Source organism: Adiantum capillus-veneris, chromosome 7 (assembly GCF_014529385.1).
Source record: "Adiantum capillus-veneris isolate H3 chromosome 7, ASM1452938v2, whole genome shotgun sequence".
Taxonomy (NCBI): Eukaryota; Viridiplantae; Streptophyta; class Polypodiopsida; order Polypodiales; family Pteridaceae; genus Adiantum; species Adiantum capillus-veneris.
Genome location: NC_140937.1, coordinates 3,986,592 through 4,130,770, shown reverse-complemented (window position 1 = coordinate 4,130,770; position 144,179 = coordinate 3,986,592). Strand labels below are relative to the sequence as shown.

The window sequence follows — 144,179 nt, the reverse complement described above, 5'->3', positions numbered from 1 at the left end:
CACCTCATCCAGAGCTAGTTTGGGTACCCAACACACACATCTCTCTCTCTCTCTCTCTCTCTCTCTCTTTTTAATTTCTTACACACACACACACACATTTCTCTCTCTCTTTCTCTCTTTAATTTCCTACACACACACACACACATCTCTCTCTCTCTCTCTCTCTCTCTCTCTCTCTCTCTCTCTCTCTCTCTCTCTCTCTCTCTCTTTAGTTTCTTACACACACATTTCTCTCTCTCTCTCTTTGATTTCCTACACACACACACACACACACACATTTATCTCTCTCTCTCTCTCTCTCTCTCTCTCTCTCTCTCTCTCTCTCTCTCTCTCTCTCTCTCTCTCTCCTACACACACACACACACACACATTTCTCTCTCTCTCTCTCTCTCTCTCTCTCTCTCTCTCTCTCTCTCTCTCTCTCTCTCTCTCTCCTACACACACACACACACACACACATTTCTCTCTCTCTCTCTCTCTCTCTCTCTCTCTCTCTCTCTCTCTCTCTCTCTCTCTCTCTCTCTCTCTCTCTCTCTCTCATTTGGTTTTTTGACCTAGTAGACAACAGTTCACTCTTTTGACCATAACTTGATCATCCGAAGTCTGATTTAGGTGATCTATAGCCTCAATCGAAGAGCACGAAGCCCTCTACGCATTGATGTAAAGACAGAATTTTTCTGTGTAATGGAAGGCTTTGCTCTAACAGCATCTCAAAACTTAAAAAACTGTCAAAACTTTGCTTTTTTGTTGCCGACTTGAAGGCAATGTCAGACAAAACTCGCAAGGGTGGAAAAGCCACACTCGCCATAGAGATGATGCAAAATCTCCAAGGAATTTGGATGCTAATCCAACCACATCATGTACAACAACGGAAGCAATGATCATGGCTTACTTGATCTCGTTACAAGAAACCGTCAACAAACAAGGTGAAGAGTTGCGCGCACTTGCAATGGAGAATGGTACTTTAAGAGTTCTCGTTGTGGAGAATGAGCACCTCAAGAAGGTTCTTGAAATGCAAACAACACGCTTGATGCATCTTGAGAATGAAGTTCAAGAATGTAAACGCTCTCTTGTTGACATGAATGTATTGAAAGAGCGCTTGAGCAAAGTTGAGAGTGATCATGTATTGAAAGAGGAAACAATAGATACAATACGACATGATGTATGTGAGATGAGAAATGCATCCAAATCATGGGCTGATATATGTAAGGATAATGTGGTTTCTACATCTCCTATCACGCAAGGATAATGTGGTTTCTACATCTCCTATCACGCAAGCCATTGTCCAAGCAAAGAATGTAGAGAATGTGGACACTCAAGAATTGCACGAACGACAAAAATGCTCAAAGAACATCGTCATTTGTGGATCAAGGAGGAAAGCATAGAAACACCCCAATCTCTTGCAGTTGCTATTGAAGAGTTTTTTGCTACACACTTTGGCATGTCAGGAATCATGGCTTATGGTGCACATCGAGTTGGAAAACAAGGAGTCCCTCGCTCGGGAGAAAGACCTATTGTATGTACCATGGCTGATGAGGTAAAGAGAAAGATCATCCTTGACAATGGTTGGATCTACCTCAAAGGAACAGGTTGTAATGTATATGAGGATCGCACTCTTATGCAACAAAATGTACATCGCAAAGCATATGAGGAAAGAAGCAAGAAGGTTAAGGTATCACCTCAAGAAGAAAAGCCACTTAAGGAGGATGCAAGTCCACTCAACAAATAGGGACACATGATCTATGAGACCAACTCACGCTTGCGAATAAGCTTTTGGAATTGTAACGAGTATCCATGGAATGCGGGAATTGGCATTGATGAGCTTACCAATGACTCCGATGTGATACTTCTTGTCGAAACATGGGAGCATGATGCGCAACGAATTCTTGGATTTGACAAATACGATGTGCATTCTTTGATGTGGGCCAAAAATGCAAAGCAACGAAGAGGCCAAGGAGGCGTAGCATGTATGACCAAAAAGGGTTTGAAAGATGTTTCCATTGTCAAAGAAGATAAGTATAAATGCTACTTATGGCTGAAAATCAGCCCACCAAATGGTCAAGTCATGTTTGTGGCCGGTTGCTACATTCCTCACTATGACACCAACTTTTATGCTTGCTTGAATATGGATAGAGATCAGCCCTTTGTTGAACTAGAGGAAGACATTGCTCAGTACAAGGATCAAGGTGAAGTCATTGTTTTTGGAGACATGAATGCTCGCACAAATATGTTACAACACGACACACAACAAGTAGACATGCCGCATGTCTAAAGAAGAATGGATGACTCATACATGTATAATCGAAGTTCTAATGATGCAAAAGAAGTGGATCACTATGGAAAGTCACTTCTACATATGTGCAATAGTACCGGAATGCTCATTGCAAATGGTGTATCTCTATGGCAAGGCACCAAAGACTTTACATGTAGAAAGCACAACGGTGCTAGCGTGATTGACTATATGTTGTTCTGGGAAGCCACTCTAGAATGCATACAAAGCTTTAAACTTGGTGAATGGAATCCGGAATCGGATCATAGGATGTTATGTATTGACCTCAAGTGTGGTAAACGGCCCGAGCATGTAGCCTCCAATCATGATGTGAATCATTTGTACCTACGTCTAGACCTCAAACGAGCACTTATATATGCTGATATGGTGGACCAAATGTTAAGCATGGTAGAGCATCAAGAGAGCCCAACATTAGAATGCAAGTGGAAAGTTTTCAAAGAAGTAATTTTCTCTTGTGCGAAGGAATGCTTTTCGGTGAAACACATGTCTTACAAAAGGTCTAAGAAGGGTAGCACCAAGAAGAAATGGTTTGACATGGAATGTAGTCAAGCCCGAAAACACTTGCTAAGATTGGATGCAATCAAAGACAAGGAAGTTTACTTGGAATGTTCACACACATACAAAGCACTTGTTCAAAAGAAGAGGAGAAGGTGGGAAGTCGAAAAACAACTTCTTTTAGCACAAGAGAAAGCACATGCATGTGGCAAGTTTTGGCAAAATCTAAAAGGCAAGCGCGTTGAGAGCTTTGGTGACTTGACTCTTGAGGATATGTATATGCATTGTAAGAACCTCTATGAGCAACCCAATGTTGATAAGATGGAGTGTCGTAGCTCCCTTCCATTTATGTCTCCCTTCTTTACCATTGAAGATGTATGCCGCGCGCTTGAGAAACTTGCTACTCGCAAGGCAGATGACCTTCAAGGTGTCAAGGCTGAAATGATTAAATGGACAAGTAAGAAAACACGATATTGGATATGCGATATGTTTAACCTTGCACTTCAGTATGGCATGCCTCATGATTGGAGTGCAAATTGGATCAAACCTTTGCACAAAGGAGGAGATGTAAACAATGTGAACAACTATCGCACTATAATGGTTGGTTCTTTGATGGAAAAGTTATTTGGATGTATCATGGAGATGAAGATAAGTGAATGGGCTGAAAAGAATGGCAAACGTGCACTTGGCCAAGCAGGTTTTCGAAAGCATCATAGCACTATTGATCACCTTGTAACTCTTCGAGTTCTTATGGAAGCGTCTCGATTGAAAGGAAAAAAGTTGTATTGTTGCTTTGTGGATTTCAAGAAAGCTTTTGACATGGTACCGCGAGGAAATCTTTGGAGACGTATGCAAAGCCTTCAAGTGCCGAGAGAATTTATGCATGCAATCTTTCGCATCTACCAAAAAGTGATATGTCGATTACGTATGGGAGATGGAATTTCAGAATTTTTTGCAAGCACTATTGGTGTCAAACAAGGATGCCCACTTTCCCCAACCCTCTTTGGGCTACTCATTGATGAATTGGAATGCATGGTTCTTGACTTTATGCAGCAAGAAGTCATAGAAGAGGTTAAGATCAGAAATGCGGTGATCATGCTTTTGCTTTATGCCGATGATGTAGTGCTCTTGGCACATACCTTAGAAGATGCACAAAAGCTTATGAGTGTCTTGGAACGCTTTTGCCTACATAGCGGGCTGATCGTGAATGGATCCAAAACCAAGGTTATGCTTGTAAAGACCCTCAATGATGAAAATCCATGCATTGTATACAACAATGAGAAACTTGAAGTGGTAGATCACTTCAAGTACCTTGGCCTTGAGGTTCCATCCAATCATAAATGGAAGGATTGTGCAATGCGTCACTTGGAAGCCGGAAAGAGGGCCTATTATGCATTTGAGAACATGTGCAATGCAGGAGAGATCAAGTGTTGGGCTCTCAAAAAGTACCTCTTTGACACATTGGTGACACCGGTGCTTCTTTATGGAGTGGAGGTGTGGGGTGGAAGCATCAGGAAGTCTACTTGGAAAGAGTTTGAGAATTTCCAAAAGCGTTTTCTCACCAACTTTCTCCAATTCAAGACACAAACACCCTACAGTCCGGATTGCTTCCCATTGAGGTCTTGGGCATGCAAAGGGTTGTGGAGTACATTCGTAAGACACAACGTAGCCCTTTGCATCGACTTCCTAGAATCGCATATGAAGCAAGTCAAATGGTTCAAAAGACATGCAAGAGAAAAATACTAAGTTCGGGGTGGATGCTTGATATCAAGAAATGGTTTGGAAGATGGGAGGCATGTCACTTGGTCAAGGATGCGTCGATCGACTCCCAAGTTAATGAGGCCTTCTTACAACGCCAATGTATCATGGCTTGGGAGAAATCCGGAGGTTCTCGCTTCAGCCATTACACCACACACGTTGCCCCAAACTACAAATCTCTCTTCTTCTCGGAACGAGGTAACCGAACCCATTCCTACATCCTTGAGCCCATCCCGTTGAGTGCGATCCGCACCATTGCCTCCATTCGTCTTAGCTCCCATTCTCTACGCTGCGAGACAGGACATTGGGGCACTGGCGAGGAGTGTCATCGACTTTGCACCTTATGCCCTCGTCAAGTGCGAGAGAGTGAGTACCACACACTACTTGAGTGCTCAGCTTTTGACCACATTAGGTCCTCTTTTCCCCATATATTCAGCCATGATCTCTCCCTACATAACTTCCTCTCCCAACCACGATGTGGACTCTCTATTGCGACGCTCATTTCAGCCATTTTTGAGCATCGAGAGTCACTTATGAACTCCACTCACACCACGTGACATGTTCATTTGATCCCATAGGTCATATTTGACCTCCCAGGACGATAATAGAACTATCTATCTATCTCTCTCTCTCTCTCTCTCTCTCTCTCTCTCTCTTTAGTTTCTTACACACACATTTCTCTCTCTTTGATTTTCTACACACACACACACACATTTCTCTTTGATTTCCTACACACACACACACACACACACACACACACATTTCTCTCTCTCTCTCTCTCTCTCTCTCTCTCTCTCTCTCTCTCTCTCTCTCTCTCTCTCTCTCTCTCTCTCCTACACACACACACACACGATGTAGCTTGAGAGAGAGAGAGAGGAGGGGGGAGGGGGGGAGATCAATAATACCTGCGTTGCAGGTTTCCAAGGGCAGATCTGTGCGCGCGCTCGTAGGCAAAAATGATCACCTGCGCGTGGATTTGGTTTTTTTCCCCAAATTTTTGCCGTCAATATACGCGTGGAAATACCTTTGGAAATATGCGTGGAAACACTCACCTTTTGACAGGCATTGCCACGTGTATTTCGGCGTATGTATCGATGCGTATATCGATGAGCAGTATGCCCGTCAAAAAGCACGTGGAAAGGTATGGTGCGTTGAAAGCTGGGTATTATGTTGTAGTGCAAGCGAGAATGACTTGTTTTGCTCGGCTTAATTATAGAAAATACAAATGAAGCTTCTTTCTCTTCATGTAGTTTTTCAACCTAAACACAAGCTTTGTCACAACCTCCACCTACCATTGTAATAATCCATACAAACAAGAAAGAATTTGCACCTCCGGTTGTAAGTTCACAACATTGCGTATAAAATCATGGGAGAGTACCTTACCAACCCTGCAACTAGATGAAACACCTAGGGTGGTGAAAAAATATTGGTCAAAGTCTTCACCCATTAATACTTGAAACAATTGGTTTCAAAAGGTGATGACATGTTTCCAAAAGGTATAATCTACCCAAGGAAGGGAGGAGTATTTGCTGACATCCATCATTCACTTGCTCTCCTCTTAACCTTCCTCCCTGACCTCTCAATCTCCCAATCTTAGGGAATGTATATATATAGCCCTATACTCAAGAAAACAAAAATAAAAAATAAAATAGCAAGAGCCACCAAACAAAAATTTGGAAACCTACAAATTCATAAAAACACATTATGCACAAGGACACGAACTTTTGACATGACCCTTATAATATTGCACACTAAACAAAATATATCTATGTGTACAGATATGGCTAGTACGCTAGAGTCATCCACTCCTACCTTGGGTGAGAGGTACCCTCTTTGCTTTTTACAAGTGTTTCACATAGTCTACACAATGCTTGCCTGTGAATGGGATTTGGTAGATATGCTAGCGTGTGAGAAGAATTTTGAGGAATTAGAATGGTTGATACATATCTTGACCACGATTGATCCAAACTTAGTAGAAGTCGTCTCACCGATTACACAAGCTTACCCCTTGACCAAGATGATTATCGACGTCTAGTGACATTCTTAGTGAACATTTGTGCCTTTAATGATGTGAAAGATCTACATGATTACGCGGATGACACGTATGGGCTCATGGATAATAACTGTTTTTCTCGATGATGACAAGGATAGGGGTTTAGATTTAGGGCTACCTGCCCATCTATTCAATATCATGTTCCCTTGACTCTCTAGGGGGGTGCAAATAATTAGATTAGGGTTCCTTATGTTGTTTTGATTGTGTTCAATAAAGGTTGGTGCCTCTTCCCATTGATGTGCCTCCTAGAGGTATTATTTGTGTTTTCTAGTGTGTACAAAAACGTGTTGCCGTTGTTGGGATTTGAAGCTTCGTGGAATCTTTGTCTCGTTCACTCTTCGAATCGAGCGTGATCGTCAACACGAACAGGTGTTTCTTGTCCATTTGCATTGTCTCTTGTCTTTTTTAGCATCCATGTTTGTCTGCTTTAACTATGATTGGTATCACAATATTTAGCACATTTGCTTAGTATTAAACATTAGATTTAATATAATGTTTTGTTATAGTCCCTTATCTAGGTTTAAGAATCAAGCAGTCTGACTAAGCTAGTTTGACCCAGATAGACATTAGAGATCTTCTCTTAATACCATGGGAAGTGCCTTCCTAATTCTCAATGGTTACTTTAGGTTCTTAATTCGATTTAGGTAGCAATGTACTAGTGCTTTCTAGTGGGTTTAATCCCTCTTCACCTTTAGTTTAACTATCATAAAGGGAGTTTACTATTGTGATGAGCTTGGGTAGGGTAACAATGTCAATATGACCCCCTAAAGTTACAAAATTGAAACACAACGAAAAACAAACAAACAGAAAACAAAAGTGCCAACCATGTAAAATTTTGATTTGGTACTTCACTCACATGTATTGCCTATGGCACTAGAGCCCTAGAGGTTCCTAGTGTGGGCGCTTTTCCTTGAGAAGCAAAAAGCCCAAGGCATAAAAAATAAGCACACACGTTAAAAATTAAATCAATGTGAAAAAAAAAACTTTGGGGGCTCAAACAAAGGGAATAATTCAGGCGATGATTTCCTTTTATCATAGCTAAACTAGAAAGTCTTCTAGGTATAGCCTCTAGTCAACCCTCGGATATTAAATACTTTGCTCTTGCAATTAAACAGCTTAATTGAGCAGAGAGATTTGAGAAACTTTCCCATGGTATTAATAGTTGACCACTAGTGCCTCTCGACCCCAGACTTGTTTATTTTTTGACCTTTACAACTACTTATGCGTTTGATTATATTACAGCTTAATGTTTACTACCAGGGGAAATTCACTCTATATACAAAATAGGACGCCACCTGCGAGCGGACAACTTTGATAAAACCCCTATATACGACTCAGATTAGAGAATATGACCCCCTTTCTACGCTTATACAACAATCAATGCAAAAAACTACCATACCACTATCTTACATGTAAAATTTTGGTCTCACATGATCTAACTGAGTAAAACTAGTCAAAGAGCATGTAGCATAGTGATTGATAGTGTATTAAGGAACCACTTCTATTGATAACTAGATGTACCTTCAATGTATCTTAGTTTGACTTTCAAATTATATGCCCATTCAGCCTACACTCTAGCTACTCGTCCAATTTTGACGCATCTAAATTACTAAAACAAACATGATTATAAAGCTGTGCTAGGTTCTCTGTGTAAATTTGCATCTATACAAACTCTTTATAGATTTCATCCCTCAACAAATGAACTATAATCACAAAACAACAAATTGATACAAAGTAGTGTTAGTTCTTGCATATATCTTTGTAGCTATTGACTCACATGAAGTTCTAGGGAAGACTCTTTTGGGAAGCCATGATTTTGAAACACAAAAATTTTCTCTCATTTTCCCCTTCCCCCCCCCCTCCCCCCAACAAATATGATACCCCCTCCCTTGTTTTTAAGCTTGGGATATAAATTATTGGGGACCTGTCCCTAACTTATACGCTTATGTAACTTGTAAAAAAAAACCCCTCCCCTGCACTTATGTGGTGTGATAAGTTTTCCATGGTGAATCCCCCGGGGTTTACTACTAACAAATTGTTTAATATTCTGTTACCAATCAATTTGTGCGCCTATTCATTGCATATTCTTTTTAATTGTATATGTGAATGCAATTACTGTGCCATTTTTGGTTAATTTTGCAATGTTTAAAGAAAGCTGAAAAATTCAATCCCACATGCTCTTCCAACTCGATGAATAGGCTTCATCTCACTATATTTTGAGGATAGAATCTACATTAGGAAGAGGGACATGTTAACTGTGACGGAGACCCTTGTGGTGATGTGATTACAAGCGACGGTGAAGTCAACGCCGGGCAAATAGGAGGCCTGGTGACTGTCCAACGCTCCCCATCGCTTGGTGCTGACCTTGGTGTTAAAGTCATTACAAGCGATAGTGGAGTCAGCACCATGTGAATAGGAGGCTTGGTGACTGCTCAACTCTCCCCATCGCTTGGTGTTGACCTTAGAAAATGGACGTCGGCCCACTTAACATCCACGGATATCACATTGTTTTGAATCAGGGGTCGGGCTTGTCAGTTCTATAGGTGCTTGGGTGATCGCCGATGAGAGGTGCACCACATATCTCATTTGATACTATTATTACTTTGATCGGCCATTGTGGACGCCCATGTGTGAATGGGTTAGACTCTTATAAAAGGTCTTATTTGACCTAAAATCCTCATTCTTGGAGGTGCAAGCTAAGAAATTCTCTTTCTCTACCTCTATCTTCTCCTCTTTTGTGTGCTCGTGTGTGTGTGTGTGTGTGTGTATGCGAGAGAGAGAGAGAGAGAGAGAGAGAGAGAGAGAGAGAGAGAGAGAGAGTGTGATCGAGCATTGTGGCAGCATCGGCACCATTGCCCCTTTGAGCTTGCTAGGAATGTCTAGCTGTGTGCTTGCAGCCATTCGTGGCTCACACACGGTGGTGCAGCCAAATTTGGTCGATCGTAGAAGATAGCATGGGCAAGTATGTGCAGGCTACCAGAAGCATGGCAAAGGGCTAGAGTAGCTACAGAGATCATGGGCAAACACCGAAAGCAGCGGCGGATATGTATGGCCGATGCGATTTATGGGCCAAGAAAGGCTCCAGAAGGGGGTAATTTGGGTAGCAAGTGAAGGAGGTTCAAGATGTAGTCTTTGGGCATAGAAATGTAGAGCTTGAGGTGTTGAAGAAGCAAGTCTAGATGACTCATGAAACAGAGCTACGGAGCCCAAGATATTGAAGTTTGAAGGTGCAATGTTGCATTGCACTTCTGAGCCGGATAGGGCAGCTAGGGACAGGTGGCCCAAGTGAATGTCAGCGTATAGACGCGTAGTGCTTGAATTATGGAGCATGCCGATTTTTTTAGATTGTAGATCGCAGCTATGGATTACAGGTTATGGCCATTGGAAGTTTTGTCAGGGGCCGGCCCACCTGACTGCATGGGAAGTCGTGCCATCTAGCATTTTTTGGGCCATGACAGAGTTTGAGAAGGTGCTATGCAGTGTATGGAGCAAACAAGAGTTGACTGCTCATCAAGTGGAGCCTGTAGCAAAAAGTTAAAGCAATTGAAAGATTGGGTGTGGTTGCTACAACTCATTTTCTCATGTTTTTGCAACCTCGGTTCGAGGTCTTCCGAGATTCTAGATGAGGTGGGGGTAATGCAGCTTGAAGCTGGAGATAAGGGGTTTCAGTTGGCCTTGACAACTCGACAACCAAATCAACAGATGACAGTTGGCAGGCAGGGTAAGCAGGGAAAAAAAGTTTGATTATATGGGGGGTTTTATAAAAGTATTTCTGAATTTTATTGAGGCTTGGAGGGTGGCCACCTCAAGAGGGCACCACCTGGCTGGCCAACTAAACCCACATGGGGAAACTTGAGGTGAGACGGAAGGGTATAATAGTAGACCTTTTGAGGAATATTCTATAGAGAGAGAGAGAGAGAGAGAGAGAGAGAGAGCTTGCTCTCATGGTAGCTATGGCGGGGATCCGTTGTTGGCGTTGTGGGCACTGTGAGGCGGCCCTAAGGGGAAAAAATGGGCACCATTTTGGCCATTGTCGGCAGAGGCGGGGATCCGTTGTTGGCGTTGTGGGCACTGTGAGGCGGCCCTAAGGGGAAAAAATGGGCACCATTTTGGCCATTGTTGGCAGAGGCGGACGCACGATGGCATTGCTAGGTGCTCGGCTGGCCACAAGCAGTGTGATGATGTGGCTCTATCGGCTAGGGCTAGTTCTTACATGCCCTCATGCGAAAACTTTTTGAGGGGAAGGGGTCCCCCCACTAGCAATATCGCTAGTGCATGGGGGGGTCTCGCGGTAGCAGAAAGGGTGTGAGAGGGAGGGCCCAAGGCCGGTCAAAGGGCAATGAGAGGCAAAGAGTGAGTCCCCAGGGGCCATCCCATGGTAGTCAGTGGAGAGAGAGAGGGAGAGAGAGAGAGAGAGAGAGAGAGAGAGAGAGAGAGAGAGAGAGAGAGAGAGAGAGAGAGAGAGAGAGAGAGAGAGAGAGAGAGAGAGCCAAAGGGAGTCAAAGGGCAAGCTCAAGGAGTAAGTGGGCGGTCGAATCGGGTGGATAAAGAACGTAGCAAGGTGTCCACCATGAAAACATGCTAAAAAGGGATAGACCAAGTGTATGCCAAATTAAAAAAAAAACTAATGTGAGCTTCAGTTGAATGCAGGAGCTTGAGAGTTCCCTTTTTTTATTTTTTTGTCCTTAGCAACCCCTATAAAAGGAGATGTACGTGATTTTCAAAGGGCTATTTTCCCAGGTGATTTTTTGAAGACCTACAAGCCTGTGTATTGGAAGTTTCCCATTGGAGCTGCAAAAATGATTGTACTATCTCCTTGCTCAATACTACTAAGTCTTTGCCCCACTTTCCAGTGTCTCATCTCCCCATCCCCCTCCTTTTCTCTCGCTCTTTGTGTGCATGTCGATGCTTGCGAAGGTGTGTGTTTGCAACATATAGTGTGTTGCAAAGAGGGCAGAATCGAGGTGTTGTGTGAGTCAACGATAAGGGTGAGTTGAGTTGTATAGGTGCATTTGTGCTGAGTGGTGTTTCTGTAGAGTAGAAGGTTGTTGTTTTGTGTGAAAAGGTGGTTCTGTTAGTGCAAATTAGCCAATTTGAAGGTGTTTTTTGAGAGGTTAGGGGTGTTGTGGATACCCTGAGTTGTAGGGAGTCATTGTACTATGTGTCGATGCGTTCCTCGTTCCCCGTCTTATCGTCTCGTGCCTCCATTGAGGAGCTGTCTGCTGATGCTCCAATTTGAGGTTGAAAGCTATGTTTGTTAGCCGATAAAGTGGTTGGATGATGGTCAAAGTGTTTGATGGTCAAATTTGAAGTTGGCAGAGATTGTGGAGCCAGGTTCTAGCCCCAGATTTATGGGCATTGACGATCCCGAGGATTGGTTAGCATATTTTGAGTTATGTCTGTTGTCGATGCATATGTTGACGGATGCAAAAAAGCTGTAGACGGTGCCGCTGTTGATGCAAGGACAAGCCAAGATTTGGTTCGATGGTTTAAAGGGCAATGATCAACGATCATGGCAAAGGTTGCAAAGTCAATTTTTGGAGCGTTTAAAGAAGTGATTACTGTAGAGGAAGCTGGTGCCAAGCTAAAGGCGGCACGCTAGGATGTGAGTAAGGATTTTTCTATTTTCATTGAGCAGTATGAAGCCTGTTGGAATCAATTAGAGGTTGCTACTGGGGTAAAAGGCAATCAATATTTGAAGTTGTCAAAGTTGCTAGAGTACTTGCATCCAAGGATTAGGGAAAAGGTGGAAGACGGTGCGGATACATATGAAGACATGGTCTATCTAGCCAAGATGAAGAGCAGAAAGGTAAAGCGAAAGTTGGAGTTGGGCGTGTTGAAGCTGACAAATTATGTGCCTGTTGTGAAGGTAGAAAAGTGTTCTTTGGTCTGACCAAAGGTGGTTTCAATTGTTCGAAGTGCAGAGCCTGTTGAGGTAAGGCCTATGATTGGTTATGTTCTTTGAAGGTTTCTAGTTTGTGATGTGCATGTGCCGAGGGTGGACGAGCTTGTCAACGAGGAGAAGCTCCATGTTGAGGTGAACAAAGGTGCAAAAGCGATAGCAAATGTCGAGGTTCCAGTGCAGATTAATGAGGTAAAGCCTGTTCTTTTGGAAAGTTTGCATGAAAGGGTAGCAGAGTGCAGTCAGGTTGCAGATACCGAGGGTTCATAAGCTAATGGAGAAAGTGTGCAAAGCCATGAAGATGATCAAGCTCTTATGGAGCAGCAAGCAAATGAAGATGCAGATACGGAGTCGGTATATGATGCCGGTGATGATGAAGATACAAGCTCAAGTTGTTGGGAGACAAGCAAGGAGGATAGAGCGGATGAGTCCAAATCATATGGCGAGGAAGGCCTTCTTACAATGCCAATGTATCACGGCTTGGGAGAAATCCGGAGGTTCTCGCTTTAGCATTACACCATACACATTGCTCCAAACTACAAATCTCTCTTCTTCTCCGAACGTGGTAATCGAACCCATCCCTACATCCTTGAGCCCATCCCATTGAGTGCGATCCGCACCATTGCCTCCATTCGTCTTAGCTCCCATTCTCTACGCTGCAAGACAAGACGTTGGGGCACTGGCGAGGAGTCTCATAGACTTTGCACCTTATGCCCTTGTCAAGTGCGAGAGAGTGAGTACCACGAGTATCACACACTACTTGAGTGCTTAGCTTTTGACCACATCAAGTCCTCTTTTCCCTACATCGAGAGTCACTTATGACCTCCACTCACACCACGTGACATGTTCATTTGGTCCCCTAGGTCATATATGACCTCCAAGGACGATAATAGAACTATCTATCTATCTATCTCTCTCTAGAGCATCGGTTTTTTGACCACGTAGACAATAGTTCACTCTTTTGATCATAACTTCTTCAACCAAACTCCGATTCTGGTGATCTATAGCCTCAATCGAAGAGCACAACGCCCTCTACATATTTTTATAAAGACAAAAAGAAAATCAAAGTTATGAAAGATGTTTTTGTAGCAATATTTCTGAAGTGAGCAGGCTCACAAAAATTGACTCTCCATATCTTATTTTACATACAATGTCTTCCTGCACTCGCATGGGTTCTTCTTCTTCAACAAGGTCCACAACCATTGTAGAAAATGATCAAAAATCTCCTAAGTGTGGAGATAGCAACACAACCACTCAACCAACAACATCAAAAACCATGATCATGGCATACTTGTTGCAAGAGATCGTAAACAAACAAGGTGAAGACTTATGGGAAATTGCAATGGTGAATGGTACGCTAAGAGTTCTTGTGGTTGAAAATGAGAATCTCAAGAGGACACTTGAAATGCAAACAACAGGGTTAATGCAATTTGAACAGAAAGTCAAGGAATGTTAACGCTCTCTTGTGGACTTGTATGTTTTGAAGGAACGTATGACCAAAGTAGAGAACATATGACCAAAGTACAGCATGACCATCTATTGAAAGAGGAGAATGGACACCATAAGCCGAGATGTATGCGACATGAAAAATGTATACACAGACAAGTCTTGGGATGATGTATGTGGTAGCAGTGTGATTCCTAGTTCCTCCCTCATGCAAGCTATGGCTCAAACAAAGAATGTTGAGAATGTGGATGTAGAGGAGCTGAAGATTCGTGAAATTCCAAAGGAGAAGTTAAAGACACCTCCTTCTCTTGCCATTGTTATCAAAGGTTTCTTCAAAACCCACTTTGGCATGTCGAGAGTTATCATTTACGGAGCACATAGAGTGGGTAAGCAAGGAGTTCCTCGCTCTGGAGAACGGCCAATCGTATGCACCATGCCGGATAAGACCAAACGAAAGATTATCATTGATAATATCTGGATCTATTTGAGCAATACAAAATGTTTTTTATGTGAAGATTGTACTATTAAGCGATAAAATATGAGTCGCAAGGCATATAAGAAAAACAAGGAGATCTCTCACGAAGAAAATGTGCCAAAGGGAGGAGGAGGCAAGTCCCTTGAGAAAATAGGGATGCGCGACCTATGAGGTTGAGTTACAATTGAAAATATGCTTTTGGAATTGCAATGGATATCCATGGAATGCGGGGGTTGACATTGATGAACAAACAAGCAACACCGATGTTGTACTTGTTGAAACTTGGGAGCATGATACACAAAGGAGTAACACTTGGAGGATTACAATGTACATTCATTGATGTGATCAAAGAATCTCAAGCAACGAAGAGGGCAAGGAGGGGTAGCATGTATGGTTAGGAAATTATTGGAAGATTTTGTATCAATTGTAAAAGATAACAAGTACAAACGTTATGTATGGCTAAAAGTTTTGACACCAACAAGAGCACCCATTTTTGTAGCCGGATGCTACATTCCTCATCACGATTCCCCCTTTTATGCTTATAAAGATGATCTAGTTTTTGATTTAGAAGAGGAAATTGCTTATTCCAAAGGTGAAGGTGATGTTATTGTATTTGGGGATATGAATGCTCGCACAAAAACATTGCAACATGATACTCAACAATTTGATATTTCATACATTTCAAGGGAGTTGGAGGAATTTCACTTGTATGATCGTTCTTCAATGAATGAGAAAGAGCTGGATCACTATGGAAAGTTACTTTTACACATGGGTAATAGCAGTGCTATGCTCATTGCCAATGGTGTATCTTTGTGGAGTGGAACCAATGGATTTACATGTAGAAAACATAATGGGGATAGTGTGATTGACTATATGCTACTCTTTGAAGCCATCATGTATCACATAAAGAGTTTTATGTTTGGCCAATGGACCCCGGTATCAGACCATCGGACCTTATGTATTGACCTTGCATGTGAATAAGCAACTAAACATGATAGCCTCAGCCAAAGGCAAGAGAAGTTATCACTATGTATGGATTTCAAACGGGTACCAATGTACATTGAAATGGTTGACCAAAAGTTATGGATGACAAAGCTTCAATATGACGCACTATCGGAAACTAAATGGGAAGCTTTCAAGAAGTTATTTGTTCTTGTGCCAAAGAATGTTGTTCCATAAATCATCTCCATGATATCAACAAAGATAGATCACGCAAAAGGTGGTTTGATAAAAAGTGTCAAGATGTTCAAAAGTCCTTGATAAATCTTGATACAACTATGAACAAACACAACTGTCAAAGTTATTTGCAGACATACAAGGCATTGATTCCAAAGAAGAGAAGAATCTGGGAAGTAAAGAAACAACTTTTTCAAGTCCAAGAAAAGGTACGTGCATGTGGAAGATTTTGGAGAAACTTGAGAGACAAGCGGGTTGAGAATTTTGGTAACTTGAGTCTTGTAGATATATACACACATTTTAGGCAATTATATGAGAAACCAAATGCTAAAAAAATATTAATTATGGTTCACTCACATTATTTTTTTACTATTAAGGATGTGTGGGGTGGGCTTGAAAAGTTGGCCACTCGTAAAGCGAGAGATCTTCAATGTATCAAGCTAGAGATGATCAAACGGATAGGAGATTTTACCCATGGGTGGATGTGTGATATGTGCAAGCTTGCACTTCAACATGGTATGCCTTATGATTGGAGTACTAATTGGGTAAGCCTTTGCATAAAGGAGGGGATGTAAAGAATGTGAACAACTACCGGACTATAATGATTGGGTCTCTTATCGCAAAGTTGTTTGGGTGCATAATGAAAATGAAATTGAGTGATTATACTGAAGAGAATGTCAAGCGTGCAAAAGGACAAGTGGATTTTTATCGATGACACAACACCATTGATCATCTTGTCACTCTTTGTGTTCTCATGGAAGAAAGTTTGTTGAAAGGCAATCGATTGTATAACACTAATCAATGATTCATTCTCTCTCACTATGCCTCTCTCTTACTTCTTATGATTGCCTATGATGCTTAGATTAACTAGATCTTAAATAATTAGTGGTTAATCCCTCTCTAATCTTGTGTGATTGCCCTCTTTTTCTTGTGTGTGCATGTAGGCTTGATTGGAGTGTGGTGCTCGATAGATCTATGTGTGTGTGCTTGCAATTAGTGTGTTGCATAATAGGATTAGTGTTGTGTGCGTTTTGCAATCGTGGTGTGTGTGATTGGGTTGATTGGAGGTGGAGAGAAGTCTACATGGAGATTGCTCTTCATTGCGGCTTAGCTCCTCCATAGGCCGAGAAGCTCACCTCATAGAGTTAACCATTTGTGTTGCCACGATTAGCTCACTAACCGTGTGAGTGTCTCCATGCCCTACCCGGGTAGCTCATCCCTCCAGATTGATATTTTGTTGGTCATTGGAGCTATTGCAACGATAGGACCCCCCACATTTGGCGTCGTTTCCGGGACGATGGCTTACGCTAGTGTAATTGTGGCATAAACGAATGCGTTCCCTCATTAATTTCACTATTAATTTCACTTGTGTGTTTATGTTTTTGTGGATTTTGAATGTGTGTGCATGAAGCAATGTGTTCATGATTCCCTACTGTGTTACCATATCTTGCCAATTGTGTGTTTACACACTCTAATTTCTCACTAACCCCTTGCTAATTTAACTAATTTTTGCTAACTTACTAATTTGCTATGAAGAATTAGAGCATTCGACCATTCAATTGATCTTCAACGGAAAGGTAATTAAGGTGGTATTCTCAACCTCCTTAGAATCTAGAGATGTGTAGAATTGTGTAGAGATCCCACCATGTTGATGCAATGTAATGCTATGCTATGTTGATGCCATGTAATGTAATGCAATGTCGATTGAAAATTTTACGATTTTTCATTTTCACGCCGTGGTAATGCCAAAATTTTTAAGAATTGGTGGCGCATAAATTTGATAAGTTTCAATTGCTAATTAGTGAATGTGTGTTGCTAATTGGGTGCCTAAATGAGTTAATTGCATACTTGCATAGTCAATTTCAAGTGTGTGTGTGTGTGCACTAAAATCAAGTGTGTGTGCATTCTAAATGAGTGTGTGTATGCTTAATTTTAGGTGTGTGTGCACTATTTTGCTCATGTTTGAGCACTTAGAAATAAATGTGTACGTTATGATTTTTCAATTGTGATGATTGATGTGTGTTGTGTTTATGCCCAACTAATGATTTGTGGAGTCATATTGCAAATCCAACAAATTTAACTCTTTTGTGTGCGTACCTAAAGATTGGTAAAAACTGCTAGTGTGTGTGTGTGTGCCTAAAAAAGTGTTTAATTTGAATGATTGATTCAATGTTTTGATTGCATAAATGATGTGGATAATGATGAAATGCTGCATTTTTGTGCTCTAAATAGTGATTTACACACTCCAATTGCGTCGAATTTTGACCTAATTTTGTCGATAATTTTGCCGATTTAATTGCATAGACTTGATTTTATTGATTAAATTCTTGGGCAATTGAATTGATGAGATTTTTGCAATTTCATTTGGCTACACTATTCCTCAATGTGTGGAGATTTGTAGAAATTTTTTGGATAATTTTTGCAATTTTTTGACAATTTTTAGGATTTTCGTGTGATTTTACGCGTTTCGGCTAATTTTCGACCTAAATTCGGCTTTTTTTCAGTTCCCGAGCGTGCCTTTCGGCGCATGGACTTTCCTCGTCGGATAGAACTTTACGTCTCTTAGAATAGTCTCCTACGACGCTAAAATAATCTTCTTCTTCTTTCTTCTTTCGCTTCCGTCGTCGTTCTTGTGCTTCGTGACGTGTGAACCCACCCTTACACACAAGCTACAAGAAGACATTATAAATTTTTGGAAAAAAAAAAGGGACCTACTTGTCTTCTTTCTCTCTTTCCTCAACTGGTGTGGAGCCTTTTGTATTGATTCATTTCATTTTGTTTCAATTTTATTTTAATTCCATTTCATTTCATTTCGTTTTCTTTCCCTTTAAATTTCATTTCATTTCATTTCAATTTTGTTTTCTTTTTTTTCTCACTTTCATTTCATTAATTTAAATATTATTTTTTTAAAAATTCACTCCAAAAAAACCACTAAAAATCATTAAAACAATTAAAATTTTCAAAAACCCAATAAAAAATCAAAAAAAGAGTTAGAAAGTTATAAAAAATAGAAACTTTTAAAAAAAAGAGTAAAAAAATAAAAACAAAAATAAGTATATATATATATATATATAGAAAAAAATTCACAAAAAATAAAAAATCACATAGAAAATCAATAAAAATAAAAAAAAGAGTTTAAAAATTTCTAGAAAAATAGAAAAAAACCTAGAAAATTCAAAAAAAAATCAAAATTGATCTGAAAAATCACCATATAATCAAAAAACTCATAAAAAATTAAAAACTTCTTAGAAAATTGTAGAAAAAATCAAAAATTCACAAAAAATCTTACAGATAAATCATAAAAAGAGTAAAAAATTTATAACAGCTCACAAAAAATTCTTTAAAAATTAGAAAATTCACAAAAATAGTAAAAAACTCACAAAAAATACAAAATCGTATGAAAAAATAAAAATATATAAAAAGTTTCAAAAAATCCCAAAAAAATTCATAAAAAATTAAAACTTTTCCAAAAAAATCGTAAAAATACCAAAAAATTTAAGAAGGTTTAAAATTTCACAAAAATTTTAGAAAAATAAAAAGAAAGTCACCAAAAGTACCAGAAAAACACAGAACGAGGCCGAAACGCAAAAAACACACGCACCGTCGGAAAAAGTCACACGCCGAGCAAATCGCACAAAAGCGAAGTAGAAAAGGCAAAGCCGAAAAGAGTACCGCACATCGAGCAGACCGTGCAGAAGCGAATCAGATCAGCTGAAAAAAGCTAGCAAAAGACCAACTCAAAACCGATTGAGGGACAGTCAAATTTTAAAAATTTTGCATGCTAGAAATTGGTAAGTGCAAGCAATTGCATTACAATTGAGCTTCCACGAATGGGCACAACTCGCATATGATTGCAGATTAGTCTTGTACGAGCAGCAAAATTTTGCTAATCAACATCAAATTCTGTCAATCGACAGTTTTGTGGATTAAGCCAACATGGACTCAAATCGATCCGAGAGTTCAAGTGCAGCAGGACAAGCAAGTAGCAGTGGCAACACATGCACAACTGTAATCGGCCAGATTTTACAGCTATATGGCTATAATAGAGATAAAGTCTTATATGAAGATTCAGAAGGCCATAGATACTTGATGAGCAGTAAAAGCAACACGGGAGCCAAGATCCTATTGATCAAAGTAAAGCCAGATTCAGAGAACTCCCAGATGTTCACAGACTTCAGTGGAGCCAGGTATTGCAAACTCAAAGATGAAGTGCAGATAGAAGTGCAAAAAAATTAACCCAAGTGGTTATCTAGAAATTTGCACAAGCCAGCAAAACATCCATTTGGTGTATATGCAATTCGGGTCATTGTACATGGATTACAATGGTCAGATCTATAGTCACGAGCCAGAATTGCAAGATCCAACAGATCCACCAATAGAAGCAAATCTAACTGGAGAACAAAGCCAAAGACAGTACAAAGGTCAAGATGGAGCAGTCTACAGCTTGATGCTTAGTGTTCTAAAAGAAAATACAGGCAACTTGACCATCACAGAAACAGAAGCTTCTCAATCAGAGCTTGACATGACAGAGTCGATTGAAATACCACAGTCATGGCATATTGCTCAGATTGTGGAAGAAAAGGTGGACATTTTTCTGAAGATTATCCAAGAAATCCTCACAACAGGGACACATCAACCGCCAAGGAAGGTACAGAGCAAAATGGAAATGCGAATCTCGATGTAAGTGCATCTAGCTTATCACTTTTGATGCAATCAGATGATTCTACATTACCATTAGAAGCACCAGTAAAAGCACTACAAGTTCAAAATGAGCATAAACATGCACAGACACCTAGAAAGCTTAAATCTGATTCTTTGAACAACAAATTCTTGCATGAATTTAGTCAAGGTGTCGAGATATCACCGAAGGTTGAAAGACTGTTAAATTTGCTAATGATTTTTCATCCACTTCCACAAGTGTGCAATCATTCACGAGTCTAAGAGACACATCAGAGAAAATGATGTTAGCTTTGTATGGTACACATCATTCATATGCACACTATGTAGACCAAAAAGGAAAACTGTACAAAAAGGATCAACTAGTGTTTGAACGGTCCACATACCAGCTCATAGAAGTGTGTCCAATGATAGATCAGAAAGGATGGTTCATTTCAAAAGAAAGAATTTATTATAGCCCATCCTCTCTAGAGTTGAAGGATATTACAATAGTAAATCCAGAAATCTATTCAGAGCCAAACTCTCCTCCATCGAAAATCAAGCTTCGACATTGTGACCAAACAAACATATACTTTGACCAAAATAGACGTAGATATAGACAAGAGTCTAGCATCTACGATGCCTTGGGTTCTGAAACCACAGAAGCTCATATCATAGGAGACCCATGGGATAGAAAATATCAGGGCAAAGATAATGCTATCTACAGCTTAACTTGGGGAATAATTTGTCATGTTTCAAGGAGATACACAGGAAACTATGTAGAAGGTTTACAGATGCCAAATGTCAACAGTAGTATCCAAAGTGTGCCTTTACAATCCCAAAAGGTGAGACTAAACCAAAGCCAAATAGTTTTGAACTTTTACAATGAAGCAGGTTATAATGATCACCCTAGGAAGGGGGGAGCTGTAAATCCATCAAGCTCAGCTCATGTACCAGGAAATGCTACACCAATTAGAACCCCTTCAAAGCAGAAACCATTGAAAGATTATATGGTTGTTGGAAGTTTCCAATTAACCCAGATTCCATCAAAATCTGCAGACAAATTCCTCTATGAAGATCATCAAGGACAAAAGTTTCAGTTGATCTCCACAAGTCAAAGTCAAAAACCGACAAATCCAATAATGTTCAAATAGTTACATGTGATCAAGCTCACATATGCATATCAAGATGCACATGGTAACGAATATCAGCAAGATCATGATCTTGTACATACCTCTACGGATGGCCCGATTGAAGTCAAAGACTATCTGAAGATAATGCAAAGCCTCAAGCTGCCAGAACAGGTGACAAAAAAGCCAAAGTCAATGGGAGCTAAAGTGCAGAAATCTACACAAAGGTCACCACCAAAATCTCCTTCAAAGAGACAGATCCTGCCAAAAAGTACAATGGATCTATTAAGATCAAGAGTTACTCAGATGCAGGTAGACAATGCTCAACAATTGCAAAAAAGTGCAGTATCACAGTCATACGAGTCAACATCAATTGAAGCAATTGATCAAAGCAAGGAAAATGCAAACAAAGTTGAACCAAAGGACACTGCCACAACAAATGCAGTCAATTTAAACACGAATCCTGAAATGATCAAGTGCAACATCATTGGTGAACACGAAGAAAAACTGTCAAGAGAAGTACAGCTGGATTCTCAGTTAGACAAGAACCTCATGTCTTTTCGCACTTGGAAAAGATGTGGACAACCACAGCTAGGAGATGCTCCTGAATTTGTGAGCGTATCAAGAAACAAACGAGCAGGATGCTAGGGAATCATCTCCACTACCAGTGAAGTATGTTCACAGATCATCATAGCTCAATTCCACATGATCACAGCAAAGGATATGCCAGACAACATCATGATGGGAATGCCAATGGCCCAAAAGATGTTAGATACGAAATGTAAACAAGATGCAGTCTTTAGAGACAATCAAGAATGGAGATCAGCACCGGTTACCCGCGGACGACAATACAAAGTCCTCAAGCACAGTTAGAATGGAGACTGATATCAAAGCAGATCTTGTTGAAGATGATTCATCTCCATCAATCAAAACTTCAGAAGAGCTTAAAGCAAATAAAACAATAGCAAGTGCAGATCAAATAGAACAAAGAACAACCACAATAGCTATTGAGCAGAGAATGCCGCCAAAGACAAAGATTAAGAAGAATGGGGTTGCAGACAACCAAGAAGCAATAGGAAGTCCAAAGATCAATCATTCATTGCCAGCTGAATCAGTTGATGTAAGTCAGATTGAAAAACAAAGTCTCAATTCACCTTCCATAGAGACACAATTAAATCAAGATGAGACCATGGAAAAATCAGGACAAAGATCTTCAATAGAACCAAAAATGTCAGATTCAGAGTTGCAAAAGTCACAAGTATCGAAGACAAATCTTGCAGACAAAGGTAAAGCTCAAGTAGAACTCCCACTGATTAGCACAAAAGTTGTGATAGAATATGCCTCTACATCAAAGAACCCTCATGGATTAGCTTCTTGAAGCAAGACAGGATTTCAAAATTTCAAGTCAATTGCTGACCCAACGGAAACCTTTAAGGAGACACCCAAAAAAGCAAAGATATTTCAGCCAAAGTACTCAAGAAAGCAACAGATAATCAAGAAGGTGTTTGTTCCAAGCAGTTTAATCAAATTCAATGATCCAGTTTGGATTAAAGACAGGAAATCAACACAGAAAGACAAACACATGGGATGGATAGCATCACAATGGAGCTTAAAGGAACAGGAGTACTACGGAGGTAACACACAGATATGGGTGCCAAAACCGCAGGTTAGGGCATATGAAGTAACTTCAAGTCCCTCCCAAAAAAGAAGGCCCACAACGTATCAACCTCAATAATATCCTAGAATACCTAAGAAGCAGGTACACAACAGAACAACATCGAAAGAGGCTAAAGTCTACCACAACTTTCAAGAGGATACAGAACAAAGATGGATCTCAAAGAATGTTCTTCTTGGACAAGGATTCTACACATGGTATACAAAGATTTGGCTACTACCAGTCAACCACAAACGAACTGCAACTACACCAGACATGCATGAAGATCTTAAGAGCTCAACAAGACCTAGAGCTCAACAAAGTCAACAAAGGAGATACAAAGTTCATCAAGAGATTTGGATTCCTAAGTCTTCCAATGCTCCTAGTCAAAAGCCAAATGCTGATAGCCAGTAAAGGCCTACAACAACATCAAAGAATTCTATCAACAGGCTTAATTGGAGAATCAAACAGATAATGGAGTCTTCACAGTCAAAGAAGGACGACCCAACCAACGTGAATGCAGATTCAAAGTTGATAAAACAGGTATAGCAAAAGAAACCTTCAATGCCATCTTGGTCCTTCACTAATCCTCTTTTTGAGGATTCAAGCTTACTTTTACTTGAAGAAATGTTTGTAGTAAGCTCAAGAATGTAAAAAGTGAAGTCGCCAAGGTGCAAAAAACACTCTTTGGCATAGTCAGAGTCAAGGTGCTGAGCCATAAAATGAGCAAAGCATTAGTCCCAAAGCTTCAAATCGTAATAAACTTTGTGCTAAGAGTCGTAGTTATTAGGCTTACGCTCAAGCTGGAAGAGTTAAGCATATCTAAAGTCATGTCGCTCATGCTGGATGAGGTGAGCATAAGAGTCGAAGTCTATTAACTTACAATTGGTGATGTCGTAGAGTTCAACACTCACGCACAATGCACAGTAAGATGAGAGCACGTATCCTCGTCAACGAAAACCATTCTTAAAGGGGTGCTAGCTTGCAAAGCCATGTCATATTCTTTTATAGCTACACCATCTTTCTGAAGAACCCCTCAAAATCTTTCTTGCACAGCATATTGTTTCCCATGCATTTCTGTGTATGCATAATTAGGATATCCCACCATTGGACATATGCATTAGACACTCTTTTTTGCTTCCACCTATGCACCTTGAGTAGACTACAACAGGCAACAAATGTTCCATCATGCTACCCTTTCATATTTGCTACCTTTTTAATTCCATATCTATCAAGAAATAATCCCTTGAGTACTTTATAAATATTGCCCATGCTCATAAGTACTCTAAAAATGCACTTATCCCAAAGGCACTTTTTTCCCAGTGGGTTTTTTCCCTTTGGTCATCCAAGTATTAGACCCTAATTTAGAACCTCATCATTCTATTTCTTTTGTACATACTTTTCATAAATAAACAGAAGCCTCATCATTATGTTGTTACAACGAACAAATGCAACATCATCTCTCACATCAGACATATTCAAACCACTGAAGATGTTGTAGCAAAGTAAACCTCATTAACAAATTCAACTATCAGCCCATCAACCACCAATCAAAAAACCTTCCACAGCCTCCACGGACACTTTTCGACAGTGCCCGAGGATGGGCACTAAAATAGGAAGGGGGGAATGTTAACTGAGTCAATGTCAGTTAACAGAAGTTGCTAAAGACCGAAGACGTACGAATGCATTCGAGGATGAATGCAAAGAAGCATTAAAGATTGGAGTTACACATTTTCCACGTTTTCCCAAAATGGTAACGTATTGTAAATTTCCGATTTATTTCAAACCATTGTAATATTTTAATGTATTACGGGCTCAATGGGAGTTCCAAGTTGTAAAGAATAGGTCACTTATTGTGCCTACGTTGCAAATTCAGTAAGTGGTGATCCCTAAAGGCTTTGGACGCCCGAAAATTGCATATTTTTAACTTAGGTATGTAAGGCAGTGTGTAAAAGAAATTAAGGTTCTCAAGCTCATTGGTTGAGAACACTCTTTGATGAGAGCTCTTGAGGTGTGTGGATATAGAGTCCTTGAGCTTCTCCTTGCTCATGAGACTTGATTAACACTAATCAATGATTCATTCTCTCTCACTATGCCTCTCTCTTACTTCTTATGATTGCCTATGATGCTTAGATTAACTAGATCTTAACTAATTAGTGGTTAATCCCTCTCTAATCTTGTGTGATTTCCCTCTTTTGCTTGTGTGTGCATGTAGGTTTGATTGGAGTGTGGTGCTCGATAGATCTATGTGTGTGTGCTTGCGATTAGTGTGTTGCATGATAGGATTAGTGTTGTGTGCGTCTTGCAATCGTAGTGTGTGTGATTGGGTTGATTGAAGGTGGAGAGAAGTGGATATGGAGATTGTCCTTCATTGCGGCTTAGCTCCTCCATAGGCCAAGAAGCTCACCTCGTAGCTCACTAACCGTGTGAATGTCTCCATGCCCTAGCCGGGTAGGTCATCCCTCCAGATTGATAATTTTGTTGGTCATTGGAGCTATTGCAACGATGGAGCCCCCAACATATGCTCCTACTTCTTGATTCGGGATCTCTTACAATCAAGGTTATGGGCATGAAAAGGGTTGTGGAGTACATGATAAAAATGCGTCAAAACCCCTCAAATCGACTTCCTACAATTGCATGGAAAGCAAGCAAGAAAGTTCAAAAGGCGCATAAAAACAAGGTCTTGAGCACGGGATGGATGCAAGACATAAAGAAGTGGTTTGGGAGATGGATGTATTACACTTGCTACATGATGCCTCAATTGACCCGCAAGTGAATGAAGCTTTTCTACAACGCCAATGTATTATGCTTTGGGAGGAATCCGGTGGGTCACGCTTCATACATTACACCACCCATATTGCCCCCAACTACAAAGCCATGTTCTTTGCTAAAAGGGAAAACCGTACTCACACTTACATGCTTGAGCATATCTCCTTGTCAGCGATACAAACTATCGCAGCTATTTGGCATAGCTCCCACTCCCTTCGATGTGAGACAAGGAGTTGGGGCAATGGAGAAGAGTCAAATCAATTGTGCACATTATGCTCACTGCAAGTTCCAGAGTTTGAGTACCATACACTACTAGAGTGCTCAGCTTTTGGTCACATCCGAACTTGCTTCCCTCACATTTTTAACCATGACTTAGACCTACACACTTTCCTCTCCCAACCATAATGTGGGCTCTCCATTGTGACTCTCATCACCACAATTTTGGAGCATCGAGAGTCACTCATCAGCCACACACATACTACATCACATATAGCTTTGGTCTCATAGGTCATATTTGATCTCTAAGGACGATAATAAAATCTATCTATCTATCTATCTAGTGCATCCGTTTTTTTATCTAGTAGACAGTAGTTCACTCTTTTGATCATAACTTCTTCATCCAAACTCCGATTCGGGTGATCTATAGCCTCAACCGAAGGGCACGACACCCTCTATGCACTAATATAAAGACAAAAAAATTCAGAATTATAAAAGATGCTTTTGTAGCAGCATTTTTGAAGTGAACGGGTTTAAGAAAATTGACACTAATCTCTTATTTTACATACAATGTCTTCCGGCACTCGCAAGGATTCTTCGTCTTCAACAATGTCCACAACCATTATAGAAAATGATCTAAAATCTCCTAAGTGTGGAGATAGCAACACAACCACTTAACCAACGACATCAAAAACCATGATCATGTCATACATAGTATTGTTGCAAGATATCGTAAACAAACAAGGTGAAGACTTACGGGCACTTGCAATGGAGAATGGAACGCTAAGAGTTCTTGTGGTTGAGAATGAGAATCTTAAGAGCACACTTGAAATGCAAACAACACGTTTGATGCAACTTGAAGAGGAAGTCAAGGAATGTGAAGGATCTCTTGTGGACTTGAATGCTTTGAAGGAGTCCCTGACCAAAGTTGAGCATGACCATGTATTGAAAGAGGAGAACTTTGACACCATGAGCGGAGATGTATGCGACATGAAAAATGTATGCACAAACAAGTCTTGGGTTGATGTATGTGGTAGCAATGTGGTTCCTAATTCCTCCCTTATGTAAGCTATGGCTCAAACAAAGAATGTTGACAATGTGGATGTGGAGGAGTTGAAGGAACAGGAGCGACGTTCCAAGAACATTTTTATTTGTGAAATTCCCAAGGAGAAGTTAAAGACGCCTCCATCTCTTGCCATTGTTATCAAAGATTTCTTCAAAACCCACTTTCGCATGTTGGGCTTATTGTTTACGGAGCACATAGAGTGGGTAAGCAAGGAGCTCCTCGCTCCGGAGAATGGCCAATTGTATGCACCATCCTAGATATGAGACCAAACGAAAGATTATCCTTGATAATGGTTGGATCTATTTGAGGGATACAAAATGTTTTGTATGTGAAGATCGCACTATTAAGCGATAAAATACAAGGCATATAAAGAAAAGAATAAGAAAACAATAGGACACATGCTTCACATTAATGAGGATAGATTTCTTTTACGGTAGAATACATAGGAGCATTACATGTTGGGTGCCATCGATAATTTATTGTTCCTTGCGAGAGGGCTTTGGGCCTCTATTGAAGACGCCATGGGCGTTCCTCACTAAAGTTACATAGACACAAACATGCTTTTTCATGGAGTTAGTCATGCTACAACACAAAGGTAAGACTACGCACTTTTCAACACGATTAGTAGATCCAAATGCCCTCATCCCTCCCCCAAACCCGATCAATGATATATTTGCCCTAAATACATCTATCTTGTCCTACATGAAGCAACCTTATGACTCAATAATGACATGGATGTGAGAGTTAATGTGATGGTACTTATAATGACAACCGATACAGGTGATCAATCTTCAAAGATACTCTACCATCTCACTCTCTTTATGATCCTCTATGATTTTGTTAGAGGAGTTCCACAAGAGAGGGGGTAACCTTTTATCCATCAGAATTGGTTACCCTCTCAAAACTAAAGACAATTATCCCCCTCACTCTCAAATTGGTTGCAGCCACACGTAGTAGGTTGAAAAATTAAAAAATTAATATATATATATATATATATATATATATATATATATATATATATATATATATATATATATATATATATATATATATATATATATATATATATATATATATATATATATATATATATATATAGTGTGTGTGTGTGTGTGTGTGTGTGTGTGTGAGAGAGAGAGAGAGAGAGAGAGAGGAGAGAGGGGGGGGGGGGGGGGGGGGGGGGGGGGGGAGGGGGGGCTCAGAGAGAGTGTAAAGTTTCTTACTCAATCAAAAAAGCTGCAAAGCAAATCAACTCTTAAAGCTTATGAAATTGGAAGAGATTGATAAAGCGGAAAAAAATAATAAACAAGGTAAAGACTTCACGATGGCCTCAAAAAGGAAACATTTTTTGCTGTAATAAATTGAGTGATTATTAGAACACATTTCACATGTTAATGGAGAGAAAGAGAGAGAGACTCTTTTTTATGCATTAAATTGTGAAGATGACAACGAGAGAAAGAGGGACATGTGTACACGCGCACGCACTCACTTTCATAATGAAAATGTTCAAATTAGTATAGTAAGGCTTCATTACAAAGAAAACTTAAAGGGTCATGATTGCCAACACATTTGTAAGGTTCTTTCTCATAAAAGTGTGTGTATGTGTGTGTGAGAGAGAAATAGTATTTAATGTTGTATAGCAATAATTCAGTAATTCAGATAAATATTCTTCATATTTTATTAAGCAATCTATGATGTGAACAATCAACTATCAAAATTATATGGTGTGAGTTTTGTTTGAAATGCCTTGAAATGTCAACAATTAAAGTTAATTGGATGATGAGAGGTGTGCGCGTTTTCTCCACCACTCTCCTATGGCCTTCTTCAGGCCAAAAAGTGTTTCATTCATTTCTTTTCATCCTTTGGGGGAGAGGGAAAGGAAGGCTACACACTTATAAAAAGGGTCAACGTCTTGGAGTTGGGAAACCTAGAAAAAGTTCACCTTTTACTATGCAAATTAAAAAATTCCAAGGGTCCAAATCAATTCTTACTATAGTGGGGTGAGCCAACTACACCTCAAAGAGCTGCAGTTGCTCTATACCCCCCCCCCCCCCCCCCCCCCCCCCCCTCCCCCCCCTTTCAAGTAACAATAACCCCTTTCGCCAAGTGTAAACATGACAACATGTGGTTATTTTTTCCCATCTTACCAATTATGCCTCGGCGTGTAGGGGATACCTTACTTCAATCTTTCGTATTGAACGTTTGGGTAATAAGACCACAAAGTAATATTTTTGGTCTCATATGTAAATGATAAGACCACGAAGTCATATCTTTCTTATCATATGTAAATGAACAATGCATTTTATCTCTCTCTCTCTCTCTCTCTCTCTCTCTCTCTCTCTCTCTCTCTCTCACACACACACACACACACACACACACACACACACACACACACACACACACACACACACAAAGAGAGGTCACCAGACTCATACGTCAAGGTCTCCTTCAGCTAGATACTAGGAGCACATGGATACAACCGACAAGGAGTTGGACACAAAAATGTCTTTCTATAGAGAGCATCTTCTTCAGCTAACAGAGGATGGATATGTGATCAGACAGCCTATTGAACACTCATTTATCCCATGGGATACGATGTGCTATTTGTCATATGTGCACTTCATCACATCAGTTAGAGATTGAGACTGCCAGATTTAGAAGAGTACCAGCAGAGGCCAGGATATGCCAGTTGTGTCATATAGAGCCAGAGACAGAGTTACATCGCATTTGTCATTATCTGTATATTATGAGATACAAGGCCACTTTCATTATCTATTCAATGAGGGCTATGGACCATTGGCTAGAGTCATGAGATATTAGGATCATAGATGCCTCGAGTGTGTAGACACAGAGATAGTCTCTTGAGGAGATCAGGCACTAGGAGACATTCACAAAGGGAGATCACTGACTTCTTTATAGCAGGGACTCGGCAGTCAGATGAGAAAGCTTCACAGCAAACTTCAGAGTCCACCTATACCAAAGGTCTATTAGTTGACAGAGTCATTGAGCTCGGGAGAGCTAGACACCCACGTCTACGAGCTAGACCCATCAAAGGATCAAGACTATTCTAGCACGACATGGGAGACGTCCAATACAACTATTTACAAAGGTGAACATTGATGATGCTCTTCAGCGGCCAATGCATACTTTCTCGAACACCGCCCGATGCCGGGCATCCTCGGACATTGATGATGACAATGATTTCAGTTTGTTTCACTTTACTTTATTTTTATTTTCTACCCCAAATTGTATTAGATCCACCAAAATTGTATCAATTTGGTCTCATAGGTCATTTTGGGAGACGTTCAATATAGCAATTTATTTCATTTCTCTCTACGAGATACGAGGGCAATTTCATTATCTCTTCAGAGAGGGTTTTGGACCACTATCCATGCATGAGATATCACGATCAGAGATGTCTTGGGTTATTTTTACTTGAGCTACGTAGAGAGAGAGAGCCTGTGAGACGGAGACCAATAGAGAGAGAGAGAGAGAGAGAGAGAGAGAGAGAGGCAAATTACAAAAAAAATTAGATCACCTACTACACCACAGATACGTTGATCGATTGGGCTACTGAGCTAGGGAGATCTAGACACTTGCAACTGGGGGATACGACAACATCAACGGAGACTGCGACAAATATACGGATCACTTTAGCTCGACATGCAAGACGCCCAGTACGAGCACTTGCCATGGTGGACATCGACAATATTCTACAGCGATCGATGCAATACATCCTCTAATAGTGCCTAGTGTCAGACATTGTTGGGTTAGGTAGCATTGATAATTACAATAGTGGTTAGAGAGAGAGAGAGAGAGTATACTCAAATCATAACTTGATTAATGATAAACCGATGGCATACAATGGAATGATTGGGTTGAGGGTTAGAGAGAATGTGTGCAAGAGTTTGGTACTTAAATAGTAGCTCATAGGGTTAGATTTACTTCTCAAATGTCACAGGTTCCTTTTCCCAACGGTCAAGGGGCAACTCTCCAAAGTTCAAGAGTGGCTCCATAAAATGTGGACAAGCCATGCTGACTGGGATGGCATTTGAACTCTTGTTCAACTCATCTTCCACATGTGATAAGCCATGCACCTTCAAATGCTTACTTGCTTATTGTACAAGAGATGGTTCTCACACCAGCAAAATCGACGTTAGGCCAAAGGCCACAAACCCAACAAACCTCCCCTTGGACTTTGGACTAGACAAGTGACCGAAACTCAATGCCACACAAACTGGGATAGTCACTCAGACTATAGTCACATAGACTAGAAGTAGGTCGTCCTTGTCACTGCCAAGTCACGGGCCACCAGCTTCATATCCATCTCTTCAACAGTGCTGCAGTCTGGATGTTGTTGTTGCTGCTACATGCTTTAAAACTCCAGCAATCCTTTAAATGTCCACGCTTGTAGCAGTTCTTGATACTTTTATTCGATGAAAGACTAAATGCGATGCAGGAAAAACTAGTTGCAGTGGACGTTGATGATGTTGATGCTCTTCCCCTCGAAAATGGTGTTCTCTTCTCTCTGGATGGAGAGGTCTTATCGCTAGAAGACTCTTCAAGGGCAGTGTCTCTCTCTTCACATAAGCACAAGGTGATATCCTTGATGATGGATGTACCATGCAAGATTTTTAACTTTGAATTACAACAATTTTAAGCGAGAATGATAGAGAAAGATCTATCTTCGGATGCTCAAGATAATTGAGGCCCTATGGAGCTTTCTAAGTCAAAGCTAAAGAAAAAATTTCTTCTTTGATTGCTTGGAAGAGCCTTGCCTTGTCAAAGCTCGTTAAAAAAGGCTTTCAAATGTTTTGTAAACTTTTGATGCCTTGTTGCTTTTTAGTAGCTCTGCAGATGTGACACTTCCCCTATGGAGGGCTTAAAATCTTTGGGGTGCCTTGGTGCAATAAAAACCGTGAGAAGGGCCGCTTTACAAGCCAAGGAGAGCGGCAGTTCACCGAGCACGAGAAGGGGGGCTTGGGCGACCGGCTGCTCACGTGAGAAAATGGTCGAGCGGAGCTAAAAGGAAAAAAATTTATATGATTGAACAATTTTTGGCGTCCGGTGGCAAGCAAAGCCACAGCGTACATAAGTGGAAATCTGCCCCAACGGATACGACGGTTCTATCCAAGGAACTTTACCGCATCATTCAAGTCTACCGCTGCTTAAAAAACGGCTTGAGCCCACGACCAAGGGAGCCAAAGACAACACTTTTTAAGACAAGCTAAACCTAGTGACCACGTACGAAGAGTCCCCAAAATAGACATTATGAATACGGATAGGTAGGGGCTCACACACATATAAGCTCTCTCTCTCTCTCACACACATACCCACACGCCTCTAAGTATGGGAATAAAAATTAGGAGCTTGATTTGAGAGTAGTGTAATGAAAAAAAAAAAAACGGACTAAGTGACCAAGTGATTGCATGAAAAAAACAACACACAAGGCTCTTTGACAAAGCTATGAACTCACATACACCCAATAATAGCTAAAGTGGGCAATGGTGTTGAGTGGCCTCTCGATCTCGGAATGCTAAGGCTAGGAGCTTGCCGGAGAGATCTCCATGAGCACTCTCTCCACACACACCGTCAATGCAATAATTTGAAGCTCGAATAGTGAGTAATTAGAAGAGATAAAGTCATGCAAAGATCAACACAAATGCAACCTAAATGCAAGTGCAAGCACACATTGCTAGACATGCCAAGTCCATCAAGAAGGGTAGTGGCTTTATGGAATGGCCAACATGCTCAAACTTGACAGATTAGACAATAATTAGAGTACTAATTAGAAATATGCAATTAAAACCGAATGATTAAAAAATGTTAATCATACTATAAGCTCTGATACCACTTGTTGAGCTAGGATGGATCAATGAGACTAACATTCATCTTGGTAGCATTGATAATTACAATAGGAATTAGAGAGAGAGAGAGAGAGAGAGAGAGAGAGTAGACTCAAACCATAACTTAATTAATGATAAACTGATGGGATACAATGGAATAATTGGACTAAGGGTTGGAGAAAATGTCTATAAGAGTTTGCTACTTAGTAACTCATATGGTTAGATACACCTCTCAAAGGTCACAAGTGCCTTTTCCCAAAGGTCAAGGGGCACCTCTCCAAGAGTTGAGTGACTCCATAAAAGTGGATAAGCCATGCTGACTGGGATGGCATTTCAACTCTTGTGCAACTCATCTACTACATATGCTAAGCCAAGTGCCCTCACATGCTTGCTTGCTTAATGGACTACCTACTATACAAGAGATGGTTCTCCCACCAATTGTCAAGACTACAGACATCATCTAACATTGATGTTCATACACCAAGATTGTACTACCCATTGTTTCACAGTCACAAACTTCATAGTGCTACACTACTCTAAGCTGCTTAGATTCACGACAATAACCATTTAGAGTTTATTTTATTTCATTTTATTTTATTTTGTACCCTAACATTGTATTAGATTTATCAAGATTGCACTAGTTTGGTCTCATAGGTCATTTCGGCCTTGAAGACATTTGATGTAGCACGTGTGTGTGTGTGTGTGTGTGTGTGTGTGTGTGTGTGTGGCACACGCACGCACAATCATCTGGCACGGCCCCCCATACATTCAGAATAGAAAAAGTAATAACTACATGATCACGACATTTTGTGATTATTTTCTGTAACATGTAACAGGCTGTATTGATCTTGGGACTGTAGGATTCTTGGTTTATAAGTGGCTAAACAAAACCTAGGCGATTTGTGATACTATACAAACCTCAGCTGCTTTCAGATTACACACCATATATCAGCAGAGGAATAAAATTTTAGTATACTATGGATGTGAGCAGATCTTGAGGACGCTTGCTCGCAGAGGCAAATATATTCCCCGCAACAATTTGAGGCAAGGAGTTCTCTGAAATGTGTATATCCATCCTTCTATGTTGATAGAAAAAAATAACAACAGCAGTGGTCACATAATGTGGTAGACAGGATTTGGAAGTTTGAACATTCGGGCAGCACTGGTTGCTGAGCCAGTAAGATCAGACCATTGATCACCTATGACGGCTTTTATTTGATAGCCTTCTTCCTCAAGCTGAGCTCTCTTTCTTGACTTGTACTCTTCCACAGTCATGCCAGCCTCATCTTCAGATCTAAAAGGAAAATAAACAAGAATGTGTCATCAGACCTAACCAGGTCATTACTGTATGAAACTTAAAGAGGCAAATGAACTACACCTTAATATTAATTGCTCCCAGCCTCTGTAACCCGCTGCAAGCAGATTTCTTGAAGTCACATTCCAAGCACTAGCTGGCCTCTCAGAAAGGAAAATCATGCTCCAGTTTGCAGCAGAAAGCTCAAGATAGAGATTTAACATGGGTACCAAGGGTGTCAATTCAGACTCATCTGTCCAGGTGGCTGCTGATATGAAATCCACATATGTTTCGATACTGCTATATAAAATTAACCAAATTAGAGCTCTCTCTCTCTCTCTCTCTCTCTCTCTCTCTCTCTCTCTCTCTCTCTGTATGCACAGATGACCTCATGGTTTCGGAGGCATGGTCTCAGCATGGATAGATTCCCTCCTTTTCAGTATTCCCTAGATGCACCCTCCCTACCAGTCACACGGACGGAGATCACTAGACTCATTCGGCAAGATCTAATACAGTTGGACACCAGGAGGACATGGGTAGAGCCGATGCAGGAGTTGGGCACGAAGATGGCTTTTTACAAAGGGCACCTTCTCCAACTTTCGGGAGATGGGTTTGTGACTCATCCGAGCTACATGGACACTCATTTGTCTCATGGTCTGCGATGTGCTATTGGTCAGATTCGCACATCCTCACACCAGCTGGAGACTGAGACGGGTAGATTCAGAGGGATACCGCCGGAGTCTAGGATATGTCAACTATGCGGTAGAGAGCCAGAGACAGAGCTACACTCATATGCCACTGCACTGTGTATTATGAGATACGAGGGCGCTTCCATTGCTTATTCAGGGAGGGTTTTGGACCCCTAGATAGAGTCATGAGGTATCAGGATCAAAGATGCCTTGGCTTATATCTACTTGAGCTACACCGACATAGAGATAGTCTGTTGAGGAGACATGGAGCACGACAATCGCAGAGACAGATCACAGACTTCTTTGGATCGAGGGAGCCAAGAGACCAACCACCAGCACAGGGGTGTACCCGCATTCATATGAGAGGTACCCTCATTGACAGGGTGACTGAGCTCGAGAGATCGAGACGACCACGACCAAGACACAGGAGCACACTCCATCGACGGAGACTCCAACAGAGGATCAGAGGCATTCTAGCACGACACCCAGATTGTCATTGAGGGCCTATTCTACATTTTCACATTTCACATTTCACACTCATTTTCAGTTTTCATTTTTACTTTCAGTACTTTTTATACTTGTACTTCAGACGTTGTATTAGATTCACCACTTTGTATCTGATGGTCTCATAGGTCATTTTGGCCTTTTGAAGACGTTAATATATCATTTCATTTCTTTCTCTCTCTCTCTCTCTCTCTCTCTCTCTCTCTCTCTCTCTCTCTCTCTCTCTCTCTCTCTTTGTGTGTGTGTGTGTGTGTGTGTGTGTGTGTGTGTGTGTGTGTGTGTGCGCGCGCAACAAAAGTGGCTGTATACTGTGAAGAGACCTTTCGAGATGCTCAAAAGCCATCATGCTCTCTCTCTCTCTCTCTCTCTCTCTCTCTCTCTCTCTCTCTCTCTCTCTACTTCATGTATGGAGACATGATGAGAGAACTAAGGAGAGAGATCCGGGGGATACAGAATGAGGAAATTCAGATCTTGAAAACGGAATCACGAAACCTAATCAAGGCCAAAGTAAATGTAACAGAATGCATTATGCAAAAGAAACTCGATGAGGCAGTAGCAAGTTTTGAAGCATGGAGAACAAATATGGAAAAGCACATGGGGGAAAAAGATGCAATAATCGAGGAGCTAAAAGGAGAACTTGCGGCTTGCAAATCTGCAACTAAGGAGAAGGGAGACGACCAACCTTCGATGCTGAAGGAGCTCGAGGACATGAAGGATCAGATGAAAGCTCTACGGGAAGGAGATGAACAAAAATCGAAAACGGCATCTTCATGGGCGGAACGTCTTTTTAAGACACAAGAAAAGGTTGATGAAGCAGAGAAATGGATTGAGGATGCGAAGAAAGGGAAGGCCCAGATGCCCGAGACCACACCTACCTCCACCATTATTGATATGACCATTGAGGAAGAGCAAAAAAGGAAGAATCGGGCTCTGCATGTGCGGGTCACAGGAGTCAAAGACAAAGAGAATGTAGATGAAGAAGTGAAGGAACTGCTACAACGCGTGGGCATCACAGAACCTACTCACACAAGTGCATGGAGAGTGGGCACGAAAGAAATCGATGAGAAGGGAAACATAAAGGATAGGGCACTTATTCTCCGCTTCCCGAATATAGAAATAAGGAAAGAATTTCTAAAGAAGAGGCCAACTCTTAAGAAAACTGGTATTTTCTTGGGAGATGACCTTACATTGGCACAAGTGGCAGTGTGGTACACATGCAAGAGTTGATGCCAGAGATCAGGGCAGCAAGAGAAAAGGGGGAAAATCGCCTTTTATAGAGGAGGGAAAGTAGTGGTTCTAGAAAAGCGCTCATCATGACAATGCGAGACCTATGGGGCGACGCTCCAGATAGCGGCGTGGAATTGTAATGGATCATATAGGCTAGATGTAGGTGCCTTTGAAGACAGCTTTAGGGACAGAGACATAGTTTTCTACTCAGAGACACACTAGATACCAAGACAGCTTATGCCACATGTGAAGGGTTATTTATGGGAAACAATTGGTCGACCAGACATGAGATCTCTACGGGGTAGCCGGGGTTCAGGAGGAGTAGCAGTCTTATTTAAAGAGGAGCTGAAACCACTACTACAGATTATCAGGAAAGATGAGCAAGCAAGCTATATGTGGGTGAGAATGAGAGCCGAGACAAGTAGATTTCTATATATCGCTATATGCTACTTCCCTCCAAGTACATCAGTCTACTCCTCACAAAAAGGATAGTCCCCTTTCTCCATATTGAATAATGACATATGGGAGTTCTCTAGAGATGGAGACATCGTTCTCTTTGGAGACTTTAATGCCAGAACGGCCAACTCTCAAGCAGTATTCTATGATACTTCTGAGGAAATGCTCAGAGAAGTGGATTTATCACAAAGGGGGCTTACTAGAAACTCACAGGATAAAGATGGGAGACATCTCATGGAGATGGCGACTATACATGGTTTGGCCATACTTAATGGTATAGAGAATTTCCCTTTATTTGGGGGATTCACATGCTTCCCACACAAGCATGGGGCTAGTACAGTGGATTATGTCATGACTTCACCAAGCATTATTTCTAGTATCGAGGACTTTAAGGTGGGACCCAGACCGGTTGGGATTGCAGTGGATCATGCTCTCTTGACCTTATCAATCTCCTTCCAATACAATGCCTCTCAAGTACAAAGGAAGAAGACACACACAAGATATACTTTCACGCCAGAGACTGATTCAGTCTATGTGGAAAAGATCTATAATAGGATGTGGGCAGCCAAGCCAGTATATACTGTAGAGGAGATTACTTCTCAGTTAACAGAGATACTACATGGAGCAGCACAAGAGGCATACCCACATACTCAACCTGATCAGAAGAGAGGATCTGGGAACATGCCTCAAAACAGTTGGTATGACGAGGAATGCAGAGAGACGAGAACCCAGGTCCAGAAAGAGCTTACACTAGGGATCATCACATATAAGCAGTCTCGGATTGCTCTTCGGCGTATAGTACGTCCCAAGAAAAGGGCATTTTTAGCCAAACTGGAGAAGGATTTATATCAGCTCTTCTTGAGTCAGGACTCACATGAGGCCTGGCGTTTATTTCACGAGCACTCACCGCCTCCGACAATTACTTCTCCTGAGATTTGGGGTCAATATGTAACATCATTATATATGGTATCTGGACAGCCTCCATTACCAGATCCGCTAGAGCCATGCCCTGCTACTAGTACTTTCTTTACTACGGAAATGGTGAAAAAATCCATTGATAAGATGAAGACAAGAAGAGCATATCATGATGGTTTAGTAGCAGAACATCTGATCCATGCTCGTCTGTTTAATTGGGTCATGTGTGAAGGATTACCTGAATCTTGGAAATTATCTACTATAGTCTATCGTACCTATTTTCAAGTCAAGGGATCCTATGATACCCGGGAACTACCGTACCATTATGGTAGGTCACACATTGACCTGACTGTACGCATCAATTCTTGAACAAAAATTGAGTAGATGGGCAGAGAATGAGGGCATAAGGGCAACAGGACAAGCTGGATTCAGGAGGGGTTATTCCACTTTAGATCATATTCTTACGCTCAGAGCCATTATTGAGGAAGGAAGAGCAAGCGGGAGAAGGATGTATTGTTGCTTTGTGGATTTTCGGAAAGCTTTTGATACAGTACCAAGGGCCAGATTGATGTGCAGGATACAAGAGTTAGGGGTCCCCAAAGAGATTATTTGGGGGATCATGGCCTTATACGGGTCAGTAACTGGTTATGTACGTACTCCAGAAGGGGATTCAGACATTGTTCATTCCAACGTTGGAGTAAAGCAGGGATGCCCATTGTCCCCTACTTTATTTGGTATGTACATAGATGAGGTATAGGATTACATTGATAGAGAAGGTGACAGAGGTACTCATCTTGCAGGGTCATGGATCCCTTTATTGTTGTATGCAGGTGATATTGTATTGATAGCAGAATCACCAAATGGAATGCAGAGGCAACTAGATGCATTACATAAATTCGCGGAGGACAGTGGACTGTCGGTAAACTTGGGTAAAACCAAAGTTATGGTGTTTAACACCACACTGAGTGGGTTAGGAGATCGGCACCTACATTTGCATATGGCCAGGATACAATAGAGTACACAGATGCATACACATACCTTGGTGTGGTATTTGCAGGACCGAAGTTTACTCTTAAGAAAGCAGCGGATGCTAGATTGTCCAGAGCCTCTGCGGCCTTGGGAGGGTTGGAGAGGATGTGTTCACAAGTGCAGTTTCAGGAACCACGAACAAAACTTTGGCTCTTTGATACTGTGGTGGCTTCGGCTATGCTTTATGGGGTCCAGATTTGGGGACCATCTGTGGATCAGGATAATTGGAAGTCAATGGAGAGACCTTTGGTATCTATGATTTTCCGAATGATTAGAGCCAAGGCCTCCGTACCACACGCGATTACCCGAGCGGAACTAGCTGCCCCTCTGATAGAAATTGAAGCTCTTACCAGATCAGTATTACCCCCCTTTCAATACTCTCTTGAGGCTCCATCACTGGCAATTACACGAACGGAGATTAATAAAATCATACGTCAGGATCTTATACAGTTGGATACTAAGAATACATGGATAGACCCTACACAAGAATTGGGCACGAAGATGGCCGACTACAAAGAAAACTTCCTACAGCTATCTGAAGATGGATTTGTGATTCGCCCGAGCTACATGGATACCCACTTATCTCATGGTTTGAGATGTGCTATTGGTCAGATTCGTACATCCTCACACCAGCTGGAAATTGAATTTGGCAGATTTAGGGGAATCCCACCTGAGAGCAGAATTTGCAAGTTATGTGGAATGGAGCCGGAGATAGAATTACACTACATATTCCATTGCACCGTATACTATGAGATACGTGGGCGTTTCCATTGCCTATTTAAAGAAGGCTTTGGACCTCTAGATAGAGTCATGCAATACCAAGATCAAAGATGCTTAGGCTTGTACCTACTGGAACTACATCAGCACAGGGATAATCTAATGAGAAGACAAAGAGCACTACAACCTCAAAGGCAGATCACAAATTTCTTCGGATCGAGAGAAGCAGGAGTGGAAGGAGAACCAAGAGGCCAGTAGCCAGCACAAAGGAGTACCCACATTCATACCAAAGGCACCCTCATTGACAGGGCGATTGAGCTTAGGAAATCGAGACGACCACGACCGAGATGCAGAAGCACACTTCACCGGAGGAGACTACAACAAAGGATTAGAAGCATTCTAGCCAGACACCCAGAATGCTCCTAAGAAGTTTATTTAATACTTTGTATTTAGTTTTTCACATTCACATTTATTTTCACACTTTCACACTTAGTACTTTAGTCCTAAGGTACCCAGACATTGTAACAGATTCACCACTTTTGTATCAGTTTGGTTTCATAGGTCATTCTGGCCTTTTGAAGACGTTAATATAACATTTCATTTCATTTCATTTCCCCTCTCTCTCTCTCTCTCTCTCTCTCTCTCTCTCTCTCTCTCTCTCTCTCTCTCTCTCTCTCTCTCTCTCTCTCTCTCTCTCTCTCTCTCTCTCTCTCTCTCTCTCTCTCTCTCTCTTTTTGTGCAACAAAAGTGGCTGTATACTGTGAAGAGACCTTTCGAGATGCTCAGAGGCCATCACACAGAGGATGTACAAAACGGGGAAAGCAATGTGAGGGCTATGTATACATCAAGGTGGCCTGTACGAGGAATGCAAAATGAATGGTGCTGTGGAGGTGCGTAATGCCATGCGATGTGACCATGGTCCAGAAAGAAAAGAACTAAAGATCTCGCCCATGTCCAAAGAAAGGAGTATCTACACACCTCTGCTGCCCTAGGGGAGCCTGCTAAAGTATCCCATTGGTTGCGAAGTGTCTGCAGCAGCACTCAGTCCAAAAAGTGGTCAAAGTGGTGGATGTAGGAGACAACAGTGAACCCAAAATGTGTCCACATGAATTTATAGTCTTTGTTTCCTAATCTCGTCTCAAAACTAATCTATTATTGTCTGTACCCTCTTAATTAATCTAGCTTAATTCCTCTCACTGTAACCAACTTGGACACTCCAAGCGAGAAATCTAGCGACACACCAATAGGAACTTCATAATCACTGAACTTTAATAGAAAGAGAGAGAGAGAGAGAGAGATACGGCCCGCCATTCCGGACATCACTGATCCGCAATTAACTAATCCATATTGCGATCATGTCTATAGAGATTTAAGAGACCGAAATGCTACAGTCATTTTGTCTTTCAGTTCCTGCACTCAAACAAGTCAAGTACAAATCAATCATATTCTTTTTCGGGAATTCCGTGTCATAAAGTCATACAGTAGAATACTGATCAGCCCATTAGTATCCCTGAAACCCAAAGGGGACATCAGTGACTTCATTCAAAATCCGGGTAATCCGTTGACAAAGGAGCGGAGTGACTCTTCTCTTGTGCAAACCCGCTACACTAGATTCACCCTTGCTGAATTCGGGGTTCTATCGGAGTAGACTATGCTAAACCGAATGCTTCAAGGTAAAGTTCCAAAATCTGAGGAGTACCTACTAGGTCCTCCTCCATCCACTTCACATCCAATGCGGGATAGTTCTTGAATTTAACCAAGAACTGCCTAATCACTTTACCTTTCATCTTTCTTTCCTTGTGTGCCAAAATCTAATCTGGAACGAGTATCTCCTCGCTTTCCTCCACAGCACCTTCAAAAGGCTTCAAGAGACTCACATTGTGAATCTTCCAAGTATCGGGCAGCTTGAGTCTAAAGGAGACATTATTTATCTTTTCTTTAATCTAGAAAGGGCCATAATACCTCATGCTAAGCTTTGGAAAAAGCCGCTTCTTTCCCTTTCGTTTTCTTAGGCATGCCTTCTCAAAACGTAAGAGCACCCAATCGTCATCCTTTAATTTCAAATCGCAACGATGTCGATCTGTTGCCTTCTTATGTCGTTCTTGAGATTTCTCTAAAGCCTCCCGGACCTTGGCAAAAGCAGTGTCCAAGTCCCTCGTGTACTGGTCGGCTTCAAAAATCTTATCGTGGGTCTGGGGAATGTTCTGATCTACCAATTGATTCCCTTTTTCCTTTCTTTCCTTGTGCCCTAGGACCTGTGGGTAGCGTCTTTCGCTTCCCCTGACCATTGGCAAGTCAGAGTCCATCATCGAAACCCTAAGACGAACTATCATATGATTCCTCTTTCTTTGGAATCCTTTGGTGAACTTGCATCTGGTTTCCTTAGTTCGTCGGAACCCTCTGATTCTCCAGAATCCTGTGATGAGCTATCATTTGGTTCCCTTGATTCATTCTCTTCACTCGCAGACTCTTGCCTTTTTGAGGCGAATACTATTCTGCCCGTCACATAAGTCAATGAGCCGATATGCATTCCAAATCGTTGCTTAGTCATGTCCCATAAGTCTCTAAATGGAGTCAGACTTCTAGTTTAAATCATAGTCTTGAATCTCTTTAGCAAACCACAGCAAAACCGCTCAATCTGGTCTTTCAAAGTAATCCTCCGAAACGAAGACATTGGCAAACAAGTATCCCAAAATCTCTGGCCATCACGCCTTGGCATCACTTGAACATGACTGAGAAAGATACATTGGATGACTACTACATCTCTTGCATATTCATCTAATATCCAAGTTGACGTGAAAAAAAAAAGAATTTTAACCACGTCACATGTGTTTCTCTGCGTAACAACAGAGTAAGATGCCGCTTTTCGCTCCCTGGAATGTTCTAAGAACCGTTCTCCAGAAAAAGTGACGTCAAACTGTTGTACAAACTCAAGGGCGAGATGGGTGTCGTGACCTGACTCCCTTCCTTGAACTCCTTGGTTTTCTTGTTGATCTGGTCATTGTCAAAAGAGGACGACTCCTTTAAACGCTAGATAGCCTTCCATGCCTTCTAGACTTTGTTTCAAAAATCTTCTTCAAAAGAATCTTGTCTTAGGTGCTTAGGAATTGAAGAAGCTTCTTAGCACCCTCGAACACTTCAAATGGCACCTTCCCCATGTGTCGTTGTAGGCAAACTCCACCAAGGGCAAATACTTTTCCCATTTAGTCTTCTGATCTGCAAATTGCCCATCTGTCTGCGGGTGGAACGAGGACGAGAACTGCAACCACGTGCCAATGTTCTCACAGATTGCCATCCAAAACAACTAGTAGACCAAGGATCTTTGTCCGAAACAATGGACTCAAACATGACATATATTCGAACAATTTTGCCAAAGGATTGGGCTTAATTGTCTTCTTTACTGCAGAGCAGTGAGCCTGCTTACTGAATCTGTTGATGACCATCCAAAGGCCATCATGCCCACTTTGTGTCTTCACGAGATCAAAGATGAAATACATTGCAATACTTTCCCAGGGGCAGCGGGTGGGAATGAGTAAAGGTTGTAGTAAACCCTGTGCCTTAGGCCTGTCAAACTTGACCTTCTGTGTTAGGTGCAGCGGAATGAATGTTGTATTTTCTCAAGATTAGTGATCTTTATTGCTCAAGGTTCCTTTTAGTTCTTAGGAAAAGAGAGAGCTTTCCGTCTTGTAGAGTGTTGTGGTCACGAACAAAGTGAGTGGATGTTGTGCGTGCAAGTGAATGAGACTGAGAGAAGGAGAGAGAAGAGATAGACACCGAGAGGTTTGTAAAACCCTCCTCCGAAGGCCCCACTCTCGTCGACGAGAGTGGTCTACTTTGATTGCACAAAGGCGTACAATGCAAATGTAATGGACTGATGCAATGGGACTATGCCGATGACGACGACGGTGATGACGACGACTTGGGCTGAAACTGTGGATCTTTTATCTGCTGTTTTTCATGGACTGGTCGGGCTGAAATTGACTGTTTTGCCGCTGTTTCAATGGCTGAATCTGATGGTTGTATCGGGGGTCATGCTAGAGACAAAAACGCTGATGTATTGTACCTGCTAAGCTGCGTTTTGATGTTGAGTTGTACCTGCTGGAAAACGCTGGGGGGTGCTGAGAATCCCCACGAAGGAGGAGGTCCAAAAACGCTGGGGGGTGTTGGGGGGGTTATTGCTGAGAAGTTGCCTGTTGAGCGGAAAGCTCCTACTGCCTCTTCTACCAGAAAGTGTGAACTTTGGTTTGCTTATATATTAACTTAGCAAAATTGCCCTACCTACTTTTGTAGGAAAGTCACTTAAAAATAATAAGTGAAAATCCCAATAAATAAAAAAATAGGCTAAATGCACTGGAAAATTCCCCTAACTGATGCTAATGGATTCTGATGGGAATTCCGATGATCATGCTGTGTGCAACCGGAGGATATACATCTATGCTAAGTGACTGGGCATGCACGGTCTACGAATAGACTCACAAATGTGCCAGATCACTGCTAATCTAACTTGATCGGACTGACTGAACCCTGCTGTGGTGTAGCTTGTCCACTGACACAGAGGGTTGGGATGTGTCACGTGACATCCCCTCCTTTCAAAGTGAGCTACTAGTACCGAACTGTATGGCGTCGAGGGAGATCGCCAACAGCATCCGGAATCTTGGAAGGGACTCTTCGCCGGCCCACTCTGATGTGTGGGTCGTGCGGTACTTGAACTTCATAAAGGTCTGCAACGCTTGCTTCTTTGGGCCGCGCCGAAAGCGACACAAAATCTTTTGAATCTCCTTTGATGCTTCAACTTCGTCGAGTATCCTGCTTCTTTCGTCTTCAAGAATCTCCATGGCTGAAAATTCCTGAAACAATCTCCAACACAAAACCATGAACATACCTATTCCATGTAAAGTGAAGGAAATAAATCTTGTCTTCTCTAAAGACTGTGTATGCAATGTAGACGAACATAGAGACGGAGTGACAACCCGTTCATCAAACGCATGCAAACAATGCGCTCAAATCTTTTCTGTTTGATCGAAATCAATCAACTATGGCAAATCACAATGGAAATGCCCATGCGTGGTGCTCATACTATCATGTGTTCGTTCAGAAACTGTGTCATGCCAAGGAAGAGACATGGAATGCGACTTCCTTACATACAAACTTTTCAACTTGTCATGAACAATCCACATACATTCGTGCTCATCCATGAGAGAAACGTGCTCAACATACAATATGTCATGCCTAGAAAAAGGGATCACATAACGATGCTGACTAAAATACAGGAAACCTTCACGAATGAAACACTCGGACAATGAGTGCATATCAATCATGCGAACACATAATACTTCTTGTGATGGTTCTTTGGACCAAGGCTCGAGAGCCAAGATCGCTTCACACAATCATGCAAATCTTGTGGGTCATGCTTTGGAGAAGAAGAGACTGAGAGAGTCTCCTTTCCCCAAATCTCTTGCATTTGTGCCTGAACTTGAGAATAGAGTCGCCAAAACTCTTTGTTGTGGTGGTCTCTCTTTTCTTCGAGGGCTTTGTTCTGGCGATCAAATTCTGCTTGTCTTGCTTTGTTCCCTCACGCTATGGCTGTCATTCTTTCTTGGTACTTACGCTCGATGGCTGCCATGTCTTCTTCGTAGGCATTTCTTTCTGCTTCTCTTTCTTGGTCCAACTCCTCCATAGGAGTTCGTGCAATCTTTGTTGTAGATGGGGAAGGGTCAGAAAAACCTCCTGGTGGGGAAAAAATTCTTCGCCTCTCTCATGCTCACCACCTCCAAGCGAAGTATCCATTCCGCTTCGGGTGACGTGTAACAGACTTGGACACTCCAAGTCAAGAATCAACCGCGACAGCACCAAATAACCACTTCAAAACAATTCACAGATCACAATAGATTTGCACTGGCCCGACGGAGTTCCGTGCCTAGAGATATTGGCCCCAAAGACTGGCGCCCCTTTCGGTATTTCTTTTTATATTAATCAATCATCAAAGTACAAAAGAGCGGTTAGGATTTCACTCTCAGACTCTGCGTCCAGATGCCCTGAGAAGTGAGGCCCTCACCACTAATTTAAAGGTTACAAGGGATGCCCAAAAGCAGAGCCCCAAAAGCTTCAAATCAAAAGCAATTGCTCTCTCTCTCTCTCACAGAGAGTCAAAACATGAAAGCAAAAGCATTCTCTCTCTCTTTCTCATTTAAGTAGAGAAAAAGCGAAATTTGTCGCTCATCATTTTCCAAATTTTTCTTTTTATTTTTTTATTTTTAAAATAATCCGCCTCCGCGATTTCCGGAAATTAGGGTTTCTGGCAAAAATTAGGGTTTGCAAGAATTTGAGGGTTTCTGGCAAAAATTAGGGTTTCTGCTGTCCGCCACGTCATCACTTTGTGACATGATGACCATACACTATGATCTTGGGGTCTGAAGCTCGCGAGGAACTTGGATTCTTGAGGGTCTTGAGGTTCTTGAGATCCTTGATCCGGGAGACTCTAGGGTTCTTGAGGTTTTCTTTCGCTTGCAAATCGCGTTGGAGAAGGATCTTCTCTTCACCCGAGTTCTACCCTTTTCTGCGGGCGCATCCCTTGGCGGCCTTGCGCTCACACCAAGGTTGCTTTTTCCCACCTCACGTCGATTGGCCGGCCGCTAAGTGCACGGTCCGCTCTCAATGAGTGAAAAGAGACACAAGGGGAGGCTGGACAAGCCCTTCTTTCTTGGGATTCCTGTCACTCTTCAACAAAACACGATTAGGAATCGCTACGCCCAAGTAAACTTGGGTTCGTGCGATCGCAACAAGCAAAAAAAAATTCCTGTGGTTCTTGTGGTTCTTTCCTTGAGTAATGGAGAACACTTCCAAAGCTCTCATACCAATGTTAGGTGCAGCGGAATGAATGTTGTATTTTCTCAAGATTGGTGATCTTTATTGCTCAAGGTTCCTTTTAGTTCTTAGGGAAAGAGAGAGCTTTCCATCTTGTAGAGTGTTGTGGTCACGAACAAAGTGAGTGGATGTTGTGCGTGCAAGTGAATGAGACTGAGAGAAAGAGAGAGAAGAGATACGACACCGAGAGGTTTGTAAAACCCTCCTCCGAAGGCCCCACTCTCGTCGACGAGAGTGGTCTACTTTGATTGCACAAAGGCGTACAATGCGAATGCAATGGACTGATGCAATAAGACTATGCCGATGACGACGACGGTGATGACGACGACTTGGGCTGAAACTGTGGATCTTTTATCTGCTGTTTTTCATGGACTCTTCGGGCTGAAATTGACTATTTTGCCGCTGTTTCAATGGCTGAATCTGATGGTTGTATTGGGGGTCATGCTAAAGACAAAAACGCTGATGTATTGTACCTGCTAAGCTGCGTTTTGATGCTGAGTTGTACCTGCTGGAAAACGCTGCCAAGGCTGGGGAATACCTGCTGAAAAACGCTAGTAAAGGCTGTGTTTTTTTCCCTTGCTGAAAATCTGTTATGGCTGCGTTTTTACCAAGGCTGGAAGCTGATGAAAACGCTGGAATCTACTGCTGGTCTGTAATCCCAATGATGACAAAAAAACGCTGAAATGGTCTGTCCTGATAGCGCTAGTAAATGGCTGAGATCGCTGATGTTGGTGCTAGGGGAAAACCACCAGAGACGAGGCTTATGGCGATGGTATGCTGTGGGTGGAAACACCAATGGAAGGGGATGTATAGCGAAGGAATCTGCTGGGAGTCCCCGCGAAGAAGGAGGTCCAAAAACGTTGGGGGGTGCTGGGGGGGTTACTGCTGAGAAGTTGCCTGTTGAGCGGGAAGCTCCTGCTGCCTCTTCTACCAGAAAGTGTGAACTTTGGTTTGCTTATATATTAACTTAGCAAAATTGCCCTACCTACTTTTGTAGGAAAGTCACTTAAAAATAATAAGTGAAAATCCCAATAAATAGGAAAATAGGCTAAATGCACTGGAAAATTCCCCTAACTGATGCTAATGGATTCTGATGGGAATTCCGATGATCATGTTCTGCGCAACCGGAGGATATGCATCTATGCTAAGTGACTGGGCATGCACGGTCTACGAATAGACTCACAAATGTGACAGATCACTGCTAATCTAACTTGATCGGACTGACTGAACCCTGCTGTGGTGTAGCTTGTCCACGGACACATAGGGTTGGGATGTGTCACGTGACATCCCCTCATACTAAACAACTGCGAACAAAGTTGTCCACATCCTTCTTGAGTCTCGGCCAAAAGAATTCATTGTTTCTTTATCTTCGCCTCAGCTAACTCTATAAGGTGGCCGGTTCGGTGGTGTATTACCACGAATCAATCATGTAATCTTCACGACGTAAAGAAGGTAACTCGCTTTGTACGCCTTCAGAGAAACAGTCAGCCTCTATTGCAGAAAATCTTGTCGTTCCTTTTCGAGGTCAAACATATTCGACCTTCAATCATCGTTCAGTTCTCTCATGAAAAATCGAGTAAAGAAACTGAATTTCATCAAGTACAATCTCTTTGCCCTTCATTTGTCAAAGTCACTTTCTCAGCCCGATAGCCAACCAAGGCGTTGTTCTTGTGGTGCCAAAGGATTTCTCAAAGGACATCAACCCTTCCAAAGGCGTGATATAGCAGTCCTCATGCCCTAAACACCCCTGACATTGCAAACGAAGTTTACCAATGATTAGTGTAATGGCAACATCCCGTCCGGGTGCCGCTAGAACTGCCTCCGCCTGTGGCCTCAGCCTGTCAAGCGTAATTTCAAGTCGAGCCGCCAATTCAAAAAGAAGTTTGCCTTGGCTCCTCCATCTGATTCGGATCGGGGGGCCCATGGAATGTGATACCAGTTCTGCTTTCATCTTTTCTTTTCTTCCACACTCGGCTGACTGCTGCTCTGCAACTCTCAAATTTATCTTCTGGTGGTCCTTTGGTTCATCTTCTTTTCAAGAGTTCTTATCCATCTCTTTCTGCAAGTACATGTTCTGCTTTTCTGCACTCGTCTATCCTTTCGACTTTCCTCCTGACCTAAGAGGAGAAGCAATAGCCACACGCCATCTCGAGTAAATCTTATCAATCGGATAATTCTTCAGGTGTTTCGCAAGTCTCGGGTCTATGGAGTATTTGATCAATCTTTTCACAGATGTGTCAACCTACAATTGACGTTTGTACTCCTTTCTACAAAATTTTCTACCAAGAATCTGTCCAAATCTTCATTCTTTTCTTCCGTTCCCGCGTCGAATTTTCAACTTTTCTTTGCCTTCCCACTGAGAGATGTCATCTCTGTCAGATTCTCCATGAGAACCCATGTATAATCTGGGATTCTTTATGGCTTTATGCCCTGTAAGACAGCAATGAAGACAGGAGCGCGCCCGATGCAAGATGTATAAAGTGTAAGAGTGGCTAATAAGTCCGGGGTCAGGACACGAAGATTCTTTCACAAAAACTGTGCGCATTGCAAAAAGGATCGGATCCTCCGTAGAAGAAGAATCTTTCCGTGCTCTGATACCACTGTAACCGGCTTGGTTACTCCAAGCAAGAAATCAATAGCAATACACCAACAGGAACTTCATAATCACTGAACTTTAATAGAAAGAGAGAGAGAGAGAGAGAGAGTCGACACGGCCCCGCGGAGTTCCGTGCCCAGAGATATTGGCCCCAAAGACTGGCGCCCATTTTGTTATTTCTTTTTATATTAATCTTTGAGCAAAGTACAACTCCCCCGGGTGCTCGCTCTCAGACTCTGCGTGCACATAAACACTAGGTTATCTTGCTGGTCTTGCTGAGAAGGTGCACTCCAAGTGTGGTACTTCCTCTTCCTCTTCTGCCAGAAAGTGCTAGTTGCATATCCTCTGGTTGCACACAGCATGATCATCAGCATTACAGTCAGAACCCATCATGAGCATTTTACAATGCACAGAACCCATTTTTCCTATTTTAGCCATTTTTTACTTATTATTAATAAGTGACTTTGTTGGGAAACTGGGTAGGGCAATTTTGCTAAGTTACTCTAAGTGCCTGGGCATGCACGGCCTGCGCACAGGCTTACAAAGGTGCCAGAACACTTCCTAAGCTGACCTGAACCCTAGACCTGAAGTAGCTTATCCACATGCACATAGGGTTAGATGTGCACGTGACATCCCCTCCTTTTTAAAGTGAGGTACTGGTACCGATCTGCATGGCTTCCTTATAGGTTGCTAACAATTCGGGATAATCTTTGAAAAACTCTTCATCAACCCACACTGCCTCGTGGGTTCCTCGATCCTTGAACTTCAAAAAGTACTATCTGACTTGTTTCTTTGAACCATGGCGAAACCGATGCAACAACACTTGCTCTAACTCCAAGACTTCAGCTTCATCGATGATCTCCGGTTCTTCTTCTTTGGAAATATCCTTCGGAGGTGTTCCGTGAAACACTTTCAACCAAGAAACATGGAAAACGTTGTGCATTGACCATGAGTTAAGCAATTGCAATTTCATTGAAACCTCGTTTATCTTTTTAATGACAGGAAATGGACCATACGGACATTTCTTTTCCAACTTGCTTAAGACGTTGCTTTATGATTCTTAAATAAACACAATCCCCTTCCTTGATCGGATGATGCTTGTTAGACTGTCGTGAGTAAGATTCCTGAGCCTTGCTTAGCCGAAGCTTCACACTCTCAGAAATCTCATCCAACGACTGACTTTCAACATTGACATCAGGCATTTGACTGATCGAGCGAGTCAAAAGTGACTGGAACGGACGGCCAAAAGCTGCCTCATACAAAGTTCAACCAATGGCATAGGAAAAAGAGTAATTCAAAATAGCCTGAACCAATGGGAGATAGAGCTCCCAGTGAGACTGCTGATCATGCACATATGACTTTAAAACATCAAAAGCCAATTGATTGTAAATCTCTGTCTGACCATCTGACTATGATGAAAAGCCAATGAAAATTCAACTTAGTGCCAAAATTTTCAAAGAGTTTGCGCCAAAAATTGGACGTGAACTTAACATCCCTATCTGAAACAATCGATTTTGGCAAACCACAGAGGGGATACCAATGCTTAATGAACAACCGTGCTACATCTTGTGCGGTGACTGTGGCCTTCCAAGGAATCAACATGCAAAACTTGCTTAAACGATCAACAATTGTCAAACATTGAGTGTTCCTTGAATGCAAACTAGGTGGAAGGTTAGTCACAAAATCCATGGAAATATCACCTTCATCGGGAATAGGCAACGGAAGCAAGAGGCCTTGCTGCTTACCCTGAGGAGCTTTTACCTTTTGACAAATAGTGCACTCTGTGACATAACAAAACACATTCTTTCGTATTTTAGACCAATAAAAGAATCTTTCTATTTTTTTCAGAGTGGTGTTCATTCTTCTGTGCCACTCGGGAGAGTCGTGTGTATTATGCAATATGGTTGTCCTAAAAGAGGGCAATACACATAGACGGTAACGAAAATACAACAAACCATCAAGAATGAGATAGCTGCTAGGCCCTTGGGAAGCAAGAGTCTGCAGCCATTGCTTACCAAACTCGGAATCTGCGTACTAGTTCTTCATGCTCTCGAAAGATACACCCTGAAGAGAAACTGTGGATCTTGACTCAAGAGCCAGGATATGTCCTTTGCGACTCAACGCATCTGACAACAAGGTTAGCTTTTCCAAGCACATACTCAATCAAACCTCCAAATTACTCAAAAAAGTGACCATCGTACTTGGCGATCACTCCAATGTGCACTAGGCATAGACTAGAGCCACTTGAGGGCTTGGTGATCCGTGCGAACTGTGAACTCTCTACCATATAGAAAATGCTTCCAATGCTTAAGAGAGTGAATGAGAGACAGCAGTTCTTTATTATAAACTGAATAGTTCTTTTTTGCACTATTGAGCTTTCGACTAAGGAAAGAATTGGACGACCATGCTGCTGAAGCACAGCACCTATGACGACATTGCTCGCATCCGTTCATACCTCAAAAGGGTCATCCCAAGAGGCAAGGATAAGACATGACATTTCTATCACCGCAACCTTGAGAGATGTGAAAGCCTCAATGGCTGCTTCAAGTAAATCCACGCGTTGTCGGTGAGTCTTTACCCCTTTCAAAACATTAGTCATGGGTGCGGCAATACGTGAAAAATTCTCTATGTGCGAACTATATGCTTTACATAAACCAAGAAAAGAACGCACATCATAGGCAGTTTTGGGCAAATCCCAATTACGTACCTGTTCCACCTTCGCGGGGTCTAGCTTGACATCTTTTGCAGAAATGATATAACCCAGATAAGTAGCTTCAGTGAGAAAAAACTCAAATTTCTTAGCTACAATGTACAGCTAACACTCATCCAAACGGGCTAGTACCCTTTCTACACCCTTTTCATGTTGTTTCCACGACGCAGAAAAAATGAGAATGTCATCAAGAAAGACGAACACACATACACCAACCATATCGCCAAAACGGCCTACCATGAGACAGTTAAATGTCACGTGACACATCCAACCCTATGTGTCCATGGACAAGCTACAGCATGATCAAGGTTTAGTCAGTCCAGTCAGTCTAGATTAGGAGTGATCTGGCACTTTTGTGAGTCTATTCGTAGACCGTGCATGCCCAGTCACTTAGTGTAGATGCATATCCTCTGGTTGCACACAGCATGATCATAAGCATTCCCATCAGAATCCTTCAGGGGAAATTTCCAGTGCATTTAGCCTATTTTCCCTATTTTTGATATTTTTCACTTATTAATTTAAGTGACTTTCTAACAAAAGTAGGTAGGGCAATTTTGCTAGGTTTGTATATAAGCAAACTAGAGCTAGCACTATTTGGCAAAAGAGGCAGCAGGAGCCAAGCTCAGCAGACAACTTCTCAACAGGACCTTGGTGGATTCCCTCCAAGCAAGAAACCCCATCACTAGCGTTTTCCTCCCACAAGAATCCATCGCCATCCACAAGCATCCCCAGTGTTTTGCATCAGACCTGCATCGCCAACAGTACCCAGCACCTAGCGTTTTTGCAAGGACAACAACTGCTAGCGTTTTTTATCATTAGATCCCCTAGCGTTTTTGGTTTTCAGCAGCAGATAAAGACCGGCAATTTTCACCTAAAGTGTAGCAGATTCAACCCCAGAAAGACCTCAGTTTTCAGCCTTGAAGATCATCAGTTTTCAACCCTAAACCTGCAGATTTTCAGCGTCAAAGACCCACAGAAGACAGCCCCCCAAATCAGCGTTTTGGACTAATCGCAGATTTCAGCCCATAGCGTTTTTGGACAGCAATAGAAAGATTGCAGATTTCAGCCCTAGTGTCGGCCTCGTCATCCCGTCGTCGTCATCGTCGTCGACATAGCCTAGACTTGCATCAATCTCATGCATACCATTTGTACCAGATTGTGCAATCATAAGTAGACCACTCTCGCCGACGAGAGTGGGGCCTTCGGAGGAGGGTTTTACAACGTCTCTGGTGTCGTATCTCTCTTCTCTCTCTATCTCTCAGTCTCATACACTTGCACGCACAATGTCCATTCACTTTGTTTGTGATCATAGCATTCTCTCATTAAGAACGGAAGGCTCTACCTTCCATAAGAACACCTTGAGCACGGTTCAGAGCACTCATCTTGAGCAAAGCGCAAACATTCATTCCGTTGCACCTTACATTGGTATCAAAGCTTTGGTAGTGTTCTGTATCACTAAAGGAAAGAACCACAAGAATCACAAGAATTTTTTTGCTTGTTGCGGTCGCACGAACCCAAGTTTACTTGGGCGTGTCGATTCCTAATCGTTTTTTGAAGAGTGACAGGAATCCCAAGAAAGAAGGGCTTGTCCAGCCTCCCCTTGTGTCTCTTTTCACTCATTGAAAGCGGACCGTGCACTTAGCGGCCGGCCAATCGACGTGAAGTGGGAAAAAGCAACCTTGGTGTGAGCGCAAGGCCGCCAAGGGGTGCGCCCACGGAAAGGAGTAGAACTCGGGTGAAGAGAAGATCCTTCTCAAACACGGTTTGCAAGCGAAAGAAACCCTCAAGAACCTCAAGAACCTCAAGACCCAAGAACCCAAGAACCCAAGAACCCCAAAAACCCAAGCTCCTCGTGAACTTAAGAACCCAAGAACCCCAAGAACCCAAGTTCCTCGTGAACTTAAGAACCCAAGACCACAAGAACCCAAGACTTCAGTGGATGGTCATCACTCGAAGCGGAATGGATACTTCGCTTGGAGGTGATGAGCATGAGAGAGGCGAAGAAGAATTTTCCCCACCAGGAGGTTTTTCCGACCCTCCCGCTTCTCCATCTACGTCAAGGATTGCACTAACTCCTATGGAGGCTTTAGACCAGATGTTTCTGGAAAGGAGGTTAGAACGCGAAGCAAGAAATGCAGAAAGAATGGCAGAAATGGAACGTAGACACGCAGAAAGAAGAGCAGAAAGAAAAGCAAAAATGGAGTGCAGACACCAAGAAAGAATGGCAGCCGCCGTCAAAGGAATGAGCGACCAACACATGAAAGAGTTCTTGCGACTCGTTTCTCAAGCTCAGGCACAGATGCAAGAGATTCGGAAAAAGAAGACTCTCTCAATCTCTTCTTCTCCCAAGCATGACACACAGGATTTACATGATGATAAGCATGATGATTTGAATGATAATGATGAGCATGATGATTTGGATGACAATGACAAGCATGATGATTCGCATGATCAAGATGTGATTTCTCACAAGCATGATGATTTGCATGATCAAGATGTGATTTCTCACGAGCATGATGATTTGCATGAAGAAGATGTGATTGTTCACAAGGATGATGTGTTAGTGGATGCTTTTTCTAGCGAAGCTAACCTCGTTGTAGATTCGATCAATCACGAAGAACCGATCTTGGCTTTCGAGTCGAGGTCCAAAGAACCCCCACAAGACGATTCAATCATTCAGCAAGAACCGATCTTGGCTCTCGAGCCTAGGTCCCAAGAACCATTACAGGAAGTATTATGTGTTCGCATGATTGATACGCACGCATTAATCGAGTGTTTCATTTGTGATCGTTTCTTGTATTTTAGTCAGCGTCTTTATGTGATCCCTTTTACTAGGCATGACATATTGTACGTTGAGCACGTTTCACTCATGAATGAGCACAGTTGTATGCGGATTTTTCATGAAAAGCTGAAAAGTATGCATTCAATGAAGTCAAATTTCATGTCTCTTCCTTGGCATGACACAGTTTCCGAACGAGCACATGAAAGTATGAGCACGAAGCATGGGCATTTCCATTGTGAATTGCCACAGTTGATTGATTTAGATCAGAAGAGAAAGATTCGATCTCATTGTTTGCATGTGTTTGATGAACGGTTTGTCACTCAGTCTCTATGTTCATCTATATTGCATACACAGTCTTTAGAAAAGACAAGACTTTTTCCACTCACTTTACATGGAATAGGTATGTTCATGGTTTTGTATTGGAAGTGGTTTCAGGAATTTTCAGCCTTGAAGATTTTTAAAGAAGGTAGACGCATGACTCTTGACGAAGTTGGACTTTCCAACAAAAGTAGGTAGGGCAATTTTGCTAAGTTTGTATATAAGCAAACTAGAGCTAGCACTATTTGGCAGAAGAGGCAACAAGAGCCAAGCTCAGCAGGCAACTTCTCAACAGGACCTTGGTGGATTCCCTCCAAGCAAGAAACCCCATCACTAGCATTTTCCTCCCACAAGAATTCATCACCATCCACAAGCATCCCAAGCGTTTTGCATCAGACCTGCATCGCCAACAGTACCCAACACCTAGCATTTTTGCAAGACCACAACTGCTAGCGTTTTTTATCATCAGATCCCCTAGCGTTTTTGGTTTTCAGCAGCAGATAAAAACCGGCAATTTTCACCTAAAGTGTAGCAGATTCAACCCCAGAAAGACCTCAATTTTCAGCCTTGAAGATCATTAGTTTTCAGCCCTAAATCTGCAGATTTTCAACGTCAAAGACCCACAAAAAACAGCCCCCCAAATCAGCGCTTTTAACTAATCGCAGATTTCAGCCCGTAGCGTTTTTGGACAGCAGTAGAAAGGTTGCGGATTTCAGCCCTAGTGTCAGCCTCGTCACCCCCGTCTTCGTCGTCGACATAACCTAGACTTGCATCAGTCTCATGCATACCATTTGTACCAGATTGTGCAATCATAAGTAGACCACTCTTGCCGACGAGAGTGGGGCCTTCGGAAGAGGATTTTACAACGTCTCTGGTGTCGTATCTCTCTTCTCTCTATCTCTCATTCTCATACACTTGCACGCACAGTGTCCATTCACTTTGTTTGTGATCATAGCATTCTCTCATTAAGAACGGAAGGCTCTACCTTCCATAAGAGAGCCTTCCATAAGAACGAAAAGGAACCTTGAGCACAGTTCGGAGCACTCATCTTGAGCAAAGCGCAAACATTCATTCCGTTGCACCTAACATTAAATGTACCCACGGCACCTGTCAATCCAAAAGGCATGACAACATACTCCCATTGCCCTCACTCTGTGCGAAAAGCGGTCTTGTAGATGTCGCCTTTGAATACCCTTACCTGATGGTATCCACTTTGAACATCGACTTTACTAAAACCTTTGCCCCATTGAGTCTATCAAGGATATACTCAATGCGAAGCATCAGAAACTTTCTCTTCACGATCATCTTGTTCAATGCCCGATAATCAACACACAAACGAGACGAACCATCCTTCTTGCGGACAAACCAAATAGGAGCAGCAAAAGGACTTACACTAGAACGTATGAATCCTCTGGCCACCAACTCCGTGAGTTGCCGCTCCAACTCTTCTTCCTGAGTCTTGTTCAAACGGTAAGGAGCCTTACTGACAAGTTCTGTCTCCTCCGTGAGTTCGATGCGATAGTCCTCCGGCCGCTTGGGTGGGAGACGGGGTGGAAGATCATCCTGCAAAAAGAGATGCCTAAACTTGGTAAACAATTCTGAATACCTGTCTGGAGTCTGAATGCTCTGGGTAACTGGAGAGGCATAGATGAATACCGCTTGTGCTCCTCGTCGTTATTCACGCTTCGCCTGCACAAGAGAAATGAGAGGCAAAGAATGCAGACCCTCCTCACCACGAATGACCATGGGAGAGTCACTTTTGGCATTTAAAGTGAGTGTTGTCTGCCCAACCAATGAGAGGATTATGCTCACGAAACCATCTAATGTCCAAAAGCATATCACATCCTGAGAGAGGAGACACAACAAATTTCCTACGGAAGGCAGCTTGTTGAACTGTAAACAACACATCAAGGCACTCTTGCGTGATGAGAGAGTCCATACCGGGAGCGAAGCCCGACACCTCGAGAGGAGATGCCTGACTAACCTCTAGGCGGGCTCTCTCTACAAGAGAGGCACTAATCACATCATGCATACTGCCTGAATCAAACAATATGACAAAACGTTGACCCTTCACATGACCATAACACTTAAAGAGAGACTCATCAATGTGTGTGTCAGAAACATGTGAAGATTCAAATTGGTTCATTAAAGTGCTTGTGGTAGTTGTGGGTGCCTTAGGTTCTTTAGGTGGGGTTGTCTTAGGACAAGCCGCTTTAATGAACCAATCTGAATCTTCACATGTTTCTTACACACATTGATGAGTCTCTCTTTAAGTGCTATGATCATGTGAAAGGTCAGCGTTTTGTCATATTGTTTGAATCAAGCAATATGCATGATGTGATTAGTGTCTCTCTTGTAGAGAGAGCCTGCCTAGAGGTTAGTCAAGCATCTCCTGCCGAACTTCTATCTGTACTTCTGATGCTGACTGATGAATGCTTCTAATGTTTTGGATGCACAAACCAATGCAGATTTCTCCGAAACCAGGAACTGATGGTACTGCGGGTGTTGTGGGTACTGCTAGCGATGCAAACACCGTGTAAGGGTCACTATCCAGCCTTACTACGATTGTCAAATATCAGATTGGGCTCTAAACCAAATAGAGTTGTTTCCCGAACATTGACTGTGGTGAAAACATTACCGGTGCTGATGGCCTGAGGTTTGGTTCCAAAGTCCTTTCCAAAGGTTCAATGACGAGGGAAATGGATGCACGCTACATGCGAATGCGAGTGCAGAAGAGGTTAGGGATCCTGTCTCCAACTCCTTCCATATCCGCATATAAGGCTAGGAGATCTTGGTACTCAAGATCCGGATTTTCATGTACCCAATGTCGATCTTCCTTCAAAGGTATGGCAATGAAGATGGGATCTGGTAAGTCCATGGTCGGAACTCAAAGTTTCTTCAGGAAAAAAAAATTGGAAGAGGTTCTTTGGGTTCTTGATGGTTCTTTGGTACTTGGGTTCTTGGGTTCTTGAGGTTCTCGAGGTTCTTGGTTCTTCTAGGGTTCTTTAGGTTCTTCCCTTGAGTTCACGAAGCTGAAGCACGCACAGAGCTCTGATACCAATGTCAGGTGCAGCGGAAGTGAATGTTGAACTTTGCTCAAGATAGGGCTCCGAATTGCGCTCAAGGGTTCCTTTTACTTACGAAAGGGAGAGCCTTCCATTCCTTTAGTGAGAGAGTGCAATGATCACCAAACAAAGTGAATGACACTGTGAATGAAGGTGTTAAGACTGAGAGAGAAAGAGAGAGAAGAATACGACACAAGAATGTTGTCAAACCCTCCTCCAAGGGCCCCACTCTCTATGGCCAGAGAGGTCTATGCTATTGATTGCACAAATCTAGTACAATGGTCTAGATGCAATGGACTTGCCGACGATGTCAAGGACAATGATGACGACGACGAGACGGGCTGAAATCTGAAAACGCTAGGGGCTGAAATCTGCAAATCTGCTATCTTTTGGATTTTGACACTGTGTCGACAAGTACGGCGATGACGACGATGCGCTGAAAACGCAGATGCTGAAATCTGCGAATAGTGGGCTGAAACCGAAAACACTGGCTGATCTGACCATGCGACAAGGATCTGCTGCGGAAAGGTGAGATCTGCGAAGTTGAGGGCTGCTGTAGCAGAGTCTAAATGCTGAAAATGGAAAACGCTGATACTATGGGCTGATCTATCGCCGAGAATCTACAAAACACTAGACTGATTTGCAAGTTGCAAAAACGCTGGGCTGTTCTGTGATCTGCAAAAACGTTGGGGCTGATTTGATGCAGAAAACGCTGATGTGGTCTTGTTGGCTGAAAAACGCTAGGTTATCCTGTCGGTCTTGTTGAGAAGGTGCACTGCAAGTGTGGTACTTCCTCTGCCTCTTCTGCCAAAAAGTGCTAGCGCTAGGTTTCTTATATATCAACTTAGCAAAATTGCCCTACCAAGTTTCCCAACAAAGTCACTTATTAATAATAAGTGAAAAATGGCTAAAATAGGGAAAATGGGTTCTATGCACTGTAAAATGCTCATGATGGGTTCTGACTATAATGTTGATGATCATGTTGTGTGCAATCAGAGGATATGCAACTACTCTGAGTGCTTGGGTATGCACGGTCTGCACACAGGCTCACAAAAGTGCCAGAACACTTGCTAAGCTGACTTGAACCCTAAACCTGAAGTAGCTTGTCCACATGCACATAGGGTTAGATGTGCACGTCACATTCACGTCTTCCTATTCTTAGCAGTCCGAGTTTACCGATGGTGTGATTCTCTTTGAGTCTCAAGTTCCATGAGATTTAGGTTTTGCTATTCAGTTACAGAGGAAGCAGTTTTACTCCAGGTTGTCTCAGATTTCTTTCTGGTGGTACTCGTTCTCTTTTCCCAGGATTGAGCAGGAGGGGGACTTCCTATCTTGGGGAGTTCTCAGCTTCAACTCTTGAGCTTTCGGTAACAGTGTTTGCTTTGTTCCGACGCGGGTTGAGTCAGTTGTTACCTTAGAGCGTACTTTTGAGGATACTTCTCTTTCAGAGGGGGCTTCCTGGTTATTATCTTCAGCCGACTACCGGTGCTCCATTCAGCAGAGTACCACGCATGGTGTCTTTCAATCCTTGGTTTCCCTTACCCATTTTTGCGGTTTTTTGATGGTGTACTTTCAACCCACACTGCAATTAGTATCTCAACGGATGTTCTTCCTTACCCATTTCGATGGTCGCCTCGTCTTTCGGATTTGTGGTGTGACGGTTGCTCTTCTGAGTGCATCCGAGCAGTAGTTTCTATGCCTCGTCTTCCAGATTGATGCCTAGAGGCTGTACCATTCAGGACACACCTACTTCTCTTCTCCTTAGACAGGCATGTTCTTCCGTAAAGGTGGATAGTGGTCCTTCTCGGACTAGGAACCAGTTACAGTTAGCTCGAGCATTCCTCATAGTGGAGAGACAGTCTTCTTGGTTCTCCCAGATTTGGTTCCAGGTTCCATAGGTATATCATTATTATTTTCCTTTCAGATTCACCTACCATTGGTAATCCAGTTACACAGGCAAAGGAAGAGTTATGACAGTTATCCATGGTTCGGGTGTTCTCCCTTCAGAGGGGGATATGGAGCCAGTTTGGGAGTCAGTTTTCGGGACTACTTCCATATACTTTTTGTGGGTCCTTGTGCAGCGGATAGGATTGACAGTCTATTTGGTGGCTTTCTACAGCACCTTGTTCTTCTCTTGCAGAGCTTGGGAGCAAGATCTGTCGTGTTAGCTGCAGTCTCAATATTGATGTGTGTTTTCTTTTTGCTGGATGTTTGTTCCCGATTCACTCTGAGAGTGGGGTGATATTCACTCAGGTGGTGTTCTAGACATACCATTACCAATTTTCATTCTCAGTTTCGATGAAGTTACTTCAGATACAGTTAGCAGTTCATCATTCTATATGGTGGTTGGTGCGGTTCTTTGGATCCTCAACATCGAGAATATAGTTCCTTAATTAGCCTCGGTTGTCCCTTTCCTTGGACTTCCGTGGATGCTGCATCATGAAGCGTCTCTGTCATGTGGTATATGACCGGAGATGCAAATTTTCGACTCTTTCCTTGAGGGTAGAGTAGTATAGAGTTGGGAAATGATCCTGATACCAATCTTTTAGGCCTTTCACCCTTATTTTTTATGCATACTCTTGAGCGGTCAACAGCAGTACCTTCTGCATATGCTGATTGTGTGACTTGTGAGTCGGTTGGCTTGAGGAGATTCTTGAGAGAGCTGGATTTACTTCTAGTGGACAGCATTATACTTCCCAGACGTCTTTCGAGGATAGCAGTTGGATTGTATTTACTGCAGGATACTTTCCCACTGCAGAGTTTGTAACAGATATCCCCATCCACGAAACCCTCTCTTTCCAGTTGTAGATTGCTCACTCCAGCTTCTTGGTCCAATTTCTCGTTTAGGAACTGAGAGGAGGTGTTAAGAGTTCATATTCCTGTCCGCTGGTAGCTCCTGTATCTCTCAAGAGCAGATTAGGGAGTGAGGGCTGTTTTGTGGTTGTGTCCGGCCAGTGTGAGGTAGGTCTCTCATGTCGGATCGTGTCTAGCCATGTTTAGCTCGGGTTTTGGCTTGGTTCCATGGTCTCCAGTAGGCTGGGAATAGAATTCCCCAACCTTGGAATATTTTTCCTCCTAAGCCTATGGGCATTATTTTCCCATATTTGCCAAGTCGTGGGGCTCGAGCTAAGATCACATACCCAAGTAATCTCACCCAACTTGGAACACATAAGCTTCAAAATCACGATGCAACACAGATGATTACATATGCAATGATAAGACATAAACTCCCCTATGAATACTCCCCCCAAGAACCGAAGTCTATGCCATGAGAAATTCAAAGGCCACATACAACCAAACGCTCCCCAGACCGCAACGTGCGTTGCTTGGAGGTTTCCATTTACATCTAACCGCTCCACAAACTCAACCTGTACCATTCAGAGGCTCATCAAACTTTAAACAAGTTCAAAAAAGTCAAAGCAAGTTCAAACAATTTCTCAAGTAAAATTTCAAGCAAAGGATTCTCCTAGCCATTGCAAAAGAGTGAATGTCCAGCTCCATGCTTCCAAATGCCTATTCCTCGCTCTTATTACCAATTATTTGCACACAAATAACAAGAGCTTCCACAAACATCAATTTTACAAACACTAAAATTTTCTGCAAAAACCCTAATTTCCTGGTGAAAGCCTTGATTTTCTAAAGTTGTCCGAATCAAAATTTGTTCGCGTCACTGCGGAGTGCATGTTGAGAGGATTAACTTTGACTTCTATTGCATATCCAAACTCTCAACCGTTGAAGAGATTTTTGGAGGTCTCTCCAACACAAAAAAGCATCACAAAGCATGTTTCTAGAGCTTTTTAGAGCAAAAACGAAGCACTGTTTCTTCATCTCCTCTTGTTGTCATTTCTTCTTCCACCAAGTACATAGCTTGCACTTGTAGGTTGATGGAGGACCGGTTTGCTCGTCAAAACAGGCAATGACTGAAGCTTTGATACCACTGTAACAAGAGGGCACCACGTGGCAACTAAAAGAGCAGACTGGAAGAGACTTTTAGCACTTCAAAACAATTGAGGAAAGATTGTCACATGCACATCTAACCCTATGTGTACATGGACAAGCTACTTCATGACAAGGGTTCAATCAGTCTAGCCTAGGAAGTGTTCTGGCACCTCTGTGAGTCTGTTCGCAAACCGTGCATGTCCAGACTAGAGTAGATACATATCCTCTGGTTGCACACAGAATGATCATCAGATTTCCATCAGGAGCATTTTTACAGTGCATAGACCTATTTTCCCTATTTTAGCCAATTTGCAGATCTCCTAGCGTTTTGCATTTGCAGCAGCCTGGCGACAGCAGACACGACAAGATCACTAGCGTTTTTGCATCAAGTACCAAATCAGCCCTAGCGTTTTTGGATCAGCAGAGCCACACATCGTTTTGCAGATTCACCGCGACAAGACCATCATTAGCACCAAAAACGTAGGTTTCAGCATCTGCGTTTTCAGCGTGTCGTCGTCACATAGTCGTCATCGCCGTCGTCATTGACATAGAGTCAGAATTCAGCAGATACAAGATTGGCAGATTTCAACCATTAGCATTTTCAAATTTCAGCCGACGATGTCGGCAAGTCCAAAGCATTGTAGAGATTTGTGCAATCAATAGTAGACCGCTCTCGCCATAGAGAGTGGGGCCTTCGGAAGAGGGTTTTACAACATTCTGGTGTCGTATTCTTCTCTCTCTATCTCTCAGTCTCAGTACCTTCATTCACAATGTTTATCCATTTTGTTTGTGATCACTTGCACTCTCTCATCAAAGGAACGGAAGGCTCTCCCTTCCGTAAGTAAAAGGAACCCTTGAGCACAGTTCAGAACACTCATCTGTAGCAAAGTTCAACATTCACTTCTGTTGCACCTTACATTGGTATCAGAGCTTTGGCAGTGTTTTGTATCACTCAAGGAAAGAACCACAAGAATTTTTTTTGCATATTGCGGTCGCACGTGACCCAAGTCCACTTGGGCGTGTCGATTCCTAATTGTGTTTTTGAAGAGTGACAGGAATCCCAAGAAAGAAGGGCTTGTCCAGCCTCCCCTTGTTTCTCTTTTCACTCATTGAGAGCGGACGGTGCACTTAGCAGCCGGACAATCGACGTGAGGTGGGAAAAAGCAACCTTGGTGTGAGCGCAAGGCCGCCAAGGGGTGCGCCCGCGGGAAAGAGTAGAGCTCGGGTAAGAGAAGATCCTTCTCTAACACAGATTGCAAGCGAAAGAAGAACCTCAAGAACCTCAAGACTCCAGAACCCAAGAACCCAAGACCCGCACGAACCCAAGTTCCTTGTGAACTTAAGAACCCAAGACTTCAGTGTATGGTCATCACCCGAAGCGGAATGGATACTTTGCATGAAGGTGATGAGCATGAGGGTGGTGAAGAAGAATTTTTCCCACCAGGAGGTTTTTCCGACCCTCCCCCTTCCCCATCTACGCCACGGTTTGCACCAAATCCTATGGAGGCTTTGGTCAAGTCGATGATGGACATGATGTTACAACAAGAAGCGAATCGCGTTGCCTTGGAGCGCGAGCGCGAAGCACACGAAGAAAGAAAGACAGCTATTGAGCGTGAGCGTGAGCAAGCACGCTTGGCGACCAAAGAAAGAAAGGAGGCGGCCGAAGAAAGACGAGCGGCCTTGGAGGCCGAGCGTGAGGCGCAGAGAGACAAGAGTTGGTCCGACAAGTTCTCACCTCGAAACCCGAGTCAGCCAAAGATGTTGGTAGTTCATCAAGTGGCGCAAGCCAAGATTTGGACTCCAACAACCCCGTCATAGAGAAGATCACGTTCAATAAGTATGATGGTAAGATGGATGCTACAATTATTCATTCTTGGTTGCATCAATTTAATGTTTATTTTGCGACAACTAAGAAGACAAAAAATTAAGGCTTTGATGACAGCTATGTACCTTGCCGGTGATGCCATTAATTGGTACCACGCATGGCAAGAAGCATAGTTGACCACGCACCTAGTGGAAGCCGAGGAAGGCATGCCCCTTTCCTTCAATTGGGCCGACTTCCAAGACAAGCTCAAGGCACGATTTATGCCACCACAATACCTAGCACGGTTGAAAGACGATTGGTGCAGTCTCAAGCAAAATGGTATGCCAGTTATGTTTTTCTCTGCAGCTCGACACCCAATTACGCAATCGGATGATGAGCGCAAGGAGGCTTTCATTTTCGGGTTGGACGACCATATCAGGTTTGATGTCGAATTCCTCGACCCAATCGATCTCAACAAAGCGGTAGCGATTGCTCTCGCATAGGAGATGAAGCACAACAAGGGAAAGCCTAAGGAAAAGAAGACTTCTCCAAGTACCACTCAGACTTCTCAGAACGGTAAGAACAAGAATGGTAACTCTTCTAACCAATCTTCCTCTAGTCTCTCAGAAAAGAATCTCCCAATGAACCTAAGGGTAAAGCTAACACAATTGCTAAACCTAAGCTCACTCCAGATGAAAAGGCAAAAAAAGGAATTTTAGGAGGATATATCACGTCGGAAGAACAAAGCATTTATTCTAAGGAACGTCGTTGTTTTCATTGTCACATCAAGGGTCACATAAAAAGAACATGTCCTAAGCTTGACTCTAATGAATCTAAAGAACCCACAGAACCCACTTCCTCTGTCAATGCAATAAATGAGTACACGAGTGTGACCCAAGTTTCTCATGATCCTCCCATTGATGAGTCTCTCATTAAGTGTTATGGTCATGTGAAGGGTCGGCGTTTTTGTCATATTGTTTGACTCAGGCAGTATGTATGATTTGATTAGTGACTCTCTTGTGACCCAGGGTGGTCTCGTACGGTCACATACATTTTGTCCACGTACTAAGACATACGGTACTCATCGAACTAGAAAATTTTATGTCGTACGACATGGTTACGTACGTTCAAAAATAAAAACATGCAATTCTTAACCCTAGATTTTACACTTGGGACAATTAGACAATTGGTTATCACAGTGGGGATGTCGTGGTATTTAGTCAATACTATGCAGGATGGAGCTGATGGTTATATTGTCTTGTGGGTGACTACCATGGGTCTATACCTTGCACTTTCCTTTAAGGGTGAATCTGGGCTTATCCTGGATTCATTGAGCCATTGAGCAATCTCTCATGACTCATGAGAGAGCTTGAGAATGACTCATGAGCTTGAGCCTTGAGTTGGAACATAATGGAGAAGAACAGAAAGAGGGCATCCATATATAGATTTAGAGTGTAGATACTTGCCCTTGAATAAGAGAGAGTTAGATGAGAGGATGAGAGAGAGAGAGAGAGAGAGGAGCCTAATAGAATCCAAGGTGAAGGACCAAAGCAATGAGAGAGAGGGAGAGGGAGAGGAAGAGAGAGGAGTCTAATGGAATCCAAAGCAATGTGTGTGTGTGTGTGTGTGTGTGTGTGTGTGTGTGTGTGTGTGTGTGTGTGTGTGTGTGTGTGTGTGTGTGTGTGTGTGAGAGAGAGAGAGAGAGATGATGATGATGATGATGTATTTACTTCCTCGGGGGGCCAAAATGACCCATGGGACCCAAAATCTCATATATGAGACTCCCCCCTTCCCATGTGAAGGAGGGGACGTGTCATGATTCTGTGGTGATTTTGTTTGTGAGTGTGGTGTGATGTTCTAGCACTTTGGCAAGATAGATGCCTAGTGCTACTGGAGAGGGATGTGTTCTTGAGAGAAGCTCCTCAAATGTAGTACATCCTTGAATAAGTTGAGGAAAGTCGACCCGAATGTGTGCATATGCTGGACATTCAAGGGTTACATGTGCCTCATTTTCCAATGAGTTCAAGTTGCATTGAGTGCATCTCCTCATGTTTGCATCAATATTCAGCCATCCTCCCGTTTCGCTTTTGAGCATGTGTGATCTTGTCCGCATCAAGGTGATGGCCCGTCTCGCACGGTAAGACATGGGTGTCCTGATATGTATTTGGGTCTCCGCGGTCTTGTACTCTTCCCAGTATCTCGTGTTTATGTGCTTGCAATAGTATTCAAACTTGGACCTGTGCATTGCATTCTTCCATTTGCTGTGGAGGGCCTCAAGTAATTGTAGTTCAAAATTCAGCTCGTGCTCATGCTCGGTACCTACCTCTACATGCATGTCCACATGTGCTCCCACATTCCATTTAGAGAGAGAGAGAGAGAGGAGGCTCAGGGCATGTGGGAGGTGTGTGTGTGTGTGTGTGTGTGTGTGGGGGGGGGGGGGGGGGGGGGGGGGGGTATCCTATGCTAGGTGGGAGGGATCCTATGCCAAAAGGTAACCCAAAAACCTCCAAAAAAAGCACAATCAACAAACTAAAAACCCGGTTAAACGTACTAAAAAACCACAGGACGCAACGGACGCCTTGACCGGACGGGACGCCACCGTACGCCTCGTTCCGTCCGACGGACGAGAACAACCTTGCTCTTGTCAAGAGAGCCCGCTTGGAAGTTAGCAAGACATCTCCTTTCAAGGTGTCAGGCTTCCCCCCCCCCCCGGTAGGGACTCTCTCATCACGCAAGAGTGCCTTGATGTTTTGTTCACTGTTCAACAAGCGTCCTTCCGCAGAAAATTTGTAGTCTCCTCTTTCAGGATGTGATATGCTTTTGAGTATTCGATGGTTTTGTAAGCATAACCCTCTCATTGATTGGGCGGAAAATATGTTCACTTTCATGCCAAAAGTGACTCTCCCATTGTCATTTGTGGAGAGCAAGTTGTTCATTCTTCATCTCTCATTTCTAATGTACAGGCGAAGATTGAAAAGAATCAAGAGAAGGAGACTCTCTCAGTCTTGTCTTCTCCAAAGCATGACATACATGATTTGCATGATAATGATAAGCATGATCAAGATGTGATTATTCACGAGCATCATGATTTGCATGATAATGATGTGATTATTTACAAGGATGATGGTTTAGGTGATGCTTTTTCTAGTGAAGCTAACCTCATTGCAGATTCGATCAATCACGAAAAAACAATCTTGGCTTTCGAATCGAGGTCCAAAGAACCCCCACAGGAAGTATTATGTGTTCGAATGATTAGTCAGCACGCATTGTTCGAGTGTTCTGCTCGTGATGCTTTCCTGTATTTTAGTCACCTTCCTTATGTGATCCCTTTTCACAGGCATGCCATATTGTACGTTGAACATGATTCACTCATGAATGAGCACGGATGTATGCGGATTACTCATGAAAAGATGAAATGTTTACACCCACACTATCCGAAAGAGCATAAGAAGGATTGAGCATCAAGCATAGACATTTCCATTGTGATTTGCCACAGTTGATTGATTTAGATAAGAAAGACAAGTTTCGACCCCATTGTTTGCGTGTGTTTGATGGACGGTTGGGCACTCCGTCACTTTGTTCATCTACATTGCATGCACAGTTTTTTCGAAAGAATAGTTTTTTTCCAGTCACTTTACATGGAATGGGTATGTTCATGTTTTTGTGTTGGAAGTGGTTTCAGGAATTTTCATCCTCAGAGATTCTTGAAGAAGGTAGACGGATGAAGTTCAAGTATCGCATGACCCACACATCAGAGTCGACCGGCGAAGAGTCCTTCACAAGATTCCGAACACTGTTGGCGATCTCCCTCGACGCCATACAGTTCGGTACCAGTACCTCACTTTGAAAAGGAGGGGATGTCACGTGCACATCTAACCCTATGTGTACGAGGACAAGCTACTTCATGACAAGGGTTCAGTCAATCTAGCCTAGGAAGTGTTCTGGCACCTTTGTGAGTCTGTTCGCAGACCGTGCATGTCCAGGCACTTAGACTAGATGCATATCCTCTGCTTGCACACAGCATGATCATCAAATTTCCATCAAACCCATGAGGAGCATTTTTACAGCAAGCTCTTGGGAGGCTCCTCTGAAATCTGGGATGCCAGAAGGAGTCCCTTGTGTACATATTTAAAGGCCCCAGGCCTAAAAGCGCTTCACAGGACAAGCTATGGCTCCCCAAAAGCACTGGAAACCAAAAGCTAGCACCAAAAGCTCCTAGCACAAAACACGAGCTGTCCATAAAGAAAGAAATGAAATGAAATGAAATGTTATATTAAACGTCTTCAAAAGGCTTATGTGACCAAGCTGATATAATCTTAGTAGATCTAATTGTTGGAATTAGGGTTGTAGAGAAACGCACATAGCTTGGAGAAGACGAAAGAAGCTCAAGGCACACAACTGAGAGTATGTTACTTAGTGTGCAATGGAAAGATAGATAGCCCTAGAGTGATGGGCATATATACAATGCACGGGGGGAAAAACCTCCTAAAGAGGGAAAAAATGCCACGGCGGTCCTAGTGTGTTCACACACATCACTACCACATGTATATGGTAACAAATCCCCCCTGGACTGATGCGGTGAACGAGAGCTAGCACATGAGTAAAGGGAAGTGCCATGCCTTGAGGACATAATCAGTCCACAAAGGGGAGTAAGCCCAAAGCTTTGCGGAAAGCTTCAAGCTTCTCAGAGACAACGCCTTTGTGAAAAGATCTGCAAGGTTGTCCTTTGTTGGCACATAAGCAAAGCTGATCTCTCCTGCTGAGAGCCTCTCCCTGACATAGTGATAATGCACCTCAATGTTCTTTGTGCGAGCATGAAAAACTGGGTCCTCGCAACTCCCAATACGCTCTGACTGTCAGTGTAGATAGTGTTGGCAGTGTCCTGTCCAACACCCAAATCAACCATAAGGCGTCTGAGCCATACACACTCAACTAGAGGTGGCCACATTAGGTTGCTTCTTGCTCAACCATGATATACATGAACTGCCAAGCATGAAACAAAAACCACTTGTGGACACTCACGTGTCAAAACAACCAGCCCAATCTGAGTCCGAAAAAGCATGCAAGTCTGGCGGCAATGATCCCCCAACAAGCCAAGATGTAAAGTGCAACTAAGGTAGCGGAAAATCCTCTTAACAGCCTGCCAATGCTTAGAACATGGGCTATGCATAAATCTGCTAACCTGTGAGACGCATACATAAATGAGACAGCCAACAGCAAGCAAAGATCAGTCGACTTCCTCTGCATCCGGCGATGCTGGAAGAGATCACAACGAAGATTCATGAGAGGAGTATGCCCACCTCGGCCTACTCAGGCGGAGCTCGAAGAGATGAAGTGTCAACGATTGATCGGCGACGCAACAAACATGATGCTTAATTTTGCGAAGGACCCGAAATTGGCAAAATATATGAACCAGACTTCTTTCGAGGAGGTTCACACGCAGTGGCAGAAGACCACAAAGCCACCCCCCAAACCCGCTCTCAAGAAACCTCCTACCCCCACGAAGTATACAGAGCAAGAATTAGAAGAGGTGGTTGATGCCCGAATTGCTCAGCTTTTTGACGTGCTGAATAAAGCTAAAAAGCACGACAAAAAGAAAAAGAAAGGCGCTGACTTTCCGGGTTATTTGGGTCGTCAGTCTACATTTGAAAAGGCAAGAAAGTAGCAGAAGAGTGTTCAATTTGAAGGAATACCCCGTTCTTCTTCTTCTTCTGACAGTTCTTCTAGCTCATCTGACTCGAGCAAAGAAGATAGAAAAGATAAAAAGCGAAGCAAAAAGCAAAGCTTTGGAAAGGGCAAGAAAAAGGCAAAGAAGCCAAAATCTCGCCCCGTGGTTGACAGTTCTACAGAGGACTTGTCTTCAGATAGTTCGGACTCTGACGACAACATCTTTTATGCAAAGAAGAAGAATTTTTATAAAGACAACCAGTATGACTTTCTGGAAGACAAAAGCAAGAAAGTCCGAGAGTTTAAGGAAGGTGAACAGTCAATTAAATTTGACACCTTTTTTGGTTATAGAGATGCTTCGAAGGCTTTGTCTTTTATACAGCAGTTTGACATAGCTTTCTCTGGAGGACGTTACTCAGAGCACTCTAAGATTCGGAGAGCTGCCTCTTACTTTAAGGGGAATACTCGAACTTGGTGGTCCACGCTTCTATTAAACAAGACAGCGCCAGTTAAATGGCTGAAATTCAAAAGGCTTTTTATTTCTTCATGGCTGACTCGAGAGTATGTGTCACGATTGTGACTATGTTAACAGCAATACATCTACTCCTAGTTGCAGATACGCGAAGTGCCATGCCAAGCAGGACCCCTACGCTTGGATGGTCACACCCCTTCGCCCAAAGGACGTCACTTCGCCAAAAGCCACACTCCTTCGACGACTGGTCACACCCCTTCGCTCTACGGGTGCGACTCTTCACCCAATGGTTGCAGCTCTTCGCCGAAAGGATGTGTCTTTACGTCTAAAGTCACGTCTCTTCACCAAGAGATGTGTCTTTTCATTTGTCTCTTCGTCTCCTATATAAGGAGCCTATTGTACTCAGTTTTCAACAAGTCAATCAATCAAACACAGAGTCTGCTAAGTCTTGTCTCGATTACATTTCAAGTTTCTTTAGTCTTAATCATGAGTTTAAGTACTTAATTAAGGATTAGTACCTAGAATCCTTACAGTGGTATCAAAGCAAATTTTTTTCCCGGGACCCGAAGGTTGTGAGCCTCTCACCCTTACCGCTACACTCTACCCCCTTTCCCGGAGTTACATGGAAGCAGAAGAAAGGCGGTACGCATGTGCATACGAGCATATGAGGTAACCTAAACCTTATTTCTCAATTCTGTAAACAGAAAACTGAACACAGATGTGTGTGCGCGCGTGCACGTACCCGTGAATGGTGATGCTGGTGGCCCTACTGTTGCCCTTTCGAGGGATGTACCCTTTGGCTGCCCCTTCGTGTTCGCACCCTTTCCCACCGGCGTGCCTCTACGTGCTCACACCCCTTGGCGTATGATCTGCTGGCTGCCCTTGCCTTTTGCTGGCTGCCCCTTCTGTTTTTTTTTGCTAGCACCCCTTCGTGGCCACACAAACACTCTCACCCCTTGCTAGTGGAGAGACTCACCCCTTGGGGTATCAAATCACACACGCCCCAAGCAGGCAGCGTTTTTTTTCTCAAGCGGCAACTCACAGAAATTCTTACGCTGGCTGTTTTGGTTACGTAAAAAAAAGACCAGCAGCGTTTCATTTTTTTTAACGGAACCTATATCTCAAGTAAGTGGCCACTTAAAAAACCTCCAAGTGCGTGCCAAACTTGGCCGGCCAACCCCAGATTATTACTAACCAATATGAATGCACCCCTGGACAAAGTATTACTTGCGTAAAAACAATCCCCAGCATGACGTTTCAACGCAGCAAACTGCCTTTCGCCACTCTCCCACCCAACACAAGTGCTGGCAGTTTTGGCCTCTGGCAACTGCATTCTCGCGGCAGGTCCACACACTTGCTATGGCCGACGAGCACCAGTGGGCAGATTTCCGTTGCATCTCGTACATAGACGAGCTTCCCGACCCCGAGTTGCCGGCGTACTCTCTCTCGGCACCCGAACTCATAAGCATTCCCGATACCCCGGAGCCGAAAGCGGAACCAGCACCCGAACCAGAAGTCGTCATAATTCCCGATTCCCTAATTTCAAAGCCGAAACCGTTCCAGACGCAGTTTCTGCTCCCGAAGTATCAGTTTCCGTTGAACAGTCGACATGACCGAATCACACAATGACGACGACAATATTTTACCCGAGGATCCAATAGCAGTTATCAAAAAGCAAATGATAGCAATTTCATCAAGCTTCGCATTGATTCACACTCGCTTGGATCAGATGCAAATGCAAACCCCTTCTCGGAGTCGACGACCAACTTCTCGCACAATACATGCATCTTCTTCCGACGCTTCAGTGGTTGACCAGAAAGAACCACTCAAACATAAGCCTTCGGAACCGAAATTTTCTCACCCAAAGCATGGTTTCTCAGAGGCAATCAGACACAAAGTACCTTCATGCGAGCAGCAAAATTCTCAGCATGAATATTCTTGGAAAAGTTACAATTCTCAGCAGCAAACTTCTTATTGGAATCATCAGCAACAAAAGCAGCAATATGAAGCTTCCAACAGATCATCAACAATATCAAGATGGGCTTACTTAGTGGCATAGATATCCGACCCTAGTCAAGTACACGGTCGTGAACGCCGCGAGGATGGACAAGTTCCCCATCGCGAGCCATGCCCTACATTTAAGTCTTTCTTATCTGATGGTGGTAAAGTTGAAGATTTACTGATCCTTTCCTTGTGCAAGAGGATCCTTCAGAGGTCTAAGAGGCAACAACTCCCTCGACCTCCCCCTTCTCAATTGGAAGCCTTAATACCCGCTGAGAAAGCTGAAGATTCAGAAGATTTCAATTCTTGTGTGACAACGGACAAGCACATAACCCCTTCTTTGGCCGTGCTCCAGGCAAGAAAAGTAGCCTCGTCACCGCCCTTGCACAATACAATCTTTGTTTCTGAACAGATACCAAATGCAGTGGTGAATGATAATTCTTCAAACTTGAAGACTCCAGTCCTTACCTTCAGCAGTGCAAATGATAAAGCAGATATAGACTCTTGCAGCACGACTTTAGTCGCTGAAAATGAATCTTTGGACACAACTTGTTCCAGTGATAAACCTTTACAGATGGATCTATCTTCGAACACTACTCTGTCTCAGTCTACGACATCCCTTCAGGAGGATTTTACTGTTCCAGACAAACCAATGGAATACTTTATAGATTTCCAACCAGTGGTCATCACTCAACAGAAAATTCAAGTCGCTTTACCAATAATTTCACTCGAAGCAGATACAGATTCAATCTTTTATTGGACAAAGCTCGAAGTTACAAATGACTTTGACAAAGGCACTTATCAAGTTGCAGATATGATTAGATTTCAATTTCGCAAAATAGTCATGGTCAATAACACTGCCATGACATGGGACTTAACAGAAAGAGCTTTGGATGCAGAAGCACAACAACAATACACTTCCTTCTTTCCGGAGTTTCTACAACTACCCTGGGTTTTATTTAAAGAGGGAGGGAATGTCACGATTGTGACTATGTTAACAGCAATACATCTACTCCTAGTTGCAGATACGCGAAGTGCCATGCAAAGCAGGACCCCTGCACTTGGATGGTCACACCCCTTCGCCCAAAGGACGTGTCACTTCGCCAAAAGCCACACTCCTTCGACGACTGGTCACACCCCTTCGCTCTACGGGTGCGACTCTTCGCCCAATGGTTGCACCTCTTCGCCGAAAGGATGTGTCTTTACATCTAAAGTCATGTCTCTTCACCAAGAGATGTGTCTTTTCATTTATGTCTCTTCGTCTCCTATATAAGGAGCCTATTGTACTCAGTTTTCAACAAGTCAATCAATCAAACACAGAGTCTCCTAAGTCTTGTCTCGATTACAGTTCAAGTTTCTTAAGTCTTAATCATGAGTTTAAGTACTTAATTAAGGATTAGTACCTAGAATCCTTACAGTATGAACGCAACATACGAACTGCTTGGAACCATCTTCGGATGACCAAGAAGGATACAGTGGACGCTTATTGCGAGAGATTCTCTTTTCTACCCGCCTCTTCATTTAAGAAGATCTCGTTCAAGGAAAAGATTGAGCGGTTTACCTTGGGTCTTCCTACAGAGATCCGAGATCACTGCTTGGAACAAAAATCAGCTTCCATTCAAGAGTTGATGAGTCATGCGAAACAGGGTTTTTCCATTCACTCAAGCATTTGACCTACCCCACCTATGAGATCATGACACAAAGAGCCGAACAGACTTCGACAAATGAAAGTAGAAAGAGGAAGAGCAACCCAGAAAAGAAAGATGCACGACCCAAACTCACTCCTCACGAGAGAGCTCGCTACATCAAGGAAGGGAAGTGCTTTGGATGCGGGGAAACTGGACATATCTCCTCGAAGTGCCCTAAAAAGGCACAGAACGACAAGGACGACGAAAGGTCTGAGAGTTCGAGAGCAGCTGAGGAACGTGGACGAAACGGCAAGATGAAAATAGAACTGGTTCTAGATTGCGTGGATACCTGATCCCAGTACGATAGACGAGAGTACAGAACTTTGCCGAGCTTGGGGCAAAGTGAAAGACCAAGAAGCCCTGATCTTCTTTGATGGAGGAGCCAAGGCCAACTTCATTTCACCAAAATTGGTGGCGCGGCTCGAGATCACTCCCGATCGGATGGGACCACTTGCAGAGGCAGTTCTAGCGACACCCGGCAGGGACGTAGCCATTACACCTATCATTGGCAAACTTCGGTTGCATTGTCAGGGGTATTTGGGGCATGAGGACTTTTACATAATGCCTTTGGAAGGTTGTGATGTCCTCTTGGGAATTCCCTGGTACCACAAGAACAACGCCGTGGTCGACTATCGGGCGAGAAAAGCGACTTTGACCACAGAGAAGGGCAGAACCATTGTACTTGATATTAAACTTAAGGGCGAGTCTGTCCCTATTGTATCGGCTTCGGCTATTTCAAAATTAATAAAATCCAGTCTGTTTGTTTACTCGATCTTTATGAAAGAGTTGAGTGATGAGGATAGGACAAATATGTCTGAACTTGATAAAGAATACCAAGATTTTCTCCACTCTCATGCCGATTGCTTCTCAGAGGGCCTGCCGGGCGAGTTACCACCCGGTCGTCCTGAAGATCATACTATTGATCTGATACCTGGAAGCACGCCACCGCACTGGCCAACTTACTGTGTGAGCCGAGCCCAGAACGAAGAGATTATGAACCAAGTGAAAGACCTCTTAGAGAAGGGTCTTGTCCAGCCTAGTACTTCACCGTATTGCTCTCCAGTGTTGTTGGTTTTGAAGAAAGACGGATCTTGGAGAATGTGCATCGATTATAGAGCTCTCAACAAAATCACCATCAAGAATAGATTTCCGATTCTTAGAATCAATGATATACTTGACCGACTTCAAGGATCCTCGTGCTTTAGAAGGATCAACTAGAAAAGTGGATATCCTCATATCCGAATCACGCCGGGAGATGTCTACAAGACAGCCTTTCGGACGACTTTTGGGTTATTTGAGTTTTTGGTGATGCCGTTTGGCTTAACCAATGCTCCTGCGACATTTAACCGGAGGATGGATAGGATTTTTCGAGAGTACAGATTATTCGTTGGCACTTTTTTTGACGATATCATTGTTTTCTCCAAGGATGAGGCAGAACATAGAGATCATCTGCTTCAAGTCTTTCAGGCATTACGAGATCACAAGTTAGTGATGATTAATGCAAAGAAAAGTGAATTTTGATACACTTTTTGGGACACATTGTGTCAGCAGCAGGAGTGCAGATGGATCCGGCCAAGATAGAGACTATCCGTGATTGGCCCGATTTGAAGAATTTCCACAAAGTTAGAAGCTTCTTGAGATTGTGCTTGTACTACAGGCGGTTCATTAGAAAGTTTGCAGAGGTTGCTTCCCTTTTGCATGTTTTGACACAGAAAGAAGTCCCTTTCTCGTGGAGACCCACAGAGGTGACTGCCTTTCAGACTTTGAAAGAGAAATTGACTACGGGACCAGTTTTGACTTTGCCGAACTTGCACAAGTCATTTGAAGTATATTGTGATGCTTGTGGTCGTAGTCTGGGTGCGGTCTTAATGCAAGAAGGCCATGTCATTGCTTACGAGAGCCGATTGTTCTCAAGGCAGGAATTGACAACACAAATTTATGAGAAAGAGCTTTTGGCGGTTATCCACGCTCTTACTCAGTGACAGCATTACCTACTCGGAGCGGATTTTACTGTCTTTACAGACCATCAAAGTTTACGCTACTTCTTGTCACAGAAGTAAGCTATCGGAAAAGCAGATGCGGTGGGCGAACATCTTGTCACAGTTTCACTTCAAGATTGTCCATGTGCAGGGACAAAAGAATTTGGTGGCAGATGCTTTGTCTCGGAAGCCGTTGGTTCTGGCTATTTCGGCAATACATCATAGGAGCTTCGAGGATATGGTCGACCAGTATGCCACAGATACGGATTTTGCAGACGTTTTCACATGGATACAAGATGGGGAGACAATAGCGGAATATTCCATTCGGGATGGCTACTTGATGAGGAAAACCATGATGTGTGTTACACAGCTGTTGAGAGAAAAGGTTATGACTGAATGCCATTGTCCACCTTTTACGGGTCACCGCGGCATTGCTACCACCATGAAAGGGGTAGAGAGATACTTCTTTTGGCCGAGACTCAAGAAGGATGTGGACGAGTTTGTTCGCAGTTGCTTGGTATGCCAGAAGGTCAATTTTGACAAGCATAAAGCACATGGATTGTTACAGCCTTTGCCCATACCCACCCGCCCCTGGGAAAGTATTGCAATGGATTTTGTTTTGATCTCCCGAGAACACAGAGTGGTCACGATGGTATCTGAACTATTATTAATAGATTTAGCAAGCAGGCTCATTTCATTCCAGTGAAGAAAACAGTCAAGCCAGATCACTTAGCTAGACTGTTTGTGGCCCAGATTTTCAGATTACATGGCATGCTTGAGACGATTGTCTCCGACAGGGACCCCAGATTTACGAGTTTGTTTTGGAAGGCAATTTGGGAGAACATCGGCACACGGTTGCAGTTCTCATCATCTTTCCACCCGCAGACTAATGAGCAATCTGAGATTGCCAATTCAGTAGTTTTAGATTTATTGAAGTCTTACATCTCAGATCAGAAAACTCAATGGGAAAAGTATCTACCTTTGGTGGAATTTGCCTACAACAACACGATACACTCTTCGACAGGGAAGGCGCCATTTGAGATTATTGAAGGTGCTACGAAGGTTCCACCCTTCCTAAGCACAAAAGATAAGATTTTTGAAGCCGATGAGTACACGCGGGACTTGGACACGGCTTTTGCCAAGGTCCGTGAGGCTTTGCAGAAATCTCAGGAAAGACAGAAAAAGGCAGGGGATCGCCATCGTCGCGATTTGAAATTGAAGGTGGATTATTGGGTGCTCTTACATTTTAAGAAGGCACGCCTGAGAAAGAAAAAGGAAAAGGAGAGGTTTTTTCCAAATCTTAGTATGAGATACTGCGGACCTTTCCAGATCTCCGAAAAGATCAATGATGTCTCCTTCCGACTGAAACTGCCTGACACTTGGAGGATTCCAATGCATTTCATGTGAGTCTCTTGAAACCTTTTAAAGGTGATGTGCCCGAAGATGGGGAGCCTGATGAGCAAGTGGAGGAAAACGAGGAGATCATTGTTCCTGAACAGATATTGGCACATAAGGACAAAAGAATAGGGGTAAAGTCAGAAGGCGGTTCTTGGTTAAATTCAAGAACTATCCTGCATTGGATGCGAAGTGGATGGAGGAGGAGGACCTAGCAGATACTCCTCAGATTGTGAAACTTTACCTTGAAGCTTTTGGTTTAGCATAGTCTACTCCAAATGGAACCCCGAATTCAGCTTGGCCGGAGATCTGGTGCAGTGGGTTTGCACAAGAGGGGAGTTACTCCCCTCCTTTGTCAACAGATGCCTCAATTTTTGAATACTAGAGTCACTGATGTCTCTTTGAGCTGCGGGGATACTGAGAGCTGACAGTATTCTTCTGTATGACTTATGAAATGGAATTTTCGAATATGAAACTGATTTGTTCTTTGTTCTTGTTTTTAAGTGCAAGAACAGATAGACGAAATGACTGCAGCATTTTGGTCTGAATGATATCGAATAGACATGGTTGCAATAGCGGTTAGTCAATCGGACATCTATAAGGTCCTGAGTGGATCTAGATGCGATTGCTAACTGCATTGCCAATAAATCATGGTCTAAGATCCAAATGAATGTTGAATGTGATTTTTCATGTGATGTCCTGTGATGTCAAGTGATGTCCTGTGATGTGACTGTCGATTGGTACATATGCTAGATGTGTGTTCCTAGTGCGTCGGTACTAACAATCAGTGTCTGCTAAGACAGTTTATGGCCTTTGTCTGTTTTGCAGGCGTAATCGAGGACGATCACAATGCTTTCAAGAGGGGAGTATGTCACAACCCAGTGACGTGGCAACCCAGATACACACACATTGTGGCAGCCCAGATACACACATACTACTGGCTGCATAATTCCGTAAATGGCATTGCGAAGCTGACGTGGCAGACCCGTGAAAAGCGGCGGAAAATGCGGAACCGTACAGGGCTGATGACGTGGCAGGCAGCGTACGGAAAAACCTGCTGCTTTTTCTCTACGCAAGGCTGGCTATGCTGGAGCTTTATTGAATTGCTATAGTTTACTAAAGAAGGCTAGAGTTGACTTGCTTTATTTTATTAAAGCATAAGAGAAAGAGAGAGAAAGAGCCTTTGCTTTAATTTTATGACGGCTTTTGATTTGACCATCTTTTGGGCTCTGCTTTTAGCACCCCTTGTAATCTTTAAATATGTGGGTCGGCCTCTCACAACTCAAAGCATCTGGCGTCTACCTACACTCTTGTACTTTAAACACAAATTAATACAAAAAGAAATACCGAAAGGGGCGCCAATCTTTGGAAAAAAAACCTCTAGGAACGGAACTCCGCCGGGCCAGTGTCGAATCAATTGTGAACTGTGAACTGTTTTGAAGTGATCTTTTGTGGTGTCGCGGTAGATTCTTGACTTCGAGTGTCCAAGTCTGTTACAGCACCAACCATTTTGGCATACCTCTAGCCTACTCATTTTCAGCCCTTTCCTCATCAAGTACATCATGTACATCTGCATCAGTAATAGACTGATCTGTAACATTTTCGAAAACCCCCATAGGCTGTACATTTGCCTCATTGAAATTTACATTCAAACTTCCACCACTGAAAAGAGGCAGCAAAGTGTCATAAATGTCTTGTGAGCTTACATTACTGTCTCTAGTACATGACAGCAAGGGCTGAACAAAATCTTCCACAAATACAACATCCCATGAAACCAAAATACGCTTTGTTTGCGGATGATACAACCTGTAACCTTTGCTTTCAGCACTATAACCAACAAAAATACATTTGACAGCCTTATCATCCAATTTTCTGCGTTGTGTTTGTGGCACCAAAGCATATGCCAAACAGCCAAAAACATGCATGTGCTCAATAGAAGGCTTTCTATCATGCCATGCTTCATATGGAGTAATAGACTACAAAGCTTTCGTAGGACACCTGTTAAGTACATAAGTGGCACACATGATGACCCCAAGCCAAAAAGAATGCGGCAAAGCTTGACTTTTGACCATACATCGTGCCATTTCCGTAAGTGACCTATTTTTCCTCTCAGCAACACCATTTTGTTGAGGTGTATACGGAACTCTACATTGGTGTTTTATCCCACGACTAGCCAGAAATGCATTAAATTGATGAGACATATACTCCCCCCCTCGATCAGAACGGAGGGTGCCCATAGTACATTTCGATACATTTTCAGCCATAGCCAGAAATTGTTTGAAGCACACAAAAACTTCGGACTTCGCTTTAAGCAAAAATATCCATGCATGCCTGGAGCAATCATCAATGAAAGTCAAGAAGTAAAGGTAATTGCCCAAGGACGGAGTTTGCATGGGCCCACAAACATCACTATGCAGAAGCTGCAACCTGCATGTGGCCCTAACTGAACCATCCTTTGGAAACTTCAAACGTTGCATCTTACCCAAAATACAGCCTTCACAAACATGTTTGACGGGTGCTTCAAGAGGCGGCAAAGAAGCAACCATAATAGATTTCTGCAAACGCACTACAAACTGACAAAATTCAGATGCCCAAAACGTGCATGCCACAATTTTGCATCTGAAACAACCCTTGAATCTACAATTGCATTTGCAAATTTTTGTCCACACTTGTCATACAAAGTGAGCTTATACAATCCAAAGGCAAGATGCAACAATTTCATCACCAAAACCGAGATCATGAACTGTACATTTGTCATCCACAAATTTGACTACAAGTCCAAGTCTAGCAAGTGCAGATACAGATAAAAGATTCTTCTTGATCCCAGGTACATAATGTTGGGGTATAAAGCCCAATGTGGTCGCCCAGGTAAGTGGGCGGGCCGCCAGGTATGTACACATATTCTTTTGTAAAAACCTAATAAGAACTCACTATGCTCTACACATTACAGTAGAGCGAGTTCACCATATTGTCGTGCTCTTCTTCTCGCACTCTCTCTCGCGTCGCACTTCCACTCGTACTCCTTCAACTAGTATCATAGCTCAGATCGAGACTCGAGGCAGCATTTGCAGGTAGCCAGAGTCACCTGCTCAGATTGGAGTGAGATTCGACAGGCGAAGACACGGCCCCAAATCTTGTGGAATTTCATTCTGAGGTCATCTCGGCCACCGTTCGGCTTCGACAAAGTTCTGCGCAGGCCATTTTTTACTACGTGGTCTCAACGGGTGCAGATCCAACTCTGCAAATTTGGGGTTTTCGGCCTACGGCTGCAAGTGCTGAGGATATCGACACTCCTAGAGTGTTGATTTGTGGTTGTCTACACATCGAAGGACGGCTCACAGTTCTTGGAGGCGTGTCACATACGACACGGGCGCATCTACACACAGATTGTAGGCGACATCCATACTAGTTTATCAGGTAGCTTGTGTTTGCTGCTTGATATTCCAGATTTCATCCTGACATTGCAGGTACTTCCACATGGGATGTATTGTCGGAGATGATGTATGTCTGTTGAGGGTTTGCTGGCTGTGAGTCACGCAGCAAACAACCGCCGTAGCGGTTACAGCATACAGTGGGAAATTTGTGGATGTATGACTTTGTGGGAAGTCTATGTACCGTCAGATTTACTGCAGCCTTTGTTGAGGGTCGAGTGAGGTTTTATTGAGCGGGGGGATTCTCGAATGTTGAAATCCTTTCGGTGATACAGGTCTTGGAGCGATCCCTCGAGCACCCTTAGATAGGCAGCTAGGATGTATTGACTGTGAGTTAGACAGTTGGGATTGCATCTTTGCTTTACTGCCGTTGAGGCATTGTCGCAATCTATGCTTACAGGACAGTGAGAGACAGTACAGGTGCAGGACAGGTTTACCCACAGCTTACAATGTTAGAGAGACAATGGTTTTTTGAGCTGTTTTTTTGGTCTGTTTTTGAGTACACCAAAGCCATTTTACAAAGGAGACTCTGCCGAAATTTATGCAGAATCTGAAGCTTTCTTGGTTCATTTGACAGGTTGATATTGGTTCAGAGGTCAGTTTAAAGGGGAAACTCTGCCGAATTTTTCCCAGGAAAGTAAACTATTGTGAAGCGTAGCTATGGCTGGATCACAGGACACTGCTCTTTACAATATCAAGAAGCTGGATGGAACCAATTTCCCATTGTGGAAGAAGCAGATTTGGCACATGTTGGTACAAAAGAAGCAAATAAAACCTATAAAGCTCAAGGGGATAAAACCAGAAGATATGGACGAAGATGAATGGAGCGAAATGGATGAATTGGCACTTTCTACCATTATGCTGCCTTTAGCAATAAGCGTTTACTTCAATGTAGCAGACGAGATGTCGGCTTATCAAGCATGGTTAAAGCTGAGTGATCTTTATGAGAAGCAGAGTGCAGCTTCACACGTATACTGGCTTAAGAAGTTTGTTGACTTGAAGATGAAAGAAGGGACACCTATGTCCAATCATCTGAATGAATTCAACACAATCTATAGTCAGTTGTCAGCTCAAGGTGTCAAGTTTGATGAACCTGTTAGAGCTATGTTCCTGTTGATCACATTGCCGGAAAGCTGGGACACTTTTCGCACAGCTTTGAGTAATTCTGCACCTCCAGATGGTTTGAACATAGCAAGTGTAGAAGGAAGTCTGCTCACTGAAGAAACCAATAGAAAGACAATGGACAAAGGCAAGGGCACAGCCTTAGTTGTCAGGGGAAGGACCAAAGAAAAGTACAAAGGTGGAAAGAGGGATCAGTCTCGTAGCAAGTCCCGCAGTGCTAAAGGCAAGAGTGACATAGAATGCTACCATTGTGGCAAGAAGGGTCACATGAAAAGAGACTGCAGAGAATGGAAAGCAGAAAAAGGCAAAGAGAAAGCTGAAGACCATGGTGAGAAGAACAAGTCCTCAGTGAAGATTCAAGAAATAAATGTGACAAACACTGTTGCAGAGGATGACAGTCTAGTGTCAGGAGACATCTACTTTCTGAAGAATACAATGGACTCAGCTCTTCTTACAGCATCTGATGGAAATGCACTGAGTGACTGAATTATAGACTCAGGGGCATCACTTCATGTGTCTCCAAACAAGGAGTGGTTTACCTCTTATGTGACCACTAAAAATCATGTTCGGCTAGGAAATGGGCAGACATGTGAGATCTTAGGTGTTGGAGATGTTCAATTGAAGTTTCAGAATGGCTCTTCTTTCACGCTGAAGAATGTGAAACATGTTCCCGCAATTACAAAGAGCTTGATCAGCACAGGTTTACTTGATGATGCTGGCTACGTCACCACTTTTCGACAGAACATGTGGAAGATATCCAAGGGTTCCATGACAATAGCACATGGAGTAAAGTCTGGAGGACTTTACATGATTTATGTATCAAATGTCTCTAAAAATGTAATCAATGTAACCGAGCAGCCGAACGTTTCTTTGTGGCATAGCCGGTTAGGACATATGTCCAAGAAAGGAATGGAAATCTTGTCTCGTTCTGGTTATTTGCCTGGCTTTTCATTTAATTCTGTGAACATTGTCTGTATGGTAAGCAAACAGAGCAGCCACATAAGCATAGAAGCAGTAGAAGAGATACACAGTTGACACTTGTTCATAGTGATTTGTGTGGACCTATGCCTAACCTATCTCTAGGGGGAGCTTCTTACTTTATGACATTTATAGATGATTACTCGAGGAAAGTATGGGTTTACTTTCTCAAACACAAGGATGAAGCGTTTAGTGTTTTCAAAACGTTTGTGACACTTGTGGAGAATCAGAGTGGCAAGAAGATTAAATGCTTACGCACTGACAATGGTGGAGAGTATGTTTCAAAGGCCTTTCAAGACTTTTGTGAGTCAAAAGGTATAAAACGTGAACTTACTGCTCCTTATAATCCTCCTCAAAATGGTGTTGCTAAGAGGATGAATAGGACCATACAAGAGAAGGTCAGAAGTATGTTGTCTAATGCACAGCTGCCAAATGGGTTTTGGGCTGAAGCTGTATCAACAGCTGTTCATCTTATAAATAGATCTCCTAGCAAGGTTTTGCAGAAGGATTTAGTGGCAGAGATGGTATGGTCAGGCAAGGTGCCCTCATACAAGCATCTCAGAGTCTTTGGCTTTAAGGCATATACTCACGTTGCAAAGGAATTTAGGAACAAACTTGAGCCAAAGAGTAGAAAGTGCATCTTTCTAGGCTATGGTAATTCTGGTGAGATGGGGTACAGACTTTGGGATCCTGAATCCAGAAAGGTTATCCGTAGCAATGATGTTCACTTTAATGAAGTCAAATATCATTCTAAACCAGAGAGGGTTGAGGAGATTAGAAGAGTTGTCTTCCAAGAAGATGGATCTGCACGTGCAAGACAAAATGTCAGGGCTCAAGAGGAGCAAGGACAGGATAGATTGGAACCACAGGTTGTGGCTGAGCCTGAGCCACCTATTGTGCGTAGATCTGGACGTATCACGCGACCTCCTAATAGGTTTGTTCCATCTATGAACTATGTCATGTTGACTGATTGCAATGAGCCTTCATGTTACAAGGAAGCAGTGCAAATGAAGGACTCCGGGAATTGGCAATTGGTCATGCAGTCAGAGATTACAGCTTTGCATAAAAACAAGACATGGAAGCTAGTTAAATTACCACAGGGCAAAAAGGCTCTACCTTGTAAATGGGTTTACAGGTATAAGATCACCGCTCATGATAGTCAGCCAAAGTACAAAGCAAGGCTTCTTGCCAAGGGCTTTAAGCAAGAACAAGGCATTGACTTTGATGAAGTCTTCTCTCCGGTGGTCAAGATGACTACATTGAGATGCTTTCTTGCATTGGTTGCCATATTAGATTTGGTGTTGCACCAAATGGATGTCAAGACAGCGTTCTTGCATGGTGATTTAGATGTGGAAATTTACATGTAGCAGCCAGAAGGGTTTGTTGAGAAAGGCAAGGAAGATTGGGTATGCCAGTTGTTAAAGAGTCTTTATGGCTTAAAACAATCACCAAGAGTATGGTACCATAAGTTCCACAAGTTTATGCTTTCTCAAGGCTACAAACGTAGTGAGTTCGATCACTGTCTATATACAAAGAGAGCTAAGGATGGCAGTTGGCTGATCCTTATTTTGTATGTGGATGACATGTTGATTGCTGGCAAGCACTTGGAAGAAATTTCAGCTTTGAAGTCAAAGATGGCAAAATCGTTTGACATGAAAGACATGGGTGAGGCAAGTCATATACTTGGTATGCGCATTGAGAGAGACAGATCAAAGAAGTTGATTTGGTTATCTCAAACAGAGTATATTGACAAGGTTTTGCAACGTTTCAATATGGAGAAGGGAAAGGCATTGAGTGTTCCATTGCCAGAATATGTGAAACTTAGCAAACAAGATTGTCCTGTGTCTGAGGAAGCCCAGACATTGCATTTGCAGTGGGAGTAGTAAGTCGATACATGTCAAACCCAGGCAAGAAACATTAGGAGGCAGTGAAAGGAATATTGAGATACCTGAAAGCTACAAAGAGTATGCGTATATGCTATGGGAGTCAGGAGCTAAGTGTAAAGGGTTTTACAGACTCAGATTATGCAGGTGACTTAGACAACCGAAGGTCTACGTCAGGATATGTCTTTACATTGGCTGGTGGAGCAGTATCATGGCGTTCTAGATTACAAGATTGTGTTACTCAGTCGACTACAGAGGCTGAATATGTTGCAGCATTAGAGGCATGCAAAGAATCAATTTGGCTTAATCGACTAGTAACAGATTTGGGAATCAAAGAAGAGATGCCTGTGTTATATTGTGATAGTCAAAGTGCTATACAATTGGCTCGCAATCCAGTTTATCACTCAAACACAAAGCATGTGGATGTGAAGTATCATTTCATCAGGGAAATGCTCGAGGATAAGCAACTTCAGCTTGTCAAAGTTCACACCACAGAAAATCCTGCTGATCTACTTACAAAAGGACTTCCCTCAGAGAGCTTTGCGCATTTTCGCAAGCAATTAGGTGTAGGGTAGTACATCACTTCTCTACATCTCTTGTATATTAGCTTGTATAGTAGCTTCTCTCACACTTAAAGTACCACATTGGACTTTAAGTGGGAAGTTGTTGGGGTATAAAGCCCAATGTGGTCGCCCACGTAAGTGGGCGGGCCGCCAGGTATGTACACATATTCTTTTGTGAAAACCTAATAAGAACTCACTATGCTCTACACATTACAGTAGAGCGAGTTCACCATATTGTCGTGCTCTTCTTCTCGCACTCTCTCTCGCGTCGCACTTCCGCTCGTACTCCTTCAACTGTTGTTGGGGTATAAAGCCCAATGTGGTCGCCCAGGTAAGTGGGCGGGCCGCCAAGTATGTACACATATTCTTTTGTGAAAACCTAATAAGAACTCACTATGCTCTACACATTACAGTAGAGCGAGTTCACCATATTGTCGTGCTCTTCTTCTCGCACTCTCTCTCGTGTCGCACTTCCGCTCGTACTCCTTCACATAAACTACCATTTGCAACAGTAAGCACAATCTTTCCAACTCCTTGAACCGGATAAGAGGCATTGTTGGCACAAGTGACTGAATTCCCATGAGGGACAGACTCGAGAGAGGTGAACAATTCACGATGTGAGGTAATGTGCTTTGTAGCACCACTGTCGAAATACCACGCATGTGAATCTGCAGCAACTGACATGCATGCATCATGGATAGCAGGATTGTAAGTGCACTCTGTACTAAAAGCCTATTCTGCATCAACATCAACATCACAATCTCCTTTCACAGAAGACTCAACAATGGCTGCATTTGTAATTGAACCAGCATTTGCAATGGAACCACCCTCTTTCTTCTTAGCCTCTTTGGCCTTCAACTTAGGACACTGCTTGATCAAGTGATCATTAGCTTTACAATAATGGCAACGCATCTTCTTTTTGCCCTTATCACCAGAATTTCCAGACGAATTGCTACCAACAGAAGCATTAGGAACACAAGTTTTGCCACTCGCAGCAGAACCATAAGAAGTGGCTGCATTGCTGTTACCACCCTTTCTTTGAGAAGCAATAAAAGACTGTTCAACTGTACGCTGCCTAGTCCTATTTTTTCTGGAAAGTGACTCTTGCAACAACAATGTGCATAATGCATCAAACTTGACAACTTCAAGATTTCCTTGGGTCATAAGTCTCCAAGTACTAGCAAAAGTCTGGTAAGAATCTGGTAAGGCATCAAGAATAGTCTGCACAAGGGAACTGTCTGAAATGACTTCACCTACAAAAATAAGTTGCTCATTGATATCCTTGACACCAGCAAGGAAAGTGTCCATATCATCTTCCTCATGCATAATCTTCGATTCTAGCTCTTTATGCAACAAAGCAATTTTAGCTTCATTGCGGCTTGCATAAAGACCTGCTAGAATATCCCAAGCCTGTTTTGCAGATTTCGCTGAACGAATGTGAGGAGTAATGGTGCGCTTCACAGACAATGCAATCAGCGCATGAGCCTGCGCATCCTTTACATCCCAATGAGCTTATTCTGCCGTAGGCAAAACAACTCTAATAGCAACAATCCTTGCAGCAAGACCTGCAATATCCTCAACATTGCCTACATCCTCAGAACCAGGACGTACATCAATGCCCTACACAATATTCCAGACGCCCTTTGACACAAGAACATGTTTCATCATGTAAGCCCACATAGGGTAATTGTCCCCATCCAATCTGTTCTCAGTAGCAAACATCTTGAACACATCTGTGTTGGTGTCAGCCATGGAAAATGTCTGCACCTGATGTGAAAACTGCCCGAAATGAGGAGAAACTGAGTGAGACCAGCACGTGCTATATAGCACAACCCGCAGCAGATTGTATGGGACCTGTTATGCAGTATTTGGCATTGACAGAAATTTTGCACAAAATGACAGAATTGCCTGCGCAGACTTGGCTGTAGTGAAAACGGAGGTCGAAATGAGCCCGAATCAGAAATCTGCGAACGCTCGCCAAAGCTCACAGAAATCTGAGAATGAGCAGGCGTGTGTTGGAGCTGCTGGCGACTAAGCCCGGGAGGACGCAACCTGCTCTGATACCAATTGTTGGAATTAGGGTTGCAGAGAAACGCACAAAGCTTGGAGAAGACGAAGGAAGCTCAAGGCACACAACTGAGAGTATGTTACTTAGTATGCAATGGAAAGATAGATAGCCCTAGAGTGATGGGCGTATATACAATGCACGCGGAAAAAAACCTCCTAAAGAGGGAAAAAATGCCCCGGCGGTCCTAGTGTGTTCACACACATCACTACCACATGTATATGGTAACAAATGTCTGGGTAGAAAATAAAAATGAAGTAAAGTGAAAAACTATAATCATCATCATCAATGTCCGAGGATGCCCACCATCGTCAAAGTCCGCCTCTATAAATAGTCGTACAGGGCGTCTCCCATGTCATTCTAGAATAGTCCTTATCCTCTCTTGGAGCCTCCGTCGATGTTGTGGTCACCCTCGTAGACGTGGGCATCTAGCTCTTTCAAGCTCAATGGCTCTATCAACTCGTATACCTCTGGTATAGGTGGGCTCTGAAGTCTACTGTGAAGCTTGCTCATCTAACTACCAAGTCCTACTCTAAAGAGACAGTCAAGTGATGATGTGGCGGATCTACGGATCCATCTAACGTGGCAAGGTGTTTTACAACCCAAATTACAGTGCTGCTTTTGGGGCTCCAAGTTTTTAGCAAATACTTCTGAAGCAAGTTATTGATAGCAGTTACTTTTAGACTTGGCATCAGCTTTTGTATTGGCCCATAATATCATCTCTCGATATACCGATATAAGAGTCTCCCCCCCCCCGCCCCCCCCCCACCATAGGCCCTCTAAAGGTATTGTAGTAGGGAAAGAGGCCCTTGGTCTGCTCTCTGACAATACCCAGTGATTGTGCATGTCCTCTATAAGGTGCAACGGAAGTGAATATTGAACTTTGCTCAAGATGAGTGCTCCAAACTGTGCTCAAGGTTCCTTTTACTTACGGAAGGGAGAGCCTTCCGTTCTCAGTGAGAGAGTGCAATGGACACAAACAAAGTGAATGGACACTGTGAGTGAAGGTGCATGAGACTGAGACAGAGAGAGAGAGAGAGAGAGAGAGAGAGAGAGAGAGAAGAGAATACGACACCGGGAAGTTGTAAAACCCTCCTGCGAAGGCCCCGCTCTCGATGGCGAGAGTGGTCTACTATTGATTGCATAATTCTCTACAATGCTTTGGACTTGCCGACGATGTCGACGACGATGAAAAATGCTGATGGCTGAAATCTGCAAATCTTTATCTACTGAATTCTGACTCTATGTCGGTGACGATGTCAATGACGACGATGCGCTGAAAACGCAGATGCTGAAATCTGCGTTTTCCGGGCTGAATCTGCAAATTACGCGGGATCTGACCGTGCGGCGAGGATCTGTTGCGGGAAGGTGAGATCTGCGAGGTTCGGGGTTCTACTATGGGTACTAAATGCTGAAAACTGAAAACGCTGGTCTTCTTGTGGCCTTGTCGCGACGGAATTGCAAAAATGCTGAGGTCCAAGCTGATCCAAAAACGCTAGGGACTGAATTCTCTTGCTGTGGGAAATCCACTAACGCTAGGGCTCATCTGCTGTCGTGAAGGGGTTCTATTGTGTCTGCTAATGCCGAAGCTGCTCTGCAATGCAAAAACGCCAAGGCTTTGTGCTGCTGTTCTGCTATATCCAAAAACGCTACGTCTTGCAATTTGCAAAATGCTAGGTCTTTTGATCGGATTCTGTTGAGAAGTTGCCTATTGAGCAAGGTGCTCTTGCTACCTCTTCTGCCAAAAAGTGCTAGCTTTGGTTTGCTTATATATTATCTTAGCAAAATTGCCCTACCTACTTTCCAACAAAAGTCACTTAAAAATAATAAGTGAAAAATATCAAAAATAGGGAAAATAGGTCTATGCACTGTAAAAATGCTACTGATGGGTTTTAACTGTAATCTGATGGTCATGCTATGTGCAATCAGAGGATATGCTAAGTGTCTGGACATGCACAGTCTGCGAACAGACTCACAAAAGTGCCAGATCACTTCCTATTCTAGACTGACTTGACTGAACTGAACACTAGTCATGTTGTAGCTTGTCCACGGACACGAACACATAGAGTTAGATGTGTCACGTGACATCCCCTCTTCAAAGTGAGTTACTGGTACCGAACTGTATGGCGTCGAGGGAGATCGCCCACAACATCCGGTATCCTCGAAAGGACTCTTCACCGGTCCACTCCAATGTGTGGGTCGTGCGATACTTGAACTTCATAAAGGTCTGCAACGCTTACTTCTTTGGGCCACGCCGAAAGCGACACAAAGTCTTCTGTGGCTCCTTCAATGCTTCAACTTCGTCTAGAGTCATACTTCTTCCTTCTTCAAGACTCTCCATAGCTGAAAATTCCTGAAACCGCTTCCGACACAAAAACATGAACGTATTTCCATGTAAAGTGACTGGAAAAAATCTCGTCTTCCTTAAAGACTGTGCATGCAATGTAGATGAACAAATAGACAGAGTGCCAAACCGTTCACCACACACACGCAAACACTGAGATCGAATCTTGTCTTTCTGATCTAAATCAATCAATTGTGGCAATTCACAATGGAAATGCCCATGCTTGGTGCTTATACTTTCTTGTGCTCTTTCTACAACTGAGTCGTGCCAAGGAAGAGACATGGAATGTGACTTCCTTGAATGCATACTTTTCAGCTTTTCATGAATAATCCGCATACATCCGTGCTCATTCATGAGTGAATCGTGCTCAACGTACAATATGGCATGCTTATGAAAAGGGATCACATAAAGACGCTGACTAAAATACAGGAAACGATCACGAATGAAACACTTGTACAATGCATGCTGACAAATGATTCGAACACAAAGTACTTCCTGTAAATGTTCTTTGGCTCTCGACTCAAGGTCCACAGAACCCCCCAGGCAGATTCGATCCCCCCCAGGCAGATTCGATCATACGCGATGCACTGAAAATGCGGATGCTGAAATCTGCGTTTTCCGGGCTGAATCTGCAAACTACGCGGGATCTGACCGTGTGGCGAGGATCTGCTGCGGGAAGGTGAGATCTGCGAGGTTCGGGGGTTCTACTGCGGGTACTGAATGCTGAAAACTAAAAACGCTGGTCTTCTTGTGGCCTTGTCGCGATGGAACTGCAAAAACGCTGAGGTCCAGGCCGATCCAAAAACGCTAGGGGCTGAATTCTGCTGTTGTGGGAAATCCACTAACGCTAGGGCTGATCTGCTGTCGTGAAGGGGTTTTGCTGTGTCTGCTAATGCTGAAGCTGCTCTGCAATGCAAAAACACCAAGGCTTTGTGCTGCTGTTCAGCTATATCCAAAAACGCTAGGTCTTCTGATGGGGTTCTGCTGAGAAGTTTTCTGTTGAGCAAGATGCTCCTGCTGCCTCTTCTGCCAGAAAGTGCTAGCTTTGGTTTGCTTATATATTATCTTAGCAAAATTGCCCTACCTACTTTCCAACAAAAGTCACTTAAAAATAATAAGTGAAAAATATCAAAAATAGGGAAAATAGGTCTATGCACTGTAAAAATACTACTGATGGATTCTGACTGTAATCCGATGGTCATGTTGTGTGCAACCAGAGGATATGCATCTAATCTAAGTGTCTGGACATGCACAGTCTACGAACAGACTCACAAAAGTGCCAGATCACTTCCTATTCTAGACTGACTTGACTGAATTGAACCCTGGTCATGCTGTAGCTTGTCCACGGACACATAGGGTTGGATGTGTCACGTGACATCCTCGCACTAGAAATGGTCTGCAACCGGTAATGAGGGCACTTTGGTAATCTCAAGGGTGGTTGAAGCACCCCCCAACGGATATGTTGCCATCGAAAGCTCGTTACAGGTTGATTCGGGAACTTGCAAAGGGTGTATATGGAGCATAGATGCCACAGCTCGAGGGCCCTCCACAAGCGCTTTTGAAGGAGCCCACTAAGAGGTTCTTTATACACACAATTTCTTAAGGTACTGTAATCATTCTCTCATTGTCATTATAAATGGATCTCTTAGTAATCTCCAATAACCCTTCAATTAATCCTTGAGTTTGACGAGCTCCCATAGAAGCATTTTGGCATTTTGGTAATCTCAAGGGTGGTTGAAGCACCCCCCAACAAATATCTTCCCATCAAAAGCTGGTTACAGGTTGATTCGGGACCTTGCAAAGGGTATATGGAGCATAGATGCCACAGCTCGAGGGCCCTCCACAAGAGCTTTTGGGAGCCCACTAAGAGGTTCTTTATACACATAATTTCTTAAGGTACTGTAATCATTCCCTCATTGTCATTATAAATGGATCCCTTAGTAATCTCCGTTAACCCTTCAATTAAGCCCTGAGTTTGCCAAACTCCCATAGAAACCCAAACGTGACAAACCATCGCAAAATAATTCAATTAAGAACAAAATCTTTCCTTCCTTTTCTTGAGCACTAGTTTTAAAACACCTTCCTATAAACGTTGTGCAATGTTGTGGACGTCAAAAGCACCATACGCCCATTACTCTCCATGCAATACTCTGCAGTTCAGCTAGTATTTGATTCTTGAGGACATTGTTCTTTACAATTTAACACTCTAAAAAAATCTTGTGAAACAAGATATCCTTTCTTAAAAAAAATTCCTACAAGCTTTAATACACACTTAAGAAAGTAACAAGCTAAAGCCCTAAATTACGAGCATTTGCAGAACATTTAGCATACCATAGATCAAAGGTATTTTCTTCAAATAGGCAACTCTTCGACAAATTTCAAGAAAAGGGATAAGCGCCAAACCTTTCTCTAGAAGACAAAAAATTGGAGAGTGTAGTCTCATCAATGTCCAATACCACCGTGAAATTCCAAATGTTGTCAGCTACCAATCCTTTTAAGTAGTCTCTGGTTGAACTGATCACAGCTTCAGAATCTTTCAAGTACTGTTCCCCATAGATGTAGTTAGAAAATTGAGACACGCATTTTGATGGAATTGCCAAGTCTTGAAGATTGTTCAATTCCATATTCAGTTGATAGCTCAGGCAATAGCTGTCAAATCTTGGATTGATAAAATTGAGAGAAGAATTATGCTTTTTTTCACATGCTGATAGCATGACCGATAGTGTGATGACAATTGTAACTAGAGCGATGGCAACAAAAACCATGGCCGAAAGAATGATGGTTAAAGCTAAAGATGAGATATAAATGCCTGATCCATCTGTCAGACTGAAATAGCTTCCAAAAAAACTCCCATACAAGCTTTCATACCCTGAAAAATTAGTACGCACCTATTAGATGGTGACATGGCAGGTCCTCAGAAAAGGTAATAGATAATCAAGCTATAATCCCAAGCCAAACTTGTCCAACTTTCCAACAAAGCTGAAGAGGACCTACAGGATTCCTATGGGGCCTCCAGACAAACTCCACTAACATCATTTACAGATGTGGGTTGTTAAAATAACCCAGAACCTTGAGATCTCTAACATCTCCCTGGCTTTGACGCTTCAAAAATTCCATACAACAAGATGCTTCCAGTTAAAGTAAAAACACATAACAACACAACGTGGATTCAAAACAGGATCGATCAATACGTATGAGTTCAGGCTTGTACTGCAATTAATGCAATATAAGACAGAAATAACTGCAAAACACATGATATGCATGACATTACAAAATTTACCAGCATGAATGAAACAAGCTACACAAGTGTGATTCTTATGTACCTATAGTGGTGCTAGTACCCCTGGTAAAGTTAGGCCAATTTGGTAGAATGTGGGCATACACAATAAGTCCAGAATGTACGTATCACAGACCCAAAATAGATTTGTGCCTCTGCACGTGTATGTCTATGTATGTGTGTGTGATCCCTTTGGAGGAGAGCAAATCCTTACCTGAGCCCTCTCTACTCAAGAGACTGTGAGTGGACAAATTATTCTCAGAAGGGTAAGCTTCATCTTCCCGGTCTCGTGATGCCATGCTGACTCCACAAGAGCTGACACCACTGGCCCGAGGCACACCTCAATATGTACCCTGTACAAAATATTAAAGGTCATGATCTCACCCACATTAATGATCTTGTAAAACTTCTGACATATAATTAAGTAAGAGGAGCCAATTAAAATTAAATTGTATTGTAGGAGGCACACTTTGATTAATGAGAAAACAAAGCTTAGGTCAACTACCAAAGGCTACCCACATTGCGCACCCAAATCATGGCAAGGATAAAATTATATCCCAGTTTTGGACCGTGTGGTTCCTCTATCCTACCAGTATCATGAACCTCGTTTTAACCATATACGCAGAAACCCACATGCAAATTTCAAATTTCAAAGCATACGAGAGACTGCATAACGAAGAGATGACACGGTTCTATTGAGACGAAAAGAACCTCAGACCATGCACAGGAAAAGCCTCTATTTTTCTGTTTCCTTGCTTTTCGAATGAGATACTCCATATACATCTGTCCTTTTGAACGAGACCAAAAGGATGAGCTCAAACCTGGCTGTCTTGATATTGTCCAAGTCGAAGAGATGCATGCATGCAGACTACCTGTTTTATGAGAGAGAGAGAGAGAGAGAGAGAGAGAGAGAGAGCTACCTAGCTGGAGCAGCTTGGCGACGAGAAGAAAAGCTGCTAGGGACCGTGGAAACACGTGATTTCATATATACCGGGCCACCTCTTTGTGTGCATACTTTCCCGCAAAATTATTTCGTGCTTTTTCATACCGGAAACTTCAAGACTTAGGGTGGGTTCAGACTATCCCTCCGTGTTCGAGCTTCCACCCTGAGAGTTCACACAAGGCGGCGGTAGGACGAATGAGGCTGCTGGTACGGCTTTTGCCATTCGCTTGTTGAAGGTGGTCCCTGTTCACGTCGAGCAGTCCGCATTTCACACTGACCACAAGTGCAGAAGAGAAAGCTTTCGAGGGGGGGGGGATGTCGCCCATCTTAGGGTGGGTCCAAAAACATTGTTTCTACTTCTTGTCCAATGAGCAGCTGCCATGAAAGCATCGCACCCCTTTGAAAACCTTTGCCTCTGCCTGGTCTGAACCCAACCTTAGGTTGTGTTCAGGCCACGCAACAGAAACCTGCACAAAGGTGTGTCATTTATGCGTGGCTGGAGCTAGTTGGCTGCAACGTGAACTTCTCTTCCTTCAAGCCCACCAAAGTTGTTTCGAACCCCCCCCCCCGCCCCCGCCCCCGCCCCCGCCCCCCCGGATGGAAAAGCTGCCCACCTCTCTCTCTTTATCACTCTTCCATTTGCAACATCGTCAAACGAGGTGGCGGCAGACTTCAACCCTAATTTTCTTCCTCTAGGCTCATGGGAACCCAGTCTTAGCAATTTATTCATCCTCCAGCTACTGTTAAAACCACAACGGGGCTACTGCCTCCTATTGGCCTACACCATATTAATTGTAATGTAAATGGCCTATGAACTTTGAGAATAGCGAAATCAAGAGAATTAGAGTGAGCATTTTTGTGAGATTACTTTGAGAACATAGAGGGTGAACTTAAGTGATGGTCGCAACATGAACATAGTACTTAATTAACTTGGCATGAACAATACTTTTGCAAGAGAGAGAGAGTATTAGAGAACATGACAATAGTTGAGGACCGGATTTACTTGGAGCCGGCGGTCATCCCTCCAAAAGGCGTTTGTATTATAGATTCTCCCATCAAAAAAGACTTGTTACAATACAATCTTTGTGTTCCTTGTGACCTTGGTGATGCTATGAAGATGGAAAGCTTCATGCATCACCATAACATAAACTTTGCAAAAAGCATTAACTATCCCAAGCTTTAGTTCCAAGGCCTCAAACACCTTCGAAGGTGGAGAGAGCTAGCGGGGAATGAGGGTAGAGAAGAGGAAGAAGAATCATCCATAGGAGAAAGAAATAGTTCCTCTCTTATCATCACTCTTCTTGCTTAGCATAGCATAATAGAATAGTAATGAAAATGAAGAAGATGGCAAGCTTAAGCATTGAAGCATGGCTCTTGGTTGGATTTACATTCCATAGCCAAGAGTGTTGGTGTAGGCTCTCTACTTCTCAACAAGCTTGGAGAAGGAGATGCAGCTCTTGCACTTTGCACTCTACACAATGAGAGAATGTGTGTATGTGTGTGGGAGAGTATACTCCCCCCTCATGCTTGGTCCACCTCTCTCTCTCTCTCTCTCTCTCTCTCTCTCTCTCTCTCTCTCTCTCTCTCTCGCGTATTATTTAATTATTTCATTTGAACATGTGTCATTTTTTTCCTCTTTGAGAGAAAGAACTTAATTATTTATCTTTATGAATCTAAATTCTCATTGCACCCCTTTAAAACCTATCCAATAGCATTCAAGCACATCATGAGGGTCACATGTGGAGAATCATTTGAACATGTGTCTTTTGTGCTTATTAAATCATTTGGTTTGAATTGAATACTTCAAGCACTTAGTCAATCAAGCATGCAAACTTTAATGCCTCTTGAGAGTTTATCTTTGAATCGAATACTTCAAGAACCTTAGTCATTTAAGCATGTGAGAAGCACCTCAAGCTTGTGGGCAAGGTTCCCACTAACACTTAGCAAGCCGACAAGTATCTCATGCTTGGGTAGGATTCCCACCTCAAGGTCAGCCCTAGCTTGCCTAAATTCAAAAGACTTTTTAACACTAAATTTTGGAGATCTTTAATGAAGATAACCCTAAGGTCTTTAAGCTCCATTAGGTAGTACTACTCTTTAACAAACCATCTTTCATTTGGACCCCTTTAACCTTGGCCCCGTGTTGAGACAGATCCATAAGCATATATCTATATTCTAACCCTTGTTCATGTTTATTCTCCCACATTAAATGATCGGTTTAACATGAGAAAATCATTTGGGTTGTTTAGATATTAGATTTTATGACATTAATGAAGCATGAAACCTCACTACAAACTAGTCTTGCTTGGTTGGCCTTGCAATATAGTGGTTAATGTATTAATTGGTGTAAATGTGTAGATAGTAATCATAGTAGTTATTGTGTAAATATGATACTATGAAAACTACTTGATAAGGCTTTTTTTTAACAAAAGTTATAAATCATAGAATATTTTGTGAAATACATTTGTGAGATCAAAACCTCTTTTTTTGTAAAGCACACATGCAATTTGTCCATAAAGACAAAGCACTAATCTTAATGTCTTCAGTTGAAGAATGAACAAGTTTGTATGGCAAAAAATTATTAATCAGAATAAACATAGAACGTTTTGTAAAACACATTGGTGAGTTCAAAACCTCTTTTTTGTAAAGCACACATGCAATCTATCTATCCGGACAAAGCATTAACCTTATGAGCAATGTCTTCACTTGAAAAAGTTTGTAGGGAAAAATCTTGCCTTTGAGGAGCTACAAAAGAAAAAACAAAACACGAGTTAAACTTTTCGTACTAAAAGAAATGTAGGAAAAGTAGATAGTGCACGGTCTACGTGAGAGCCATCTGGAAGTATGGCGGAGAATCAACATAGTGTCTCTCCAAAAAATGTTAAGAAACGAAAGCCATGCCCTACCCCATAGTCCATTTCCTACTACATAGTCATGGTATTCAAGAACAAGATAATGAACCTAGATTTATCTCTAATACTCAATGTTGGTTCTGCAATTTAATCACTTTGTTATCAGTGTGCATTTCACTTTTGTAATTTTACAGGGCTTCAAGGTTTCAACATGGGTGATTGCATTTGAGAAAGGTCATTCTTCACATCCGATTAAACAACCCAAACCCATAAACATGAACATTGGGCATATCCTATAATCAATAGCCCATAGCTTCCTTCCCATAGCCATAGTGTGCCTATTGTGCAGTTTACTTTTTTTGAGAAACTTTAGTTTAGACGAAAAGCTCGTCGAGATAGACAAGGTTTAGATCCTAGAAGCAAAAATTTGAGCTACCATGAATACTTCATCAAATATTTAAAGCAAATGATTTGTAAATGTGAGTTGCTCTGTTGGACTTGTTTGTTTTGGGTGCTTGTTTTAGTTGCTTCTAAAAGCTTTGAGTTTGAGTAAATTTTGTCTTGCAACTACTACCATCGGTTTTCACCCAAGAGGTAGCTACGGTTGTTGTACCTGATAGAAGAAGCTCTGGAATTGCTATTGAGTGAAGCTAGTCTTCTTGCCTCTCCCATATGCAAGAGTGGCGATCTATGTGAACGCCATTGCAATACATCACTTATCATGCAATTCCTTTGTTGGGGGTAAAGGGCCAACGTGGTGTAAGCTCAACCACACACCCATCATTCTAACCCGCAAGAGCTAACCTTATTCTATTGAATAATATAGAACAAATAAGGAGTGAGTGAGGATTATCTCACTTTGCAGCTCCACCAAACATTCGTCTTGTCTACTCTTTGCACTCTCTGCCCGCACGCACGCATCAACACAGTTTCAACTGGTATCAGAGTCAGCATCGATGTCCCGGCATCGGCATATCTCGAGCATGAGCCTTAGAGGGAGCCAAGACTCAACCTTAGGGAGCGGAAATCAATTTTTGAAACTTTGGAACTCTTTGAGCGCTACACAGTGAGAAGCACACTGTGTGAGTAGGTACTGGTGCTTACAAAATCTTTGGAGTGTGCATAATTACCCAAGGGTAGATAGTATTGGAAAAGAGAAGGCAACATGCAAATCTAAGAACTAGTGCAAGGGAGTGTTGACACAAGGCTTAGCATTGTAAGTAGTGCAAAAAGAATTGAAGGCCAAGGCTAACAATAGTGTTGGCACACAAAAAAATTGATGCAAAAAAAAAGATGTGCAAGGTACAATAGCGCTGGTAGTCGAAGAAGATAACGCAACATACAAAGAGAAGTTTTCCACAACAGAGAGAGTGAGGTTACTTTGCACAAGAGAGAAGAGAAGCTTCCTACATAACGACATAGACAGTGGAACTTTTCCACTTCTTGCACAACAGAGAGAGGAGCTCTTGTGCAACCACGAAGGAAGTCATAGAGTTGCATGGGGATCGTTGCCAAATCTCGGGGAGAGAAAGTAGATTTGGGACACACAGAGGGAGAGAGAGTCTTGGTCGGAGCATTCGGACCCAATCAAGGAGCACCTTTTTGGCATCAACACACAAGTGGAGTTAGCTCTTTCTAACATGCAGATACATGTGGTTCTTCTCGGAGGATCAATAGACCCGGATTCAACATTGATAGCAGGGTTACAAGTTGGGAGCATCATTTTTTATCTGTTTAGAGATTTTTGCAGTGTCACAAGCATCTATTGGATTCTCTATGTTTTTTAGAGATTCTTTGATTAGCCATATACATTCACTGGCTGTATGTATGCCACATATGGATATCTTTGGTGATGCAGGTTTGTTGGAACACTCTTTTTTCGATGCCTCACCATAGGATATGTATAGAGGGGACTAGGTGCTTTTGACACTGTGTCGACTATCTAGTTAGGTTAATTTATGCACACAACTAATTAATCATACTCTCTATCTTTGATTTTGAGGGGCTAATTTCTTACGAGCATTTTTCAACAAGCGTTTTTTTGGAATCCGATGAGGAGATTCCAAAAAGATTCTTTCTCTCTCTCCTCTCTCAACCCTTAATAGTTGGGGATGCACTCTTTTCTTCTCTCTCTCTCTCTCTCTCTCTCTCTCTCTCTCTCTCTCTCTCTCTCTCTCTCTCTTTGAATTTATCCCTTGGCGAACACACCTCGATCAAACATCCATTATTTACAAAATCTCTCTCTTTTTTTCCCTCTCTCACATACAGTCATACAAGCACATAAATAGACCAAAATCATGGCACATACACACTCTGTCGAGCAACAAAATAACCACCAACTTGATAATGCTACAATCGAGGTTATTCTCTGCCTCACTCATGTACACTCATACACAATCACAAAATACACCCGTATCATTGCACACGTAGTCTTTTCAAACGGCATGATATACGTCGAGCAACAAGCTTAACCACCAACCAGACAATGAGGCATACACTCGACTCATTTGCAACAATCTAATTTTAAGGGTTTACAATCTAAAATAATTCAATCCAACTTTTGTCTTGATAAATCTCTCTCTTTTTTGTCCCACTTGTTTACACTCATACACATGCACACTCATATACAAACACAAAAAATATACTCAGATCAAAGCACACACACACACACTTTTCAAACATTATGATATACGTCATGCAACAAGATTAGTCATCAACCAGACAATGATACATGTACACAAATTTCATTGGTTTACAATCCATAATAATCCAATTCGACTTTTGCCTCTCATAAATCAATGGATGAACAACATTGAAAGACTTCAATAACAAACCCATATAGACTAATATTAAAAAGGTTGAAAGTCCACATCTCCAAACAACAACTACAATAAGATAGATATGGAGCAAACCAAACAATACAATATATTCATATGGGTTCACAGGCTTAACACTATCTTACAATGGGTTTATTGCTCACGTGCTTATTGTTCTAACACTAGCTTACAATGGGAAAATCTAGTTGTTCTCATTGCTAGTGTCATCGTTGTTGTCATGTTGTCTCCATTGGCTATCCTTGTGCAGCAATGTATGTCATCCACACTTCTATCCAACCCTTGACATGTCGCTCAAAAGTTGCACACTCCTGTGGGGTGTGATAACCATGTTCCCCCCAAAGCATGACTGCATTGTTGGCAATAACGACAACTTTCTCAATATCCTCTTCAATTGGATGTGCTTTTAAATCAAGCTCATACATGAGAAAATCTCACTTGAAGATTAAACTTTTGCTGTTAAGGATAATTTAACATCACAACACAATCCCCATAAAAAATTAAAACATAGTGAGAACAACAAGTACCAAGTTTTGATGTGACAGTCCATAGAGGATAATTTTATATGAAGTAATCAATACAAATTGGGTTTTAGGTTCCTGGTGGCCGCAGTTCTTGTGGTGGTTGCATTATTGAAGCGTGTGCAGGTGGAGGTCCCATGGGTAGTGAGAGAAATAGTGACCTATAGAGCGGTTGTTGGCCAACCTATAACTATAGCTGGTGGTATACTCGGGGGTGGAATAGATGGCACAGTTGACTCTTGATGACGTGGTAAAGGAGATGGATCTGGTTGTGACTGTGCTAAATGTGATACCTCGTTCACATGAAGAGTCGATCTTAGACCACTAGGAAGCTGTTGTTGCGGTTGAACACATGCCATAACCAATTTGTGATCTTGCTCAATGCTAATATAATGTCATTGTGGACGCCCTTACTCCATCGCCAAGTCGTCACATCCAACAAGACAATCCAAAACTATGTCCCCAACCTTTGTGAATGTACCCAACAACCACCTATCTGGAAGAACACAAACATTAGTGGAAATTGCAATGACAACTACTAAGAAAAGAAGTCCACTCCTTGAGTTATCGAGCAAAGAACTTGCTCTTCTCCATTCTAGTCCAAAGTGGTGCTCCGAGGCCATCTAGCGTCCATGGCACCTCCCAGAGTGGCTCTCGGATCATGTCAACCTATCAAATATTATTGGATTCCATATCTCTTGCCTAACGATCATATAATGGAATAATTGGAAAACCTTCAATTTTACGTGTGAACATGGCTAGCACAAAGGTCTCAACCTACAATATGGTTAACGTTTAAAATAGAAACACACCAATATCTACCATGAAACTCATGGAGAAATGGTTAAGAACTTCTTGGATCCGTGAAGTCATCTATAACAGCGTATGTGCGTGAAAACATCCAAAGGAAGATGGTACGAAGACGACAAAAATTGCACAAGCGGGCCTCCTCGATGATGAGTGCCAAGTGGTCTGCTCGGCACTCCATGACTACTGCACCATCCAGTAGTAAAAACTTTGTAGCCAGGGTGAACACAATGGCAACGAGCTCGGTAGAGAATATATTCCATCGGGGTACACCACCAAGGTCGGCTTCAAGTTTGCAATGTGTGGGTAGGTCTGCCCACACAAGCCGCACCCCTCCAAGCCGTTGATCAGGCACTCCATTTTGTTGGAGTGTGAGAGAGACCCAACCAAATAGCAGATCACTCGAAGGCTCCTGCAATGCACAAGACCATGTGTAAGAAGATTGATTGAGTGCTCAACAACTTCAAAATTGAAATTAGATACCAAAGTGTCATAAACTTACCTAAGATTGTTTTTTGGATCCCTTTTTTTTTCTTTTGTAGATGGTCTATATCAACAAGTACTACAAGATGTACAAGAACCACTCCGACACTCACAATTTCTACCATTTTTGCGTTAGGATGAGCCAAAACTGCGTCACATCCAAAATTCAATCAAATGTTAGGAACCATCAATTTTTTTATATATAAAGCATTGGTTTGTTGTTGTGTTTTTTATCTAGTGGAAAGGAAGCAAGTGGTTCGGGTGGCCTCGCTGAAAGTGGGTGGCCGCCCTCGCTTTGCCCAATAGCGATGGATATGGTTTGCATCAAACCCCGGGATCTTGAACCACGAGATGGACTAGATCTTCATGATTCCAAGTGTTTCTTGGAGTCACAATGGTCATAATCTGACTCACCACCTTGCTGCTTGCTGCTTGCTCCTTTCACTCTGACGCTCTTCCAAAAACTCCTGAAATTCTTTGATGACTAGTCGTTCTGTCTTCTTACCTTGTGTAGATCCGCCAGCTACAATTGGACGCCCTGCTAGGGAAAATGGCTGACGAGAGGCTGATTGATGGTAACACTTTTGATTTTTCCCTTTCCCCTAACCTTCTTGTGTAATGATGCAAGTCCAAAAAAATAGCGAGGACACTATACCAAACCAAACCACGTTAGCTGCACAAGAAAAACATAACTTACCGTTGTATTCTTTGGCTTCGTTTTTCGGGAACTCGCCATCCATGTAGTCCAAGAACCATGGACAGTCTCTCCATGTATCCTTACCATGGAGCTTCTCTATCCAATCATTGGGACATATCCCACTCTCCTCTCTCTTAGACTCTATCCACGCGTCACTGGGATGCTCAAAGTATGGACTATAAATACCTTTCTTAAGGACGCCAACCATCATCTAAAAATTACAATTACAACTCCATCATTCAAAACACATAATTTTAATCATATCCACATAAAACTCTATATTTCAATACCTTTATAGCAAGCGTTGAATATTACATGCAAAATGTGGTTGCTCCTTTGCACTGTGTGTGGCTCGTATGGTTGGCTTCCATCGCAAAAAAATCCTTGTAAAGTGCTTTGTCAAAAAGCTTGCATTGCCTCACAAAAAGACATGCCACAATCACATGCGATGCTTGCTTGTAGCTTCTTCACCCTGTGGAGTTCTTGCCCTCTATCTTCTCCGCCAAGCTCAATACACCCCTGCACTTCAAGCATTAGTGATGCTGCAATGCTAGATATGATCTCGTACTCTAATGTTACTATGCTTGTCTTTCTAATTGCCATCAATAAAAGTGTATTCTCAACCACTGTAGTTTACGAGAATGACTTCTCTTGAGTCAAAATAGATACCTCCATCAACAACACATCACCATGGGCCAATATGTCGACCATGCGACATTTTTTGCAATGTATCATTTGACACCATCTTAGATTTAAAAAAAACAAATAGTGCATTCAAAAGCAAATAATACTTACTTCACATGACTGATGTATACACATGCAACCTTGGACACTATGAAGGGGTCATTTTGCAACCCTTATCTCCATAATCCACAAAAGAAATACATTTTCAAAAATACTCCGCGACATTCTCGGGATTGGCTATGACCGCCATCTCTAATCTCTTACACACAAAAAAGTTCACAGTCTCTTTTATCGCCAAATCATAGCTTGCTTTCTAATCATCTTTGTTCGAAAGGTACTCTCTACTCTCCTCAACTAGCAAATTTTGCATTTTGAGCCGACACTTTGCATCTAACTCTTTCTACAATACAAATCGCAAAGACAGTGATTTTCAAGCAAAAATAACATTTTCTTACATAATGCATGTGTATTATAAATTTACCATTACCTTCCACAATAGTTGTGCTAGCAAAGACATAGGTAGTTTAAGCTTTTGATCATTCCATTGCCGTGCCATGAAGTGCCCTCTCAACTTTTGCCCTGTCCTCTTCATTGAATTTGTCCAATAAGGATTGTGGATCGGCAATCACTAATTTTTGTATCATAAAGATGTCGTGGGAAGTGGTGCGAGGCACATGGAATCGTGTAACCCTATTTTTAAATAGAAAATTTTACTAGCAATTCAAAACTCAAGTGCACCAATAGAATTGTAAAGGCACTTACTTGTTGATCATACCGAGCAGTAACAAAAATTCCACCATTTTCTCTAGGTTATACTTCATAATTGTGCACTCAAATTTCGAGGTGAATAATTCATCTAATTTCTCCCCCAATGCCCAATCCTTACATGCATGGAGCCGATGATTACCGTCACATATGATATACATTTTTTCCTCCATGTGAGAGAGCTTGAGAATGTCTCTAATTTAGATCAAATGTAGCCGACATCACAAACTCTCTCCTATAAGTGCCATGCCCATCAAATGCTATAAGATCTTGCTCGAAAAAAGATTTAGACACAATGAAACGAGCCATTGTGGTTTGGTAACCTCTTTTGGCTATACAGGTCATGAGTTTTGCCACACAATCATAATTTGCTCTAATGGTCGGATTAGCCAAATGACGACAGAGAGGGACTTGTGGCAACATGTAATTGTATGACACAACAAGTGCATCAATCCAACCCAAAGAAATGTGGCTATCAACCACAGGTCCAAAGAGATCAGTAAGATATATAGAATGAGGAAGTGTGAAGATAGGATAGTGAGAGAAGAGAGTGGAAGTTTGAGAGAAAAGAGAGTGGAAAAAGGACGAGCAAAGGTTATCGCAAAGGGAGAAGGGGAGGGTAGTGAAATGAAAAAGAGCAAGCTTTTTGGAGTGTCTTTGAGAACAAAGGTGGAGAGTTAGAGTGAGAAAAATAGAACGTGCAAGGGGGTACCCCCTTTTAGGGGGGGGGGGGGGGGGGGGGGAGTTTGAGAGAAAAGAGAGTGGAAAAAGGAAGAGCAAAGGTTATAGAAAAGGGAGAAGGGGAGGGTAGTGGAATGAAAAAGAGCATTTTTTTGGAGTTTACTAATACTTTTATGGCTTTGAGTAGAAAGCTGGAGAGTGAGAAAAAAGAAATGGCAAGGGTGTACCCCCTGTTATATGCAGAGGGGGGGGGGGGGGGGGGGGGGGGGGGGCGCACCTGGCATGCATTCGCATGGAGTGCAGGATGCTCGCAGTCCACGCGACACCCCGTGGTCCACAGTGCAGCCTCCTGATAGATGGCTACGGCCATCCACGTGGTCCGTGGCGATTCACATGGCGAGAGAGTGGAGAGAGAGTATGTGTGGAGAGTAAGAGAGAGATAGAGTGTGTGTGTGTGTGTGTGTGTGTGAGAGAGAGAGAGAGAGAGAGAGAGAGAGAGAGAGAGAGAGAGAGAGAGAGAGAGATTTTCTTATCTTCCTCGAAGGTCAAATATGACCTATGGGACTAAATTTACATGTGATGCAGTATGTGTGTGGCTGATCAGTGATTCTCGATGCTCCAAAATTTGGTGATCAGAATCTCAATGGAGAGCCCACGCTGTGGCTAGAAGAGAAAAGTGTGTAGGTCTAAGTCATGGCTGAAAATGTGAGGAAAGGAAGTGTGGATGTGACCAAAAGTTGAGCACTGTAGTAGTGTGTGGTACTCAAAACTCTCGAACTTGCAGTGAACTTATTGAGTACAATCAATTTGATTCTTCTCCATTGCCCCAACGTCCTGTCTCACATCGAAGGGAGTGGGAGCTAAGCCGAATGGCTGTGATAGTGTGTATCGCTGACAAGGTGATATGCTCAAGCATGTAAGAGTGACTATGGTTTCCTCTTTTAGCAAAGAACATGGTTTTGTAGTTGGGGGAAATATGGGTGGTGTAATGTATGGAGCGTGACCCACCGGATTCCTCCCAAGCTGTAATTCATTGGTTTTGTAGAAAAGCTTCATTCACTTGGGAGTCGATTGAAGCATCATATAGCGAGTGTAATGCATCCCATCTCCCAAACCACTTCTTTATGTCTTGCATCCATCCCGTGCTCAAGATCTTGCTTTTATGCGTCCTTTGAACTTTTTTGCTTGCTTCCCAGGCAATTGTAGGAAGTCGATGTGAGGGGTTTTGACGCATCTTTATCATGTAGTCCACAATCCTTTCCATGCCCATAACCTCAATTGGAAGAGATCTCGACTCAAGAAGTAGGAGTATATATGGTGTTTGTGTCTTAACTTGGAGAAAGTTTGTAAGAAAACGATTTTAGACATTCTCAAACTCTTTCCAAGTAGTTCTTGAGATACTTCTGTCCCACACTTCAACTCCACAAAGAAGAACCGGGGTCACCAATGTGTTAAAAAGGTACTTCTTGAGAGCCCAACACTTGATGTTTTTTGCATTACACATGTTCTCAAATGCATAGTGTGCTCTCTTTCCCGCTTCCAAACAATGCATAGCACATTCATGCCATTTGTGAGTTGCCGGAACCGCAAGGCCAATGTACTTAAAGCTCTCAACAACTTCAAGTGTCTCATTGTTGTACAATGCATGGCTTCTCCTTATAGTTGGTTTTCACAAGCACAAGGAGAACCTTTGTCTTGGATTCATTCACAATCAGCTCACTATGCAAGCAAAAGTTCTCAAGGACAACCCTTTTGTGCATCCTCCAAAGTGTTTGCTAGAAGCACTACATCATCCGCATACAACCAAAACATGATTACTGCATTGCAAATCATGACCTCTTCAATGCTTTCTTCTTGCATAAAGTCAAGTACCATTTGTTCCAAATGATTGATGCATAGACCAAAGAGAGTTGGCAACAACGAACATCCTTGTTTAACCCAATCGTGCTTGCAAAAAGTTTTGAACTTCCTCTTCCCATGTGCAATTGACACATCACCTTCTCATAGATTCAAGAAACCGAAAGCATAAACTCACTTGGAACTTGGAGCTCTTCCATCCTTCTCCACAAATGTTACGTTAAATCATATCCTAATTAGTACTGCAATCATAAGGCATACCATTTTGCACATCTACTCATGTGCAAAATCTCCCTTCCATTAACCATGTTCGGTTTGATACCTTGAATATCTCTCGCTTTGTGAGTGGCCAACTTTTCAAGCCCACCACATACATCCTCAATAGCAAAAAAAGAGGAAATACATGAGAGTGAACCATAAAATGATATTTTTTCAACATTTGATTGCTTATATAGTTGCCTACAATGTGTGTACATATCCGCAAGACTCAAGTTACCAAAACTCTCAACGTGCTTGCCTCTCAAGTTTCTCCAAAATCTACCACATGCATGTGCCTTTTCTTGGACTTTAAAATTTTGAAGCTTTACTTCCCATCTTCTTCTCTTCTTTTGAATCAAAGCTTTGTATGTATGCAAATGACTTTGATACTTGAAAGCTTCCCATTTAGTTTCAACGATGCATCATATTAAAGCTTTGTCATCCATAACTTTTTCTCAACCATGTCAATGTACATTGGTGTCTGTTTGAAATCCATACACAGTGATAACTTCTCTTCCCTTTGGCTGAGATTATCATACTTAGTTGCTTCTCCACATGCAAGGTCAATACATAAGGTCCGATGGTCTGATTCTTGGGTCCATTGCCAAACATAAAACTCTTTATACAATACATGATGGCTTTGGAGAGTAGCATATAGTCAATCACACTATCTCCATTATGTTTTCTACATATAAATCCATTGGTTCCACTCCACAAAGATACACCATTGGCAATGAGCATACCAATGCTATTACCCATGTGTAAATGTAGCTTTCCATAGTGATCCGGCTCTTTCTCATCCATTGAAAAACGATCATACAAGTGAAATTTCTCCCTTGAAATGTATGGCATATCAAATTATTGAGTATCATGTTGCAATGTTTTTGTGCGAGCATTCATATCCCCATAGACAATAACATCACCTTTGCCTTTAAAATAAGCAATGTCATCCTTTAAATCAAAAAGTGGATGATCTTTATCTATGCAAGCATGAAAGGGGCAATCATGAGATGAGGGCCTGATGAGGGATGTAGCAACCTGCTACAAAAATGGGTGCTCTTTTTGGTGTCACAATTTTCAACCATACATAACGTTTGTGCTTGTCATCTTTCACAATTGAAACAAAATCTTCCAATCCTTTCTTAACCATACATAATACCCCTCCTTGCCCTTGAGATTGTTTGACCACATCAATGAATGTACATTGTAATCCTCCAGCCCATTAATCCTTTGTGTATCTTGCTCCCAAGTTTCAACAAGAAGTACAACACCGGCTTTGCTTGTTAGTTCATCAATGCCAATCTCTGCATTCCATGGGTATCCATTGCAATTGAAAAAGCATACTTTCAATTGTAACTTAGTCTCATAGGTCGCGTATTCCTATTTTCTTGAGGGACTTGCCTTCTCCTTGGGCACATTTACTTCATGAGAGATCTTCTTTTTTTTCCTATTGCTCTCCTCATATGCCTTGCGATGCATATTGTGTTGCTTAATAGTACAATCTTCACATACAAAACATTTTGTATCCCTCAAATCAATCCAGTTTGATTATCAAGGATAATCTTTTTTTTTTGTCTCATTCGGCATGGTGCATACAATTGGCCATTCTCCCGAACGAGGAGCTCCTTGCTTACCCACTCTATGTGCTCCGTAAACAATAAGTCCCGAAATGGATTAAAAAATGGATCATCTTTGTAAGCATAAAAGGGGGAATCATGATAAGGAATGTAGCAACCATCTACAAAAATGGGTGCTCTTTTTGGTGTCATAATTTTCAGCCATACATAACGTTTGTACTTGTCATCTTTCACAATTGATACAAAATCTTCCAATCCTTTCCTAACCATACATGATACCCCTCCTTGCCCTCTTCGTTGCTTGAGATTCTTTGACCACATCAATGAATGTACATTGTAACCCTCCAAGTTGTTAATCCTTTGTGTATCATGCTCCCAAGTTTCAACAAGTACAACATTGGCTTTTCTTGTTAGTTCATCAATGCCAACCCCCGCATTCCATGGGTATCCATTTCAATTCCAAAAGCATATTTTTAATTTTAACTCGGCCTCATAGGTCGCGCATCCCTATTTGCTCAAAGGATTTTGGGCACATTTTCTTTGTGAGAGATCTCCCAAAGATGATGTCTCCCTCATAGAGAAAGAGGATCACATAAAAATTACTCTTAGATATGTGTAGGATCATACGTACATGCCATTGCTTCTTGAACATATATGAATATTGTGATAGAGGAACATGGATTGTGATCCATGTACCTCTTCATAGTGGGGGTATCTGACTTGATGAGCTTGTAGGTGTACTTTACATCTCAAATTTTAAATTTGAGCTAAAAATACCTTCTAGAGACCAAGATATAAACAAAAATTCCTATGTCCTGATCTTGAGAGTGTTTTGAATATTGTTTCAAGTGCAGTTCACCAAAATTACTCTAACTTTTGATACCAGCTCCAAATCGAGTCTGGTAAATCCAAGAAGAAAGCTTGCAAGCAATAGGACACGCCAAATTTTTTCAAATTTCCTAATTCCAAACTTTTAGTGTACCCAAGCCTAGTTTCTATAGACCAAAGAGTCACAAAGACCTGACCTTTGAGAGACTTGACCAGAGACAAAAAGGGATAAGTTGCACTAAGCCAAGCTGGGCTTGTCAACCACTATTGGAAGATTCCAGCAATAGATGCTTTTTCAAGAGAAGGAGATGCGGTCTTTTGAACCTGCGTAAAACAAAGTTGAATGTAAATTTCTCGTAAAAAAACCATTAGATATTTGTTCACTTTTCATTTATGTGGAATCTAGGGCTATGAGCTTCCAAGTTGTATCATAAGCTAGACAAGTTTCCCAGATAGGTTACTTCATTTTGAAGCAGTTTAGCCCTTGTCATATAAAACCCTTAGCCTAGGTATAAAAGGCAACTTTTGTAAGGTGTTTTGAAGGACAAGTTCAATTATCAATAATAAAGACATAGGGTTTCCCTGTATGTGTGAGCTCCCTCTTTCTGTCAAGATTTCATCTATTTGCACTGCACCGCACGGTTACCATATGGACAAACGAAGAGCATCAACGCGTTAGCATCGATGAGCTCCACATGTTGATAGCTACATTGTAAGCATTTCACAAGATCCAAGCATCGACTCCCATGGCCTTCTAGGTGATATATCTCACTATTTGAGCATTGTTTAGAGATTATGTTAGTTGCATATGATTCCCAAGGCTTAGAAGCATCTAGTAGGTGTGGCCGACGACTTGTAATTTTGATGTTGGAGAAATTGCAATTTTGGAAAGTGTGAAAATTTTAGGTTTGCTGATCCAAAAGTGTTTCTGACCTAGTAAGGAATGCTCCTACCAAGTTTGGTGTTGATCGGAGTTGATTTGCTACTGGTTTTGCTTGTGGATGTGTGATTGGATCGAAGAAGTAGAAATCAAGTTTTCGACAGTTATAGAGTTTATAGATCATTTCCACGGACTGTATTGTGTTCAAACAAGAGATTGACAACCTCTTGGCATGCCTTCATGTCCTAGTTGAGTCACTTGCTCCCTCGGATTGACATTTTAGTCTTGGGACCGTCTCTTTGTGAGATGTGATAGAGTTGTAAAAAGTGCCCCCTCCCCCGCCCCCCCAACCGACATTAACGCCGTTGCCAGGGAACGGGTACCTAAACTAGTTTGAACACAGTCGAGTCCGACAGAGTTACCTTAGATAAACTAGTTAGATAGATTAGAGTAGAAGTGGAGATTGAGGCATCCTTGGCCTTTGTATTTTTAGTGGTGAGTTTCTCGCCATAAAAGTAGTTGGTAGATAGAGTAAAGTGTTGATAGTAGAAGTAGAGCTTGGTGTGTGTCTTTGTTGGCTATTAGAGCAATGAAGTTTGCACTAGGCTAAAAAAATGCAAAAAAAAAGCAAATTTTAGAGTTTTTGTAGTTGTTTTTTACCGTTCTTTTCTCTTGTTTTAGGAGTAGGGTAAGCAGATGCATTTTGGTTGAGAATTGTGGTAGAATGTACGTTATGTGAAAATCAGCAAAAAGGAGTGAGCAACGAGGGAAATTCACCCAAGAAATTTAATTTTTGTGAAAATTTTGATTTCTTCTGATATATCAGACCCAAACTGATAGCAACTTGTAAAAAAGTGAATACTAGAAAAAATTGTGATTTTGTTGACTGGCAAGAGAAAATCGCGATTTTTGCACCAGCTACTTGAAAGAAGAAGAATTTTTTGCCAAGACTTGTCTCACTAGTAGGCCTTGATACAAGGACCACCCCTACCAACTCAAAGTTGAAAAAAGTTGTCAGAAGCAATAGTAGAGGAAGAAAATCGCATTTTCCTCCCCAGCTACTATAGCTACATGAGTCAATACTTGACAATATTTTGGACAAGGGTTTTACTTGACCTAAGAAAGCAAGCCATCAAATCAAAATTGAATTTGGAAACATAGTGTGAGAGCGAGGTCAAATCTCAACTTTTAGACTAAAAAATTGCTAGAATTGGGGTTAAACACAAACCAGTTGACCAAACACTATGAAATTTGGTGACTGTACTCTTGAAAGATGGTAAAACACTTGGGAATTGACAAAAGTTGTGAAAAGAAATGGCAAAGGGAAAAAATCACAATTTGTTTTTGAGCCACCAGCTAGAATAGGAAGTATGGACTAAGATTTTGTTCAGTGGTAGGCCTTGATACAAGGATCACCCCTATGAAGTCAAATTTGAAAAAACCTCTCAGAAGTAGGAGTAGAGGGAGAAAATCACGATTTTTGCACCAACTACCTTGTTGAAGAATTTTTTTTTGCCAAGCTTTGGACCAAGGGGAGATCTTAATGCTAGGATCACACTCATCAAGAAAAAAATGAAATTGGAAATTTGCACATGGGTTTAGAACAAACCCTAGTCAAAAAGTGTTAGAAAAAACTAAAATTGGCCTAGAACACTCAAAAGAGGTCAAAACAGAGCTAAAATTGGTAGGTAAGATCTACAGAGAGTGGGGGACCCACCAAAACAAAAATATCTTCATTTGGACAACTCTATGTTGACCTTAGGAAGAAAATTGCATTTTTTTCCATACCTTAAAAAGAGTTGAAACAACTTGGTGTGCCTGTAGGCCTTGACGTGAGAAAGTCATTGTTTTTTTCAAAGTCAAATTTGGACACTCAAATAATAAGTTAGGCTCAAAACGGTCAGAAAGGGACTTTGAAACTTCCAAAACAAGGTTTAGGGGACCTTCTGAAACTCCAAATTGGACCAAAATTGGTGAGTAGGCTATTCATAACTTGAGGAACCCAGCCAGAGTGAAAATTTTTGAAAATTTTGAAAAGAGAGCATCTTGAAAAAAAAATTGTGATTTTTTTTCCAAGTACTCCAGAAAGTTTTCAGATTGTGGACTCAAGTTTGGTGTGATTGTAGTGCATGATGTGTTGAGTGCACAATCAAAATTTGATCTCCTTTGGACATTGGGAGTGCAAGATTCAAGCAAATCAGTCTGTCAAGACAGGCTAAAACTACAATTTTCAGCGTTTTCCTTGATAAACAAAGATCAAAACTTGACAAAGCTTGATACGTAGGGTATATTGAAAGTGGGGAACCCAGTGAACTCGGAAAAACTAAAATAAAGTTGCAAAAAAAGAGAGAGAAAATTCGTGATTTTTTCGTATCCATCTGCTATGAAGGTCATAACTTGATAAGACTTGGTGACATTGTTGTGTATGTCCTGTACAGTGCAATGATGAAGTTTGGACCAAAAATACCTAGCAGAGCTCAAGTTACAAGACATAACTGTTTATATACGAACTCCAATTGGATAACTTTTTTTATCGTGTAATGGAAATGGCCTATGAACTTTGAAAGTAGCGGAATTAAGAGAATTAGAGACAACATTTTTGTGAGATTAATTTGAGAATATGGAGGGTGAACTTAATCGATGGTAGCAACATAAACATAGTACGTAATTAACTTGGCATGAACAATACTTTTGCAAGAGAGAGAGTATTAGAGAACATGACAATAGATGAGGACCGGAATTACTTGGAGCTGGTACCCCCTCCAAAAGGAATTTGTATTATAGATTCTCCCATCAAGAGAGACTTTGTTACAATATAATCTTTGTGTTCCTTGTGACTTTGATGCTATGAAGATGGAAAGCTTCATTCATCACGATCTTAACATAGAATTTGCAAAAAGCATTAACTATCCCAAGCCTCAGTCCCAAGGCCTCAAACACCTTCGAAGGTGGAGAGAGCTAGCGGGGAATGAGGGTATGGAAGAGGAAGAAGAAACATTCCATAGGAGAAAGAAATAGTTTTTCACTTATCATCACTCTTCTTGCTTAGCATAGCATAATAGCATAGTAATGAAGATAAAGAAGATAGCAAGCTTAAGCATTGAAGCATGGCTCTTGGCTGGATTTGCATTCCATAGCCAAGAGTGTTTATGTAGGTTCTCCACTTCTCAACAAACTTCGAGAAGGAGATGGAGCTCTTGCACTTTGCACTCCACACAATGAGAGAATATTTGTGTGTGTGTGTGGGAGAGTATACCCCCCCTCTCATGCTTGGTCCACACCTCTCCCTCTCCCTCTCTTGTATTATTTTATTTAAATTTCCTTTGGACATGTGTCCTCTTTTTCCTCTTTGAGAGAAAGAACTTAATTAATTATTTTTATGTATCTAAATTCTCATTGGACCCCTTTAAAACCTATCCAATAGCATTCAAACACATCATGAGGGCCACATGTGGAGGATCATTTGAACATGTGTCTTTTATGCTTATTAAGTCATTTGGTTGAATGGGATACTTCAAGCACTTATTCAATCAAGCATGACAAGTTCATGTCTCTTGGGAGTTATCTTTGAATTGAATACTTCAAGAACTTTAATCATTTAAGCATGTGAGAAACACCTCAAGCTTTTGGGTAGAGTTCCCACTAAAACTTAGCAAGCCAACAAGCACCTCATGCTTGGGTAGGATTTCCACCTCAAGGTCATCCCTAGCTTGCCTAAGGTCAAAGGACTTTTGAACACTAGCTTTTGGAGGTCCTGAATGAAGCTAACCCTACGGTCTTTAGGCACCATTAGGTAGCATTGCTCTTTGACATACCATCTCTCATTTGGACCCCTTTACCATTGGCCCCGTGTTGAGATAGATCCGTAAGCACATGTCTATATTCTAACCCTTGTTCCCGTTTATTATCCCACATTAAATGATTAGTTTAATACGAGAAAATCATTTGAGTTGGTTAGATGTTAGATTTTATGACATTACCTTTCTCTTGAAACCATAGTCGTCCTTGACTATGAGGTAAAAGAGATAAAGCCATAGTCATTAGTCAATTTGTCTTAGCGGGTAGAGGATCCCTTTTTACCCTACAACATCATTCCAAGATGGATGACTAATCCATTTGGTGCTTGGGAGACATAGCTGCCGCAAGCATGTTTGCTCTTTAGTCCATTTCAATCTCCCAAATAGAGTGACAATTTCTACATGGTGTTTGAGAGATGTCATCATCACAAACATGATTCTTAGTATGCATACTACTTAAATTTGTACACAATAAAGAGAGAATTAGTCTTATAAGGTAAAAGCATTGATAATTAAAAGAAGCATGTACATTTGCTTACTCTAATGTAGCATTGTAAGCGTTGACAAGGTTCAATACACTATCCTTAAGCTGGATTCCTTGCATCCATCTAGCATCTTCAAAATGATAATTTTTGAACTTAATAAGATACCGTTGGATAATCTTATCATGTCGTAGTACCTTGTTTTCATGCCGAAGGATAGCTTCGGGTTGTAGCACCTCTTCTTGGTCTTTGATTTTGGGAGGGTCTTCAATAATTGGTTCATTTGGAGGCTCTCCTTTGTAGGGCTTAAGTAGGCTCACACGAAAAGCATTGTGTATGAGCCAATGGTTAGGCAACTTGAGTTGATAAGCCACCTCATTGATTGGCTTCAAAATTTGAAAAGGACCATATTATCTTTTTGTTAGTTTAGCATAATACTTTTAATGGCCCGTAAGATTTTTGCCCGTCGTTTGCCTCAATCGAGCCTTAGGAAACTTAAGTAAGACGCAATAATTCTCTTTGAACATTAAAGCCCTTCTGTGCTTGTCAGCAACAACTTTTTGCATTAGTTGAGAGATGGATATAGCCTCCTCAATCTTTTGAAAAGATGCGTGTAGGTCACTGCTATACTCATCGGCAACAAAGATCTTCCCATGTACTTTAAGTAGCAAGGGACTTTTAGGTCTTCCCTCTATGATTTCAAAAGGTGCTTTTTCCGTAGAAGTATGGATAGTATTATTTTATGCATACTCTACAAGAGGTAAGTACTTTTCTCATTGTGAGCGTTGATCTACTTCTGTACATAGGTCTTTAGTAGATCAAGAATCATAAGATTGGCTATCTCACTTTGGCCATCTGTTTGTGGGTGATAGGTCAAAGATAAATTCAATCTTATACCTAGATTTTTGAAGAGTCCTTTCCAGAAATTACTGATCATTCTAGGATCTCTATCTGACACGGTGTTTGAAAATCTGGGATATGAAGGGAGTTGCCATTTGGTGTGCCTTAATAGTCTTCTTGACAGAGATAAAGTGTGCTTGCTTGCTAAACCTGTTGACTATTGTCCATATTCCTGTATTCCCATGGATAGACTTGGGTAATTCAAAGATAAAATCCATGGATATACTCTCCCATGGTGAATAGGGATTGGCAATGGCTGGAGTAATCTAGATTGCTTCCCTCTATCATACTTGGCCTTTTGACATACCACACATTTTGAAACATACTCTTGTATGGCCACTTTCATGGTGGGCCAATAAAAGTACGTCTCTACTCCTCGAAGAGTAGGTTGAATGCCTCTATGCCCCGCATAGGGAGGAGCATGGGATTCATACATGACTTTCTCACGAAGGGAGTGGGTAACACGTAGACTATTGCCATGGAGAAGATAACCATCCTGCAAGGTGAATGGTTCCTCTTTCTTCCCCAAAGCAAGGGCTGACATTATGTCTTTAAAGTCAGGGTCAATAGCATACTCATCTATCATAGAAGATAGATCATTGTGAGTTGCTATAGACACATCATTAACTTTTGATCAGCGTGAAAGTGCATCAGCCACTTGATTGTGCTTACTAGCAATGTGAGCAATGTGGAAATTAAATTGCAAAAGAAAAATTTCCCACCTCATTTGTTTGTCGAAAAACTTTGTTTGCATCATGAAGTACTTGAGACTTGTTTGTAAAATAAATGGAGTCCCCAATAAATAGTGCTTCCATGTGTCTAGGGCATATAGAACAACTAGAAGCTCTTTCTCATAAAAGCCCAAGACCTGTTCATCCGTATTGAGCCTTCGATTCTCATATGCTATGGCATGCCCTTCTTGAAGCAACTGCTCCAAGGCAATCACCACAAGCATCACATTGGACCTCAAATGGCTTTGAGAGACTCCGGAAGCATGAGGACCGGTTGAAAGGTAAGCTTTTTTTTGAGCTTGTCAAAAGATTTTTGCTCCTTAGCAGTCCATGAATACTTAACGTTCTTCTTTGTTAAGTCATGTAATGGTCCTGCTATTTGAATTTTTTTTGCTATGAAGCGTCTATAGTATGCACACATACCAATAAAGCTTCTTAGATCATGTAGATTCCTTGGATTAGAGGCCATGCTTGTATTACCTCTAACTTCAATGGATCCATACTGATACCATCTTGAGAGATAATATGACCTCAGTATTGAATCTCTTGAAGGAAAAGTTCGCTTTTCTTTTGGTTTGAGAAAAAGCTTGTTCTCCCTCAATTCTCGAAAAATCACTCAGAGATGTTGATTGTGTTCCTCCAAGGACTTGGAGTAGATGATGATATCATCAAAGAACACTCCAGTGCACTTGCCGTAGGGTCTAAATATTTTCTCCATCAATTGATTGAATGTGGCAGGTGCATTGGTCCGAGCCAAAAGGCATGACTAGATATTCATAAAGACCAAACGTTGTACGAAACGCTGTCTTTAGGATATCTTCCTCCACTATCCTTATTTGATGATAGCCACTTTTTAGGTCAATCCTAATGAAGTAGGTAGAGCCTTGTAGCTTATCAAAGAGATCTTCTACCCGAGGTACAAGAAATCTATTTTTGATAGTGATATGGTTTAGTGCGCGATAGTCCACACACTTGCGGTATATACCATCTTTCTTTTGCACTAAAAGGACTGGAGAACAAAAGGGAGAGGAGATAGGCCTCACCATCCCTTTGTCTACCAATTCTTGTACTTGCCTCATAATCTCCTCTTGTTGAGCTTGAGAAACTCGATAAGGAGGCTTGTCAGGCGGTGAGCTTCCTAATAGGAGCTCAGTTTGATGGTCATCATCCCCTCGTTTTGGAGATAAGTCCATAGGGATATCATCGATGAACACATCTTGGAATCCTTTTAGAAAGTTAGACAAGTCTAACTTTTCTTGATTCCTACCATTTTCACTTGATAAACCATTAGCGTCATTAGTGGATACTTTGACAAAACTCATGTATGCAAACATTGAGCTTTTCATTGACTTATCAAAAGCTGGTGGATTTACAAGTGGTATAGTACGACCAGACTCGTTAGCATCTATATACATGTTATTTCCCATGTAGGTGAAGTAGATTCTCCTTTCAGGGAACTTCATGTTGGCAGCCATGCGATCAAACCATGGCGCCGCTAGATAGCATCCTCATGTTGGACTGGACAGATAAAAAAGTCTTCTTTGTCGACATAGCTTTGGACATGAAGCCTCAACTTCCCAATCAAGGGAGTAATGGAGGCTTTCTGTCCCTTGAAAGCTGTGTCAGCCTCTACAATATCTCAAATCTTGAAAGGTTGAATGCCCGGCCAACTCCGTTGATATGAAGTTGTGAGTGGAGCCAAGGTCAAACAAGATGAAGGCATCATGCTCCCTTACCTTTCCCCAAGCATAGGAGAGAGGGGATCCTTTTCAATGAGCATCCACTTTTGGAGCTTCGATAGTGGAAGCTCTAGGAGTCTCATTGCGAGCATTTCTTTTGGGGCAAGAACGATAACCATGTCCTTGCTCCCCACACTTAAAACATTTTTGATCCTTGCAAAGCTCATTTCTCCTTGGACCGATTGTTGTTGTTGTTGTTGGAATGGCCTTGGGAAGAATTTTGGGCATTTCTTTGCATCACTTTTGTCTTTATTTTCCATGGGCTTGACATTTTGTCTAGCCCCTTGTTGGAAATTGATACGCGAACCAACCATGGTATGGTGGATTACTTTGTTGATAGAACTAGGCCATTGAGAGTTGACATACTCGGTAGCTCTTCAGGTAATCCGGCACATAATTGTTACTTTTGCTCGGCAAAGTCTATCTTTTGAAAGGTAGTAGCCTTGAGATGTAAATCCCAAAACTTGTCCACATATTTGCAAATAGACTCATGAGAGAGAAGCCTCAAACTTCGCCATTCGGTGAGCACTTTGTCCTTTGCATCGCTTGCAAGGAATTGCTTCATGATGGGCCAATACTTTGTCGGTAGCACCAAAGGTGCCATCATAGGTGAGAAAAGAGATACTCTTTCCTCCCTCTTTGAACTTCTTTAACTTTTGTGACCTTTGCCATGCAGGGTAAGATTTGCAATGTCCTCCCCTCTTGTATTCTCTAGGAGAATAGCCATAGCTTTCATCAGTAGAGGAGGAAGGTGAAGAAGATGGAGAAGAGGGTGACCTCTTTCTCGCCATTTTCTTCCTTTGTTTCCTCTCTTCCCTTTTGGAGTGACGAGGAGAAGGACCATGGGGGGTTAACCGTTTCCTCTTGGGAGCAGTTAGCGATTTTTTAGTCCACCCTCTTCGTGGAGCCACATCTTCGGAGGAACTTAGGGATTCATTACTTTCTTGATCTTTGGATTCCTCCTCTCGTATGGGAGAGAGTCTTCTTTTGGGGGTCTCATCAAGAGGCCTCCTAAACTCTCTCTCCTCTTGGAAAGGAAAGGAAATCCCATAAGCACAAAGTTGTTGAGTAACTTCGGCTTGCAAAGTAGGGTTGCCCATAGCTTGTTGCAACCTAGTAACAAGATAATTAACAAACATGGGGGCATCATCATTAGCATCTTCATGTGACAAATCAAAGTTGTCAAAGTTCATTCTACTCTCTTGGTTATTGTCAACCATGTTAATTAAACTTATGTGTTTACTTAGTGTATGCTTTGGCAATTCAAAACCTTAGTTGCTACTCCTCTTAGCCTTTGAAAATAGGCACTTATGTATTTACACCCATGGCTCGAATTGGTTAATTATAGAGAGTAGTGGAGTGGGTTTAGCATAGCGAAGTTGCCGAGGGATAGCTCCTTTCAAACTTCTTATGGCTCAATAATGGTAAAGCCGTAGGCAAGTCTAAGAAGACTCCATTATTAAGACCAAACCTCCCGAGGTGTGCACCATATCCCACATAGTGGGCTCAACAAAACCGATAATAGATCTCAGTCCCACTTACCCTAATATAATTAACAAAATCAACCATTTGCACATTTGTGAGATTACTTTGAGAATATGGAGGGTGAACTTAATTGAAGGTAACAACATAAACATAGTACGTAATTAACTTGGCATGAACAATACTTTTGCAAGAGAGAGAGAGTAGTAGAAAACATGATGATGGGGGATTTTCACAAGCCAAGCTCCCATACCCCTCTTCTCTCGTCCCCATCCCATGAAAACCCCCTCTTAGGGAGGGAGTGATAAAAGGCATTGAAAAAAAGTCAGAAAAAAATAAAGTATGATTATGTAAATATATAAGAAAGGTAAAATAGGCCACCTCATGCCTGCGGGGTAGCCCATCCCCACCTTGCCTCCTTTTTCTTCATTGTTGCCCCGCCGGGTGTCCCTTTTCCTCTCCTCCACTCAAAAGGTCAACCCCCTCTCTCTTCCCCTTGTCCTTTCTCCTTTCTCTCTCCCCTCAAGCTACCCCACTTCTCACCAATAATGCATTTTAACTCACCAATAATGCACCCTAACTCACATGCAACTTACCCTATCTTCCAAAATAGTATACCCCACCCCCTCTTTCTCTCTCCTATCATATCCCATGACCCAAATACCCCCCTCTCTCTCTAAAGGGCGCCATGTCTCTTGTCTTGTAGCTAAATAATCTCCCCACACTCACACACACTCAGTTTCACTGAAAAAGGTGCCCACAGACCCATCCCCACCCGGTGGTTACTTGATTTTTCTTGTGTTCACACACATCTGCACACAGATTCACCTCTGAACACACTCCCCTCTCTCCCCTCTTGTAATTACTTTATTCTCCATGTCACCTCTCACTTTTTTTTCATCAACCCATCTCTCTCTCTTAGTCTCTCTCTCATGAGACTGCTATTCTGGCACATATACACACAGCCAGACAAGTGGGGCCCACAGTCACATGGCCTATGTAGATAATGATTTCTTCATTTCTAAATTCTAGAATTTCTCCCCCCTCCTCCCCTATATAAAGAGGGGTCACCATCACACAAAAACACACACCATCACCAAAGAGTACACTATGCACTGTGTGCCTAGTGTACACACACACACCCACACCATCACCATCACCATCACCGCAATCACCATGCTCGTCTTGAGCATGACCTCTACACCCTTGGGCTATGGAAGATGAAGGGAAACTAAATGAAGGATGATGGCCATAACCCTCGTGCGAGTCTTCGCCATCAACTCCACCTATCCGCCATGTGCTCTACCACGCTCTCCCTTCTCATTCCCCTACCCTATGCTCCCCATTTCATCGCTTTATTCTCTAAATAAAGCTTGAGGTTTTGTGAGTATGTTTTCTTGCAATGTTTTGCCCATGTGAGGTGTGCGGAATCGCCACCTAGTCTTGTATTTGGAGTGAGCTTGTGTATGTGTGAAGGGTGTGCGGATTCGCCATCCTTTTGTGGTGCCTAAGTACTAAGCCGCTATACCCCCTCCCTCACCCTCTCTCTCTCTCACTTGATCTCATTCCCTTTCCTCTTCATCATTACTCCCAAGCATCCATCTCTCTTGGATGAAAACTTTGTTATGGTGGTGTGTTGTTTGCGTCCTAGCCGCTGAAGCTAGGTGGTGCCCCCTGTTTGCTTTACCATGACAGGCTCGAGGCATGCCATTCGGTCCCCGGTGTTTTAGAGGCCGTCGGGAGTTCGGGGTTCGCTTTGCTCCCGTCAATGACAATAGATGAGGACCAGATTTACTTGGAGCCGGTCCCCCCTCCAAAAGGCATTTGTATTATAGATTCTCCCATCAAGAGAGACTTTGTTACAATACAATCTTTGTGTTCCTTGTGACCTTGGTGATGCTATGAAGATGGAAAGCTTCATGCATCACGAGCTTAACATAAACTTTGCAAAAAGCATTAACTATCCCAAGACTCAGTCCCAAGGCCTCAAACACCTTCGAAGGTGGAGGAAGCTAGCAAGGAATGAGGGTAGGGAAGAGGAAGAAGAAACATTCCATAGGGGAAAGAAATAGTTCCTCATTTATCATCACTCTTCTTTCTTAGCAGAGAATAATAGCATAGTAATGAAGATGAAGAAGATGGCAAGCTTAAGCATTGAAGCATGGCTCTTGGTTGGATTTGCATTCCATAGCCAAGAGTGTTGGTGTAGACTCTCCACTTCTCAACAAACTTGGAGAAGGAGATGGAGCTCTTGCATTTTGCACTCCACACAATGAGAGAATGTGTGTGTGTGTGTGTGTGTGTGTGTGTGTGTGTGTGTGTGTGGGAGAGTATACCCCCCCTCTCATACTTGGTCCACACCTCTCTCTCCGTCTCTCGTATTATTTTATTATTTCCTTTGGTGTGTCCTCTTTTTCCTCTTTGAGAGAAAGAACTTAATTATTTATTTTTATGTATCTAAATTCTCATTGGACCTCTTTAAAACCTATCCAATAGCATTCAAACACATCATGAGGGCCACATGTGGAGGATCATTTGAACATGTGTCTTTTATGCTTATTAAGTCATTTGGTTGAATGGAATACTTCAAGGACTTATTCAATCAAGCATGGTACATTCATGTCTCTTGAGAGTTATCTTTGAATTGAATACTTCAAGAGCTTTAATCATTTAAGCATGTGAGAAACACCTCAAACTTTTGGGTAGAGTTCCCACTAAAACTTAGCAAGCCAACAAGCACCTCATGCTTGGGTAGGATTTCCACCTCAAGGTCATTCCTAGCTTGCCTAAGGTCGAAGGACTTTTGAACACTAACTTTTGGAAGTTCTTAATGAAGCAAACCCTACAGTCTTTAATCTCCATTAGGTAGCATTGCCCTTTGACATACCATCTTTCATTTGGACCCCTTTACCATTGGCCCTGTGTTGAGATAGATCCGTAAGCACATGTCTATATTCTAACCCTTGTTCCCGTTTATTATCCCACATTAAATGATCAGCTTAATATGAGAAAATCATTTGGCTTGGTTAGATATTGGATTTTATGGCATACCGGATTTGGAAAAACATCGTTTAAGGCCTCAAATTTTTATTTTCGTTCAGGGGTGTCTGAAACTAGCTTTTTGGGTAGTTAAATTTTTGGACATAGTTTTAAGTTTTTTCTATCTTGACCACTTGGGATAACTAAGATAAGACCTTAGGAACAAAGCAGAGTTGAGGTTTCCAACATAACATTACCTGGAAACATACCATTCAATAGCTTACAACTGGAACTTGAAAGAAGAGCCGATTTTGTGGTTTGCTTACCACTTTTGATTGTTTGTGAGTATACACAGATTTCACACAAATTGTAGACAAGAACACAAGATTCAAAGGAGTTCAATAGCTTTTGCACAAGTTTAAGGATTTTTTGAGGTTTTTGGAGAGAGCGTAAATAGGTAACAGGTTGGGTTTGCACAAACACTCTGTTTTGATTTCATGCTTTTAAGGTCTGGTAGCTTTATAACTGGAATGCTAGGTCAGACAAAGAGACTGAGAGTAGAGTCTCATTAGACGAGAGCATCAATCTGGAATTGATAGAAGAGCCTATGGAAGTCTTAGAACCTATCATTGAGGATACGTGTCTGATACAACTTCAAAGTCTTCTAATTTCTACAAAACGGCTTTTGGTCTACCCGAGAAAGGACTTGAGATAGCTAGTTCTAGCCAAAGAGATGTAGTGCCTGAATAATGGTCATTACCGACTTCAGAACATCTCATGCAAGTCCATTCCATGAAAACAGAACATGCCTTGACAGATGATACATCCATAGCTCTATATTGGATATCCATAGGAGAAGATATCAACATGTAAATAGGGAAATCCATTGGATATGAAACGATCACAAAAGAGAAGATCCTATATGTTTTTGCTTCAATAGCTACAAATACTATCTTAATCTTGGACAAGTTTGGATAAAAATTTGAAGCAATATCAAGAAAGGATTTTCAAAAAATCACTCTTTGTCGGATTCCAGTGATTGACCTATTGACCATGCCCAGTGCTACAAGTGTAATCCTAGAGCCAGGAATTGTAAAAGCTAGAGTTGGAGTTTTGGAAACATTGACAAATCTAAGAGAAGAACCGAGCATTTGAATAGTAGAATCTACCACAAGAACAACTAGAGTGGAGAATACTCATCTAGGGAGAACTATAGATAGAGGTGGCTTTACAGCCATTACAGGGTCATCTATGCCACATCATACCGAGCGAATAGTGCCACATGCGACTACGAGAGAAGTACGGAGAGCTGTACCTAGAGCACAAGCACCTACAGTGTACGAGGATACTTTCCTAGGAGCTCTGGGAGTGAAGAGATATGTCGCTAAGCCAAGACATATGCGTCCATCTCAAGTCGCAAAATACATGGCAACAAGGTATAACAGATCAAGGGATCCCCACACACATTCTGCATCATTCAAACAAGTATTAAGGATGGAACACATCTCAAATTTCCGCATTCAGTTTGAAGGTTTTGAATTTAATTTGGAAGGCACTGCCCTGAGGAGTAGTGACCAACTTCACCTTCACACCTAGATGAGGAAGAGGGACCAAGGAAGGTGTTGATGAAGATACTCTAAAAGCAACCAATGCTGCAAATCTATGGCTTTATGTAGAGGTGTCGAGGTGAGGTTGAGTGATCAATGGAGAAGATATGTTTCAAGCCTTTGTTGCAAGAGGTATTTCGAGGGAGGTGGGCTTGAAGAAGGAGCCGTAGTTTTCATAGGTGTATGGGAGAGAGAATAGACATAGAAGCCTTGGAGAGAGTAAAGATGAGAAAGAGAATGTCAGTATGTTTTCTTTTAGGGTGGGGGGGAGTCAGCAGCCTCTAGGGAGAGAAAGAGTGGAGTTTTACCCCAAATTTATAGAAAAAGGTTCAGTTTTAATATTTTCTCTTTCTATTCATAAAGAAAGGCATGTTAGGGCACATGGCTTAGCACATGTGGTAGATGAGTTGCACAAGAGTCCAAATTCCATCACAATCATCATTATTTTCCACATTTTGGAGAGTTTTCCCTTGACCCTTGGGAAAAGGTACCTGTGACCCTTGAGAGGTGCATCTAGCCATATGAGCTACTATATAAGTAGCTAGTTTCTTATACACATTGCCAACCAGATTCTGTTGTATGCTTCATGTCAATTTATTATTAATTAAGTTATGTTTTGAGTCTTCTCTCTCTCTCTCTCTCTCTCTCTCTCTCTCTACTTATCAATGCTACAATCATGAATGCTAGTCTTATTGATCCACCCTAGCCCAACAAGTGGTATTAGAGCTTATGGTAGGATTATCATTCTTGAATCATTTTTTTGTAGTTGTACATCTCTAATTAGTACTCTAATTATTGTTTAATTCGTCAATGTTCATGGACATTCCATAGAGCCACTACCCTTCTTGACAGACTTGGCACGATTAGTGTATAGTCGCATTCACTTAATGTGTGTTTGCACTTGCAATTAGATTGGTTTTGTTGTTGTTTTTTTAGTAATATGCATCTTTCATTAGTCTCCTCGACTTCGACTTTGCCAAGCAGCACTCACATCCTCTCAAAGTGCTCCTTGCAAGCTCTCCATAGAGCCTTTAAGCACTCCATTCCAACACCAGTAGCTTGTACAATTTAATTTTCCATATTTAGGTGTGTGCGCCGCTACTCAACTAAGGATAAAACTTTATTTTTTGGGTACACTCTCACAAGTTCCCTCGTGGGCACACTTGGTTAGCATATCTATTATAGGGTGTTGAGTGTGTGTGAGGTGGCGAGTTCAATGCTCTACTTTTTAGAGTGAGCACCATGGGAGGATTTGAGGGTTGCAATCATCTACATTTTGAAGATTCTTTTGGGTCTTTGATTGGATGCCCTTTTGGTAGTGCCCACTTCTGGTTTCCATTGCTCTGTCGCTACCCTGCCTACCCGGCCACCCCGTGTGTGCTTGGTCTGACTAGTCGACCACTGTTTCCCGTGTGCCTGCCTTTGCCTACCAAGAAACTATCCTCTACCTGGCCTTTTCCCATGTTACTTGGCCCTACAGAGATCGTTATCCCACGCCTAGCCCAAGGGCCATTAATCTCCTTGCTTAGGGACATTCCCTATGGATGACCCAATTGCATGGATCAGAACCTTTTCTAGCAAAAGAAAAATTTTCCCATTGCTGTAGAGCATCGAAATTCTATGAGCTCTAAAGCTAAATCTTCAAAGAGGGATTCCAAACCTCAAGAAGAGTTAAGGCATTTAAAGAAGATCTTTACAAAGATTCCAACGCAATCGTTGAACTTTAAGGAAATTTCCAAGAGCTTCAACAAGCAATCAAAGGATATTTCTCTCAAACCTCAAGTTTTTCTTGAGCATTCAAAGAATTTTGTCTCTCACTATAAATATTTGTAATCTAAAGTTAAATTTTGCATCCGAGCACAACAAAGATGTGTATACCATATCAAGGATATCATCCTGTTCATTCATAAGGAGTTCAGACATCGTATTTGGGTTAAATATCCAAATGCTAAGATTGTGCCAAGGCATATTGGGAGAGAAAAAGGAGAAAAGAAATCTGCAAGGAGACAAACAATGCCAATCTTCATTTCATCTAGTTTTTCATTTTCCGATTCTACGTTTAGATTTTCATTCAATAAAAGTGACAAGAAATTCTACAAGCCCAGACACTTAAAGGATTGCTGGAGGAGTAGCAGCAACATCCAAGAAGAAGCACTATAGAAGGGATGGATATAAAGCGAGTGGCGCGTGACTTGGCAGTGATAGTGGCAACTTGTATGCAAAATATGGGTGAGCCCCAGCCTCGATTCATCTTGGTGGACAACTCAATCTGTGGTGGAAAGCTTGGTCCTAAGCAACTCATGTTCGGAGGGAGGCTTCTTTAGCCTTTGTGACACCATAGTCCAAAGAGTCATTACAACTTGTGAGGTCTGGTCTTCATATCAGTTGATTTCTTTGTAGTCGGTCACTAGTCTAGTCCAAAGTCCAAGGGGAGGCTTATTGGGTTTGTGGCCTTTAGCCTTACACCGATAGTTGGTGTGAGAACCATCTCTTATATAGTAAGCAATCTAGTACGTGTTGGAATTAGGGTTGTAAGAAAACACACACAGCTTGGAGAAGATGAAGGAGCTCAAGTCACACAACAAAGAGTGTATTACTTAGTGTGCAATGGAAAGATAAGTTAGCCCTAAAGTGATGGGCGTATATACAATGCACGGGGAAAAAAACCTCCTATTGAGGGAAACAAATGCCCCGACGGTCCTAAGTGTGTTCACACACATCACTACTACATGTATATGGTAGCAAATCCCCCTCTAGGAGCCATGCGGTGGACGATAGCTGGCACATAGAGTATAGGGAAGTGTCATGGCCTAAGGACATGATCAGTCCGCAAAGGAGAGTAAGCCCAAAGCTTTGTGGAAATCTTAGAACTTCTCACGAGACAATGCCTTTGTGAAAAGATCCACAAGGTTTTCCTGTGTTGGTACATAAGCCAAGCTAACCTCTCCTGATGAGAGCCTCTCCCTGACATATTGGTAATGCACCTCAATGTGCTTTGTTCGCGTATGAAAAATTGGGTTCCTGGCAACCGCCAATGTGCTCTAACTGTCAGTGTAGATAGTGTTGGCAGTGTCTTGTCCAACACCCAAATCAGCCATAAGGCGTATGAGCCATACACACTCAATCGTAGTTGTGAACATTGCCATGTACTCAGCCTCACAACTGGAAGTGGCCAAAGTAGGTTGCATCTTGCTCAACCATGATATGCGTGAGCTTCCAAGCATGAAACAAAAACCACTTGTGGACACTTGTGTGTCAAAACAACTAGCCCAATCTAAGTCCAAAAAAGCATGTAAATCTGACGGCAATGATCCCCCCTTGGGATAAAACAATCCAAGATGTAAAGTGCCACTCAAGTAGCGAAAAATCCTCTTGACATCTTGCCAATGCTTAGACCCTGGTCTATGCATGGATATGCCGACTTGTGAGACTGCAAACTGAATATCTGGCCTCGTGTTCCATACATAAATAAGGCATCCATCAGTAGTTTGGTAAAGAGTGACATTGACAGGATCACCAGCATCATGAAGACTCAACTTCAAACCTGTTTCCATGGGAGTGGCAATAGGTTTGCAATCCTCAAGTCCAAACTCACATAGCAATGTCTGTATGTTTACCTTTTTTGACACAAGGCAATACGACCATCACATTGCTTAAACTGTATATCTAAGTAATGATGCAACAACCTCAAATCTTTCGTCTTGAAAGTAGCATTCAAATCAGCCTTAAATTCAGCAATATGTCTCTTATTTGGTCCAGCGATAAAAAAATCATCCATATAGAGAACCGTGATGAGAAGTACATCACCCTCATGCTTTACATACAATGTGCTTTCTGTTGGGCTATTACAAAAGCCTCATTTGACCAAATGAGTGTCAGCCTTCTCATAACCAAGCAGGATGAGATTGCTTCAACCCATACAAAGATTTATTACATCTGCACACTTTATCTTCCTGCCCTTTAATAACAAAACCGCGAGTCTGCATTACATAAACTTCCTCAAATATGTCACCATTCAAGAAAGCAGTAACAACGTCTGGCTGATGCACATCCCAACCAAAAGGAGTTGCCAATGCACATAGAAAACTTACAGTAGTCATACGACAAGTGGGAGCAAAAGTCTCTTCATAATCTATGCCTTTTTGTTGTGCTGCATAACCCTTTGCAACAAGTCGAGTCTTATAGAAACCAATCTCACCATCCGGCTTGCATTTCAACTTGTAAACCCACTTCATACCAATGGCCTTTTTGCCAAGAAGAAAATCACATAAAGTCCATGTGTCATTTTCTATAAATGCATCATATTCTGATTGCATAGCAACCATCCAATTTTCTAAACTTTGTGCTTCACCAAAAGAGAGAGGTTCTTCAACATCATGTAAGTTAGACATAGCCAAAGCATAACAATCTGATGCAAAAGATGCATGGCGAGAACCTGAACGAGTAGGACTAGACAAAGGTGCATCCAATTTACTATCACACAAAGTATGCACCAGCCATTTAGGCATACCTCTAGCTTGCTCATTCTCAGCCCTTTCCTCATCAAGTACATCATGTACATATGCATTAGTAATAGGTTGATTTGTAATATTTTCAGAAACCCCCAAAGGCTGTACATGTGCCTCATTGGAATTTATATTCAAACTTCAACCACTGAAAAAAGGCAACAAAGTGTCATAAATATGCTGGGAGCTTACATTATTGTCTCTAGTACATGACATCAAGGGCTAAATAGAACCTTCCACAAACACAACATCCGATGAGACCAAGATACTCTTTGTTTGCGGATGATACAACCTGTAACCTTTGCTTTCAACACTATAACCAAAAAAAAAATTTGACAGCCTAATCATCCAATTTTTTGTGTTGTGTTTTTGGCACCAAAACATATGCCAAACATCCAAAAACACGCATGTGATCAATAAAAGGCTTTCTATCATGCCATGCTTCATATGGAGTAATAGACTACAAAGCTTTTGTAGGACACCTGTTTAGTACATAAGTGGCACACATGATGGCCTCAAATCAAAATGAATGCGGCAAAGCTTGACTTTTGACCATACATCATTCCATTTCCATAAGTGACCTGTTTTTCCTATCAGCAACACCATTTTGCTGAGGCATATAAGGCACTGGAATTAGGGTTGCAAGAAAACACACACAGCTTGGAGAAGATGAAGGAGCTCAAGGTACACAACAAAGAGTGTATTACTTAGTGTGCAATGGAAAGATAAGTTAGCCCTAGAGTGATGGGCATATATACAATGCACGGGGAAAAAATCTCCTAGAGAGGGAAAAAATGCCTCGGCGGTCCTAAGTGTGTTCACACCTTGAACCCACGACCTCCCCCATGCGATGCATGTGCTCTAACCACCACGCTCACTTGCGTTCACTGAAGTATGTGGCATTTCAATGCCACAGCTGTCAAGCCTGGGTAGTAAATTCGGGTTAGTAGGAAAATTTGGGGCGCACAATTTTGAGAATTTGGGCCGCACGATCTTGTAAATTTGGGTGTCCCAATTGCATGGCTCACAATGCACATGCCTCACCTTTTTCATCTCCACCCTTGATCCCATTTGAATATGCATGTGCCATATAGTGCTGAGTTGTGTTGCCCCCAATCAACGGTGTTTTGAAATGTAGGCATAAAGGGCCTTTGAAGGCAACAAGTTGAGCCGTTGAAGAGTAGTGACATGGCCAATGTTTCAAGGGTTTGAGGGTAGTGTTTGGAGACACCCATGAAATTGGCTTTTGAAGACTGCAGTTCTACAAGCTCTACAATTGGGTGGCCTTGAGCAACAAAGGTGATCCAAGATCCACTCTCGGCTACAGAAAGTGCTGGGATTGGTACTTCAGTTAGCTGTCTTGTTACTTGCGTACTTGCATGAGGAGTATGAGATTGTGGCCAAGGCACAAAGCTTGAAAATTACAAAGGAAAATTTGTCCCAAAAGTGAAAGGCAAAGGCAAGCTTGAGCAATACACCAGTAACATTGATTCCACCCAATACAGTGACATGGCTCAGGCGGTGACGGCCAAAATGGCCTCACTTCCAACTTTCGTGTCCGGTGGTCGTTGTCGCAACATGCTTCAACCAGAGAGAGCACATGAGAGGAAAAGAGGGCAATTGGAGCTCCCTTCAATGACTAACTCTAGTACATGGGTTCCTTGCTTTGGACAGGACTTTGTTGAACCTCCAACTCTTGCTATTCTCTTCCCTTCATGCTACTATTCCTCGCATGTAACAGCTTCAAGATGAGCTTGCTATATGTGGTAAGGTGATCACTTTGGAGGATGTGGCTACTCGACTTTTGGCCAAGATTGCCTCGTAAAAACGACTCTCCATAGGAGCCCTTGTTTCCTCTACTCGTGCTACCGCTTGGAAGAATCTTCTACCTGCTCTATAGAAGATTTTTCGGAATCTTCAGGATTAAGATTCCCTTGACACTATAGTGGGTGACGTGGGTTCGCCAGCTAAAGTGCGTAATATCACCCTTTTCAACATGAGACTGGTCTTTTCCATCTCACTTCAAAATTGTAGGATAAGTTTCCTCTTCTTGGTTGTGCCTTGGCTGACTCTCAAGCTTTGCTACAGGGGAGGGCCCCCTCTTCCTTATAGCCAAGCTTGTTGCTTAGGGTGTTTCCATCTACTTTTGGCAATGGAGTCAACTAGGGGATGAGGATGTTGATGGAGCTTGCCTCGTCTTCTCTTCCTCCAAGTTGGTGTGCACAATTTGCAATTCCTCTTTTTGTGATTCTTCCAATACCTCTTTGAGGAGGTTTTTGTTCACCACCTCCACCCATCCATCCTTCATGGCTTCAATCTTCTCCTCAATGCTTATTATGAGAGAGAGAGAGAGAGAGAGAGAGAGAGAGAGAGAGAGAGAGAGAGAGAGAGAGAGAGAGAGAGAGAATCCTTTCCGTTTTAAAACAAAACTACATTTCAAGATATGCATATAGCAGAGCCACTCTTTATTTTTCATCTTCTGTACACACCTAGTGCTCATTTTAAGAGGTGAAGGAGTAAATGGAAAGAGAGAAGGATACGGTAAAGGGGCCAATAAAGGTATTATCTCCAAAAGATAGATTTTGTTAGAGTTCTGATATCTTAGGTGAATTGCCCAATGTGAGCCCATTATTTATTTTGACTTTTAGGTATTTATTTACTTATTTGTCAAAGTCTGGGTAGGGCAATTTATTGAGGTTGGTATATATGCAGCCCCTTGCCTCCACTGTATTACACACATTCAGTTATTCATTGCTAAGGTTGATTAGTTCAGGACTATCTCTCTCTCTCTCTCTCTCTCTCTCTCTCTCTCTCTCTCTCTCTCTCTCTCTCTCGTGCTCACTCTTGTGCTCACTGTCCTTGGTCTTTCTGCTTTCGCATCGTCTGACATGGTATCAGAGTCGTGTTGTTGAAGAGCTTTGGTGGAGGAACACTTGTTGAGAAGAAGAAGAAACACCACCTTGTCACTAGCACCCTTACCCCCCATCCTCTACAGCGGTGTTCTAAAACGATGCACCACAGCGGCGCTAGAGCCCCCCTCTATCCCTAGCGATTTGACAAGCTCGACGAACCGTATCCCTTGTCCCTGCGGCTAGCGTTTTGGAATGTAGCCCCTGTCAGCAGTCCACGACACCCCCCTCCCCTGCATTTTAGAACGCGCTGTTAACAACTCAGCCGACGGCGTCGATCAACTTCCCTTAACGTTGCGTTCATTTTGAAACGTCGATAGAAAGAAGCCAAAGCCCCTTGGCGGAGACGTCAACAAGCTTCGCGTTTAAAAATGCATTGTCGACGGCGACAACATAGACCTCCCTCTCTTCCCTATTCTCCCCCTTGGTACAACGCCATCGACAAATTGAACGGAAATAACTACGCTCATTAGAATTTGATCGTGTGACTTGTTCTCACAGAAAGGCTTATGGGACATTGGCGACGGCTCGGAGCCCCGTCCCACCAAGGATCCCAACAACAGGTACATCCGCCTTCAAGATGACAAATATCTCAAATGGTGTGTCAATTGGGATGCGGCTAATGCGAAGGCAATGTCGACCATTGCGAAATCCCTTACAAAGAATATTTATCAAGCCATTCAAACTTTGAAGACTGCCAACGATATGTGGTTTAAGATTGTCAAAATGTTTGATCGGGAACGATGCGAGCAGTCACCCTTCTTGGTTTGTCTTCCAGTTTCCACGAGGAAGTTCCATGCAATTATTTCTTATGAAGGCTAAAGTAATTCATGATCAACTATCGGCTATGAAAAGTGCACTGCCGAGTACTTAGCTACCTGTTTTGGTTCTTACGAAGTTTATTGAGGCGTACGAAACGGTGGCTAGAATACTTCGGCTACAAATCACGAAGGAAAAGCTGGAATTTGAAGATCTGTGCTCTTTTCTCATTGAGAAGGAAGCCGTGTTGATAACTCAAGGCAAAATTCAGATTTCTGAGACAGGGGTGGAAGCACTTGTTGCTTCGAATTCCAAAAAGAAGACCAAGAGCCATTGTTACAATTGGGAAAAGCGTAGTCATTTGGCTAAGGATTGCAGATCCAAAGGCAAAGACAGAGATTCTACAAAGGACAAAGGTAAAAGTAAGCATTAAGAGGAAAAGCAGTGATAGTTATTCAGGGAAGGCCAACAAAGAGGCTGGTGGTGGAGTGGAATCTACACCGGCACGGACTCCTGCGTTCTAGTTACATGGAGATTGGTGCTGCCATCAGCTTCAACCAGAGAGAAGCTTGTGGATGGCATAGAGGGACAAGAAGTGCTCCGTATAATTTATTTGAACCCTTGTGTTGGAGTTCAAGTTATCAATGTTTGAACCCGTGGGTCAGAGTTCAAGGCACATGCATATGGTAGAGAACCAATCAGACGTATCTAGAACACTATGGATACGTGCACCAATCCATTGTTGTTGGGTCGGATCATGGAAATGATGTGTTCCACAGTTCATTATATTGGAGTGTTATTTTTGGACGTGATATGTTCACAACTCACGAATAGGGATTCTTGGATGTAGTGATCTACAATTCAATTTTCTAAAAAGGCAACTGTTGTGTTGGAGTTCAAGTTATCAGTGTTTGAACCCGTGGGTGAGAGTTCAAGGCACATGCATATGACAGGGAACCAATCAAACGTATCTAAAACACTATGGATGTGTAACGAATCCATTGTTGTTGGTCGGATCATGGACAAGATATACTCTCAGTTCATTATCTTGGAGTGTTATTTTTGGACGTGATGTGTTCACAACTCACGAATGGGGATTCTTGGACGTAGTGTGGTCTATAGTTCAAATTTTCTAAAAAGGCAATTGATGCTCATGATGGGTAGCAAATCCGAGGTGTATCCAGTCGAAGGTACCTCTACTAGGGTGTCCATGGTAGCTTCTTCATCGACTTGCTCACTATTTATGTCAACTATGAGCTACAAAGAGGGTGTTAAAGTTCTAGCATCTCAAGTGAACAACCCAAATGTGAGCCCATTATTTATTTTGGCTTTTAGGTATGTATTTTACTTATTTGTTTGGGAAGGGCAATATACTGAAGTTGGTATATATGCAACCCCTTGTCTCCATTGTATTCAGTTATTCATTGCCAAGGTTGATTGGTTCATGAGACTCTCTCTCTCTCTCTCTCTCTCTCTCTCTCTCTCTCTCTCGTGCTCACTCTCCTTGGTCTCTACGCTTCTGCATCGTAGACTTTGATAGATTTACCCACCCCTAAAAGAGAGACAATTTTTTGGAATATGTTGGGAATCTTTCTTATTTGTCATGTGTTGTGATTTGATGAAAAGTGTATAGTACTCTCTTCAAAACCTTCAAATTTGAACTTTTTTCAAATAGGTCATTGAGATAAAATTTTAAGAAAACAACTGTGGTGTAACTAATTCCCCGTTTCATGAGGATTCATGAATCTAACGCAATCTTCAAATTTCAAATCCCCCCAAAACTTATGATATTTTTCTTAGTTGTCCCCGATTGGTGGCTCCTCTCGGACTTGATGGCCCACCTCAAAGAATGCAGAGCAAGAAATGAGGACATTGGCAGGGAAGCCAAATATATAATATAATGGCGGACATAGACACACCCCTATACACACCTATACATACTCACCTCTATACACATACCATTGGGAGCGAAGCCAAGCATAATGGTTGACATTTGGAGGTATTTTGGGAGGGAAGGCGAGCCGGAATCCAAACCCACTCCTCTCCAAATTGTGATTTTTGGTGCTTTATATGAGGGAGAGGGATGATGGTTAGGTCGGCAACGGCTGGTGGGCGTTCTTCACGGGTCCTGCAAACCATTTTCGAGCATCCAGGAGCCACCACAGCATGCTGAAGCCCATGACCAGCCCCACTGCAAGCGGCGCATAGTTGAAGGTGCCCCACTCGATCGGGTAGGAGGTGGGCAATAGAAAGGCGCTGCACGTATAGCACACCCACACAAACCCCACCCCACATACCCACCTGCTCCCCTTCCCCAGGTGAAAGGGCCCCCTCTTGAAATCCTCCTCCGCCACCACCATGCGTGCAAACAGCGGCACCGCATATGCTCCCACCCACCCGATCGTGCATATCGAGCTCATCGCTGTGAACACCATGCTCAGCTTGAGAATTGGTATGGCCATCACAATTGCAATGGCTGTACATAGCCATACTGCATTTACTGGAACTTTTCTCTTTGAGTGTAGCTTTCTCCATGTCTTTGATCTGGGTATCCCTCCATCGCGCGCAAATGCATACACCTAGCAAGGCAGAACCTTGTAAGCATGGCTCATGGTGTTCAAACGTCTGATAAGTTACATCGATGCAGACATGCAGATGTACTCTTCTCTCATCTTTTTTGCACAAAATAACATGCAAATGATCTTGAATGCGCTGGCTTATGTCCTGGAAATTATTACAACTATTGGACTTACAATGCGGGCAGCGCTTGTGACTGTTGCAATTCCACCAAAGAAGAAGGATCCCATTATTATGGTCAGCATCATCACGGCTCCTGTTACAGAATGGTATCGCCCATAAAAGGCATCAAAAAGAATCTGAGCTGGTACATATTCTCCAGCAGTTTCATTGTTTGGATCGTACAAGTACTGCGGGTCCTGACATAGAAATCAAACTCGAGATGATTTCACCATGAAGGCTTAAATGATGTTAGAAGCTAGTAATTTGATAAAGCTGATACCTGTATGCTGAAGGTGAGTGCCAATATAACAGCTCCTCCAAGGATGGAGATCATGCCAAGGCTGCAAAGAATGGCAATAGGCCCGGTCGTCTCAGCCCCTTTGGTTTCTTCGGTAAGATGTGCTGCAGCATCGTAACCAAAGAGTGCATATTGTGCAACAAGGAATGAGAGGATGAATCCATATGCCTTGCTTGGAGCTATTTTGAAGTTCGGAAACTCTTCAAAGTTGAGAAAGACAAAGGAAGCTGGCTGGGTCGTGGGTGCCACAAATGGAAGATAGAATATAAAAAGCATGCCTCCGATCACCTACATCAGCGAGCCATTCAGCCTGTTGGTTTCATGTTAGAAAGTGCTTCTTGAAGGACACAAATTTGGTTTCCATTACAACTTGGAACTCTTGAAGAGCCCCAGAGAGCATTCCTCAGCTATAATTTCACATGGGCATGTGCAGATGGGATAAAGGGCCCCTATTCACCAAAGGCCCTGACATCAATCGGGCGCAGTAGATTTTTTTTGTGAAAGTAATCTCCGGTACGAACGTGTCGCGCTGTAGATTTTCATGTCTGTATCAATTTTCGGCGTGCTAACCCGAGATTACTTTGCTCGAAATCTACAGGTACTGCTCATTTATTTAGCATGCTTTATGTGCAGTAATCCATGTGCATGGCTGCGGGATTTCTGCCAACTCAGCCGCCGTGACAAAGAAACGACAACAACAACGTACGCTCGACACCTCAGCAGTCAGAACTCCATGAGCAACCGACACCTCAGCCACTGGAATTCAGAAATCCTTGTAGCGACGAGCAGCTTCCACATCAGCACCCGGAATGTCTGTATGTCAACTGCTCAGTACTCAGGTGCAGGTAAGCTCAAGGCTCAGTCTGCTCAGTTGCACGTGTGCTCAGGTGCAGCACACTGGACCCGACGCTTGCATGCACTGTACACTTCCTTGGCCCCAATCCCCCTTGACACTTGATGGGGTAGGGAATGGTCCTGTGGTGACCATTCCCTGTAATGCGTGTGACCCCATGGCGACCGGCGGAGGCCGGGAGCCATGGGGGAGCAAGCATTGTAGGGAATGGTCACCACAGGACCATTCCCGGCCGTCAAGGTCGGGGGGAGGAGGGCCAATCATTGGGAAGGGAGCTAGGCAATCATTGGTCGAGCACGACTCATTGCGGACTTCCGAAACCAGTACCGTGCGAGGGTGTGCTCTGGCTACTGTAGGGGGGTATTTGGAACGCTGATTTTGCAGCAGCAGAGGCCTTTCCAACTGGTGAGTTGGTGTGTGTTGATTGGAGACTCACGCATGCATTCCGAGAGCTGAGGTGTCAGCGACCTAGGCCATTGTAACAAACTGCTGACGTGTCAAAGCCTAAAGAATGGAGTCACCTAATGTCTGCCAGAAACCCTAACTGCTGAAACCCTAACCCTAAAACCTGCAAACCCTAACCCTAAAACCTGCAAACCCTAATTTCTGCCAGAAACCCTAACCCTAACCCTAAGGCAGCAGACAAATTCCGAAAATTGTGCTGACATGATGATGTGGCAGGCTGTACGGATTTCCACGATTTGTGTTGGCCGATGACGTGGCAAGTTGTACGGATTTCCGTAAATTGTGCTGGCAGCATTTGGCATTGCTTTTTGGACCAGAAGCTTTTGAAAAGTTTTTATGTAAACTGCTTTTTGGACCAGAAGCTTTTGAGTTTGAAAGCTTTTCATGTAAACTGCTTTTTAGGCCAAGGGCCTTTAAATATGAGGCTATGGCTCATTCTCTGGCATGCTTCCTGGAGAAGGTGCAGAGTCTAGAGTACCGGCTTGTACTTTGATGATGCAATATAAAGAAATACCGAAAGGGGCGCCAAGGTTTGGGGCCAGTACACTCTGGGGTGGAATTCTACCACTCCGTGTCGCGTGTCGTCTCTCTCTCCATTTCAGTTCAGTTGTTATTTGAAGTGCTTAAAGTTGTTCAATCCGTTCTTTTCTATTGGCATGTGGTGCCAGCCTTGTGACAGCCATTCCACGTGCTGACTTGCCATCACCTGATTTGATGAGTGTGCCTTGCATTCTCAGTGCTGACGTGGTGGTCATCTGTCGCGTGCAAGCTATTGTTCCGGCTCAAAACTGACAGTAGATGTACGGTGTAGATCTACTGCCCTCCGACCCCCGACCTTGACGGTGTAGGGAAAGGTTGTCCAGTGACCTTTCCCACGTAGTATGCACGGCTCCCGGCGGAGTAGGGAAAGGTCGTCCAGTGACCTTTCCCACGTAATATGTGCTCCCCCACGGCTCCCGGCCTCCAGCACATATTACGTGGGAAAGGTCACTAGACGACCTTTCCCTACACCGTCCAAGGTCGGGGGCTGTAGATCTGGGCCCTCCATCAGCTGGACTTTACTTGGCGGAATCCTTCCATGCATCCGTTGGCTGCTTGCCAACTCAGCACGTAGAATGTCAGGGGTACACACGACCTGCAAGGCCACTTACAGCATGCCAATTGAGCAGCAAGAAAATCACCTCTTGCCGACACCTCAGCATGCAGAATCCCACACACCTGCTACTCTCTGGGGAGGTGACAACTCAGCAGCCGGAGGAAAACAGTATCTGCAGTGATTAAATTCTGCGCAGGCTCAAAGTACACTGTTGGCCACCCTCCCCTGCACCTTGACGGCCGGGAAAGGTCGGGAAAGGTCGCTCAGTGTCCTTCCTGTATCCACTAGCTGGTCGCACAGATTACAGGGAAAGGTCACCCCCTAGATCCCATGAGACCATGCCCCTGGATGATGTAAGAGGGAGTGCACTATTCACCTACAGGCTACGATTTTTTTCACCCCTTGAAGTTTGCCATGAGAAAAAGTGTGAAAAAAAGCCCCAAGTGATTACCTGCCACCATACGGATGCTATGCAAAAGTAAGAGACAATATCCAATGTAAATGTGTTGAGGAATGCCCATATAACGGCCAGGGCGATGTACATGATCAAGAATAACCATGGAGGGGCAAGATAACCACCATTCTTGTGAGTCCCTGTTGCGAGTAGTATGATGTTTTGCAGGACCTGCGACCCTGCATAAGCCTTTGAAATGCGTCAACAGCGTATAAAATGCTTACGTTGGTATATGATATAGGAGCTTAGAGAAGGCAAAATGCACCTGAGATGCGACACCTGCAATCGCACCCACTAACTCCAGCCACGCACAACACCATGATGCAAAAGGCCCCCACCGAGGTCCTGCTAAGTGGGCTGCCCAAAAGTACAATGATCCTGTTGTCTGCATATCAACATCAAAGACAATTAGGTAGTACCCACAAATGAGCAGAGTGATCCTCTCTTTTGTCTTGAACAATTTCCCCTTCCCTTTCCTTTAGTTGGACATTGAGGCTCGGAAAGTGCAAATTAGGAGCAAGAAAACTCACAGGAAAAGAGGAGCAAATCTCAGCCAGGGCAAGGGCGATGAAACACGTGAAGAAGCTCACAATAACCCATCCCCATACGACCCCAACAGGCCCCACAAAAGAGAGACTGAAGCCATAGAGAGGGCTGATGCCTGTGAAGAGGGTGACCGTCGAAAATGCGATCCCTATCACTTTGGCGGTTGTCTGCATACGATAATTAGGCTGGGGTTGATGCGCTCTCTCTCTCTCTCTCTCTCTCTCTCTCTCTCTCTCTGCACTTTACCATTGTGCGTCGCAGTTCTTGCTTGTAGCCAAGCTCATTAAGCCTCCGTTCTGCGCTGTCGAGGGCCATGGGAGAGCTCATGCCTGCGTTTGACCACCTGCAGTGTTGCAAAGTGCCAAAATCCAAAGCTTAACTGTAGAAGTCTCGTTGCCAAAATCCAAAGCTCAACTGTAGAAGTCTCTTTTAGGCCTACATGGATGCGTGCTTACGATGCTCTCTGAGTGTAAGCTTATTTATAGTGAGCCATGCGTAATGTAGACTAGCCTAGGATGCCGCACTTTTCAAAGGGAGGCAAAGGTGATCTGCCGTGGCACCGCTCAACTCTTCTGTATTATACTAATTCACCTACTGGCTCCTCTTTAAAAAAAATGCATTTCTCAAGAGATTCCTCCCAACCTTTCCTCTCTCGACCGCGCCTCCGCAGTGCTTTCCCTTCCCCACCCATTCTCCATCGCCCCTTATGAGAGAGACCGAGAGAGAATGAGTATGAACCTCGCCAATATTGCTCCCAGGTCCAGCCAAGGTAGAGGCTTGACGCAGAGAGGCCTTGCCTCACGCAGAGAAAGACAGACCCCTCCCTCGTGAAAGATCTTTCTAAAAAAAGAAAGAGAGAGAGAGAGAGAGAGAGAGAGAGAGAGAGAGAGAGAGAGAGAGTTCTCCATGCAGTCGAGCGTCGCAAATCTCCCAAGATTCTCCTCCAATTTCCTTTTTAAAATGTGTACCACCTATTGTAACTATTGAGCTGAAAACGAAGGTCCAAGGCTCAATCTATTTAACATAATATGGCGGAGGGGAGTCCCCTTTACACGTGTCTCTATCTGTGAGATGAAGGCTAAATTTTCAGGCCCCTTTCTTTGCTTTGATTGGAAAATTTTCAAGCCCCTTTCTTTGCTTTGTGTAAAGTGACCAATCTACATAGTTTGCCATATATAACATAAATTTCAGGATATAAACATGAAAAATGATAGGCAATTTCGAGATTCTAGCATGCCAAATGACCGTAAGCTTGTTGAAGCACTTGTTTTGACAAACTAAATAGCTCTTTACAAGAAAAACATGTGTCCGCCTTCCACTTAAACAACAAGGTGAAAGGCTCACATTGGCATTTTAAAACAAAATAAACTAAAAACCCTAAAATAAAAATAATAAAATAAAGAAATCCTTTGATAGTCAGCCAAAGTACAAAGCAAGGCTTGTTGCCAAGGGCTTTAAGCAAGAACAAGGCATCGCTTTGATGAAGTCTTCTCTCCAGTGGTCAAGATGACTACATTGAGATGCTTTCTTGCATTGGTTGCCATATTAGATTTGGTGTTGCACCAAATGGATGTCAAGACAACGTTCTTGCATGGTGATTTAGATGTGGAAATTTACATGCAGCAGCCAGAAGGGTTTGTTGAGAAAGGCAAGGAAGATTGGGTATGCCAGTTGTTAACGAGTCTTTATGGCTTAAAACAATCACCGAGGACATGGTACCATAAATTCCACAAGTTTATGCTTTCTCAAGGCTACAAATGTAGTGAGTTCGATCACTGTCTATATACAAAGAAGGCTAAGGATGGTAGTTGGCTGATCCTTATTTTGTATGTGGATGACATGTTGATTGCTGGCAAGCACTTGGAAGAAATTTCAGCTTTGAAGTCAAAGATGGCAAAATCGTTTGACATGAAAAACATGGGTGAGGCAAGTCATATACTTGGTATGCGCATTGAGAGAGACAGATCAAAGAAGTTGATTTGGTTATCTCAAACAGAGTATATTGACAAGGTTTTGCAACGTTTCAATATGGAGAAGGGAAAGGCATTGAGTGTTCCATTGCCACCATATGTGAAACTTAGCAAACAAGATTGTCCTGTGTCTGAGGAAGAACATGCTGAAATGGATAAGATTCCATATGCGTCTGCAGTGGGTAGTTTGATGTATGCAATGATTGCTACTCGCCCAGACATTGCATTTGCAGTGGGAGTAGTAAGTCGATACATGTCAAACCCAAGCAAGAAACATTGGGAGGCAGTGAAAGGAATATTGAGATACCTGAAAGCTACAAAGAGTATGCGTATATGCTATGGGAGTCAGGAGCTAAGTGTAAAGGGTTTTACAGACTCAGATTATGCAGGTGACTTAGACAACCGAAGGTCTACGTCAGGATATGTCTTTACATTGGCTGGTGGAGCAGTATCATGGCGTTCTAGATTACAAGATTGTGTTACTCAGTCGACTACAGAGGTTGAATATGTTGCAGCATCAGAGGCATGCAAAGAATCAATTTGGCTTAATCGACTAGTAACAGATTTGGGAATCAAAGAAGAGATGCCTGTGTTATATTGTGATAGTCAAAGTGCTATACAATTGGCTCGCAATCCAGTTTATCACTCAAAGACAAAGCATGTGGATGTGAAGTATCATTTCATCAGGGAAATGCTCGAGGATAAGCAACTTCAGGTTGTCAAAGTTCACACCACAGAAAATCCTGCTGATCTACTTACAAAAGGACTTCCCTCAGAGAGCTTTGCGCATTTTCGCAAGCAGTTAGGTGTAGGGTAGTACATCACTTCTCTACATCTCTTGTATATTAGCTTGTATAGTAGCTTCTCTCACACTTAAAGTACCACATTGGACTTTAAGTGGGAGGTTGTTGGGGTATAAAGCCCAATGTGATCGCCCAGGTAAGTGGGCGGGCCGCCAGGTATGTACACATATTCTTTTGTAAAAACCTAATAAGAACTCACTATGCTCTACACATTATAATAGAGCGAGTTCACCATATCGTCGTGCCCTAATTTCCCTACTCTCAAAGTTCAAAGGCCATTTCCATTACATTGGTATCAGAGCATTTGATTTCTCTTTTCTTGATTAAGAAGAGAGGTCCTTAAGTAGCCTATTAATGGTTGATTTTGTTAATTATATTAGGGTAAGTGAGACTGGGATCTATTCTCGATTTTATTGAGCCCACTATGTGGGATATGGTGCACACCTCGAGAGCTTTGGTTTTAATAATTGGAGTCTTTTTAGACTTGCCTACGGCTTTACCATTATTGAGCCATAAGAAGTCTGAAAGGAGCTATCCCTCGGCAACTCTGCTATGTTAGAACCACTCTACTACTCTCTTTAATTAACCAATTTGAGCTGTGGATGTAGATACTTAAGTGCCTATTTTCAAAGGCTAAGAGGAGTAGCAACTAACGTTTTGGATTGCCAAAGAGTACACTAAGTAAACACACAAATTTTGTTAACATGGCCGACAATAACAAAGGGAGTAGAATGAACATTGATAACTTTGATTTTGCACATGAAGGTGCTAATGATGATGCCCCCATGTTTGTTAATTATATTGTTACGAGGTTGCAACAAGCTATGGGCAACCCCTCTTTGCAAGCCAAAGTTACTCAAAAAGTTCATGCTTATGGGATTTCCTTTCCTCTCAAAGAGGAGAGAGAGCTTAGGAGGCCTCTTGAGGAGACCCACAAAAGAAGACTCTGTCCCAAACGAGAAAAGGAATCCAAAGAATAAGAATGTAATGAGTCCCTAAGTTCCTCCAAAGATGTGGCTCCACAAAGACTGTGGACTAAAAGATTGCCAACTTCTCCCAAGAGGAAAAGGTTAACCCATAGTCCTTCTTCTTGTCATTTCGAAAGGGAAGAGAGGAAACAAAGGAAGAAAAGAGCAAGAAAAAAGTTACCCTCTTCTCCTTCTTCTTCACCTTCCTCCTCTCTCGACGAAAGCTATGGCTATGCTCCATTGAATACAAGAGGGAAGGACATTGCAAATCTTACCCCGCATGGCGAAGGTCCCAAAAGCTCATGAAGTTCAAAGAGGGAGGAAAGAGTATCTCTTTTCTCACCTATGATGGCACGTTTGGTGCTACCGACAAAGTATTGGCCTTCATCCAACAATTTGATGCGGCCTTTGGAGATGAGGGCTTCACGGATTCCGGGCCAAGCTACACCATGTAGCTGTGCACTTCCAAAAATTGGCTCGTCAATGGTGGGCTAGCCTTTGTAGCAACGGCAAAGCCCCTAAAACATGGAAAACTCTACGAATTTCCATCATGAAGCAGTTCCTTGCAAGCGATGCAAAGGACAAAGTGCTCACCGAATGGCGCGGTTTGAAGCAACCCTCTCATGAGTCTATCCACAAATATGTGGACAAGTTTTGGGATTTACATCTCAAGGCTACTATCTTTCAAAAGATAAACTTTGCCAAGCAAAAGCAACAATTTTGTGCGGGATTACTTGAAGAGATGGCTGAGTATGTCAACTCTCAACGGCCTGGTTCTATCACCGAAGTAATCCACCACACCATGGTTGCTTCGTGCATCAATTTCCAACAAGAGGCTAGACGGAATGTCAAGCCCATGGAAAATAAAGACAAAAGTGATGCAAAGGGAAAACCAATGCCCAAAATTCTTCCTAAGGCCATTCCAACAATAACAACAACAATCGGTCCAAGGAGAAAGGAGTTTACAAAGGTAAGAATAAATTCTCTCCTGAAGAGCTTGGAAATTTTTGCAAGGACCACAAATTTTTTAAGTGTGGGGAGCAAGGACATAGTTATTGTTCTTGCCCCAAGAGAAATGCTCGCAATGAGAGTCCTAGAGCTTCCACTATCGAAGCTCCAAAAGAGGATGCTCATTGCAAAGAATCACCTCTCTCCTATGCTTGGGGAAAGGTAAGGGAGCATGATGCCTTCATCTTGTTTGACCCTGGCTCTACTCACAACTTCATATCAATGGAGTTGGGCATTCAAGCTTTCGAGATGGGAGATGCTGTAACTGTTGATGCCGCTTTCAAGGGACAACAAGCCTCCATTATTCCCTTGATTGGGAGTCGAGGCTTCATGTCCATATCTATGTCGACAAAGAAGAATTCTTCATCTCTCCTCTCCAACATGAGGATGCTATCCTAGGGGCACCATTGCTCAATCACATGGCTGCCAACATGAAGTTCCCTGAAAGGAGAATCTACTTCACCTACAGGGGAAAGAATATGTATATAGATGCTAATGAGCGTGGTTGTACTATAACACTTGTAAATACTCTTGCTCTTTATGAATTAATCAAGAGCTCATGATTTTTGTCAAATAGTCCCTAAAAGTCCTAATGTTTCATCAAATGTAAATGGTAGGAATCAAGAAGAGTAAGACTTGTCTAACTTTCTAAAAGGATTCCAAGATGTGCTCATCGATGATATCCTTATGGACCTCCAAAACGAGGGGATAATGACCATCGAATTGAGCTCCTATTAGGAAGCTCACCGCCTAACAAGCTTCCTCATCGAGTTTCCCAAGCTCAACAAGAGCAGATCATGAGGCAAGTACAAGAATTGGTAGACAAAGGGATGGTGAGGCCTAGCTCCTCACCCTTTTGTTCTCTAGTTCTTTTAGTGCAAAAGAAAGATGGTACATACCGCATGTGTGTGGACTATCGTGCACTAAACCATATCACTATCAAAAACAGATTTCCCGTACCTTGGGAAGACGGTATGTTTGATAAGCTACAAGGCTCTACCTACTTCAATAGAATTGACCTTAAAGGTAGCTACCATCAAATAAGGATAGTGAATGAAGATATCCTAAAGACCACGTTTCATACAACATTTGGCCTTTATGAATATCTAGTCATGCCTTTTGGCTTGGCTAATGCACTAGCCACGTTCAATCAATTGATGGAGAAAATTTTTAGACCCTACCGCAAATTCACTGCTAGAGTGTTCTTTGACGATATCATCATCTACTCCAAGTCCTTGGAGGAACACAAGCAACATATCCAAGTGATTTTTCAAGCATTGAGGGAGAACAAGCTTTTTCTCAATCAAAAGAAAAGCAAATTTTTCCTTCAAGAGATTCAATACTTAGGTCATATGATCTCTCAAGATGGTATCCGTATAGATCCATCAAAGTTGGAGGTAATAAAAGCATGGCCTAATCCAAGGAATCTACATGAGCTAAGAAGCTTTATTGGTATGTGTACATACTATAGATGCTTCATAGCAAAAATTCTCTCAAATAGCAGGACCATTTCATGACTTAACAAAGAAGAACACTAAGTATTCATGGACTGTCAAGGAGAATTTTTTTTTTGACAAGCTCAAAGAAAAGCTTACCTCCCAACGAGTCCTTATGCTTTCGGATCTCTCAAAGCCATTTGAGGCCCAATGTGATGCTTGTGGTGATTGCCTTAGAGTAGTCTTGCTTCAAGAAGGGCATGCCATACCATATGAGAGT

General features: G+C 42.4%; 2 protein-coding genes across 9 annotated transcripts; both read right to left on the bottom strand.

The window, feature by feature from the left end:
* Positions 1-33,678: 33,678 nt before the first annotated feature.
* LOC147453369 (acid phosphatase 1-like) lies at positions 33,679-93,771 on the bottom strand. Of its 7 annotated transcripts, none has more exons than XM_086515559.1 (5): positions 93,627-93,771; positions 92,921-93,059; positions 91,833-92,298; positions 34,311-34,526; positions 33,679-34,226 (listed from the first exon to the last, which is right to left on the bottom strand). In XM_086515559.1, the coding sequence occupies exons 2-5, from the start codon at positions 93,003-93,005 to the stop codon at positions 34,046-34,048; spliced, it is 948 nt and encodes a 315-aa protein (XP_086371685.1). In that variant the 5' UTR covers positions 93,006-93,059; positions 93,627-93,771; the 3' UTR covers positions 33,679-34,045. The 7 variants fall into 7 exon arrangements, with proteins under 7 accessions (XP_086371685.1, XP_086371691.1, XP_086371687.1 ...); XM_086515565.1 differs by having other exon boundaries at positions 34,311-34,523; XM_086515561.1 differs by having other exon boundaries at positions 93,528-93,684.
* Positions 93,772-132,999: 39,228 nt separating this feature from the next.
* LOC147453368 (amino-acid permease BAT1 homolog) lies at positions 133,000-138,252 on the bottom strand. Of its 2 annotated transcripts, none has more exons than XM_086515557.1 (7): positions 137,961-138,252; positions 137,699-137,881; positions 137,434-137,553; positions 137,166-137,357; positions 134,283-134,588; positions 134,017-134,199; positions 133,000-133,842 (listed from the first exon to the last, which is right to left on the bottom strand). In XM_086515557.1, exons 1-7 carry the CDS (start codon positions 138,039-138,041, stop codon positions 133,354-133,356), a joined length of 1,554 nt encoding a protein of 517 aa, XP_086371683.1. In that variant the 5' UTR covers positions 138,042-138,252; the 3' UTR covers positions 133,000-133,353. The 2 variants fall into 2 exon arrangements, with proteins under 2 accessions (XP_086371683.1, XP_086371684.1); XM_086515558.1 differs by having other exon boundaries at positions 137,294-137,347; positions 137,961-138,237.
* Between the last annotated feature and the right edge of the window lie 5,927 nt (positions 138,253-144,179).

Excerpts from the sequence above, each read along its gene's own strand:
- LOC147453369 (XM_086515559.1), bottom strand. The coding sequence starts at position 93,005 with ATGGCATCACGAGACCGGGAAGATGAAGCTTACCCTTCTGAGAATAAT. Across the intron at positions 34,527-91,832 it reads TTTTTGTCTTCTAGAGAAAG|CAGTATCGAAACATATGTGG; the intron begins GTTTGGCGCTTA and ends AATTTTATATAG. Across the intron at positions 34,227-34,310 it reads TGGGAGCAATTAATATTAAG|ATCTGAAGATGAGGCTGGCA; the intron begins GTGTAGTTCATT and ends TTTTCCTTTTAG.
- LOC147453368 (XM_086515557.1), bottom strand. The coding sequence starts at position 138,041 with ATGAGCTCTCCCATGGCCCTCGACAGCGCAGAACGGAGGCTTAATGAG. Across the intron at positions 137,554-137,698 it reads AGATTTGCTCCTCTTTTCCT|ACAACAGGATCATTGTACTT; the intron begins GTGAGTTTTCTT and ends GTTGATATGCAG. Across the intron at positions 134,200-134,282 it reads CACTCACCTTCAGCATACAG|GACCCGCAGTACTTGTACGA; the intron begins GTATCAGCTTTA and ends TTTCTATGTCAG.